At 40.2% G+C, this 121,896-nt stretch overlaps 9 protein-coding genes across 24 annotated transcripts; 4 read left to right on the forward strand and 5 right to left on the reverse strand.

Moving 5' to 3' along the window:
- The first annotated feature begins 453 nt into the window (after positions 1–453).
- Positions 454–5,999, forward strand: ecm1b (extracellular matrix protein 1b). 2 transcript variants are annotated; one of them, XM_012916149.3, is made up of 11 exons: positions 454–719; positions 1,224–1,280; positions 1,698–1,733; positions 1,845–1,883; positions 2,432–2,455; positions 2,555–2,835; positions 3,534–3,742; positions 4,397–4,679; positions 4,767–4,960; positions 5,147–5,234; positions 5,387–5,999. In XM_012916149.3, exons 1-11 carry the CDS (start codon positions 650–652, stop codon positions 5,567–5,569), a joined length of 1,464 nt encoding a protein of 487 aa, XP_012771603.3. In that variant the 5' UTR covers positions 454–649; the 3' UTR covers positions 5,570–5,999. The 2 variants fall into 2 exon arrangements, with proteins under 2 accessions (XP_012771603.3, XP_004541375.3); XM_004541318.3 differs by lacking the exon at positions 2,432–2,455 and having other exon boundaries at positions 455–719.
- Positions 6,000–8,914: 2,915 nt separating this feature from the next.
- On the forward strand, positions 8,915–22,442 carry pip5k1ab (phosphatidylinositol-4-phosphate 5-kinase, type I, alpha, b). 2 transcript variants are annotated; one of them, XM_004541316.4, is made up of 17 exons: positions 8,931–9,038; positions 10,814–10,852; positions 12,350–12,384; positions 12,962–13,048; positions 13,295–13,425; positions 13,519–13,636; positions 14,123–14,275; positions 14,412–14,711; positions 16,141–16,376; positions 16,486–16,569; positions 16,690–16,738; positions 16,933–17,017; positions 17,109–17,279; positions 17,928–18,060; positions 18,141–18,203; positions 18,326–18,425; positions 18,504–22,442. In XM_004541316.4, exons 1-17 carry the CDS (start codon positions 8,993–8,995, stop codon positions 18,504–18,506), a joined length of 1,833 nt encoding a protein of 610 aa, XP_004541373.4. In that variant the 5' UTR covers positions 8,931–8,992; the 3' UTR covers positions 18,507–22,442. The 2 variants fall into 2 exon arrangements, with proteins under 2 accessions (XP_004541374.4, XP_004541373.4); XM_004541317.4 differs by lacking the exon at positions 10,814–10,852 and having other exon boundaries at positions 8,915–9,038.
- A 1,525-nt stretch (positions 22,443–23,967) lies between these two features.
- Positions 23,968–29,588, forward strand: LOC101464547 (26S proteasome non-ATPase regulatory subunit 4). Its single transcript, XM_004541313.5, has 10 exons — positions 23,968–24,106; positions 24,987–25,127; positions 25,212–25,326; positions 26,417–26,503; positions 27,034–27,102; positions 27,190–27,405; positions 28,205–28,313; positions 28,419–28,556; positions 28,986–29,041; positions 29,140–29,588. Exons 1-10 carry the CDS (start codon positions 24,081–24,083, stop codon positions 29,308–29,310), a joined length of 1,128 nt encoding a protein of 375 aa, XP_004541370.1. The 5' UTR covers positions 23,968–24,080; the 3' UTR covers positions 29,311–29,588.
- A 425-nt stretch (positions 29,589–30,013) lies between these two features.
- znf687a (zinc finger protein 687a) lies at positions 30,014–42,266 on the forward strand. 3 transcript variants are annotated; one of them, XM_004541312.5, is made up of 11 exons: positions 30,017–30,601; positions 32,836–34,784; positions 36,270–36,525; positions 36,616–36,779; positions 36,891–37,075; positions 37,183–37,359; positions 37,448–37,610; positions 37,716–37,940; positions 38,702–38,814; positions 40,239–40,341; positions 40,421–42,266. In XM_004541312.5, the coding sequence occupies exons 2-11, from the start codon at positions 32,841–32,843 to the stop codon at positions 41,051–41,053; spliced, it is 3,963 nt and encodes a 1,320-aa protein (XP_004541369.3). In that variant the 5' UTR covers positions 30,017–30,601; positions 32,836–32,840; the 3' UTR covers positions 41,054–42,266. The 3 variants fall into 3 exon arrangements, with proteins under 3 accessions (XP_023010296.3, XP_004541369.3, XP_023010297.3); XM_023154528.3 differs by having other exon boundaries at positions 30,014–30,601; positions 36,270–36,779; XM_023154529.3 differs by lacking the exon at positions 30,017–30,601 and adding an exon at positions 30,643–30,767 and having other exon boundaries at positions 36,270–36,779.
- A 995-nt stretch (positions 42,267–43,261) lies between these two features.
- On the reverse strand, positions 43,262–62,172 carry otoa (otoancorin). 8 transcript variants are annotated; one of them, XM_014412135.4, is made up of 32 exons: positions 61,869–62,172; positions 61,711–61,787; positions 60,807–60,838; positions 56,726–56,752; positions 55,879–55,953; positions 55,655–55,716; positions 55,048–55,069; positions 53,610–53,658; positions 52,559–52,700; positions 52,207–52,284; positions 51,915–52,108; positions 51,703–51,836; positions 51,186–51,304; positions 50,968–51,089; positions 50,505–50,610; positions 50,162–50,377; positions 49,912–50,082; positions 49,646–49,786; positions 49,428–49,477; positions 48,133–48,253; positions 47,926–48,044; positions 47,693–47,834; positions 47,403–47,596; positions 47,014–47,104; positions 46,728–46,848; positions 46,320–46,501; positions 45,654–45,803; positions 45,437–45,579; positions 44,841–44,977; positions 44,619–44,716; positions 44,015–44,168; positions 43,262–43,713 (listed from the first exon to the last, which is right to left on the reverse strand). In XM_014412135.4, the coding sequence occupies exons 1-32, from the start codon at positions 61,950–61,952 to the stop codon at positions 43,631–43,633; spliced, it is 3,636 nt and encodes a 1,211-aa protein (XP_014267621.2). In that variant the 5' UTR covers positions 61,953–62,172; the 3' UTR covers positions 43,262–43,630. The 8 variants fall into 8 exon arrangements, with proteins under 8 accessions (XP_014267621.2, XP_076746121.1, XP_014267624.2 ...); XM_076890006.1 differs by lacking the exon at positions 61,869–62,172 and having other exon boundaries at positions 56,726–56,845; XM_014412138.4 differs by lacking the exons at positions 61,711–61,787; positions 61,869–62,172 and adding an exon at positions 59,804–59,847 and having other exon boundaries at positions 56,726–56,845; positions 60,807–60,827.
- Positions 62,173–62,307: 135 nt separating this feature from the next.
- On the reverse strand, positions 62,308–72,280 carry il6r (interleukin 6 receptor). Of its 3 annotated transcripts, none has more exons than XM_004541300.4 (11): positions 72,003–72,280; positions 69,282–69,914; positions 68,133–68,256; positions 67,560–67,738; positions 67,288–67,457; positions 67,011–67,155; positions 66,118–66,290; positions 65,880–66,018; positions 64,864–64,902; positions 64,375–64,480; positions 62,308–64,235 (listed from the first exon to the last, which is right to left on the reverse strand). In XM_004541300.4, the coding sequence occupies exons 1-11, from the start codon at positions 72,208–72,210 to the stop codon at positions 63,974–63,976; spliced, it is 2,178 nt and encodes a 725-aa protein (XP_004541357.3). In that variant the 5' UTR covers positions 72,211–72,280; the 3' UTR covers positions 62,308–63,973. The 3 variants fall into 3 exon arrangements, with proteins under 3 accessions (XP_004541357.3, XP_004541356.3, XP_004541358.3); XM_004541299.4 differs by having other exon boundaries at positions 65,880–66,021; positions 72,003–72,279; XM_004541301.4 differs by lacking the exon at positions 64,864–64,902 and having other exon boundaries at positions 65,880–66,021.
- A 364-nt stretch (positions 72,281–72,644) lies between these two features.
- atp8b2 (ATPase phospholipid transporting 8B2) lies at positions 72,645–100,935 on the reverse strand. Of its 2 annotated transcripts, XM_004541297.3 has the most exons (30): positions 100,752–100,935; positions 98,071–98,138; positions 90,857–90,915; positions 90,645–90,758; positions 89,346–89,444; positions 89,207–89,268; positions 89,002–89,074; positions 88,566–88,636; positions 88,373–88,452; positions 87,727–87,885; positions 87,560–87,648; positions 87,169–87,365; positions 85,393–85,513; positions 85,221–85,308; positions 85,095–85,129; positions 84,848–85,007; positions 84,546–84,734; positions 83,516–83,631; positions 83,086–83,250; positions 82,593–82,704; positions 81,949–82,054; positions 80,891–81,149; positions 80,551–80,734; positions 78,088–78,311; positions 77,918–78,001; positions 77,242–77,487; positions 75,954–76,092; positions 75,494–75,624; positions 74,096–74,698; positions 72,645–73,954 (listed from the first exon to the last, which is right to left on the reverse strand). In XM_004541297.3, the coding sequence occupies exons 2-30, from the start codon at positions 98,093–98,095 to the stop codon at positions 73,856–73,858; spliced, it is 4,089 nt and encodes a 1,362-aa protein (XP_004541354.1). In that variant the 5' UTR covers positions 98,096–98,138; positions 100,752–100,935; the 3' UTR covers positions 72,645–73,855. The 2 variants fall into 2 exon arrangements, with proteins under 2 accessions (XP_004541354.1, XP_004541353.1); XM_004541296.4 differs by lacking the exons at positions 98,071–98,138; positions 100,752–100,935 and adding an exon at positions 94,801–95,264.
- A 4,661-nt stretch (positions 100,936–105,596) lies between these two features.
- On the reverse strand, positions 105,597–112,460 carry aqp10a (aquaporin 10a). Its single transcript, XM_004541295.3, has 6 exons — positions 112,273–112,460; positions 109,863–109,989; positions 109,345–109,482; positions 109,144–109,262; positions 108,848–109,065; positions 105,597–107,239 (listed from the first exon to the last, which is right to left on the reverse strand). Exons 1-6 carry the CDS (start codon positions 112,354–112,356, stop codon positions 107,074–107,076), a joined length of 852 nt encoding a protein of 283 aa, XP_004541352.1. The 5' UTR covers positions 112,357–112,460; the 3' UTR covers positions 105,597–107,073.
- Positions 112,461–113,598: 1,138 nt separating this feature from the next.
- On the reverse strand, positions 113,599–121,615 carry si:dkey-92i15.4 (uncharacterized). 2 transcript variants are annotated; one of them, XM_076890008.1, is made up of 7 exons: positions 121,366–121,615; positions 116,689–119,467; positions 116,396–116,591; positions 116,019–116,117; positions 115,670–115,916; positions 115,453–115,569; positions 113,599–114,231 (listed from the first exon to the last, which is right to left on the reverse strand). In XM_076890008.1, exons 2-7 carry the CDS (start codon positions 119,109–119,111, stop codon positions 114,068–114,070), a joined length of 3,246 nt encoding a protein of 1,081 aa, XP_076746123.1. In that variant the 5' UTR covers positions 119,112–119,467; positions 121,366–121,615; the 3' UTR covers positions 113,599–114,067. The 2 variants fall into 2 exon arrangements, with proteins under 2 accessions (XP_076746123.1, XP_024654773.2); XM_024799005.2 differs by lacking the exon at positions 121,366–121,615 and adding an exon at positions 120,496–121,325.
- Between the last annotated feature and the right edge of the window lie 281 nt (positions 121,616–121,896).

Here is a 121,896-nt window from a genome sequence, read left to right on the forward strand (position 1 = left end):
AGTATATAGGTCAAGATAACATCAAGACCAAGTAAACATCTGATACATGATAAGGACAAGCTTCTGATCCTTAAGAAAAACAGACTGTGTTGCATTAAGTTCTCAGTAGCCTTGAGAAATAGGAAAGCATAAACATACTTTGTTTTAACACTTTCTATTTAACAAACTGTATTTTATACGTTATTTTACAAGACATATTTGTATTGCTATTCCAAGATTGCCTATGTTTTTGTTTGGTTTATTTTCGTTGAAAAGTTTTCTCTTTTCCTCTCCATGTTAAGTTTTTAAGCAGGAAAAAATGCTAAAGCTGAGCTTTTCCACATAAGGGTTCCATACATTCCCATTAAACAGCACCAGGAATTTGAACGCATCACCAATGAGTCATGTCAAAAAACTTCCTTCCCTCCCACCTTTTTTCCGCTCCCTTAAATCCCACAACAATCGTAAAAAGTTTTTGTCCTGTTGCGGGCTTTTGCTCCTCAGACAGACAGCGCAGCGGCTTGTGTTGGACCAATTAACGGGCCCGTCTGTGCGCTGCCCCGCGGAGCGTGCTTTCCTGGGCGGCCTCTGCGCACTCTGCCAGGACAGTCAGCTGCAGCTGCAGAACATAAAGCACGCATAGCACGGCACGGACACGATCAGGTCCAAAATGGGTCCGACTTGGGCGCTAATCTGTTCCACCGCTTTGCTCTTGGTTTTACTGAGCTCAGCATCCGAAGGTTGGTACACTACTTTTTTGTTGCTTCCAACTAGAAATCCTCGCAGGGAATTCGTGTTTGCTTCATGGCCGATTGCCCAGCTCCATGTTTGATCGCTCCTGCTGCAGTGGGAGCGTCTATTTTGCAGTGATCTGGTGCCAGGTAGACTTTTATACAAAGCAGTCTGCTCTGAGCACTTTGATTCAAGTTCTTCATTTCAGACATGTCTCACGTGTATTTTTATAGATTACACACAGATGCACGTATAAAATAACATTTTTATTTGTTTGTTTGTTTATAAAACTTCCAAAACTTCTCTTATTTTGTCCCACTCTACCTTTTACAGTTTTTTTTTCCGATGAAGGATCTGACTTCTTCAATACTTCCATCATTTTTCGCTCTCAGTAGTAATAAACAAACAAACAATAACAAAAAAAAAAAAACATGCGTAGTTATGGTTATGTAACTTTGTCTCACTCTTTTTTCTCTCTGTCTCTCCTTTGTGTGCCGCCTGCAACATTATAGATGAGCGCTTCTTTGAGCAGCACGAGGTCACCTTTGACATTCCCCAACTGATGCAAGGTGTGTGCGCGCGCATTCACATATTAGCGCAGCATCTCCACAGCTACCAATTATAACGTCACATGCTCATACTTGTATTTGGCCAGCTCTCACTTCAAGAGGAATGTCTTCTTTTAACCGGTTTGTTTTATGATTGCAGTGAAATGTCTTCTGTGGTTAGAAGGTTAGAAAATGTACTGATAGTCTTGTTTTTCTTCTCTCTTTTTATGGAAGTGACATTCTAAACCCCGAAAGAGCCCACCACTCTTGTTTTAAGGTTATTTGCAGCCAGGTTGAGTTAGTTGTGGCCCAGTTTGAGTACAGAACTAAAATATAATTTAAAAAAAATATAAAGCTGTGTCTTTCTGTCTGTTTTAGTGTTTTACTTCATTTAAAATAATGTATATAAAAATCTGGTATTATGTTTTGTATCTTTAGAGATGCAGAAAGAGATGGACTTGAGAGGTCACTTTGGTATGGGCACTGTTTATCGTCTTACCTCTAGTTATAATGTTTTGGCATAAATGCACTACATACCCCCCCAATTAAATTAATATATTTTGTGGTTTTTTGCTGTTTTCCCAGATTCACAGCGGCCAGTGCAGCCTCAACCAAGGCAGAGAGGTGAGCAGATATTCACAGTAGTGTGCAACACCATGGAATGTCTTTAAGTAGTCTTCGGGAATACTTTTCCAGGCTTCTTAAAAGCACACTCAAAGCTTTTCTTTGTATTTTGGCTGCCTTTGGTCCATTCTCTGTTAAGAGTTTCTTCCAATTCTTTAAGGACACACCGCACACCATGCTGAGATATGTCTCCAGTTTTCAGCTAATAGCTCTTTGTGAATCAGCTTATTAATGTAAAAATACAATTTTATGCCTTTGTAACCTTTGTCATTTTTTTGTAGAGCCTGTTTATACTTGAATGATTCCCAGGTCAATGATTAGTGGCATAATTTAAAATTAAAAAAAGACTGGATTGTGATAAAAAAAAAAAAAAGGCAGCTATGGTCCTAAGAAAAACTTCAGAAGGTTTGCAATTTATTTTTCAAGTGGCTCAAAACTTTTGCACAGTACTGTACTTACCTACTCATAAGTACCACCTGGGTCAGGGAATCTTTCTTGCCTTCTCTTGTTTGATTTAAAAAAAAAAAAAATGTTATTTGTTTTCTTAGGTTTCAGACCAAGACCAAGAGGACGTATGCATCTACTTTACTTACATTTTTTTTTTTTTAAACTTGCTCCTTCTGTACTATGTTCTACTGCTAAAAGTGCCGACTGTGGTCTTTCCCCTGCAGGCCCACCAACTGTTGGTCCCCGTTCTTACAGCGGTCCTCTTCCGACAACTTATAACGTTCAGTTTCCTCTCGGTCGGCCAACGTCAGAGAATCTCCAAGCCATCTGTGACTATAGCGACCTTCGTCCGCGCTACCCATCATCCTACTTTCCTGACTCAGGCTACGGAGTTGACAAGTTGAGGGCCTCTGCTGTGAATAATGCAGAGGCCTGGCTGAGCACATGCTGCAAAGACAACCAGACGTGGGAGAGAGAAGTGACCCTGTGTTGCGCCACACAGGCTGTATGTTTTCACAACAGCTCTTATAGCTAATTCAGCAATACTTTTTTAGCTCTGCGTAAATATAAAGTGATGTCATGGTGACCTGTGTTTGTTGCTTGAGTTCCTCTTCTCTTACTTTTGCTGATGATTCGGGGTTTTTTTTCAGAATAGGGAAGTAGTGTTTTCTCTACATCCATGTAATAAAAAACACAATTTGTGCTGTTTAGGAACAATGCACTAATAATATACAGTAACATATACAGTTTTTTATTGCACTCATATTCTTTTCATTTTTGAGTCTGTAAATGTAGAAAAAGCAGCATTTTTTTCAACCACTTTATGAATTGGACCTGAACATAATTGGAGCATGAAACATTCTTCACATTGCAGAGGTGATGGTACTTGGGTTTTGTTTTTTTAAAAACAAAGTTGAAAACCTTGAGCGCTTTCAGTCGATAAGCCCGTTTAATCAGCCCAGGCAGACATAACAGGCGGACAGGCCTTGGCACGAGCATCAAAACTATGTTGAATTCCTCAGTGAGCGTTACCTTAGCAGCTTCTTGTTTGTTTTCTAATTTGTCTCTTGACAACATAACTTCAGGTGGTGAATTTATTCAATAAGTAGCAGACAAGGTGCAGACTTCATGTTATTATTGAAGAATTTCATTCACACTGTGCACCCTGACTGTCTGTGTTACTCTGTTTTGTGCTTACTCAAGTGGGAGCTGTCAGTTGAAAAGTACTGTGAGGAGGACCTTTCAATAAAGCATCCTTGGTATCACTGCTGTAAAATAAACGACAACAACAAAAGGCTCAACTGCTTCAGCAATGATGCTCCAAACCCAAACTACGGGCCGACACAGGGGCTGCCAGTGGAACCTCTTCCCTCTACCGCTGAATTCACCTTTAACCCGAACACTTGCCAGAGGTGCGTAGAAAAGCAAAAAAAAAGATTATCAATATTTTTGCTCACTCGGATTAAAGAGGATAATGCATTTGTTCTCCGTCAGTCTCAATAAACAGTACCAAGGTTAAACCATAAATACTTTGCTGCCTCAGCCACTAAAGGCAGTACTTTTAAGGTACATTAAGTAATTTTTTAGATCGTTTAATAGAAAGAAAATATTGTACTCATAAATGTATATTGATTTGTGTGTAATTATGCCTTTCAACAAATTAGTAATTCTTATAAACTTAGAATGAATCCATTAAAAATGCATAGCAGCAGGCACCATTTTTAATACAGTAGCTGAGATGGTTATCACTACATTGCATTTATGTTTATGTATTAATCTAACAATACACTTTACAGCAAATGATAGTACTAATGATTCTATTACTGTGGAAAGATGTTATTGTGCACTTGCTTATATTGATTTTGTTGGGCGTGCATCATCTGTCAAGTTCAAAAGTTTAATTGCAATGAAGAGAAGAGTCCTGTAGAAGAAGTAATGTCAGGTTATCATTTAAGGCAAAGAGAAAAAGTAGCTTCATATTGCAAAACACATTTCCGTTATGCTGAATTCATCCTGAGCCCGTAAGAGGCATGTCTGTGTCTGACCTTATGCCTCATGCATTGCAGGACACACGGCCCTGTTCCCATAGCCCTCATAGAAAGGAAGACCAAGAAACTATCTACTCCCCGAGCTGCTGACATCAGCTTTCCTCCTGGACGACCCACCGCAGATACCATTGAATCAGTGTGTCACAACCAGAGGCTTCGCCCCGCCTACAGCATCAAGTGCCTCCCACGTTCAGGCTATGAAATGGTGGCTCTTCAGGCGAAGACCGTTAATCTTATAGAGAAGGGATTCAAAAGTTGCTGCAAAAATAAGAAGACTAAAGTCAACTGTGCTGACCAGAAGGTAAAAGAATAGCAGCTAAAAATACACATTTTCGCTTAACTGAGTAGTTTCCATGTCGTGACACTTCATTCTTGCTCTTCATTTCAGTGGCGTGAGGAACTGAACAAGTTCTGCTTGCGTGAGAACACAGGACGGGTGAATTACCCCTGCTGTCTGAACCAAAGTGATAAATACAGCTGTTTCCAGCAGATGTCTCCAGACCCGTATTATAATGTGACTTCTGCTCATGAGGAAGTGTCGCTGAACAAGATATGTGACACTCACAAAACCATCAAGAAGAAGTAAGACACTATTTATTGCATTTTTCTTTGATCTGATCTTCCTATAATTTATTTTTGTTTCTTTTGATGTTTTTTCCATTTTTTCTATTCATTTTGCTCTGTGAAATGTCAACACATTTGTTTAAGTATATAATCTGTGGGCAGTCTAACATGAGATGCATTTGCATCAATGTGACTGTGTTTTAGATTCCCTGTTGGGTTTCCTCTTAAGGACTTTGTGACACAATGCTGCCCCCTGCAGGAAGAAGAGAAGACCGCTTGCTCTGCGCGACTGGTAAGTCCCATTAAAAGCCATTAAAAGGGAAGTTTGTCTGCAAAAATAAGACAAATTGCAAAAAAAAAGTTTGGCCTAGCAACATTTAAAATTTGAACAGAGAGTTCTGATTTCCCGCTGCTGTTCTGCCTTTGATCTCTCCATGACATCAGCTTGAAGAAATGTCACAGAAGCTGTGCGCATCAAAGAGGGCTGTTCCCAGTACTGTCCGCCGCTGCTGCAAATCGTCCTCACAAGAGACTCCACAGTGCATCTCCAAAATTATCATGAGTGCCATCACCAAAGCAACCAACTTCTCAAGCCAGAAGAAGAGGAAAAGGTGCCCTATCTCCTAAGCTTGTATGGCCTTTCGCTGCTGACCCCACTGTCGCTGGGCTGTTCGGGATATTGGTGAGATAGCAGCAGACGTGGCATTCGGTCACTGAACAGAAACGATTCGTGCAACACTTAAATGTTTGTAAGACAAAATGAAATGTAAAATGTTGACCGAGTTTTCTAGCTTCAACTACTGCCGGCGTTCTGAGACCAAATGAGCATTTCTACCATTTATACTACACATACTTAGCATACTGTTACATGCATAGTTGCTAAAACAGACTATTGTCTAGGACACTGTACCACTATTTTTATAGGCTCCTCTTTGCATACTTGATTATTAATTTCTTAATTCTTTTGGAAATTCAAGATCTTTTTTTTCTCTTTTATATGGTTTCTAGTTAAGATCTTCTCTGAAAAAGTGATAATAAACACATTTTTAAAATCTTCCTTTCTGTCTGGTTTACTGTGTGACACTTTGGATACAAGTCCATGCTGCTTTAACCACAGACCACAAAATTCCCTTGTTACAGCAGCACAAGGTAGAAGTTGAAAGGATAAATTAGGGATGTATTGGAAAACAATAAAAAATAGAAAAAAGAAAAAAGGTTTACAACAACAACAAAAAACCGCCTGGCCAGAGGATGAAGCCTGCCCTGCCTTCTCCTTCTAAATGAAGGTACAAAAAAACAACAAAAAAACCTTCTGTCCTGTGAATAGGGGTCTTGTTCCCTAGAATAGACCCCTCCCCTCGGGAACAATTATTTTTCACAGGACGGAAGTGGGTGCTCTGGTTTCATTTGCAGTTAATCTTCTGGACAGGTTGCCAGTCCATCACAGGGTTCATGCAGAAAGGCCCCAGCTGACCAAGAGGCTCATAAACTGCTTGAAAAAAGTTTTATCTCAACAGCTCAAAAAGGTGCTCAGTAGTTTGTATGGCTGGGCACTGTCATGCACCAAGAGGATCCCAGGACTCCCTGTACCAACTGTAGGGTCTGACAGTTGGTCCAAGGATTTCATCCTGATATATTATGGCAGAAAAGGTGCTGTCCCCCAGCCTGAGGAGTTAAATGCCAACTGGACTCCACAGTACCTGGCAGTGAGTTCAGGGACCAGTAAAGGACATCACCTCATGTTATCAGCAATTACAGCCCAAAAAAAAAAACACCTAGGAAAAAAAAGTCCAAAAAGATGATGAGGGACAAATGTTTTTACAGGCCTCCACCCGTGATTATTCAGCCCCCTGAGTCAATACTTTGTAGAACCACCTTTTGCTGCAATTACAGCTGCCAGTCTTTTAGGGTTTGTCTCTACCAGCTTTGCACATAGAGACTGAAATTCTTGCCCATTCTTCTTTGCAAAACAGCTCCAGCTCAGTCAGATTAGATGGACAGCGTTTGTGAACAGCAGTTTTCAGATCTTGCCACAGATTCTCGATTGGATTAAGATCTGGACTTTGACTGGGCCATTCTAACTCATGGATATGTTTTGTTTTAAACCATTCCATTGTTGCCCAGACTTTATGTTTAGGATCGTTGTCCTACTGGAAGGTGAACCTCCGCCCCAGTCTCAATCTTTGGCAGACTCCAAGAGGTTTTCTTCCAAGATTGCCCTGTATTTGGCTCCATCCATCTTCCCATCAACTCTGACCAGCTTCCTTGTCCCTGCTGAAGAGAAGCACCCCCAGAGCATGATGCTGCCACCACCATATTTGACAGTGGGGATGGTGTGTTCAGAGTGATGTGCAGTGTTAGTTTTCCAAGCTAAAACTCAGTGGAGATTTCAGCTGTGTGCCGGTGATTGGACATCAGTCGCTGATAAAGTGGGTTCACCTACAAAGTGCTCTGTAGGGAAACAAGCTCCAGCAGCTCTGCACTCAGGAAACAAACTATATTTACTTATCTTGTGCAGAATAATGCGCAGGCATTGCATTATATCGAGCACCGGCTGTCCAGTTAAACTGTGACTATCACCAGGTAACGTGGGCGTGTTTCTTGAATTAGCAGCAGGTGTTAAACAGCTGACAGGTGAGCAGGATGTATGCAGGTAACTCGAGGGCCGTTGAGCTGATCGCATCCTGAGGAAAATGTCAGCTCGTTATTTAACACAGAGACACAGCCACAATCATCAAAGCTTTAGATGATTAAAAAGTTTTTTTAACCTAAGAACAAGAAATGGCAGATTCCCAAAAACTGCTGTAAAAAAACTATGCAATAATGTTTTTTTCCACTTTAAATCACTCAGTCTTTTAAAAATACTTCAGCCTGAACTGTATATATTAAATATTAATTACAGTTTGGGGATTTTAACCCTTTAAAGGCCAGTATGTTTACATAACTCCATTGATTTTTATTGAATCCCCCCAGCCAAACAAAAACAATTTCCATAAAAAACATTTCAAGATGCATTTGATCATTGTTTTTATTAGGCCCAGAGATGGGCCAATGATATAGCAGCGACATTCATTTTCATGCATTTCTATTTTTTCTGCAGTGTCAGATTTTTGTTTTACAAAAAACGATACTCCAGGTCCTAACAACAAAAAATGCCACCTTCCCAAAAACTATTATATTGTATTTTTTTTCCCCCCACTGACACAGTCTTTTAAAACTTCAGCCTGAATTATAAGTTTAAAATATTAATTACAGATTTTGGATTTTAACCCTTTATAGAAGAATTTTAAATTTAAAAGAAATTCTCTGGCAAATATGGGATATATTCATTTAGCACAGTCAAAATAGCATGAAATGATCTTCTAATGTTGTCCCGATTCATTGTTTCATTCATTTTTCTTCTTATCAACAGAAAATTTGCAGACATTGAAGCATCAAAACACCAGCTTTGGCATCCACTCTTTATTTTAAGGATGAGGACAAAGGCATGTCCTCTCTGTCATCACACAAGCCAGATTCACCTGACCAGTCTGGTAATCCATCTAAAAGTGGTGGTCCACAGAATGCCGATAAAAGCAGCCTTCGAACAGGTACAGATGGCACCTCAAAGTCTATCAGTGTCACCACCTGACTTACATGAAAGTCAAGTAAATACAAAAAGGAAGCAGACTGAATCAGGGCATCTTTGGAAACATCACTCCAAATCGCAGTCCTCCACCTGCAGAGCTACGACGAACAAACAGAGCAAGAGGAGGCAGGAAAAGGGAAGCAGAGGTCATAAACCGGTGGAAATGAAACCTATTAGCTCCCCAAGAAGTTTTGACTTGTACCACGGGGCTGAATTGTTTTATTTTTACAACAAGAGTCAGCCGACAACTTCTTTTTTGAGTAGTGTATATATTCAATTGCGGGCGCCTTTCTGTCGCACTACAGCAAACTGAAACCGTCCCACGTCCCTCCACTGGAGGCGCTGTGGTGCTGCAGCAGCAGCAACACGAGCATCAAAATTCAAGTGTCGGCTCTGTCTATGATGTTAACAGTCAGATCGTAATGGCGACTGCTGGAACAGCAGACATGGGATCAGCAGCCCCGACAGGTATCTAGCTATCAAATCTCATTCCTTTCTCGTCTCAAAACTAGCGTAAAAAGCGATATCTACAGTGTTTTAAAGCATTGAAAGTGATGCAACGCTGGAGCTCTGGCTGTAATTGAGCCTTCGTTAGCCGTTAGCTAATTAGCATCGAGATTTTCCACCAAAGAAATGAACCAATCTGTGGTTCGCTTATTTAGCTGGCTCTTTAATAAATCCTGGTCTTCTCGTGTTAAAACACAAGAAGATTTTGTGTGCAGGCCACTCTTAAATATGAGGAACAATCTATTGATTTTATAGCGTGCTATAAAGTAATTCCCGACACCACGTTGACCAAACTGTTTTGTTATCAAACCGGCTGTCTTGTTGACGCTTTATGGTGTTTACACGCAAACGAAGCAGGTGAAGGCGAGTTGAGATTTTATAAATAAAGATCGCCGTTGCTTGGTAAATGAATGGGACGTGTGTAATACTGCTGGTGTTAACCCCCCCCCTCAAGCATCTATGGGAAGTTAACGGTAACTGCTCTCACTCACGTCTTCCTCGCCTGTTACATCCCGTTTCCTCTTCCTCTGAACGTTTTGTGATGTACATGGATAAAAAAAAAAATCCGCTTTCACTTACCTAAGGGCTTCATTAAACACCTCCCAACTGTTACTGTACAGTTTAGGTGGTGTATTGTCTTTTTCTGCGTTCCTTTGTCACGCTTATCTAAGTCAATAAAGCAGCCTTAATTTATTTAAGCACCTTTGTTTAGGATCACCGATATCAGACCTATGCACTGCACATGAACTGGTTCCACTTGCTTCACAGATATAGATTGATCATGTGCTTTCAGAGACTTCTTTTCCCCCAAGATAAAGCACGCAATGGGGAAGATGCATCTCTCTAATCCAGTTAGTTGTGCATCACTCATTAGCTTCCCTGTATATGTTTGAGTTGCTCTGCTCCTGGTAACCACCCAGTCTGAATCAGTGAATAAAAATAGTTGCTTTTTAAAGCACTCCTGTGGCTCCCAGATGGCTGAAATCCAGGGACAGCACAAGCACAAGATGTAGCATTCACGCTCACAGACACTTCAGTGACAGTAACTCACTGTGGTTTCCCTAATGGCTTTTATCAGCGTCGTTTCCAAATCAGGTCAAGAAACAGTATATTTGTGGATTCTTCAGAAATGACCTTAAAGAGTGTGTCCATGGGTCATGGTATTGCCGTGCATGCTGTGGGCTGTGCGTAAACAAGGCTGGCAGGGACTTGTTTGGTACACAGAGAGGAACAGATGGTTTGCCTATTGTAGTGAGGCCTGCCGCTGATGAGCTAAAGTCATTGTTAGGGAACTGACTTAGTCTAATTACTATCCATAGTCTGCTGCACAATATATGCCATTAACTGGTTGTATATTGACCTTAATAAATACAGATGGTAGTAATAATAACAATCATAGCTGAAACCGGGCCATCTGGGGTTACTACACATGCAAGTACGCATGATCCAAATTTAGTAACAGTCTGTGTTATCTACCTTAAACAAAATTGTCCATTTCTAAGTTATTTTTGGTAAACAATATTCTATTTTACATGTTGAGCACATTTAATCATGTTTGTTTTGTAAACGGTCCTGATGGTTTTCCTTTTACAATAAAAGAAAAGTAGCAGTTGCTTAACTGACTTAATTATTTAGGCCATGCTTCCTTTACTTCTGTGCACACCTACTTTAAATGAGTTCAGTGTGGCGCATGTACTTGGTTAAGCCAGTTAGCCTGACCTTGTCCTGCTCCGCAGATATCAGGACTCAGTTCTGGAGGAGAGCGTTGCAGCGAGGTATTCGCATGGGTGTGCTGTGTTTGTGACTGTGAGCAGCAACTGCATGAGTAGTGATGATATAGTGTGTTGTTTTACATAATGAGAGGGAATGTGGGCAGAGCGATGCTCATTGTTTCCCAGCAGATTGCAGTGTGTCCCTGCTAACTCAGGAGAGATGCATGGCATTCAGTGAGTCTGTGTAATTATACATAGTCCTGCATTTCTTAGGTTGAAAATGTTCATTTTCTGTGCATTGCCAGGTTTAGATTTGATGGGGGCAGAAAGACAATTTTTCAGACTCACTTGTTACTACAGGTGTAAAAACTTTGTAGCCTTCAGTCTTTTTTTGTGTGTATATTGACCTATGGTACTGCAGTGGAGGAGATGTTGCCATTGGTTACAGGCTAGAGGTGATTGCAGAGTGGGCGATGTAGTAAGTGTATACACCAAGTTTATATAAGGACAGGACACAGGAACTCATTCGCTGTATTTATTTTGTTGCACTTGAGTGCCTTTCTTACCAAACATCTGTATGCTGGGATTTAATGACTTATCTTTGTTTAGCAATTAAGCAAAGGTCTTGGCTTGGTGTTTGCATTATTATTTTACAGGCACACAAACAGAAGCTGTTGTGTTTGAGGTTTCATGCAGGCATGAAAACCCTCCAGTGTTCCTTCATATCTCCATGCGGCATTAGCTTGTCACATGGTGAAATAAACATTGAATTACACAGAATTGAACAGAATATCAGTCTCATAGATCTCTAGTCGGATAACAGAGTTTACTAAATGGCCTAATTTAAAGGGGACCTGTTACCTCATTTCCTGCTTCATATTTCATTCTTGGGCTACAAGAGTAGCTTTGCGTGATTCACTGTTCAAAAAAAATCCCTATTTATCTTATACCAGGCCTTTGTGCTGCCCCTCAGTCCATCACCGTTCAAAACAAAGCATTTAAAGAGTTGTTAGGTTGCCTTTAGGAAACATCTGAGCATTCGTGAGCATGCTGGAGTGGATTTCAGTTATAAAATCAAAGTTAGTCTGAGGCTTAAAGTAGGCTGGGACAGCAACAGCTAGAAATTGCACCATTTTTTGAAAGGAGGTGGTGATGTTGACACACATCCTGGGGGAACAGATGAATGTGGAGCAGCTAGCTCATGGGAGAAGTAGTTCCAGTTCACATACTGGGTGCAGCCGGTAGTAACTGTGGCCACATTTAGGTTTGGGTTCATCATCGGTCTTATAGTCATCCGTCAGTGCTGGAAATAGCCTAATTAACCAGCACAGGGATTCATAAACAGTCCCTAACAAATTCGTCATTGGTCAAAGCCTTTCCAACTCAAACTCTTCAAATTTATTTCAAGCCTTGACTTTGAGTACTGACTGCATGGGTTGGGTTTCAGAGTCTCAACAAAGGAACTATACAGAGTGCTTACTCTGTATATGTAGGATTTTCCTTGCAGGTTTTCGAGCACTTATCTTCCTCTCAATTTAACTTTTTCTGTTTTCTTTTTAGGGACCAGCAGCATTCGAAAAATGGCCCCCGCCGAGGTAACTATGGCAGATACTGTAAATGTAACTACTCTCAGCTCTAAGGGGAAAAGGAGAGCAGAGCAGGCTTATAGGGCTGAACTTTTTTTCATCCAGACATTGGCAGTTTGAGGCATCGGTCACTAAAAGTTTATTATGGAAGTGAGAGAGTGGCTCTTGTAACGCAGGAGAGCCACATTGTTGTTCCTCAAAGCTCTACATAGATTAATATTTAAAAGTTTTCTTACTTTGAAATATGAATAGTTACTCATAATAATACTGTAGGTTCAGAAACAATTATGACATTTTTGTAGCTCCAATATCAATAAAAGGAGGAAGTGCAGAGGTAGTTTTTTGGTCAGGAATAGTAACATCAGGCTGATTGCTGTTTGATTAGTTTCCTGTCTTACAATTTGACCTTCCTCTGCAAGTTCAGTTACTTGTGAGCCCAGTTGATCGCTTGGTTAAGGCTGTCATCCATCTGGCCTAAAGCTTGCATACTACAACAGCTAGCTCATTGTTTTCTGCGTTTACCAGCACAAACACACATCAAACTGTGTTTGATTTTCCTTTGACAGCTTTCTGCCTCTCTCCTCAGATGCCCGGCTCTTCAGGCATGAGTATGAAGAAGACCATTGGACACCGGGGCGTTGAGACTACCACAGGAGAAACTACTTACAAAAAAGTAAGGGCAGGGGTCGGGGTCAGTGACAACAGTGATTTGTTGACACCCGCAGCACTGAGCCGGAGTGATCCAAGGTGTTTACAGTTCAGTGGGTTGGCCTGCATGTTTTGGTGTCTGTATTCTAAAATTAGTTTGGAAGTTCCTCTTGCTGGAAACCCAAGAATAGTGAGTGAAACAGCAGAAGTCACAGGGGTAAAATGCTGTTTGTTCCAGTGCTTACTCTCTTTTCCTCGCTGACCTCCCTAGACTACGTCATCTGCCCTAAAGGGAGCAATCCAATTGGGCATCGCTCACACAGTTGGCAGCTTAAGTCAAAAGGCGGAGAGGGATGTTCTCATGCAGGACTTTGTAGTTGTTGAAAGCATCTTCTTCCCGAGGTTTGTGATACGAGTTGTTTGAATGCATGAGGTGAACTGTTATTTTTCCATTTTGCATAGTTTAATGGTTTATCTGTTTCTTGCTCTTTCCAGCGAAGGCAGTAACCTGACCCCTGCTCATCACTACAGTGACTTTCGCTTTAAGACCTATGCTCCTATCGCCTTTCGTTACTTCAGGGAACTGTTTGGCATTCGGCCAGATGACTACCTGGTCAGTATTAACCCCAAGGCTTATTCTGCCATGTTCACCACAGCTGTGTGTGAATCTCTACATGCTGCATATATATTTAGTGGTTTAAGCAAACATGATCCCCTTTTGGAGAAATAATGAACAATAGCTGAAGGTTTTCTCCTTTTTTCTTTTCTTTTTTTTTTTCCTCAAAAATGATGATGCTTTTGTCTGCATCATCACCACATTTGCTGACACAGTGGGCATGGAGCTGCGCCATCTCAGACAGAATGATAAGCTGTGGTCCAAGTGCTTTTTGGCTCCGTTTTATTTTCCTCCTGACTCTTTCTCTGCTGTCTGTTTTTACAGTCAGCACTAGAAATACTGATAATCATGTCTCTGTAGTTTAAATCGATCAATTGTGCAATCAGGAGCCAGTGACCCATATATCTTACTTCAGAAACACAAAATCTGTTTTGTTTTTTTGGATTTTATATTAATGCGGGTTCATCTGTCTCTTTCTGGAAGTATTCTCTGTGTAATGAGCCGCTGATCGAGCTGTCGAACCCCGGAGCCAGCGGTTCCCTCTTCTACGTCTCCAGTGATGATGAGTTTATCATCAAGACTGTCCAACACAAAGAGGCAGAGTTTCTCCAGAAACTGCTGCCTGGATACTTCATGGTGAGTGTGGATAGAGTGGGAGGTGGGAGTTTGTTTAGAATGAGTGACTATTACTGCAACAATTCTCAAGTAAGGGGAGGTTTTTCTTCTAATTTCAGTGTCTAATTTTTTTTTGTCTATTCCCTCTCCCTTTCAGAATATAAACCAAAACAAGCGCACCCTGCTGCCTAAGTTTTATGGACTGTATTGCGTTCAGGCAGGCGGTAAGAATATCCGTATTGTTGTGATGAACAATCTCCTGCCCAGAATCATCCCCATGCACCTCAAGTATGACCTGAAAGGCTCCACCTATAAGAGACGGGCTTCCCCTAAGGAGAGAGAGAAGGCCGTCCCCACTCACAAAGACCTGGACTTCATCCAGGACATGCCTGATGGCCTGCTGCTGGAAGCAGAAAACTACAATGCTCTGTGCAAGACTATACAGAGGGACTGCCTGGTGAGTTACAGAGATGTGGCGGGTTTGTATAGATTGTTTATTGAAGTACTGAGCACTAAAGTGTATGGAGAATGGCTTGGCAAGCTCAAATAGTACACCACCACTTTATATTGTTGTTATCCTCTTGCATAAAAGATACAAAAAAAATGAAATTTCTCTACATACAGCATAAATGTGAAGAAATATCAAAGACTTTTTAGATTCATTTAGTTATTTTAGGCTATTTTTCCATATAATGAAAAGTCCTTACATTGTAAATGGCCTGCAGATGGCTTGACAGATTGTACAACACATGTAATGTCGACATGTAGCGCACTGGCACTTCATTAAACTTTACATTTTACAGAGACTACTATAATTTCCAATTTCTCCAAAGTCGATTAGTGGTTGTTGATAGTTGGCATTGGTTGTTGTTTGCTGTCATGCTCCAGGGTCATCAACAGATGTGTGTAGTGTCGGAAAGATGACTCAAGCTTGCATGACACTGCAAACTAATACCTTATTTACTTTGAGGGATGGTATCTTTTGAAATGATGGGGGTAGACTGGTGCCAATCTGCACAGACTGCCAGAATGTTCTGTATCATTTTTCCTTTTAATCAGCAGCTGCACATGCTTTATTGATTCGATCCATTTCCATTACCTCATTGTTCCAGGGTTTTCAGCCACCAGAGGTTCTGGCTTTCCACCAAAGAAAAATCATTAGGACTGTCATTTGTATTTTTGTTTGTTTGTTTGTTTTTTGCTTTTTTGATTTGGGTGTGTTATTTAGTTAAGTTTAAAATAGATTTTCTGATCAGATGACTTTTTTGTTGTGTCATGTAAAGCAGATTATTTGAGTTATATCTTTTCACCTAATGACTGTGACTAACATCTAAATATTTGAATGCAGTTTGAAAGTAAATCACAAAACCCAACTCAAGACTTTTAAGGATTCCAAAATAATTTTTAAATATTTTTTTTATGTAAGAAATTACCTCTTGTGGTCCATACTTTGGAAATAACTGTATTAGAGGGTTACCTAGGCAACTGCCGCCTTGAAAAATCTCACTTTGATCCCTGTGTAGATGGGATGTATTTCAACTTTGGGCTCAAACTTTGTTTCCAGGATCAAGATTAAATCAGAATCAGTGGTCACATTACAAATATTTTTGTTCTTAACTGTTGCTGGATTGAACACTTAGACCTGTTTTGTCATATTTTAAAACCTTGCTGCTGTAGCGTAAGGAAACAGCAGCAGGGTTTTTAAATGAGCGTAATATATATGACAGCATGTCACATTTATTATTGTACACTCGTATCATGTTTTATTGTAGTGTTGCCAAAGTCTTTGGCGCCTGTTGTGAAACAGTGTGTCTTTGCATTGATTTACAGTTGGTTGTTCCAGTCGTTGCCAGACGATTCTCATTGCACTTGTTTCTTTGTTGCAGCTCCTGCAGAGTTTCAAGATCATGGATTACAGTCTGTTGATGGGCATCCACAACATGGACCAGGCCAGCAGAGAAAAGGAGCGTAGTGGAGGCAGTTTGGTCGACAATACGGGGTCTGAAGGAGCAGTGACCCCGGATCAGCGCCGACCACAAGCCCAGAAAAGTCTGTATTGCACCGCCATGGAGTCCATCCAGGGGGAGGCTCGAGGGAAGGGAGCTTTGGATTCAGAAGATCAGTGAGTGTGACCATCAGCACACCTGTATCAGCCTGTATTTGCTTGCTGGGGAAATTGTAGCTGTGAAATAATGGTGAATGAAGCAGTTGTTCTTTCTGTGACCTTGCAGCATGGGTGGTATTCCTGCTCGCAATAGCAAAGGAGAGAGGTTGCTGATCTACATCGGCATCATCGATATTCTCCAATCTTACAGGTATGTGTGTCAGAGCAGCAAAATCCACTCTTTATATATGCATTTATGCTAATTCATAAGCAAGATTCACGCCACTTATGTAAGTTGCACTAAATAGTTTCATTATGTGATATTATTTAGGTTTATTAAGAAGTTGGAGCACTCCTGGAAGGCGCTGGTCCATGATGGGGTAAGTCGTACACTATACATCACAATATGTATTAATAGACTTTGATTGTAATTGTAGCTTGCATATTAACTGATTAGCTTGGACTACAAAGAATTATGACTGCTTTTTTTCACTTTTAAGAGTTGGTGAATTAAAACAGAAATGTTGCTTTATAAGGTCTGTCAGGTTTTAATGATCCTTTTCCTGGTACTTAGGACACAGTTTCAGTTCACAGACCTGGCTTCTATGCAGAGCGCTTCCAACAATTCATGTGCAACACAGTGTTCAAGAAAATTCCACGTACGTCTGTCTTTGTAATTTTACTGCATTGAGAGCAGAGGTGTGAAAAGTCCCGATGATTGCACTGATCATTTCCTGTTGTCCTCTTCAGTTAAACCATCACCATCCAAGAAAAGCCGCGGTGGAGGTCAGGCAGGGCTAAGGAGGGCGCCCACTCTTGGAGCACCCACACCGCTCTCCCACGCGACAGGACAGTCATCTGTGGATTCCAGACTAGTTTACCACTCCCATTTTAAAAGCACAGAGTCCGAGGCGGACAGCGGTAAGAGCCAAGAAGATGAGGTCACATTAAGTAGATCTGTGGTTAAGTGGAGTGGTCACTGATGTGGGAACAAGTTCAGGCCCCAAACTTTTGTCAAGCATTAAAAATGAAATTGGTGGGGGAAAAATTGAGATAAAGTTCAGCAGATAGCATCAGCAAACTACACATTGTAGTGACACTCAGTGACATTTGAAACACTAAAATGATGTTTCAAATGTCACTGAAATGTTTGGCGCTTTGTGTCATCTGATGTCACGCACACACACGTGCAAAGTCAGACCTGTTACGGTAGTTGTAGTTAATGTGAGCAGTGAGTGTCCATATGTCTGTGCAGAATGTGATTTGTTAACTCTGACTGAGCCAATGTACAGTCACAGAGTCCTGCAGAAGCACACAGCTGTCGTGTGCTTACTTTCTACCTACTTTTCACCTGATTACAACTTCCCATCATAGAAGGCAAGAGAAAGGCAGTGCGCAGCATCAGCCTTGGAAAGACTAGTCAACTAGTTGCGCTCATCCCCATACTGTATCTGCAGCAGCTCCTTGCATTCCCCACAGGCTTAATTTTGTTCTAAACTGCACTCAGCTTTGGATAAGCTTGTTAAACTCTCTGTAATTGCCATATTAATATCTTTTTTTTTTCCTCAGGTGTGCAGTCAGGAAGGCCGGATCTGGTTCCTCGGACTCCTCCGCTGGTAGACAACCCTGCAGACTGCGAGGCCAATCTGTCCACCTCATCACAAGGCAGCACAGGAGTTGTCTCCACCTCTCCTCCCCTGCGGTAAAACCTCTCATCTTCCTTCTCGTGCTCACGCTGTGTTTTTTCATCTCTTCTGGTCTGACTCTGACTTTCCTCTGCAGCTCTGTAGGCGTGGAAGTGCACAAATCGGCAAACACTGACTGTGACCAGGCTGTTTCCCACAGGTACAGAGTACAGCCAATGATAAGTCTGTTTAAAAAAAACAAAATCAATAAATATGGGTTGTTTTTTTTTAACTCCTTATGTTAGTCATTGTGTCTCATTGATTGCTTTTTCCGCTTTGCAGTTTGGGAGTAGAAGGGGCTGCAGATAATTCAGGCAACCTGTCTGGAAATGAAGATGTAGTTTCTCTGTCGGACATCGTCCCTGAGACCAACATCTGTTTCGTAAGTGTGTTCATTCGCTAGTGTTTATGCATGGTGTCAGAAATACAAAACAATCTTAATTACATTTTTTCTTTGCAGTAAAAACACTCCCAGCAATGAGAGACTTCTGGAAACGGCGAGGTGGGTAGAAGAAAGGCAAAATGAACTGGAGTCAGTCATCCACCGCAGACCCTCCATCGCTCCTCTGCTGTTTTGTGACCTCTGCAGTTTATACAGTAGCCACCGAATAAAACAGCATGGTTTGTGACCGTGAGGAAAGCAGTGATTTGGACCATGTTGTGCGGTAGGCTCCAGACTTCCCCAGCCATCAGCACTGTCACTGTGTGTACATATTTGTCCACACCTATCCAAAACTGTCCGATACACACTCAGAAAAAGGCGTTCGGCCCTGAATTGAAGATTTCCCTTCATGTCCGTCTGCAGCGATGATATAATAAACAATATAATGAGTTGTATATTGTATTGAAAGAGAAATAACAAAAAAAGAGGTCATCTTCACTATCACCAGTTGATCATGGAAGGCAGTCAAATTATCCCTTGAAGAGCCAGTCATCCTGCCCACTATCCACAGCATGAGGAGATGTGGGTAGGAGTGGGCAGGGACAGTTCAGCAGGAACACACACACAAAAGCACATGAAGGGCATAGCCTACATAGGAGGAATGAATGTTACTGTGCGTTCGTGCACAGTCTAGGTGGGTTCACATTTCCGTGACTCCCACTCCGGCGTACCTGTTATTGCACATCCATCTCCCCTCAGCACTCTAAGCTATCCATGGCTCTCTCACCGCCATCGATAGAAATCCGTCAAATCAACACCTGCTGCTGTCGACTCTGTAGTCGTGTTTGCGTTTTTCTTTACCGATTGTACAGTATTCATTTAAAACAGCAGAGGGATGGGGTTTTAACCTGACCTATATGGTCATTTTTTTCTTATAAGTTATTTTTCTGGAAGCCTCAGTGGTGCCACATAGATCTTCCCACTGCTGAATGTACATTGTAGTGTTTTTCCGCATAAAAAAACGTGTCTTATTTAGGGATGGGTATCGATAAGATTTTCACGATTCAGATTCCATTTTCGATTCTGTTTAACGATTCGATTCTTTATCGATTCTCTTATCAATTCTTTTTTTTAAAAAGGAGAACACTAAGGTTGATTAGCTTAGAACTTTGTTTCTTCTTTTTGAATAAGATAGAAATTTAGGAGTAACATGGCTTTACAAACCCAACAGTGAGATCTTAAGAGATCCACAGCCTACGGCTCTTCAATGGGGTGTCACAAGGTCCCCGGGAAAAAAAATTGTAAATGTAAAATAATAAAATAAATATTCTTCTGTAGCAATAACAAAGTTTAACATAAATTATTCTGTAGCAATTACACAAGAATATCCAGTAATGTCCCTGCCTACAATTAAACACATTCACTAACCGAAAATCGGGGCATCTGCTGTGGCAAATGAGTGCAAACCTTTTACCACAAACTTAGTCACTGCTCGGTGACATTCGTCTATCCTGGCCTGAAAGGAGACGCTACCGGTAGACTGCAGCGAGAACTGCCAGCATCTGAGCCAGACTCTGTCTGTCTCTCTCATCATGGTCACCTAAATGCACAGTAATGGCAGGTTTTGTAATAAGGCAGATCGCACTAACATAATATGCACTGTTAGTTGATTATTTACCTGCCGCATTAACGGGAGAGGACGTGCAAACGTTACCGCTGCTGCTGGGTTGAGATTCACGAGTCCGGAGCGGAATTAAAAACACGACATTCATTTAAGGTCATCGCGTGTTTTGTGAGCAAATGCTTTTGCATATTCGTAGTGTTTCCTCCCTTAAATGAAATATCTACTTTTCAAGTATTGCAAGTTGCCCTGTTGTCATCCGTTCTCGTAAAGTATAACCAAACTTTTGAGCGTTTGAGCCGCCATGTTTCCTGCCAGGTAAATGACGCTCCGTAACGTGGTGACGTCATTCGGGGCGACTGGAATTGATAAGGGAATCGTTTGCAAAAATGGCAAACAATTCCAAGGAATTGAAACAGTGGGAACCGGTTCTCAACAAGAACCGGTTTTCGATACCCATCCCTAGTCTTGTTACCATGGCAGATCACATTTATACTAACCTGAACATCTCCCCTCTCTGTTTATGGCCGTATGTGCTGAAGTATAAGTGTAACAGCATTGCTAACCAGTAGATGCTGTTGAATTTTTAATTTAAAGTTGCCGTGCATCATGTCTGTGCCTTTCCGTGTTTGTCCCCTTCCCTTACATGCGATGAAAACTGACACTTTTTACAGGTGAGTGCACTGGTTACACAGAAACCTGCCTTATCACTACAGCTGAAGTCCTCAAACTGCCATTTATACGTCTCGACCAACCAGTGAGTCAGTTTTCAGACTTTCAGTTTTAAAATCTATTACAATCTCCCTTTTTTTGATTACATCAGGTATTCGGTCACTGCGGTTTTTCATCTCAGCCAATCACATCGCTCCCTGTCACAGCATACATTGAAGGATATACCGGCCTCCTCATTTCTGCTGGTTACAGAAATGACACTCGCTCACATCCACTCAGACCAATATTATTAACGATAAGTAATTTTTGTATCGTGTTTTTATGAAGTCTTGCTCAGCTTCAATGTGGCTGTGTTTATTCTACCTAAGTGATTTTTTTTTTCTAACCCCAAGAGATATTTCTGATAGAGAAATCACTACAAAGTGACTGAAGGAAAACTTGAGACATCTCATTTAAAGAATCGTTATTTATGTTTGTTGAGCACATGTGGTCTATGCAGCAGAGAGGCTTGGGAAGAAATATGAGCTGTGACTAGAGAAAGAAGGAAAATTACTCATGTTCATCAATGCACAGCTGACGATTTAAGTCTTTTTGTATTATAAGCAAGTCACCAAAGAGAAGAGCAGAGTAGACTGAAGATTTAGTGCAGTTAACGTGAGGCTGAGGGCGAGGGCTTTAGATTACTGCATGGACTGATGGTTTCTGTATGGTAATAACACTGGGCTGACCTGTGTTTAAGGATTTATTATTAAACTGGATGTATTTTGTTTTTCCTGACGTTGAAAGTTTTATCTGACGTAAAATCCAGAGCCTGATAACATTTCTTTGTCAATTATTTCTTCATTTCAAGATTTATCTCCACATTCCTGTGAAATTCATTCATTTGTGGTAGCGTTTAGAACCTTTTAGTTGTACTTGAAATGAAATAGTTCTGGTAGTTTGCTGAAATGTAAACTAATCACAGTTATAATACAAAAATGAAATGCCACAGCCAACAGAGTAAACACTCTGACAGTGTCTTCAGATCAGAACGAGTCCGGGTTTGATTTTGCGAGAGCTGCATTTTGATGTTTTTATGTGATGAATTGGTTGCACTGGTTAATTGCTGGCTGCACACCAGTTTTGCTGGAGTAATGTACTACACCGTGACAAAAGGAAAAACCTCCTTTGGTGCTTCTAAGGCAGTACACTCAGTAGTAGACACTACAATGAATTTGAAGTAATGCAATATGAACCACAATCTGCCACTTTTCAGCTCTAAGAAGCATATTTATTGATACGACTGATTGCTGTAGGTTGAAGTGATGTGTTATGTACCTTTTTAGATGATTGTAAGTAAAGTGTATACTGACAGAAGGATGTCTGAAACTTTATAGCATGTGTTGCCTATAAAGGGAGACTGTTTGACAATTTCACTTTTTATATTACATGTTTGGATTGTGATACGATAGATATATTCTCTCCATGATGATTTTCTCCATGCTTTTTTCTACATGAATGTGTTATACGGCTCTTGAGCCACCGTTGCTGGTTGTCCTATATGCTTCGATTACTATATTTTTACTGTGTACAAAATGTGTATATGTACATATGAGTCACGGAAATGCCTTCTCATGCGATATGTGCTGCCTGTCCCTCCGGCCATGTTTCAGTTATGTGGTGGTGGTGGTGGTGATGTTTTCATGTCTGATTTTAAATGAATAAACACATTTTGTAAGTCTTCATTTTGGTTGGTTGTTGTTGTTTTTAAATCTGAGCATCGCAGTGAATGCTGCAGTTACTAAAATTGATTTCTTGTTTTGCACCCTATTATATCACTTCCTGCATGAAAATATGCACTTTGGTTTCATACTGAGCTGGAAAGGATTAACTTTACTTTTTCCACTTTTTGCCATGTTACAGTTTATCCCAAAATGGTTTGTGAAGGAAAGATTTAATCTGTTTTTGGGAATTCATATGACTGAAAGTCTTACTGGTGTCACACTGCCCACTGGTGGGGTGTGAGATGCTCCTTGAGTGGATCCTGATGGTAGGTGAATCTCATTAAAATTAGCTTGCCATCCATCCTCAGGTGAAATAATCTGCTGTCAGAGCTCCAGGTGATGCTTACAGAGTAACGAGTGTTTGGAGGTAATGACAGCAACAGGAACTGGCTTTATCTTTCCAGTTTAAGCCAGTCGACATCATCCAGGTGCAATGTTAAAGACCAAAAGTTCATTTATTGTTTTGTTCCAAATTGGGCCAAGAGTACATTGTTCCTGGTAATATCAGTGAGGGATCTAAACAGATGTTCCAGATGCTAGGAACTGGGACAAACTGTTCTTGAAATACTGAAATGAACAAACTTTGTTTGCACTGTCTGATCAGTTACCGCAGACAGGAACTCAGAGAATTGCAGCTGTTTTTAGATGTAAGGACTTTCACATGACCTGGGTTGGTCTTTTCAAATTCAAATTCAAATTTTTTAGGAAGACCAAAACTTTCCCTTAGAGATCTGCACAAGTGGAAGATGAAATAAGTCACAAGTGTGTGTGTGTGTAGCATGTTGCAGACATTAAGAGTACAGTTATTTTCACTTAAAGGTTGAACCGTTTAGTATCAGTGAAGATAGTGAGTTCTTTTGATAACATTTCATGGTCATTCAGTCACTGTCAGGTGAATAATGTCAAGGTTTCGAGCTTCTAAGTTTTTTACAGAGAAATGCATATCTCATACCTTCCATCCCAGTTGTGAAATCCTCTGCCTCTGGATGATTTGGCCCCCACTTTAGGATGTTTAACCCACTTTTATTTGCAAGGCCAACATCGGTTGACCTGCTTTCTTTCCACTGGACTGTGGATGGTTTCTTTTTCTTTTTTTAAACTGAAAATATGAACTAATGGGGGCTTTGATGTGTGAGTGTGTGTGTGATTTTTTTCCTATTACATATTAAGTGCGATTAAGAAAACCACAGCAAGCTGTTGCAGCATGTACATTGAAATATGATGTAAAGCCATTATTGCTTCTTACATCTTTTCTAAATTGTATGCAATGTAAAGATTTTAATTATTTCGGTATAATTTAACCTGTTTTCCTTTAGTTTATAACAGCTTATAACAGTCAGGCATTCCAGCTCACTGTACCAGCAATTGAAATTGAAATTCTGAGATAATAGCTTAAAATTTCTTTCTGACTGGCAATTTTATGTATTTATTTTTCAGAATCGAAAACAAGCTCCTATATATACCTATACGCTATGGAATCCGTAGATTGTACACAGCAAGAAATATAAAATTTAAAGATTTGGCTTTATCGGAGAAATTTCGATTTAACTTCATTACCCACAAAGCATCACGATGACGTAGTAAACGGCAGACGCCAAGATGGTGCTTGAAAGCACTATGGTCTGGTAAGGAATTTGAATTATGTTGAAAATGAACACTTTTGAGTGCTAGCTTTGTTTAAATGAACCCGTGACATGAAAAGCTGAGTGTGTTTCGTTTTGGCGCTGTTTAAATAAATTATTTTGGACGTGTTTGTCTCGCTTTGTTTAGGAAATAATGAACTCCGTCTATTCCCTGAGTCACTCCACAACCTAACGTTAGCCAGCAGCTCAAAGCAATCATCGTTAGCTGAACAGCAGCTCTTTAATCGGGACCTGGTCATGCTACTGCTTGTATATTTGTAGTTTAATTCATATCGTTTCTACCCAACTTGAATTTAATCTAGCTGTAATTTTTAGGTTGCTTCTGGCGGTAGATTAAAAGCAGTTTGATACGTTAGCATTAGCCCGCTAACAAATCAAAAGGCTACTGTCAATATGAAAACATACATTTCACCAACGCAGTAAACAAAGATGAATGCTATCGCTTGTCTTAAATTAGACCTATATCTATCTTTTAACGTAACATAACTCATCCTTTGAGACAATAAAAGGCTTTCAAACATTGTTATTAAAACATTGTATTTATTTCTATATGAAGTCGGTAAAATCCTATTTTTACAAAGCCCAAATTGTAAACATTTATACAGTAGCTGCTATGTTCAAGAAGCTGCCTAAAAATTTTGTTTTTATTTTTTAAGGCATTTTTTTTTAAATAATTTGAGTGGTTTTAGATTCGTTTATTTGCATAATCAACCTTTAAATGCCAATTTTGAGTAGGAAAAATCCTGATGATATTTGTTTTTGGCCTCTTTTCACAAGCAATATTTATATTATTTGACTTATAGCATTCATTTACATTGAACAAGTGCTTATATTTTAAATAATCTACTATAAATTTCCTTAGTGTGGACAACAGTGAGTACATGCGAAATGGAGACTTTCTACCCACTCGGCTGCAGGCTCAGCAGGATGCTGTTAACATCGTATGTCACTCAAAGACTCGAAGCAACCCTGAAAACAACGTGGGCCTCATCTCCATGGCAAAGTAAGCAGCAATCCACTTCAGTATACTGAGGTTTAAGATGGGATTAAACCTATGATAACACAAGTGTTGTGATTCGCTCTGCAGCAACTGTGAGGTGCTTACCACGCTGACTCCGGATACGGGGAGGATACTGTCGAAGCTGCATGCTGTGCAGCCATGTGGAAACATTAGCTTCTGCACCGGTATCAGGGTGGCGCATGTGAGATTGATTTTTATCATACAACAACTGCTATCTTGGTCTTATTGCTGGACACACAATAGACAAGTAGAAATGCTTGAATGCAGTGAAGTTTTAAGACATGTGGATGGATCATTAGTCCAGAGTTTGATTAAAAACTCTGGACTAATGGTGTTGTTGTTGCTCTCCGCAGCTTTAGTGAGGTCCTTTTAAATTAATGGATACAGTAGCAAATTTTGTTGTCTAAGCGAGGAGCTGCTGGGTTTGCAGAATTGCAGAATATTTTGAAGTAACGGTTCTTAAGCCCAGTTAGTGTAGTAAATATTAGACGAAACAGAGCCTAGTGTTTCAAAAAAAGGAGGAGGATGTGGCCATTGCAGAAGAAGTTGTGGGTTCGACAGTGCAGGAAAGGCTAAGTTGTACTCTGTTATTTAATTTGTACGAGCAAGAAAGCAATCAGGAAGAACGGACGTAAGGAGTGAGCTCGACTGCAGTACAAGAGCTTGACTGGAAAGGCTAAAAGTAACAAGAAGATTGTGAGAGAAGCAAAACAAACAAACTGGGGATTTGTGTTAATCTATGTCGTAGCTACGTCATAATGACAAACTACTTTTGGTCACAGTCTTTGAACTTATTAGTGAGAGAATAACGATAATCGTCTCAATATAAGGAATAATGATCATAGCATCAGTATAAGTATCAGCAAAAACGTGGGCCACTTATTTAGGTTATGCCACAAACCTCACCTGACTCAGTGCCGAAGTCTGAATCCAGCATAAGTGTTACAGACTTGTGAAAAAGGGCAGCTTTCCACAGGTTTCCTTGAAATTCCATTTGATACTTTCAGTGTAGTTTGCAACTTGAAATTGTTCCTTAACTTTGGATATTTCAAAAGGTTTTTTTATGTGTTTGGTTGTTTTTACATAACATACATTTGGCTGTATCGCTAAAAGTTCATGCAGTTGTTATCAGTGGTACTGATTGTATTGATGTTGGTAAATGCTATTCTGCCATTTCTGTTTTTATGTTCACACACAGAAAATCACACAGATGCATTTTATTTTGTATGTGTTCGTTTCTCTTTTTTAATGTTCTGTCTTTCTGTCTGTAGTTGGCGCTGAAGCACAGACAGGGCAAAAACCACAAGATGCGTATAATTGCGTTTGTTGGCAGCCCAGTGTGTGACAACGAAAAAGAAGTAAGCCAAACTCTTGTTATTAGTTATTATTATTATCTTATTAGGGTTCATGTATTGCTCAAAAAGTGTTGCTTTCCCCCACCTTGGTTAAGATAACCAGTGAGAAGACTTGCAGCTGTTTCAGACTAGCATCTGGAAAGCAATCAGTTTATTACAGTTAACTGAGTTTACTCTGAAATCACTAGTTGGACGGCAGTGTCGTATCTTAAGGTTACAAAAGACGTGACAAACTTGACATTACTATCTCACAGCATGCAGGCCACAATCTCAACGTTACAGCATCGGTTGAATTGTTTACAAAGGAAATGTACCTCACAGAGCGATTCTGTTGCTTTAAAGAACATAAAGTCTTCAAATCTTGGCCTGGGAGCTGAAGCTGCTTCAACAGCTTCTTTAGTATTGCTGTTTCCTTAAACAGACACCAGTTTGTTAGCTAAGTGGTCTCTGATGTCAATGTTGAACTTATAAATGTATGACGCGCCTGATAAATTAGTGTTTGTTTTAACTCAAGTGTTTCTCTCTTTTTGTAGTTGATCAAAATGGCAAAGCGTTTGAAGAAAGAAAAGGTCAATGTTGATGTCATTAACTTTGGAGAGGAGGTATTTTTATTTTTTTTAACCTTCTGAGCTTATAACCCACTCAAACATTTTTTTACATGCACCCCTTAACTTCTGCTCTGCCCGCAGGCGATGAACACAGAGAAGCTGACAGCCTTCATCAACACGCTGAATGGCAAAGAGGGAGCAGGTTCCCACCTGGTCACAGTACCCCCGGGTCCCAGTCTTGCCGATGCCCTGCTGTCCTCACCCATTCTGGCAGGAGAGGGTGGTGCCATGTTGGGTCTGGGTGCCAGTGACTTTGAGTTTGGAGTAGATCCCAGTGCAGACCCTGAGCTGGCTTTGGTGAGTGAACACAGGACACAATTTTTGTTTTTGTTTGTATAGTTTGTGCAGTTTAATATAGCCGCAACTTTTTGTGACTACATTAAAAGTTCTTCAAATGATCTATTTTAGGCTACGTCCACACGTACACGGGTATTTTTGAAAACGGAGATTTTCCGTTTTCGTTTTAAAAAATAATCCCGTCCACACGTAAAGGCAGAAATGAAGGAAAACGCTGCTATGAACATGCCAAAGCAACAGGTGGCGATATATTCCTAACCATGCAGAAATGTTGGCCAATCAGAAGTCTAGAAGCCTCGGTGGGAAATAGTAAACAAAGCTGGGGCATAGAAGCAGAACCGAGTCGTATGTGTGGAGGGACAGTAACTGTGTGTAAGCATTTAAACACTGCAGAGAGTACAATTAACAGTAACAGTATTGTAGAAATTCATTTCACCGAAACAATAACGTGGCGCACAGTGTGACGTCAAAAAATGCGCACACCTTTGACGCTGCGTTTTCTCAGTTTTTCTCGTCCACACGTAAATGCAAAAACGGAGTTTTCAAAAATATCCACCCTGGCTGGAGTTTCTAAAAATCTCCGTTTTCAGTGACCAAAAACGCCGTTTACGTGTGGACGAAAGGTGCAAACGCATAGAAAAATCTGCGTTTTCAAAAATACCCGGGTACGTGTGGACATAGCCTTAGTCTTTCTTCATTATATTTTCTGCCTTTTCTTTGCTTTTTTCTGCACAGTTGTAAGACTCAACGTGTTTCATTAGGAAGTAATTTTTGTTTTGTCTCCTGCTCTTCTCACTAGGCTCTGCGTGTGTCCATGGAGGAGCAGAGACAGCGACAGGAGGATGAAGCTCGCAGAGCCGCTGTTGCATCAGCTGCTGAAGCTGGCATTTCCTCCCCAGCTGCAGATGGTGAGAAAACATTGTATTCATAGATGCCCATTGCTGCCTGTTTTCCCTCAGTGACAAGTGATCTGAGTGTATACATGCAACATATTCTTTTTTTGCCTGCTTCAGAGTCTGAGGATGCCTTGCTGAAGATGTCTGTTCCACATACAGACTCAGCCACACCTGCCCTACCAGACTTTAGCCGCATGACAGAGGATGAGCAGATCGCCTATGCTCTGCAGATGTCCATGCAGGGAGCAGGAGCAGGTTTACCTACATTTTTTTTCTTCTTCTTTTACTACAGCCAGTCAGCAAATTATTATAGAGGGTTCATAACTTATAAGTGCTCTGTATATGTTACGTGCATAATTTGTATTAACTTGTATCTAGAGTTCACCTGTAAATTTGGGGTGAAAAAATGGCTACAGCGCTGGATTACTGTACGAAAATACCAAAATACCAGATTTGGCTTGTAGGTCATCAAGTCCCCAAAGAGTTTTAGTTAGATATTTATGAAGGTAGTGTTAATGTACAACTTGGGTATAACTTGAGCTAACTGGGGGGGGGGAATTCAAATTTTAGACCTTTTTTAAAAATTGTTTTTTCCTATTAAAAATTTCAGGTTAAAACAACTACAATTACTTCCAGTCCCCTTTTTGTTATGCACAGACATCACTGCTTTCATTTGTTCTGCAGAGTTTGGTGCTGAGGACATGGATACAGGTGCTGACATCGACTCCAGTGAAGCTAAGGTGAATATAAGCAACTGTGGTTTGAAATCAAAGTTTTCATCACACTAAAAACAAAAACCTTTATATATTTATTTATTTATTTAAAAACCTCTACTCAGGATGAAGAGGATTATGATGTTATGCAGGATCCGGAGTTCCTCCAGAGTGTTTTAGAAAACCTTCCTGGGGTCGACCCCAACAACGAGGCCATTCGTAATGCCATGGGCTCTCTAGCTTCCCAAACGGGCTCTAAACCCGACGCCAAGAAGGACGAGGAGAAAAAGAAATGAGCATAATGCACAGTGTTATAAATAAAGGATGAGAATTGCCCTGTGTGTGTCATTCACCATAGCGTCATTATTCTCCTCAGAACAGGTAACAGTTTGTTCACCTTTTGTTTATATAGCTGTGTAAACTCTAAACATTTGCCTTTTTTATGTACTTATCTGATGTTAACCCTTCTGTGTTCAGGACTTGTGTTATCTTGATTTTTTTGTTTTTAATGTAACTAAGTTACATGGTTACATGGACAGATTTCCTCAATAAATTTCCAGAATTCAAAAGTTTATTTACAGTTTTTAATTTCCTTGCACAAACTAGAAAAAAATGTTGGCCTGATACTTGCATACACTTCCATTTAAGAATATAATTGAAATATTTATTTATTTATTGTACAACTTATTAGTACAGGTTGGATTCCCTTTTGCAGGAAACATTCCTCAGAGATTTTGGTCCATATCAAAATGATCACACAATTGCTGCAGACTTGTAAGCTTCACATCCATGATATCAATTTCGCATCGGTGCATTGCCCTGCTGGAAGCAGTCGTCAGAATGGAAATGTTGGGGTCATAAAGAAAATATCCAGCTCATCAGACCAGGCAACGTTTTTGAATCTGTGCTTCAATTTTAGTGAACCTGTATGAATTGAAGCCTCACTTTTTTGCTCTTAGCGGACAGGAGTGGCGCCCAGTGTTGCTGCTGTTGCCCATCTGCTTTAAGCTTTGGCATGTTCTGTCTTTAGAGGTACTCTTCTACATATCTTAGTTCTAAGGATTGATCATTTCTGGTGTTGTTGCTTTCCTACAATCCCAAAGAAGTCTGGGCACTCTGACATCAACAAGACATTTTCACTCAGAACAGCGGCCCACTGTGAACCCTATGATTGTGCGGTAAATCTTAGTAGGTCAGCAGTTTCTGAAATAACATTACATTTCTTCCCCAACCTAATGGTGGGGTCGAACTCCAGCGGGTCGTCTTGAACCTGTCTACGTGCCTACATGCATTTAGCCGCTGCCATATGATTGGCTGATTCGATATTTACGATAACAATTACCTGAACAAGCACCTAATGGACTGATGATACTGTATGTTAAAATGCTGTGAATCACATCATAGTGTGTAAATAAGACGAAGTCGATAACCGAATTATTTTTTAGTTGTTTTCTTTTGTGGGAGATAACAGAGGGCACTTTCTGACGTCTGCGTTTTATTTGGTCCAGTAGCTCACCGTCGCATTTGATGACGCAAACACGTATGACACCAAGTGCAAAGTGAGGAACCAACTTCGCTAACTTGCAGGTAACATAATTAAATTACAGTTCTCGTGTCCTCTTTAATGCTAGCACACTTAACACGCAGCGGATAAGATGGATTAGAGCCCGCATACCCGAGTGCTGCACTGCTCCAGTTATTTGGACTGCTTAAGGAGAGTTGGTGTGTTTTCATTAGGAAGGCCAGCTAGCAGGTAACTGCTAAAGTAGCTAGCTGTTAGCAGTAGCACACACTTGTTGCAAAACGACTGTGAAGTTTGACTTGATGGTATGAGAATTGTGCAGTAGTTTCAGTGTTTTCCTTTTTTAAATGTGCTGTTCTGCACCGGTAGAGTCTCTCCTCTTGGAGTTTTTCTTTGACTAACCCCTTTTCACGCCAACTGTTTTCGATTTTAGTCAGCGTAAACCTGCAAGCTGTTGTGGACAAAACAGAAGTTTGCATGTTTAAAGCAAGTAGAAATGGTATCCCAAATCTTTGACCTAAAGTTTAACGCTGTTTTGGATTTAATTGCTTTATACTTTTGAGATTCTGAAGTGAATACGTACAGTCAAACCATGCATTCATATAAATGTGTAATTTGGACTTGGTGATATTGAGATATGTGAAGTACAGGTAAGTGTTTATACGCTTTTTATTGTCTAGAAGAGCAGATAATTCATTCATTAAAATTGCAATCAAACTTTGGTCAATACTTTAAGCGCATACACTTCGACCACTTCATTAGGTACATCCGTTCTACTGCTCTTTTATGCAAATAGCCATCTAGCCTCTCACGTGACAGCACTCAGCACATAGAGGCACGCGGACATGTTCAGTACGACCTGCTGAAATTCAAACTGAGCATCAGAATGAATTGATTTAATAAGTGACCTAGCATGTAGCGTGGTTGATGGTGTTAGACAGCATGCTCTGAGTATTTTAGATGATCTGATTTGCTAGGATTTTTCCGCGCAAAAGTTAAACACATTTGGACAGTGAAGGAATGTCAGGGTTCTTGCTCAGAAAAAGGATCAACATGCTCTGAAGTCAGAGCACAAAAACCTTTTTTGTAACAAAATATCGATTTCTGCTGTCCCTGTATCGATACATTATTAGCAAACAAAATATCACGATACTACACAGAACCATTTTTCCCCCCACCCCTAGAATGTATGCGGAAGAGCATCTCTGAGTGCACAACAAACTGAACCTTGAAGCAGGTAGGCTACAGCAGCAGAAGACCACTCTGAGTGCTGCTCTGTCGGCTAAGAAAAGGAAACTGAGGCTAAAATCGACCACCAAAAATGGACAACACATTAGAAAAATGCTGTCTGCGTCAATATTTAGTTGGTTAGGTCAGAATTTGAGCTAAACAACATGAAAGCATGGATCCATCCTGTCCTGTATCAGCAATTCAAGCTACTGGTAGTGGTTTAACGTTATGGGGGATATTTTCTTTATGCCCATCTGTTGGTGGCTGCCTCCAGTAGGACAACCACTCAGATCATCTCAAACTGGTTATTGAGCAGGATGGGGAGTTCACTGTGCTCAAGTGACCTCCACAGCCAATCTCAATCTAATAAAGCAACTTTGGGATGTGGTGGAACAGGAGATTCAAATCATGGATGTGCAGCTGACGAATCTGCAGCAACTGTGCAGATTTCTTTTATTTTATTTTTTTACTTTACTGGGAGTAACTGGTGAAACGAATATCACATATGGGATTTTTCTGGTGGCAGTGCATTTGGTGGTTGAGATTTAAAAACAATAAAAATTCCAGAGAGTATTACACATAATCTGTAGCTTTTACATGGACATTATACAACCAACACAAAGACCTTAGAGGCATCGAAGCACTGCCAACAACCAATTTCCTGTTTTTCTCCCTTTTTGGTAAAGAATTCTGCGTAAAATGTTCAAAAAGGGTACAGAAAAACAAAGAAACCTTCAGTATTAAAAAAAACAAGCTGTATTATTTTTTTTCAGCTGAATGCTACGTTTAAATGCTTTAAACTTTCATTTTACCAGAATTAAAGTTACAGTTTAATGTGGATTAGGGGTATATGTGGAATCTAACAAACACTTAGGGATTCTCTTCTGATTAGTAAATATAGAACATGTAGTTTATTAGAATTTTATAAGGAGCAGCTTTATCAGTGTATATTAATATATATTCATCTTCATAAATGTGTAACCTTTGTAGTTTATCTGTGTCAGCTTGTCCTGACTAAATTAATCAGTTGTTCCAACTCATTTGTTGCTTTAATTGGTTTTTCTTGCAGTGGCAATGGGGGATATGAAGACCCCCGACTTTGATGATTTGCTGGCAGCGTTTGACATTCCTGACATTGACGCCAAAGAGGCCATTCAGTCCAGTCCAGACGAGGAACGGGATGAGGCCCGGACTAACGTTCATGGGAGAGAGAGTGGATCTCCTTCAAGGTTTGCCGACCCTCCTGCCCCTCAAAGCGAGCCTCCTGTGGTCAGTGTTATTGTTAAGAACACTGTGCGGTCAGAGTCTTTTGAAGAGGAAGAGAAGTCTGCCAGGGATAAAACAGACAATCCTTCAAGCAGTGCCTTAGCCTCTCCTGTGCACGTTAAGTTGGATGACATCACTTCACAGCTTTGTCCCAGACTCCCCTCCGAGTCTGCTTTGGAGGGTGAGACGACTAATGGCTTTGAGGAATCTCCCTCCAGCCGGCAGGGACAGTCTAGCACAGAAGCATGGCACCAGGCTTCACCTCTGAGGTCCACACTGAGTGAAAGTGACAGTGAAACCGATAAAAGGCCTGAGCCTGGATCTTCCCAGCATGCGGTTGATGTTATGAACAGTTTAAGGCCCCTTCTCCACCTCAAGTCGCCAACCGCTGGTGTTCCCACCCCATTATCTCCTCCTTCCCCAGCCTCTGTCAGTGATCACCTTTCTCCTCACTCCCCTCAGCAGGATGAAACTTGTCTCAGAGATAATACACTATCATCACCGTCACTACAAAATGACAGCATGGAAACCGGAATCAAGCATGTTATGCACACAGATGAAGATGACTCAGAACCAGAGCTGGTGATCCAGGAGAGCCCAGAATCTGTAATGGCCCCACCTCCTAAGTTTAAATACAGAGCAAAATTACCACCTACTTTTCTTGGGTCTCCTGAAACGAGGCCTTCTGATCCTCCTAAGCTCACTTTTTCCAGAAAACCAAAACCCCAACACGAGGAGGATGGGCTGCCTACCACACCAAGCTCTCCACCCTCACCTCAAAGTTCCCAGGACCGCCTCCCACATGTTAGCACCAGCTCTTCATCAGTCCAAGAGGAGAAATACCCAGAACATGTGATTGATGAGAGGGAGTCGCCTGAGAGCCCACCACCCAGTGAGACAGGGTTTTTACTCCAAAATAGAAGCAGCAGCCCTGATCCCGGCTCAACAACAGCTCTAACTGCAAACCATGACGAATTCCACCATCAGGAGGAGCACATGGAGAGTGAGGACTGTCAGCAAGACAAGCCGGGTAACAGTGAAGGAATGGGTGAAAAGGTGGATGGGGAAAATTTAGACACGGAGAAGTGTGATGCTGACACTGAGGATGCTGCAAGCGCCACAGAGACGGTTTCACCTCCACTGCGACCACTCAAAGTTAAAATCAAAATGCCCACAGGCAGCATCACAAGGACTGTCACTGGTGTGGCGCCTAAAAGAAGCGGAAGAGCCACCAGTAAGGGTGTGACTGCTCCAAAACCATCACCACAGCGTCATAACACAAGAGCCAAAAGGGAGTTACCGCAAGAAAGTCAGCTGACTGCAGTGGAGATGCTGCAGGATGCTTGCGCTGCCACACTAGAAGGTGCGAGTACAGTTAGAGAGAAAACCCCCGCTGACGCCAGGCCTAAAGTTTCCCCCACAGCAGTGAACATCACAAAAACTGCAGCTCTGCCCTCTATTACTACCTCCTCCTCCAGAGTCAGTGCGAGTACAGGCAACCTGCGCACCCTGGGCCAAAAAACTCTCAACAGTGGGGTGACACTACCTGCTTCTTTACCTCTGCTGCCCCCTCAAAGCAGCAGCAGGCCAGCATCTATAGTCAACAGCACTGGGGCCATCATATCAAAGAGCCAGACCAACTTAGTGGAAGCCTTCAACAAAATCCTGAATAACAAGAACCTGCTGCCCAGTTATAAACCAAATCTGAGCGCCCCTCTTCCTGCAGCGTGGGGCATTTCTCTACCTGCGCAGGTAAGCTCTCTTAGAAATTAAAGAATTAGTTGGTCAGCAGCTAAATGAAGCATTTGATATTTTTGTAAATCATTCGAGGTCAATAAGCTAAGTCTAAAAGCGGAACTCAGTTCTGCACAGTATTAATTTGATCTCTTTTATAAATGGTAAATGGCCTGTATTTATATAGCGCTTTTACTAGTCCCTAAGGACCCCAAAGCGCTTTACATATCCAGTCATCCACCCATTCTCACACACATTCACACACTGGTGATGGCAAGCTACATTGTAGCCACAGCCACCCTGGGGCGCACTGACAGAGGCGAGGCTGCCGGACACTGGCGCCACCGGGCGCTAAACAGCTACTGGTAAGAGTAGATGTTACAATTAAGCAATGAAAGTGTCAAAAAAGTGGAAATTCAACATTCCCAGAAACAACTGAAGGTTTTTGAAATTTTGCAAAAACATGAACATTTTATTCACAAAGTAGTAATGCTGTTTGCTTGTAGTTGAATCACTACATCTGCAGTTTTTCAGCTTCTTTTTCTTATTCAAGCCCAAAACAGATTAGATTTTTCTCATTGAAGTGCATTAAAGTCAGATTAAATGTCTGAGGTGGAAATGCAAACAACAACAGAGAGGTGATTGTCATTGATAGAGGATCTGGAGTTAAATGTCGTCACTGACTGTTCACATATGAGAGTAGATCTTCTGAGGATGTGGAAAGTTCTTCTCCGTGAGGGAAGACTAAAAATCCAGCAGGGACATTGACCTAGAGTGCTCTGCCAGCAGTTAATCAGAAGTGTAGCAAACTCTTATTCAGTGGTTTTACCCTGAAGAAGTTACCAACTTTAGTTACTAATAAGCAACATGGTTAATTTTTGTCACTCACTTACACAACACCACCTGGTGTATAACATGGTGAGAGAATACCAGTTTCACTTCTTTACAGTTTTGTCAGAATTCAAAAAGCTGGTCTTGAATGTTCCCTAGATGTGTAAAGCTTGATGCTTGTGACGTCTGGTTTCAATACAAAAACAAGGCAGCTAAATGCTAAAGTTCAGGCTTGAAAACAAGACTTCACAAAGCAACGGGTGACATCACAGTGACTATATCCATCATTTATATACAGTCTATAGCGCTAAGCAATTAGATTAAATTAAGAAAATCATGATTGTTTCACCGTTCAATCACAGACTGCTAATCAAGGGTTGAAAGTAGTTCTTTTAGTCATGTTATGTAAAGAGGCACGTTATCAGGTTAACACGGCTGAAAATGAAGATAAGCTTGATTAAAGCAGGAATCCTGACATTAGGAGCGTGTTTATATTTAAAAAAAAAAAAAAAAAGGACAGAAAATGTGGGCAGTATATCTCGCAATGGATTATTTTTCATACTCTGACATGTAATGCAAAGTGAGTATTTTTTCATTAGAACAAAGCTGTAGCATTGTTTAATATTATAGCTCTATGTCAGTTTGAGGAAGAGGATGTTTGATCCCCTGCAGGGTTACCGGTGTCTGGAGTGCGGTGACGCCTTTGCCCTGGAGCAGAGTTTAGCACAGCACTATGACCGGCGCTCGCTCAGAATCGAGGTGACCTGCAATCACTGCGCCAAACGGCTGGCCTTCTTCAACAAGTGTAGCTTGCTGTTACACGCCAGAGAGCACAAGGACAGAGGCCTGATCATGCAGTGTTCACACTTGGTCATGAAACCAGTGCCTGTGGATCAGATGATCAGCCAGCAGGAACCAACAGCAGCTGGTATGGGAATGTTTTTGTCTCCACTCCACTGTTTTGATTTTTGGATGTGCTTTAACTGCCTCTTCCATCCTTTCAACACCATGCTTTTAGGCCAGACCAACCCAAAGGCAGCACCCCAGGCACATCAAGCAGTAGCTAAGAAAGCAGAAGCAGTGCAGTACACAGGCAACAAATGTCCTGAGTGTCAGGCTCAGTTCTGCAGCAAAGAAGAGGTAGCCGAACATTTCCAGGAAATCAAGCCAGCACAGAGCACCGTAAGTCTCCATCGTGTATGGAAGAGGGTCAAGTAATTGAATTTAAATTTCTTTGACTTGCTAAATGGACTCAAACTTAATTCTTTCCTTTTTGGCTTCTCCTGTTTCCAGTCGTGCTCCGAGTGCTCGCCTCCCATGCTGCTACCCAACAGCTGCAGTGCAGCAGCTCATCAGCGCATCCATCAAGGCTCCTCTCCACATGTGTGTCCAGAGTGTGGGGGCACAGCCAAGCAGGCACAGTTCAGAACACATGTGGACGAGACCTGCTTGCACTTTTCCCGCCGTATTGGCTACAGGTGTGACGTCTCCCCATGTGATTGGTTTATTAAACCACTGCTACACCAGTCATGATTCCACTCTGCTGATTTTTTATTTATTTATTTTTAACTTTTCTCTTCTCCAGATGTTCTAGCTGCCTGGTGGTGTTTGGAGGTCTGAACTCAGTGAAGTCTCACATCCAGCAGGCTCACTGCGACATGTTCCATAAGTGTCCCAGCTGCCCCATGGCTTTCAAATCTGCTCCCAGCATTCAGAACCACATCACTGCCCAGCATCCGGGGCTCCCTGAAGGACAGCCAATGTATGTGCAGCACACAGAGTCTGAGTGTTCACGCTCGGATTTATTGCATCACTTTCTGTTTCTTTACCCCGAATTTCTTCCTTCACAGGCTGATCTATAAGTGTGTCATGTGTGACACAGTGTTTACCCACAAACCCCTGTTGCATGCCCACTTTGACACTCATTTAACCAATCAAAAGGTCCACGTGTTTAAATGCCCCGCGTGCACAAAGCTGTTTTCTCAGAGGAACTCACTGCTGGACCATTTCAAGGTATAACTGTTATAGTTGAGGTAGTGCTAAAATCTCGTCCTCTACTTACTCATTTTTAAAAAAAAAAAACTTTTTAAAATCAAACTTTATTCTTGTTTCCATCAGACCCACAAGACTCCCAAATCAAAAGGAGAGCTACCTTTGCTTCCAGGTGGTGCTTCTCTGAAATTAGAGAGCTCTGATGGAGATGAATGGATGCGTAAAGACAAAGAAGAGAAGGTGAAGCCAGAAAAGATGAAGACCCCTTCAGGGTGGAGGTGTTCATCTTGTAACACGCGCTACACGGACCGGGAGGACTATATTACCCATATGGGTGAACTGCACGGCAAGGTTTGGAAGCCTCAAAAATCACAGCACCGTGTGCTGATAAATATGCAGATGAGTTCATTTATAATCACATCTGAAATGGTTACAGATTCAACATCAGTTAAGCATTTATAAGTTGTTGTTAGCTTTGTGGTGCAGTGGTTACCGCTGTTGCCTCACAGCAGGAAGGTTGTGGCTTGAAAGCTGCTGGGGGACTGAGGGTGTGGGTGCTATGCTTTCCTCCAGCAGTCCAAAGATATGTATGTTAGGTTAATCTAAACTGGCCATAAGTGTGAACATGAGAGTGTCTGTACCCCTAATTTGTTTATCCACACTCCTGGATACAAAGTACTGATTCATACATGAGCACATTATTTTGACAGTTTTTGGTTTTACATATGCACTTGATTGACATAATAAAACCTTTCAGCTTTTCATGTATTTTCAAACTGGGTTTTTGGAGACCTTGAACCTTTCTGTGTTGACTGTCACATCTATTTTATCTATAGCACATTTAAACAATAGAAGCTGATCCAGAGGTTTTTCACAGTTCATTTTTTTGGAAAGGAAGAAAAAAACATGATTAACACAGTTCAGTGGGATACATACTGAACCAGCGTTGACATTAATACGATCGATATGTGAATCGATCAGCACGCCTCTGTGCATGGCCATTACTCATTTATTTAAAACATTTCTGCATTCTCTCTGTTTCTGCACCCCTGGCTGTGAATCACTGGTTTAAAATGTCTGATTTAATCAAATCCTTTAATTTTTTTGTGTAGATTTTGAAGAAGTTTCCCTGCAACAAATGTGAGAGCTCCTTCACAACCACCTCCAGTCTGAGGCGTCACATCAGAGATAAGCACAAAGCCATGAACCGCAGCTTTCGCTGCCAGTGAGTAACTTCCCCACCCAACCTCTACTTCCAGGGAATTTTTTCTTTTCTGTTAAATGCACATTATAGGAATGGAAAACCCCGCTGTTCAGTACCAGTGAATCCTATGCATTTCTGGTTATTTTTTGACCACAGCTTTTGAATTTATTAGTGAAAGAATAACAATCATCACCTCAGTATAAGGAATAATAATCACAACCTCAAAATAAGGACTCACAGATATCAGAAAATTTGTTTGCCATAGCCTTCCTATTTTGTTTGTACTTGCTCTGCATGTTAGACTGGGAACAACCAACAACTTTTACCCCACAACGTTTTTTTTTTTTTTTGTTTGTTTTTTTTGTGGGGCGATCGTGGCTCAAGAGTTGGGCGTTCGCCTTGTAATCGGAAGGTTGCCGGTTCGCTGGACAGTCTCGGTCGTTGTGTCCTTGGGCAAGACACTTCACCCGTTGCCTACTGGTGGTGATCAGAGGGCCCGGTGGCGCCAGTGTCCGGCAGCCTCGCCTCTGTCAGTGCACCCCAGGGTGGCTGTGGCTACAATGTAGCTTGCCATCACCAGTGTGTGAATGTGTGTGTGAATGGGTGGATGACTGGATATGTAAAGCGCTTTGGGGTCCTTAGGGACTAGTAAAGCGCTATACAAATACAGGCCATTTACCATTTACCTTTTTTTTTTGAAGGATTAACTAGCATTTTATTGATTTCTATTGTGGTGCACATCAAACACACCCCCACTAGCTGGTAACAGTGTTGGTTATGTTGTAGGCTTTATAAAGATTCACCATAGCCATTACTCCCTAATGTGGGATTTATATACTTATATAATGTCCACTGTAGGTTCATCCTAACTGTAAACTCTACACTGCTTAATGTTTAATTTATGGTACCGCAGTTGTGCCCATTAGTGTACGTATTTGCAAAGGCAAGTGTGCTTCCCCGCAGACTCCCAAATTCCCAACTGCATCCTGCTTGATGTGAATAAGGCTGACTTGTTGAAGTAGGCTGCAATGGGGAAGGAAGCAGGTGAACAGCAGAGTTCACCAGGAATTGGATAAGCATGAACAGACTCATTTAAAATAATGTTGCCATTGTACTTTTTCCAGATGTTGAATCTAAAGGTGGTATGTGTATGAAGCAATGTGAGACTTCACTGATTTCATGTGGTGACACAAAAATTGTTGAGCAGAAGGTTTAATTGTTCCACAATTATGAAAGCTTACAAGCCTGTAAGCTTTCATGTTTTGGGCACCTCATATACTTTTGTCAGACCCTGGTCCCCAGTGCAAGTTTTGGGAAGCTCGTTGTAAACTCCTGAATACTAACTTTAAAAACTCTTAAATGTATGAAGTCCTAACAGAGGACAGTTATGACTGTAATTTGGTGTGTGTGTGTGTGTGTGTGTGCGTGTGCGTGTGCACGCGCAGGTTTTGCACTGAAGGTAAGAAAACCTTCAGCAGCAGAACGATGTTGGAGAGGCACCTTCAGCTGAGGCACAGCACAGAAACTGCAAGCCAGAAAACCACAATGGTAAGCCAGCAGTAATCCGATCACACAAGAAGTCAAACAGTAAGTATTTTTTACTAAAGTTTGTATCTTGATATCTCAGAGTGGTGAAGATGAAGCTGACAGTTCATCGGAACAGGACAGCAGTTTGGGGGCTCGCAAGAGACGGAGAGGAGCCGTGAAGGTGGAGCAGAATGAAGAGTCCACAGACAGAGTTAGTCCGGGGAAGAAGCTACGGTCCTCTTCCTCCTCAGCTCTCGCTCCGTCCTCTCTTCCCGAGTCTGGGTTTCGGTGTGCCGTCTGCGGCTTCACCTCAGAGGAGAAGGTGGCGTTCCTGGAGCACATCAGCCAGCACAGGCGCGGAGGCATGGACGACGGTGGCCTGCAGTGTCTCCAGTGTGGCGCCTGCTTCGCATCCACCTTCTCACTGTCACGCCATCGCTTCATCACCCACAAAGTGAGAGATGTGGTCAATGACAACCAACAAGCACCCAGTGTGCACCTGTCACCCTCCGTTGGAAATAGTAGGCACCACGAGGAAAAGAGTTCTCTGAATGGCTCTGCACCAGCATCACCCTCCACTCAGCCCTCCACAGGAGAGGGGAAAGAGGAGGAGGGAGCACTGGCCTGTAAGGTGTGTGGTAAACACTTTGACAAGGTCACAGATCTGAATACACACTTCAGAACTCACGGTATGGCTTTTATCAATGCGAGGAACGCAGGAAAAACGATCTGAGATGGCAAACATGAAGAATATGTCATGATTAAGAGTACTCACAAGTGCCTTTCTGTTACCGAGTACCAGTTAAAGTGCGAGTTCTGCTCTGATTTTACCAAAGATTACCAATATAGTCTGAAAACGTGAAATGTTCAGATGCGATTCTCATCTTTTGTGACACTCAGGATCTGATGCTGTGCTTCTGTGTTTAGTTAATGTAATGAAATTAGAGTTTAGTCTGTTTCCCTCACAATCATGTGCCTGCAGAGGCCGGTGAACACTGTTCTAACCGTGCTGTGATAACGATGGCCGTTGAATGAATATGCTTTTTTTTTTTCCTTTTTTTTTTTTTTTAAAGCAAACTGTTGCAGTGATTTTGATGCGTTTCTTTGAATTTATTGCCAGTCATTTTTCAAAGCATGCTGTCTCTTTCAGTTCATTCCCAGCTTAAACTGCAGCCGCTGGCTTCTCTACATTTTAGTTTCAATTTACAGATACTTAAATTTCGCTTTTCTTGACTATTTTCACTGACTATTTCTGCACTGAGCTGAAATGGAAAAGTACACGTTTGTACTTTTAGAAGATTCCCCCTGAATTTTGCTTTGAGTCACACTGCTGAAAGTTTTTCATTAGCTTTCGCTTAACTTTGCAATATATGCTTGCATATAGTGGAATCATGGTGGTGTCATCCCTGAATGAAAGCAGCAATAATTAAGGCCACCAATACTTTACTGCATATGTGCAATAAAGCATTGGTGCTTTGGGATTAGTTTTGAGAAAAAAAAAAACTTAACTTAAAATAATGTACACTTAAAGGCCACATATTACCGTTATTGATATTATCCTTGAAGTCTTTACACATTTAGATGCTGAAATAAATGCGGACCAAAAATTTCTGGAAATTTTTCTAAGAACTTTTGACTATGCTTTGGAAAATGTTAAGCAATAATCTGACTCGCAGACACACTATTTGTAGGGGTGTAACTTTCTGATGCATTGAAATCAACGTTTAATTCCTTATAAATTGAATGTATTTATATCAGATTGAGTAATTTATTCAGTGAGCAAGAGGTGGAAAGTGAAATTGTTTTTTGTTTTTTGGTATGCGGGCCATATGTTTACCTAAATCTTGCTTTATGGAATTACTGTAAATGGAAGATTGTTATATATGCATTTTGTCTAAAGTCCTTGGAACGGCTAAAAGATTAAAACTATTGTTCCCCATAACCGACTACACGTTCTCTCGTGGTTCTTTCACCTATAGGTGTCAACGTAGCTTCCTCATCAGTTCAGAGAAACTGCAAAATCGGCATGTTTAACACAAGTATTCTAAAAAAATCTGAAAGGAGGAATAAGTGCCAGTTTGATCGAGACGCCTGGTTATCTTGTTTAGAGGATGTTTATTCAGTACAGATGTAATGCAGATTTTATTAATTTGGTAGCTCAACAAATGTTGCACCTCCTCAGGTTTTGTCACTACTGAAGAATACTCCCAATAAATTTAATCCTACCTTAATCAAATAGAGTTCACAGCTGAGGTTTGTAGGGTGGATTTATGAACTTTCATGTATTAAAACCATAAACCATAGATGGATGTTTGTATTTTCTGTCCTGATGTTTTGGTTGGATTTCATTTTTGTTTTGTTTTGTTTTGTTTTTAAAGGAGCTGCTATACTTTTTCAGCTGACCACTCTCTTGTTGAGGCTGGCAGCTCACAAAGATCAAACACTTGCTTTTAACTGCAGACTATTTTGCATATTTACATTTGCAAAGGTATTTTTATTTCTAAAACATGGGTATTTTTTTGTTTTAGGTTTTTCTTTTTTTTTTCTTTTTTTCCATTTTCTCGAAAAAATACAAATAACTGAATTTAATTGGTTTTGGAAAGGTTGAAGCCAAGATGTTCAGCCATAAAACAAAATTGTCTTCAAATTAGAAAGGCTGAATGAACGTCTACATGTGGGTGATTTCATAATGTGATCCTCAGTTGTAACTTTGCATTAACGTTCAGACAGGCTGCAAGTTCTGAGCTATTTCTCACCACCATCCATGAATAATATCAATAGACAGCTAACAGTTTTTTTTTTAAAAAACCTGTCAAAGTTAGCTCTCCCCTGTGCGTGTTTAGCATTGATAAAACAATTTCAAACCAATCATTTCAGAGAAAGAGGGAAAAAAAGTCACTTGTAACTTGGTCATTTCTTTCAACAAACTTCACTGTTGGCTGCTGGCGTAACAATAACGTTTATTAAGTTGAATCATTCTTCGGTTTTTGTCAGTAAATATCAACTTTTCAAAAAACAGTCTCATACCGAGAACATCTGAAAATTAAACATGAAATATTTCTCTGCAATTAATAAAATATATTTTCTTATTAACACATAACACAGTAAAGGAACTCTAACACATCTCAGAAGGTCATCTAATCGTGTGAGCTACAGTCACAAACATGTATCGATTATCATAAAACATCAATCTGTGCAAACGTCTTCAACACTAAATAAACCTGAAGAATTGCTGAACTGTTGTTTATTTTTATTTTATTTTATTATTAATATAGGTCTGTAATTAGCTTAAGCAGATGGATGTGATGACTCACAGCAGGAGAAACCCAATGAGAAGCAAGAGAAGGGGCTTCATGAAGGCTGAGAGCCCCTCTGCACCCAGCGATGGAGCTCCTGGACATAGCAGTGAAATATAAAGATTTCTCAGTGATAATATTCAAAGGTCATTAAAACTAAAGTCTAATATTTACATATTGATATATAAATATATCATAATAATTGTTATTATATTGTTAATAAACAATTTAAGTCATATTTATGTTGAAAACACTCTGAAATTAGGTTTTTCAGAATAAGCCAAGCCTACATGGCAGCGTTTAATGGCAGGATGAAATTTAACTTGTTCCAAATACTTCAAAATATTTAGATGACGAAGAACGTGGGAATTAAATGCTGTGCAAATTTGTGTTTTTACCTGATTGAACAGCTCTTTGTGCCTGGTTACGAAAACCAGTTAGAGCCGTTTCAACTGTGTCAAGTTGATCATTATTCAACAGATTTCGCTGTTCAGTGGTCACCATTGCTGCATTGTCAGGCCCAAGGGCCTCCAGCTGAGCAGCAGAGAGTACCTGCAGGGAAAACAGGCATACAACATTTAATAAAATAAAAGTCCTGCATTTAAAATTTGTACTGACATATATTCACACACGTAGAACAAGCGAACTTTAATTTCAATGTTATTAGTGATGCATTTATCCTCTTCATAATGACAATATTTGTTGTCTTTCACTGTACCCTGTGAAAACCTTTATCTGCCTTATTGTAACTAATTACATTTTTATGATCTGCTTTGAAATGGAGTGAGCCTAATAAAAGTAAAACATAGTATACATTTGAGCTCAGTCCACCTGAGCTCAAATTTTCTCTTATAAAATATTGGTAAAAATATCAATTAAGGGTTTTTGTATGTAGGCCTATTTCGGCACGGCCCAACACTCGAGTGAATGTATTTGTTAAATCTGGCCTCTAGGTTTGGCTTCTAGCTTAAAAACAATAGTAGGAAATAAAAAGCTGCTTACAGCAAAATTGTTTGGAGGGATGAGTGGGATACACGTCCTGCTGACAAATGGAAAGACAGATGGGTCCAAAGAAGCCAGCTCCGATGCATCCAGCCCAGCTTAGGGACACAGATGAAAACATTACCAAAAGTGAAAGCTAATTTCTCTCCCAGGTGACACTTTACAGGTATTTCTATGAAATATTCCAATGGGGGTTTTTTTTGTTTGCAGATATTATCTTACCAAGTATGTTGCCCAAGTCTGCAACCTGTGGTTCTGTCCAGGTGCTGGGTTTCCCAAATGCAGCCACAGCTAGAGTTTTTAATTGCTGTAAAATCTGAAAGGAGCACTTAATACCATCCATCGAGCCCACAGCCCTCCTGTGACAAACACAAACTTTCACACATCGTGCAATTGTGACTCTGTATCATTGTGCAGCTCTTTAAAGTTAAAATAATCTTAGCATCACTACCTGTGAACGAGTCTACTCTAAAAAAAGGTTTGTTTATGCACCTGACCAGAAAGAAAGTATTTATGAACTATTTATGATCACTGCTTCAGAAATAAGAAGACATCACAGCTAAAAATTAAAAAAAATAAACTTTTAAAAAGTCTTGAATGAGTGGCAGAGGTTAAGATTTCTTTTATCTGCATATGACAGGATATCACTTGAATTTTCACTTCTCAAAAGTACTTTCACTACTGTTGCAGAGGTGGGAGGAGATGGGCTGTGGGCAGTCACGGATCATTAGATTAACAAAAAATAATCTGTGAAAATAAGAGCCTGGAAAAATGGGTGACTTAAATAAAATGAAAAGTGAGATGTGCGGTGGACAAACTTGAAGGCGCTGATGTTGAGCTGTTTGATCTCGCTGGAGCTCAGGCCACAGATGAGCCGGTTCAGTGATACCATCTCTGCAGCTCCCAGCTGCTGCGCTTTCAGATTGTTATATTTGGCAATTCCCCTCCACAACGACTCCATCTATTGGCACATGAGTCATGTCATGTGTGTAATCGATATAGCGGTGAGCATGCAATGCTGTTTCTATGCTTCACCTGTGATTGAGTCCACCCACAGTGGGAAATTCCCTCTACAATATCCATTGGCAAGGGGAGATTCTCCAGGTCAGAATTAGAAAAACCCTGATTTATACATTCAAGCTGTATGACCACGCCCTCGTTCATCTGTGACACGGGGCCAAAAGCCTAAAGAAATATACAGAAATATTCACACTAACACAAAATAACTAAATATAGGATTTCTACATACAGACCAGCAAATGCAACCTTAAGAAGTTACAGATTGCGTTTTAATTTTGACACCAGAAGAGTGCAGCGTTTTATTTGTTTGGATATTTACACAGACGTTATTCCTCTCTAACTTCCATTAAGCTGCGGAGCAAATTATACCTAGGTCAGTTTATCAGTTAAGACAAACAGGGATAATAACTGCTCAATTGGATCTTGGTTCAATAATATTAAAATATTGATATTCAAAATGTACACCTTAACTTTCATTAGTGAAGCTGTATTAATTATTATTAATTGTGGGAAAGTGGAAAAAAACTTTTATGTTCCACCTTGATTTACAATAACTTTTTATTACTGTGGCAATCTCACTGTGAGTGCCCGAATCAAAGCCAACTGTTCAAACTAGAAATGCTGGAAAGAAAAAACAGACTGGCGAATGAACGAAACCAAGATGACTGTGTCTCACTGTACCTCAGTAGCTTTTTTGCTGAGCACAGCCAGTTGATCTGCACTGTAGTTCGGGATTTCTCCAAGTATTTCTACAGTGGCCAGGAAAGTGCTGTTTGACATCTTATCCAGCTCTCCTGCTGACCAGTACACATTATCCATTCCCAGTTCTTGAATCAAATTCTCAGTGGGTTCTCTCAGGATCTCTACAGGTATAGACAATATAATCATAAGGCTTTTTAAAAACCACTTTAAATAAAATGTATTTTAATTCAAACTAAAAACTAAACTGTGGCAGAGATTCAAATAAAAAGTTACGCTGCTATTACCATGATCAGTGTTGCTCTTGCTGTTAGAGACACAAGAACTACAAAAAAACAGAAATATAAAACTGAATTGTTGCAAAACAGATAAAGCATGCCTCCTTCTCACCCCTCTTTTTACGTGTTGCATTTGATCTAGTGGTGGTAAGAGCAAAGATTTTCTTTTTCAGGGCATCTGAAGGATCAGAGGACAGTGACTTTATGTAACGAAGAACATCCTTCATCCAAGGCTAACGGAGATACAGAGAGGGACAACATCAAGAAAAACTGAAAATATATATCCATTTTTAATCACAAGCAGGAGAGTCACTTCTGAGTTCTGAGTGACTTAATAATGAACATGACAAAAACAAACACAAGATGAGCTGCATGTAATGGACAAGGCAGATACGCACTTTGTTGGGTAGAGCAGACGTGGCAACCTTATCACAAAGAAGAAGGGGACCGACTGATTCCACAGTGTCCTCGGTCCAATCAGAAGAATTTCTACAGATGTTTTAAAAAAGTACACAAGACTACTACTTTAGCTTTTTTGTTTGGCTCTATACAAAACATGTATGTATGCATGTATGTAAGCTGGATGTCACACACACAAAGCACACTGGCTTTGTTCCCCTTATTCACTCAAAAAGAAAGCATATATATATATATATATATATATATAAAAACTTCATGTTATATTCAGTAAGAACCATAACTTTTCTGGAAGCCTTGTGCATCTTTTATAAACAGTCTATGGTCTTTCTTTGTGTTAACTTTAATGCTCATTAGGAGGGTGTCCTACCCAAAGGTCTGGTGAACCATCTTAATGATATCTGCCCTGTATTGTTGAGGAATATGTTTGCAGGAAGCCATCTCCTGGAAAGCGGAGTTGAGGACATCAGGGTTCATTAGACGCAGCTGGGAAGGCTGCAGCTCACATACGAGGGGCCCTAGCTTGGGCAGATCACCACCGGTGAGGCTGGATAAATCTGTCCCCTACAAAAACACAGCAGACATCTCTAACTGCTGTTGAACAAGCGGATCAATTTATCAGATAATACTTATTGTTACTATGTGTATCCTTGAGTGTACATTGGTTAGGCAGAACAGGGCTTTCTTGGTGAGTGCAGGACGAGACGGGGAATTAAGAGGCAAAGAGCTGATGTTGGCTTCTTCCATCTTGTCAAGGAAAATAGGACAGACAGAACTAGGCAAATCGTCCACATCTGAAGGGCTACGATAAAAGGAATGAGAAAACAGATTTCAACACAAACTTAAAAAAAATCTAAACAAACTTTAAACTAGTAAATACACCATTTGCTTACAGCAGGTGAAGAAGCAAAACTGAAGGAATCTTATCCAGTTCCTGTTCAGTGATGGTTTTGAAATAGTCTGCTCTCTTTTTCACCAAAGTTGCAAAAAGTTTTTTGGCAGCACATCCTGCCTAGAAACATGTTTGTTATAATAGTTATTCTGTGCGGACTGCACACACTATGTAAAGACAAGATGTTTATGTGTGAGTAAATACCTACCTGAACTTTGGAGAGCCACTCTGGAGACTCTGCCATGGCCAAAGCCATTTCCATTACACCGCTGTCAGGAGCTTCATTAATCATCTTACAGGTTATGCCCTGAAGGACCGAACGCATCTTCCTGTGTTAGACAACAATGTTTCAGATGAAGGAGCAACAAACACAGTAACAAGAACATGACAATAACTTAAGCACCAAAGAAAATTGTAAACCTGCATTAAAGGCTTTGGTAAAGATCACACGATAATCTTAAAGAGCTTCACAGAAACAACTAAATGAATAAAATTAAGTAGTAAGGAAATTTATGGTGCAGTGAATTAGATTTTATAGTAGTCTGCAGAAAAAAAAACATATCAGTACTGGGGGCTCTTGGTCTTAATGTGGTCGTACTTTGCATTCACACAGGTGCTCCTAGATATGATCAAATAAGTCACAAATGTAAGTGAAACACTTGCGTTTACATGGCAGAAAGTGAGGGCCAAAGAGCTGTAGACTAATGTGTTAACGAGCTAACTGTGCCAACACACTGATGCCGTGCAGCCCCACGCACAGGGCGATCCGCAATAACTCGTTAATGGAGATTTGCCGCAATAATGCAGTTATTTTAACAAGATTAACGCTGACAGCACTAATATGTATATATATATATCTATATATATATATATAGATATATAGATATATATAGATATATATATATATATGCATGTATATTCTATGAACCGTTTCTGTGTACAAATATTTGTCAGACTTTGCATAAACATAAAAACTTGGGTCTATTCTTATATTTGCAGTGACAATCTCAGCAGCATATTTGTACTATTTATAAGCTCTGCAATCTGTTCACGTGCATTACGCATTCAATGAAAAGCAATAACATTGACAGGTTGCTCTAAGGCAGTAATGTATTCTCTCTGTACTTGTAATCCTTCAAAAACGTCAAAGGACTGCCAATAAAAATGATCCATGAGGGTGGCAGTGAGTCAATAGGCCAATTCAGGTGCTTCAGCAAGAACCTATATGGACAAGTTTAGACAGAGAGCTCTAAATCTTAAATGAATACAATGTTTTCTGTTACAGTTAAGTCATGTTACCACTTGTGGCAAATATCCAGGTATAGAGAAATATTTCTGAGATTTGCTGATGAATCAAGTAATAAAGTCAAGTGCTTTAAGCAAAAACTGTAGAAACGATTAGGTGAATAAATTCTTTGGATGCACTTTCTGTTTTTCTATTAGAAGGATTTTTTTTTGCCAAAAAGAGTTTCAGATATTTTGTCAGCAGCATACTTCTCTCACCTAAATTGAAGCTGTTTTAGGTCAGCCATCTTCTTTGCCAGGTATGCTGCCTGAGTAAGAACACACCACAAGTGGCACCATTTTTTGAGTAAAAAGAGAAAATCACAAAATCAGTCATATACTTACTACAGCAATGCATGGATGGTAACAGTAAATAAATTAGAAAACTCAACAAAATAATACAAAGAAGCTGCCTAAGGCATACTTAGCATCACTACCTGTGACCGAGTCCAAGTTTTGTTTGTCACTTGGTCCAAAGAGGTGACATTTGCATCGGCCAAAATGTTAATAGAAACGACGTTAAGTAACTGGGAAGACAACTTTGGCACCAGCGCAGGAGGATGCATTTCCTTAAGCATCTACAGGAAAACATTTAATTCTTTTAAGAATATGTTTAGAAATTAAATCAAAGAAAGAATACATACTTTTTGTTTAAGACGCAATGTATTTGGTGTGATGAAATGAAGAAACATGAAGAACTCACCCCTACCAGCATGGCCATTAGCTGTCCCCTGCTCAGTCGTTTGGAGATGTTCTTTAGGCCCTCTGGCTCATTCAGGACCTCTACAGCTTTTACCTGTTTCAGTATACAGTTTGGCAAACCTTCTGCAACGGGCTGAAGTTTCATCAGCTCCATCCCGGATATCTGTTTACACTGAGGCGGAACAGAATGAGGTAAGTATCAAGCAATGAGGACAGCTATCTGACACAAGCCGTCAGCTGAATCCACCCACTTTCTTTTCACCCAAATGTTTCTCGATAAGAGCATGCAGCTGGCTCCTTGTCCATCGGATGTTGGGTCCCAGATTTTTGAGAGCCTGTGTGAGACTGGTGGCAGGGATTGCAGCAATTTCTTTGGCAGACAATGCAGTAACAGTACTGCTTAAGTCTCGTATTATTTGAGCAGGGCTTGACAGTGACCTCAGAGAACTGAGAAGCCGTGTCTTCAGCTTGTGTTTTGGGAAGGATAAAAGAGAGAACGAGTAATTATGACACTATTGAGATTCAAGAAACAATTCAAATCTTTGATCAAAGAAGATAAATGTGAAAGTTTGGGTAAGCGTAAGTGAAAAATACCCCTTTGATTTGGGAGCTGTCACACTGGTCCAGTTGAGAGAGGAGTTTCCCACTGAAGTTAGCATTCAACTCTGGGGGATCATAATAGCAAGCCAGTGGGCCAAGTCTGTGGAGATTCAAATACCAGACAACGTAGTGATTATTTCAAATCCTTCACACATTTTTGTGTGAAACCTTGTGTTTCTTTCTGTCCCTATAAGATCTAAGATCAGAAACCTCAGTGATGTTGTGTTATTTTGGTATGTAGCGGGTAAAGTAAAACCACTCGGCAGTCTTTTAAAAAATGACATGACATGTTATGTACAACTAGATCCTTTTCCTGAAATGCTTCTTATCACTTCTTTCACAGCAGACATGTTAGAGCAAAAAAGAAGAAGACTCTGGGCTTTCCCCATAGTGACAAATCAATATTTTTACTGTTAACACCTGCACCTGCTAATGTACATCAATAATGTATACACACTTTTCCACATGTTCTGGAAACTCCTGTGAACTGAAGCACTCTTGGATTCTATGGAGCAACTTCTTACTCAGAGTGGGGTTCATCGTGGTTTTGAACTTAGCTGAAGAGAAAAACTTGCATAGCTAGAAGACAAAGCAAAGCAGACCAACCAGGAAAAAATTATAACCTTGTTGTTTTTTTCTCTTCCATGTCTTATTTCTTCTTTATCCTTCTCTTACCTCTACTTTAGAAGAATAATTAACATCACTTGGTGGTAAATAGGACAGGTAGGGTCCCAAAATAGTCAGTGCTTCCAAATTCAGCCATTCCAGTGAAGGGGAGCAGATATCCACATGCTCTATTAATAAATCAAGGTTTTACAATGCACATTTATACTTATCAGAAGCGCAACGAGAGAAATGAGGTAGAAAACAAGGCATCTTAATTGCCTCTTAAAATGTATTTGCGAGACTGTGGTGTGTTGGTGGATCTGTCTGTATGGTCATTTAAATTTTACTAAATTGAAACAGAAATTGTTCAAATGGGATAAAACTACAAATTAAGGTTTAACATAGATCAGAGTCAGGGTTTTGCAGGTTCTGGGTATAATGGAAGTCCCAACGTAAGTAACATGAGTCAATTTACAGTTTTTCTCACATAAAAAATGCCATCAAACTGTAATAGCCTCTGAAGTTATGCTAACAGAACTGTATGTGTGTACATAGATTTTATCAATTGATTTCTGACTTTTCTTACTTAATGTTGCGTAAACCCATGGCTTTATTGAACAGTTGAAGTAGTTTTGGGTGATCTGATCTTTCGCCCATTCAGCCACACGAGTCCTTTGACCAGGAGGTATGCGATCATACATACTCTTCAACATGTCCATCCTGGAAACAACACCAGGTTTATTTATAGGAAAGGTTATGAAAAAGCCAGATAATATTATTCCATAAAAGCATACTCACATGTTTTTTAGCTTTGGGATATCTACGTTCATCAGAAGTTTTGTTTTTAGGAAGGGCATAAGCCCCGCCATGGGTGTAACAGCCCACATCAGTTTTCTGTAGTCATTTGAGTCCATGCTGTTTTTATCCTGTGTGGTCAAAGTTGCCCAGGAAAGAGGGGCTGCAAACGCTTGCATATAACATCCAGAATCCTCCTAGGAGAAAAGGATAGATGGCAGACATGATAAGACTGTTAAAAAACAGTAACAATTTATCCATTGCATTTATTTTTTGGGGGGAGGGTTTCCCTTGCCTTTGATATGCCACCAGAATAGTTTCTCATCACCTCAATCATGCCTGGAAGATTGCTGCAATTCCACATCTGGTTAGTCTATTAACAGACAGACAGAAAAAACATTAACGGTCAGAACTGCACAACAAAAAATTCATACTGACTATTAATAAGACAATAAGCGCTGCTTTAAATAATCAGTGACTTTAATGACTAACCTGGTACTCATAAAAAAATGAATTACATGTTTCAGTTAATACAGAGTGCATCAAAAAGAATCATCCGATTTCAAAAGGCTATATTTTTTAAGGAAATGGAGATAGATTATACAGTATGTGTGATTATGGGCGTATGGATGTTTATATTTTCAAACCATTTTTTGTGAAATATCCACGGGGAGTTGACCAAATGACTTCATGTTTGTTCCTGTAGTGACTGAGGTCAGGAGATGACGAAAAGTGGAAAGGAGGGCGTTCGACTGGTTAGCATCTCTGTTCTGCACAGAACCACTAAGGCTAATGAGAGAGCAAATAAAAGCTGATGAGAATAAATGTTTTCACATAAATATACCAAATATCCTTTGATTAACTAGACACATTTGACCAGGCAAAACCATATTCTTAAGATGGAGTTAAATACCAATGTCATAGCTTATCAATAAGTTATTTACTAACATTTTGCAGCAAAAAGCAAAAGCAAATCTTTTCTTTACACTTATTTATGAAAATACTGGCAACCACCAGTGTTACCCCTCAGCCTCCTCGTAGACACATGTATGGTACCAATTTTAAAATCTTATGTCACCTTGTTCTGAAGTTCACTAGCTGGGACCGAATCCTCATTTTTAGGTTTAACGGCAGATAAGCGTTGAAGGAGTATGTCTCCAAGTTTTAGACTAGTTGGTTAGTTACATTTCTTTTCCTTGTTTATGCACAAAATTGATAAAGAATAACTTGAGGGACAAAAAAGACAAGAGAACTAAATTATTCCCAATTATCACGTTCAAAAGACTTACAGAAAACTTACTCTGACCTCGGGGTCGAGATCACTCAGATTCAAACTTGTCCAAGATTTATAGTAGATGCACCTATGGTATCAGTTTAAAAATCCCACATTGCCTCGTTCTTGAGTTATTGCATTCACAACATTTTCAGAAAACTTGACCTCTGGCCTTTGACCTTTAAGTCGAGGTCACTGAGATTTGAGCTTGTCCGCAATTTTTAGTAGATGCATCTATGGTATCAATTTGAAAATCTACGGTGACTTTTTTCTTGAGTTATGGAAATCACAAAGAGTTTCAGTGGGGTGACGACAAAAAGTGGATAAGCATAAAGAAAAATATTACACAACAGTCCAAATAAGTGTGATAACTGAAGTGACCACTTGATTCTTCAGGACAGCAACAAAATACAAAAACGAATTACCTGGAGTTGAAGACACTGTTGACCTGCATCAAATTAGGCTCTGGGTATCCTGTAAAATCAAACCATTTGCCACATATCAGTTGTGGCTCATATTACAGAATGTGGTCAGGGTACTCACACTCTCACACTGACGCCAATTCAGCATGGTGACTGGAGTTACATTACAATTACTCCAACAAAACATTTTAAGGTTCAGCTTCAGTACACCCTGTGTCAGTTCCAAGATTTTATACATGTTAATTTTTTAATGAAGCTATTCATTTTGCAGAGGAATTCACTCCTGGGACTGGCAACTATGTTGAACGTACAGTGGTCCCTCGCTATAATGCGGTTCACTTTTCGCGGATCTTTTTTTGGCATGATTTTTTGTTGTTTACAGCGCTTTGTGTTCTGCGTCCTGGTCGGCTGTAGACCATTGTCAATCAATCTCCTCCGTGCCGTGTCCCCTGTACAGTACAGAATGTGTTCAGCTTGTCAAATTTATATAAATCTTCTATCTCTAGCAGTGTGACTGTGAAGTGCTGTACTGTATGTTTGTAAGTTTTCTCCCTCACAAACACAACAATGCCGACGAAATGTTTTTTTCACTATCAAAGGTACCTGCGCTAGCACCCAAAAGGAAGAGGACGATGCTAACCATCGCACAAAAGGTTAGCCTTCTAGACATGCTAAAGGAAGGTGGAAGTTAGCGTATTTTTCAGACCATAAGGCACCACAGTATGAGACGCATTAAGCAACAAAATAGTCAGATCAGTCAAACTTTACTCAACTCATTCTTCTTTCTTCCTCAACGTCCGTATCATTGATTTGTTAATCTTGAATTCTCTCACTGAGGCTCTATTCCCATGTTCTGGACCTGAAAACAGGGTTTGATCTTTGGTTTCATTATATAATACTGGACTTATTTTTCTACGAAGGCTTAAACTGTGAGGGTCTTTAAACAAGAGAGAAAAGTGTGAAAATCTTCGAGCCTGTCTGAGAAAACTGTATAAAGTGTGTAGTGAGGGGTTTTAATGTAAAAAATAAAGTTGGGATTTCACAGATCGCGGGTTATTTTTAGAACGTACATCTCACGATAAACGAGGGACCACTGTATTACACTTGTGAACAATGTTTTTCACAGAAGAATGATCGGTTTGCTGGTTCGATTCCAGTCGGAGACACGAATCCCTTTTTGGGGGTTGCGTCAGTAAGGGCAGCTGAAGCACCAGGCTGGTAGGACTTATCCTCTTAATTCCTATGGAAGCAGTAAGGGTGTACTTTTGTAATTAATGTGTCATGCGTTGCTGTACATATGAGGTTGTGTTTGCCTAACTTAAAGACTCTTTAATGAACAGATTATTTTTATTACGCAGTGATGTATAAAAATGTGAAAGAGGGTGTACTTTACACACATACACATTCTTCTCTTTAAAAAGTGTATTGAAAGTTTTCTTACCTCTATAGTAGCACTTCTTCATCTGATGAAGAAAAAAAAAAAAATAAAATCACTGGCCCCAAACTGAATATGAACACATTTTATTCGCTTTGATGCTTTGTTTAATGCATGACTCTATGATTCAATTGTCACTATGTAAATGCCAGTGTTTCACCCGCTCCATTAAAGGCTTTACTGGGGAAAAGCTGATGGGAGGTTGACGAAACCTCAGCCCTCAGAATGTTGATATACGCACTTTTCTTAATGCTCTTTTCTTTAAAGGCTTACAGACACACAAGCACTCATTTATTAGCACACTAAAAAATACATGCAAAAAAAAAAAATACGCATGAAGCCTCCTACTAATGTAAGAAAGATCTCTAAGAAGACAGCTCTTTCACTTTTTTTTAATCTTAGTTTTGGCTGCATTTATACCTTATTTTTTTTACCGTGATTATTTATTTATTTTGGGATTTAAGAAAATGTTTTCTTTATAAAAAATATTCAATATCGGATAACTCGATAAACTGATGAGAATACTTAATTATTTAATAACTGACAGCTCCAGCCCTACTCTTAAGCCTGAAAAATAAATTTCTACTGACGTGAAATTCAGAAAACACCTTACCAGTTTTTCAGTCACTTTTTCTAACTGAGCTTTTTCTTGAGGCCCCATATGTGGAAGTTGAGCTAGGCAGACACGTAAAGGTGTGTATTAATGAACACACACTTTTAATAGCATTCATACATGTATGTTTATGTGCCTATGAGAACACATATTTACATTAACAAACATATAGTATAAAAAAGGGGTAAAACGGGTATACTGAGTGTGATGTTTTTGGAGCTTACCGAAAACTGCAGAGGCCAAGATGAGCAGAACCAAACAGGCTCCTCCCTTCGGAGCCATGTGGATAGGCTGTGCGTCTGTTCGACAGGATGGTATTACATAATGTGTTAACATGAACACAAATGACATGTTTGGCACAGATCTTCTTTCTTGGGCTTTAATTTCACTTCTAGTTGCATGCAGTTAATCCTCATTGGTCTTCACTTGTTGTTGAAACTGTCTCTATGTGAGCCACCTCCAGTTTTGTGATATACTTCCTCCAGTGAGGATTTATGATCACACTTTCCTAGTAACCGTGTGAGCTATTCATCCTTTGGGAATCTCTGAGGACTTTGGAGGATAACTTGCAGTGAAAAACAGGTTTGGTAATGCACGCAATGTACTGTGGAACAATATTTTAGCACCACGTTGTTGTCTTCTCTTCTTTTGTCCTATCATTTTTACCTTTTTTTAATGTATTTGGTTCACATTCATTAGGATTTCCCTTCACCAACATTTGTATACTGTTATGTTGAATTCACTGTTTACTTTACAGAGATTTTTCTTCTCATTTAAATATTTCAGCAGATTATGAATAATAAAGAATGAAAAGAGTATTAGAACAAAAATGAGTGTTTTAACCACGCAGTCTCAACAGTGTGTATGTAAGAGCAGGATTTAGAGCATATCTTTTCTTTACTATTATATCATCTATTAGCGAGAAAAACAAAACATTAAAATATAAATGTTCATCTGTGCCAGATCTGTAAAGGTTTACAGTTAAATTTAAATAATAGTATTACAAGAACTGAGAAAGAAAAAAAAAATAACTTTTGCAACTTATGAATATATAAATTAGTTGTTACTTACAGATTACCAGTCTTCTCCTTGGTAGATCTGAGAAAAAACAGGATGCATAAGCATAAGAGTGTTCGTCCTCTGTGCCTGTACTTCGTGACTAATGTGATCTGGGAGGATGTCCACCTGTAACTGACACAGTCAAAGCAGGGGGACGGCATTAATACAGCACTGTGTGTGTGTGTGTGTGTGTGTGTGTGTGTGTGTGTGTGTGTGTGTGTGTGTGTGTATTTGCTTTTTTTAACAATCAAAATAAGTTTCACGTTGAATTCACAAAATTTCTGATTCTTCAGGCAAAACCTCAGTAATAAGTCAAAACAGTTTTGTCTTTACTCATTGCTAACACCGCTGAGTATTCATTATTACATTCATGTAACTCAGATTTTTCCAATCAATCATGTGTGTATTGCAGTTCTAGAAAAAATAAGAAAACATTAAGCAAAATTAGAACTGTCACCCCACAGTTACTACCTCCTAACTATTTTACAACGTGCTACGGCGTGTCTGGTGCGATTAAGCTCTTAAGTTCCTCCAATCACACAAGAAAAAGAAACATCAACTTTCACATTTTATATATACACAGTATATCTCATAATTAAATCCTATATCACAGCAAAGCATCTAATAGACATGCTGGTCCACCATGTCCATTTCACGCTTTGCCTATTCTAAGTGTGAAATGGACACACATGCAGAAATTGCAGTACCAGCAGGGGGAGATACTATATTCAAAGCCAAGAAGTCGCTGGCGAGCAAGGAAGGTATGAATCTAGGGTCCTTGAACAATTAAGCTAGGCTACTAGTATGTATTTACATGTAACTGTTGGTAATGTCTATTTAAACACTTTTCTGTGATATTTTCATGTTCAAAATAAAATATCTCTCTCTGCTGGTACTGCAGCTTACTGAAACTTACTACAACTTTTGCATGTGTGTCTATTATTGTTTACTTTGCCATTATATTGAGTTGCATAGTTATTATCAAGTATGAATCAAACAAACATCGTGCTACAGAAGAAAAACCTTGAAAGAGGACACTTCAATGGGTAAATTGTGAAGTGACATATAAATCTGGTCTTATAAAATTCTGTTATTTGTTTGCATAAACTATATAGAAAACCGTATGTGGACAAAATCAAGCATTTAAACACTCTGCTTTAACAAACATTTGTTTAAGAATGGGTAATTAAAAAGAGCTCATTGAATTTGTGTGTGGCATTATAATACAATGCCAACATTACAACAAGTTTGCGAAATTTTCTGTCTCCTAGATACTCCTCGATTAACGATATGTGAAATTGCAAAGTGGAAGCATTTAGGAACCACAGTAGCTCAACCATAAAGAAGCAAAGTTGCTGCTGAGGTGGCTTAAAGTTTCAGAGCAGGGCTAACAAGTGCGTGCCTATTGCCTAACTGCAGACCTCCAAACCTCCTCTGGAATAAGTCTAATGTGTGAGTGGTCCAGGAGCTTTGATCATATCATGTATGGGCATGTATGTATATCATGTAATTCTCATCTGCTGTGCACGTATACTAGTTAAATTACATTAGTAGCAAGTGTCAACAAAAATTAAGTGCTGTAATTGCGTATAAGGTCTGGTGAAGAGAACATTAATTCACCTAAAAGTTATGAATAAAATCATTCACAAATCATTAATAAAAGTAATAATTGGTAACTCTGAAGCTGTTATTCTAATAAATTCAGTGAAGCACAATGTTTATTTAGAGTTTATGTCATGATAATATCTCAGTTAAATTGTATTTAAGATAAACATACCACAGCTCATATACAAGTATTTTTCATATAAAAATGTGAAGTCAAAACAAAAAAAGACTATTTACATTTTCCAGGGCGAAAGCACATAAATATGAAACAACTGCCACTGGTGGGTAAGGCTACTATTAAAAAAACAGTAAATAGCTCACCCATCGTACTATTAAGTAATTAAAATATCTGACAGGACACTAGAGCAATAATATTTTTTAAGATTGATCATAATATCTAGAGCACTGAGCACTGTGCAGTTGCCTCACTAGTTCCTAACAAGCAGTATTCAAAGAAGTCCATGTAGCTGAGCTTAAATAGCTCAAATGGGATTAAAGCAAATCACACATGGGGCACAATTAAATCCTTGTCTCTTTACAATAATACATCAGATGGACATCCTTTTCTCGTTAAAATATAATTACACTATTACCTAACTGTTATGTTAAAATCAATAAAGAAATTAAATTGAATTCCTTCTTAACTCTTCTTCAAATTAGACCAAACTAGAAACGGAAATAGACATCAAAATAAAAACACACCCCAACCAAGTAATCGCACTCATGTCAGTTTAAGTCTGGTCAAGTGTTAAGCTCAAATTTTTTAATTTAACATTTACTAATATTAAATACTTACTTACTAATATTTCCAAACATAACATAAGCTAAATGAGCTAATAGTTACGGGTTAGCAAATGTTTACTCATTAGCCTACTATTACCATTAGCCGTTTTCCACATACACCTAAAAAGACTGAAATGGTTACAAGAACAATAAAGAACTTATACGGATGTTTTTATTTCATGTGTATTCAGCTCACATTGATCCATTTACCTTCACTATTTCTGTGCCACCAGCTCCTTGCCCTATGTTAAAACAAATTTCTGTTAACTTAGCTAAGTAAGCTAACGAGCTATCTTTTACTTATTAGCCTATTGTTACACATCAAAAAATGCCTGTAAAGATTATAGGAAGGTGAAAAAAGTTAATAATGCAAATATTCTTGCTTAATGTCTTTTACCTTCAGCTGTCCAACTTTTTTCTGCTTATGGCTGCCGAATTAATTCTTTACTTTGCTTGTTTTTTTTAAGTTAGCTATTATTACCTTTATTTATTAGCTTACTGTTACTGGCAGTACCATTCAAACAATAGAAAATCTGTCTATAAAGATTTAAATAATCACAGAGAATAGTTGCCAAAAAGAAAAGAAGCACCAGATAAATGCAGTAAGTTGGCCTATACTTTTTTACCTTCTGTAATTTTTTGGTTTAGCCAAGTCGATCCTATTTTCACTGTAAAAGGATTATCATAAACTGGCCCGCCTACCTGGAAAGAGTTTCTGTCCACCTCCAATGCACATGGAACTTACACTGTGAAGGAGGAAAAAGTGATTCTTTAAATTTAAAAATGGTTTAGGTGTCTGTGTTTGATTCCTAATATCCACGACCCCTTGCTTAACCAAAGGTTTACATTAATTATATTAGTGGTATTAGTGCTTTCTTTCTGCTTTCTAGTCTAATAAACAACCAAATAACTAAAATTAAACTAATTTAAACTTATGCTACAGCTGTAAAATTTAGTTAGTTAGGCATCTAAAGATACTTGTATTTAAACACTTATTTTTTGAAAATTTTTGTTATGTTATTGTTAGGCAGGTTGTGCTAGATCTGTGTATTCTGCTAACAACTATATGACAAGCTTATCTTAAATTGTCTTCAAGGGTTAGACTGATAAATAATTCCTGTATATCAGCCAGGTTAACCAATAATTTGCATTTTCTTGTCAGTATGGCTTTCTAGAGTGTGGATCGTGGCTTTAAAAAACATTTTATTGTGTAATTTATATAAATACTTGTGGTGACGTGACAAAATATTTAATACCACTCAAGGTATATCAAGGTAATTATACATTTAAGGATTTTGATTAATAAATAAGCATAAAACCCTTTAGGACCCTTGTCCACAAACTGGACAATGGAGCAACTGAAGCAGCATCATTGTTCCAAAAAACATAGTCCATAAATTTTTTTTATCAATATAGAGAAAACATAGGTGAAGTTGTTGGAAGTGTTTTAGTTTGTCTCGCTGTTTCCTTCCATTTTGGGGAGAATAGTTTCTTCAAGGTTTGGGTTTGAGAAGTGATCTGAAAAAGTCCAACAAAAGAGAGAAATTGTAAAAAAAAAAACGTGGCAGACTTTAAATATGTATTTATATTTATTCACTAACTAAACACTGGGCAAAAGGATGAATGTGAAAATAAATAATAGTGACCAACTGGCCATTTTTGGTGTTGATGCACACTGCACACAACTCACCTGCAGCAAACTCACGGATGTCAGCTGGCTGTTTGTGAAGCACATCCCTGTGAGGAGAGGTGGCAAATGACAAATTATTGCTCAAGTAGACTTGAGTGATGGTGCTTTAAGCTTTGGGCTGTTTGGAGGCCTTTTAAAATTATTCTTTGGACTTGGGCTCATTGTCAGTCCATCAAAAGAATGGTTATTTTAAGTTTGTTTGTTTGTTTATTTGTTAGTTGCAAAAGGCAGACAATATCTAAAGTAGAGCTCTGGGATGTCCTAAAGAAGCCTCGAAAAACTATTCCTGAATACTACTTAACAAAATTACAAGAAAACTTTTGTAAAATCGTTTGTACTTTGCTCCATACTGTATCCACATGCATGTTTAAATAAATCACTGCACATATTTCCCATTTATTGCTCGGATATTAGATTAATTATTCCAGAATTATTGAATTATTTTTTTTATTTTTTGAGGCTGTTAAAACCTTTTTTGGCAGCTCCAAAATCAATTTAAGCAGGGAAAACTCAGATTTTAATACTGAGGTTGTAACATGTGTTAAAAATATGATACAGAGACTAAGCTTGAATAGCAGAAACCATATTGCAGTACATATATTGGTGTAAATCCTTTTCAGGGTATACATATATTGTATTATTATATTGTAAAATACATTGTAATCTTTCATACATTTCTTTGAAAGGGTAGCTGGTTCCACTGAATGTACAGAGGTTATTAATATAATATTTTATACACAGTGAAAATAAAATGAAAGTTTGCATATTACCCTAGAAATGTAACATTTGCTGTAAGATAAATAAATACAAACAAAATTAAACTTAAAGCAGACAGTGTTAAGTTCAACAATAAAACATCACAAACATTTTTCCCCATTCAGCATGTATTTTTGTGATATTAATGTGAACTTGAGCAGACCTTAGAAAGTCGCCTATGAGTACGTCTACTTCGGGATGCGACCTCAAATACCTCTCGTTGTCGATTCTCGTCTTGATCTGAGTCAATGCGAAAAGCATTTCAGGACATAGCTTACAAATAAAGGTGGTATTTTAGCGTTGAGAAATGCAACACGTTACCTTAAACTGTCGCAGTTTCTCTTGCTGCTCAGCGTTTAGTACAGAGACGTCTAGCTTGGTCACACCGCCTGTCTCAGCCATCATTTCTCTAAGAAAATGCTATATTTCTGTCAAAGTGCGAACCCTGCAGTGTTCACTGACTGCAAATCTACAGCGAACCCTGAAGTCACGATAAGCACGAGTCAACCGTTGCTAACACAGTGGTTTGGCAGTAACGGTTGCTATGGAAACGAAGTACCGTACACAATGAACGGCAGTGTCCGCGAGGTGGCGGCATACGTCAATACCACGTTTGAGCCGTTGCTGTGCAAAAAAGTGATTGACTACTAAATAACGATTTAATTCTCTCTCTCGCTTTTGAAATCTGTGATCTATTTGCTTAAATAGGCTGCAGTAAACATGATCTACAAAGGGGTTATATATTAAACGAAGAAATATCCTGCTTTGAAACCATCTTTATTACAATCCATCCAGCCCTTTTTGGCCACGTTACAGAACAGTGACACTATGTATGTATACCTTGCAATTTCTGTTGCCTTCTTGGCCAGATTTCTCTTGAAAAATACTTTTTTTTAAATGTCAGTGACACTTTTTATTTGGAACCCCCTGGAAAACCGATTACATCTTCTATCTTGTGACGACTATTTTTTTCTCCGGCTCAAAACGAGTTAGTATCATTCTTGACAGATCGATATGCTTGACATATTATATACCCATCATTTGGATATGAAGTCACCAAAACTGCCCCACTGCTCCTTGGCCATCTCATTCTCACAATTACGCCTTCACAACATCTTCTGACAGGCAACCGTTTTCATCAACTGTTTACACATTTGTTAAGCACTGTATATGTTGGCATTGCCTACACATTACATATATATATGTAAATATTTATATCTCTTGGCATGTTACTGGGGTTACAGAACCAAATATATGTGGTAAAATGTAAATAAGGATTTGTGGTTGAACAGGATAAAAAACAAAAACGAATCCACACATGTCCTCCTCCTCCTCACTTTATATAAATGTCACACTATTAAGCATTAGTAAGGTATTAGCAAGTGCCTGATTTATCATTTATACATCATTACTCCCCCTTAGTATACCATTTAGACTTGCTATTAATTAAAAAGTGCTACTAATGTTATTTATTCTTATGTTTTATTGTTGTTTTTGTACTATTTTAACATGTTTAAAAATCTATCTATCTATGCTGGTCTAGAAACATACAGCTTATTCAAAAGTAGCTCACATTTGTTTATTTGAAAGGTTCCCTTGCATTCTTATAACAGCAGGTGAACCATTTAAAGTCCACCATGTCACTGAAAAACTATACAAAATAAGTTGTTGTTTTTTCACTGTGCAATAACTACAAAAATCAAAAGCATGTTGGGGACTATGACTGTCCCAGTCTAAAATCCCAGGCAAACAGATGAAGTATTTACAAGACCTCAACCACTACTTCTGCAAACCCTGCATACATTATGAACACCCTGAAAGGAAACAATGTGATATATTTGATAACCTTTAGCAATATATACAAAATTCAGACAGGTCAGGTTGCTCAAAAATTGTAAATTATTTGACCTGCATAACACATATTTTAGTTGCTCTGATGCAGGACAGTAAACTCTACATAGCTTCAAACCTGGGACCTTCTTGATACGAGGTGATGGTGCTAACCATCAGACCACCATGCTGTGTGTGTGTTCTCTGACATGCATGGCAGGCTAGGTGGTGATTCTAAATTGGCCGTAGGTGTCAATGGTTGTCTGTCTCTCTGTGTTAGCTCTGAGACACAATGACCACCTGTGCAAGGTGTAGCCTGCCTCTTGGTTGGATGGATGATGTAGGATAGAGAAGGTAAAGGGCAACTCTTTGGACCAGTCACACAAAAAAAGTGTTTAAGAGGTATTTTAGGTATGAGATAAAGTTAGATAGATAAAGACAGATAGAAGCAAAGTCAGAAAGCTGCTTCTGACTTTGCTTCTTAAAGTTCAGTGGAGAACATCGTGCCATCTATAAAACTGGCACGGAACTGGAAAACAGTCCAACAGTATAAGTTGCCACATTTTCTGCCTATAATTCTTCTTTCTGCACAGCTCTCATTCCCTCTGGAGGAAGAAATAACTTGTGTTGTTGAAGTGCCTGGCGTCTGTCATCTCTCTCAAAGGCTTTTGTTCCTCATTTTCTTCACTTTCGTTTTCATCACTTGGTGGGTGCTCTTTGTTGCTCTTTGTAGGGACAAAGGTCACCAAAGCTACTCCTTCTGGGGCAACCGGGACAGAGGGCGAAGGTTGAGATGAGTCATCACAGAGGGTGGTGAAATAAAGACTGTGCAGTTTAGAGATAAATCTGTCCTTGTGCCTGAATGACAATTTAAAAAAAGAAAAAGAAATATGAAAATGAAGGAGCTGACCGTACATCACATCTTAGAAATGACTAATGTTATGTCATAAATCTGCCCTTTTTTGAAGAGATGCATTGAAAGTGCCAATGTCAGTACCCGAAAGTGTAGATGGCCAAAATGACAGACAAGATAGCGAATAAACCAACTATCCACAGCAAATGATGTGGCCACTCTTTAGGTTTTGGTGGAGGTTTTGTGGGATCTGTGGTAAAAAAGAAGGGTAGACTGTGATAAATCTTAACTGAGCAAGACAGCATCCATCTAAATACATCTGAGTGCAACTGAACGTCTGTGTTTGCGTGTAGGTGTGAGGAACCATAACTCCTGAGGCCTGTTTTTGTTGCAAGCCTGAGTTGTTATGATGACATGGTTTCCTGTTAAAACCCAGGGGGCAGAGGGGATTTTCAGCACTAACAACATTTAAGAGTTCCCTCTCGTCTTTTGGCTCTCTCGCACGCACGCACGCACGCACGCACGCACGCACGCACGCACGCACGCACGCACGCACGCACGCACACACACACACACACACACACACACACGCATAAGTAACTGTAATATTTCACAGTTTGCATGCCAACTCACCATCATCTGGATATTGATCACCTGAACCTGAACCTGAACCTACGGGGTAAATAATATATTTTAAAAACATATTAGTAGGATAATAATAAATGATAAACCTGAGATAACAAGGCAAAGTTGTATAAGGCAATTTTAAAAAAGACTGAAATTGTCCATTTCCTAAAGAACTATGTCAGACTGCAATAAGACATAGTTTAAGTGGTCCCAATAAGCAGACAAGGAGATGTTACAGCAGGGAGGAATAACTCCTGGGGGAAAATTATTCTAAACTGAATTCTGCAAACTTTTCAGGTGTTTATAGCTATGTTAGTTCAGAGTTGCCAAGCAGCAAGACTTGCTTCTTTGGTTGTAAGAAGTTTTGGGTAATTTAGCAGACAAATTCTTTACCAATTAAAAGTCAATATGGCCTAACACTTGCTTTCAAAATAAAAAAGACTATAAATAATCCAACATGATAGTGCCTAATCCAGCAGAATCTTGTTTCTCTCTTTCTCTCTCTCTTTTTTTGGAGGGCTGTTTCTTCCTTATTTTAAAAACAGGCTGAAAGAAGTGACCATTAAAGAGAACAGAGAGTTGGACTGATGTTTAAAAAGAAAGGGTTTTTTCACCACAACGAGGGGAAGTGCACTAATGGTACACGGTCAATATCTTGAACCCCTAAGCCACTGAGAAACTTCTTAATAATAATAATAATAATGGATTGGATTTATATAGCGCTTTTCAAGGCACCCAAAGCGCTTGAAAAGCTATTCATTCACTATTCATTCACTCTCGCATTCACACACTGGTGGTGTAGCCACAGCTGCCCTGGGGCAGACTGACAGAAGCGCCCCTTAAACATCTGTCACAGGATTTAAAGTTTAATTTCATTCAGCACAAATAAAGTCCACTCAGCTACTTCTGTGAAAACTTACACTCTTGTACTGTGCTTTAATTGAGCATATAGAATACTTACTGATAAACTTAAATATACTTATTTATTTTATTTTTAGAGGTGTGTGTGCATATTTATTTACCCGTTGGGGGGCTCACAGGATAAGGTCTACTCCACTCACTCCACTGACCATCATGTTCTGCCTTACACCTCAGCTGTATCAGGAAGTCAACGTCAGGTGTAGGAGTCACTACGATGGTGTAGGAGCCCTCTCCTTCAAACTGCTGTACCAAGATGGACATATACAGGCAAACGTCTCCATTTACTGACACAACAGAGTGTTCAACTTTTCACAACTAAGTAAAACCTTGTCTACTTACGTTTTCGCTGTGAAAGGAGAGGTTTGTTTCCCCGTATTTGATCTCACAGATGAGTCTAAAATTGTGTGGCTCCTCGAAGTTTGTCGGTAAACTCCAGCACACCGTCATCATCGTCGTCATATCCTGTCTTTCCTCCAACGTCGCTGACACGATTGACGGAGGCTGAGGCTTCTCTGAGGGATCAGGGACGAACATGTAAAGGTCTTGTATGTGGAATAATATGACTAGTTTAAAAGATGACGAATTTGTCTGTAATTTACTTGAATATGAAATATTAGTCAGATACATTTCACAATTAAATGTTTTGCAATTAGGAGCATTACAACTTATCCAAAGGTACAATAATAAGTCTTTAAATCATTACTAATGTGTTTAATATAAACCAGAAGACTTTCCTAAAAATGAAAATATGCTTATTTGTTTTCTTCTTGGGAAATTAGCTAGTATTCCTCTTTCATGTCTGTAGAGCAATTGTGAAAATCAATCAGAAGGCATCTTAACTTACAGACGGGCAAGATTAACCGATAAAAACAGAACAAAACAAAACATAGACCACAAAGTGGTTTCACTTTCATGTCTAAACTTCGACTTTAAAGGGAATTTGAAGTATTTAATCTGGGAAGGTGCAACAGGACACTGTTACTCATAAACTTTTTCAACCACTTCATCAACTGGTATCCTGAATGCTGAGCCAATCTGCACATATTCAAGTCATTCATAGAGGAAGAAAAATTGGAGGCTGTATAAATGTACATGAGAGGATGTTTAAGCAAAGTTTTTCATGAGAAAGTCTAATCATATGGCACAGAAACAGAAATACTACCTCGTCATGACTCTGTGTCTAGGATGGATCATTTTTCTGATTTTTTTTTCTTGGGTTTGTGTAAATTTACCTGTCCAGCTCTTAGCATAGGTGGATGGACTCCATTCACTCCATTGTCCATCAAATTCCTCTTTAGCTCTGACTTGTATCAGGTAGTCAACACCAGGCATTATATCAGTGATGGTTGCTTGCCGCTGGCCATTAACTGGCAGTACCTGAATACATACATATAAGACAAAAATCTCTGAAACAAAACTGCGTTTTCTGTTTCATGCCAGCGTAATGAACATTGAAAAAAAAAAAAAATACACACTTAGTAGTTTGACAACAGGTGTCTCAGCACTGACCTGTTCGTTGCCAATTGACGGTTTGACAGGGTTGTATTTAACTTCATAGATCAATTTATAGAAGTTATCTTGCACCTTCCAGGATGTCGGTAAATTCCAGGAGACCGTCAGCCTGTTCTTCTTTCCTTTCTCCTGTCGGACTGACACATTTGACGGAGGGTCTGGTTTTACTGAGGAGTGGGAACAAACACAGTGAGCACAACTTTAAAGCACTTCAGAAGGCCAATACTCAGTCCTGTCATGGACACATGTACTTTGACTTGAGCACTTACAAATTTTTAATGGTGTAAAGTACTTAAGGGGGCTGGTGACATTGCCTGTGATGCTTGTCACACACATGTAGACCAGGTGAGGGGTTCTCCGATCATCCTCAATGTGGTCCAGAGCACACCAACAGCGAGAGAGCCGAGATGAGTATGAGCATGACACTCGCTTGAATTTCTCTCTTGGACTGAGAGAAGGAAAGGAAAAGAACAGTCAGTCACACAAAGATGGACATAAAGGAAAAGAGAAAGTGGCCTACAACAACATTTCTACTACATTAGGCCCATTTACAACTTTCACACTTTTTTCTTTTTCATTTTTGATCTCAAGTAGTTTACTGGAAATAGTATTTATTTATGTAACAGCAATGTTAGCATTTTGACTGCACAAGATTACAGAAGTTTTGCAACATACACCAATATTGATCGAGAACAACCACAGTATGCACATTTTTTTATCCATGGCTTGCACACATCAGTTTTCCTGTATGTATGTAAATACAGGAGCAAAATATTACTTGATGATCCTTTTAAAACACAACACAAAGCACTCATGGGGGACTTCAAGTGCAATGAACGTACTTTTTACTCAGCAAGAGGTAACAACTAGGCTGCTTTATGGCGGCTTTCTGAGGCATTCCTTCACAGCGGATTTTACTACTGGGCGACTTTTTGTAGCAGAACAGACTGGGAGGCTCAGGAGAATCTAAGAGATAAAGAAGACATGTAAACACACTGTTCACCCATCCATTTTTAAAAATCAATTATCTAAATAGGGTCCTCTCAGGCTCTACAGCCCTCAGGTAGTTTGTTATATTGTTGGCCTTCATGACAGCACGATTAGAAAAAGACTGAACTATGTGTTGTTTTAATGGCTGCCAGGAGAAAGCTTCTACTCTCTTAAAAAGATCATGGCAGCATGACTTAGATTTGCAAAGTGGCATGTAAACAAACCAGAAGAATTTGGGAACAATGAACTTTGGACAGACGATAGTCACAACACCACGTTTGGTGATGCATATCAGCAACAGTCTGGCACAACAGTGGAGTGATGATCTGGGCTTGTTATTTAGCCACAGGACCTGGGTGCCTTACAGATATTGAGTCAACCGTGAATACTTCTATGTAAAAAAAAAAGTATTCTAGAGGCAAATGTGAGGCCTTCTGTTTTACAGCCAAATGTTGACCCATACTGGCTCATGCAACAGGACGACGAGCAAGCACAGCAGCAAAGCTATAACATATCTGAAAAAGAAAAGAATGGATGTGTTACAATGGCCCAGTCAAAGTCCCGACCTCAGCCTGACTGGTATGCTGTGATGGGGCTTCAGGAGAGCTGTGCATTAGCAGTTCAGTTCAAATCAATTTTATTTATATAGCACCAAATCACGGCAACAGTTGCCTCAAGGCAAGCTTTACATCGCAAGGTAAAGACCCTAAAACTGCTAAACTGCAAAATATTTTTGGTGTCACTATTTAAAATTTGAAATTTGCCCAAAAACATTTAAAGTCACAGTTCACCCGCTGGTTTGTTTACTGATTGTCTATCAGTGAGTCGTGTGTACAACATCAATCCTGACCCAATGATATACAAGTTCTGAGCTGGATTTAAAAGATGGATTTTAAAGCCATTTGCCTTCCACCTATAGGCTTTTTATTTGAAAATGAAAGCATGGATGGAATTATATAACCTTCCTCCTCCATCACAAAGTCCTCACTATGAGAACTCACCTGCAACGATCACCTTTAAGCTAAACTTTTCTTTGCCTTTGTGATGACAACTGTATTTTCCAGAGTCTTCCATTCTCAGTGAGGCGAGAGTTAGCGTTGTCCCACTCCTCCCAAATTTAATTTCACCCCAGTCCCTGTCTTCTGTCCCCACTGTCATCGTGTTCCACTTCCACTCAGGCATCACTTTTATCCCCCTTGTTACCCGGTTCACTCCTTCCCCCACTTCATCCTCTTCATCCTCCTCATAGTCATCCTCAACATCTGTTTCTCCAGTGGTCCAATGAGATTCGTCCTTCAGCGATCGAGTGGCCCTGGTTGGCTGGACGATGTGAGGAGAAGTTGTGTACCCTGCATCTGAATATATGAGGCTTCTGTTTCCTCCTGCCTCCGTGAAATGAGGGCTGTAGCCCTCACTTACATTCTTCAGAGAACTGTCATCACTTTTGACTGAAACTGCACTGTTTTGTATATCATTTGGAGCGGCTGGTGTCCCGTTCGAAGAACCATCCCTTTTGTTGATGTTTAAGCTGCTTCCCTTCAGACTGATCTTTACACCATCCACCCTCACATGACCGCCACAGGTCAGAAACAGCTTACAGCCCGGCGATAAGACCAACACACCTGGAGGAGGGTCTGCAGAAAAACACACAAACACAGAATCTGTAGAACTAATAAGAACCAGAATCATTTTTGATGTACGTGTGTGTGTGTGTGTGTGTGTGTGTGTGTGTGTGTGTGTGTGTGTGTGTGTGTGTGTGTGTGTGTGTGGAATGTTTGTGATTTGATTGTTCATACAGTGTTTTGTACAAAATGTTAGCTTCTCATTATTTTCAGTACTGGTTGTATTTGACTAGGCACAACACAGAGTGACACATTGCATAACCTCCACCCCAACTTCCTCTTTTAACGTGTCTCTCATCTTCATCATTTCTTTTCAGTCTTGTATTATTTCTAACATTTCCCGTAATGTTTCAGATTTTCTGCTCAGACCTCACACAGTCACTTATAACCTGACATGTTTTGGTTTAGTATGACTTGCCTGAACTTGACTGGGTTGAAGTCATAGTTTCATTCCCCTTAGTCTTTAGTAAAACAAATCTTTTTGCTCTTGCCCAGTTAACCGTTGTGTCTTTTTAAACATCTGATAAGACTTTATCTGATAAATCTGATGGAGACTGAAGCTGAAGCTGATAAGGGCCTGATGTAGAATCAACAGCCACTATGTTATATGCTGGTACTGGGTTAGTCCTTCTCTGTTCATACTGACATGATAGCATCACACAGTCGCTATAGAAAGTTATGCTTAATTCAAACTAACTTAAAAATAAAAATAAAACTCGATGTGAAAAAAATAGTTACTAATAAAAGTAGACTTTGAAGAAATTGAAATGAGCTTAAATGATTTTGTAAACTTGGAAAACTAACTAAAATAAAGTAAAATTGGAGAGAAAATATCCTTTTAACATTTGTTAGTTTTGTAAAATTTGTTGTCACAAGTTTCCTAATGAGGCTTTGACTGACTTTTTTTTTTTAAAACTTGTTACTTGTCACTTTTAAAAAGCTCTCTCTGTCTCTGGTATATGGTTTCCAGACAACAGTCAATAAAGAAACTAAAACTGACATTGAAACTAATAAAAAAATAAAATTAAAACAAAACATTTTCAGTAAACTGAATTAAAAACAAGAGGTCAAAATAAGATCCACATAAAAACTAAGCTTTCATGCTGTTTATGTCTGATCCTACCATCCACATGTGCAGCAGAAATTGACACATCACAGCAGCCAATATTTTCTGTCCAGTTTTAATGAGCCCTGTCAATTATAGCTTCGCTTTCCTCTTTTTAGCTGACAGATGTGCTGCTGCTATAGCCTATATATTTCAACGTTCAATGTGTTGTGCATTCAGAGACCTATACACCTTCATGCTTCTGTTGTAACTAGTGAATATTTGAGTTGCTGTTTCCTTCCAATCAACCTGAAGCAGTCTGGTCATCCTCCTCTGACCTCCGGCATCAACCAGACATGTTCACCCAGAGAACTGTCGCTCACCTGATATCTTCTCTTATTTGAACCATTCTCTGTTTACCCTATAGACAGATGTGTGGGAAAATCCAGGCAGATTCTGAGATACTCAAATTAACCTTTCAAGAATCACGCCACATTCAAAGTCAGCTACATCATCATCTCACATTCGGATGCTCAGTTTGAACTTCGGCAGATCGTCTTGACCACGTCTACACGCGTAAATCCGCTCAGCTGATAAGACCGGCATACTTGAACAGGTGTACCTAATGAAGTGGCCGATTAATTTTTGTTTGTTTGTTTTTATATGAATTTTCCTGACTCTGTGCCTATAATATTTATAAAATGTAAAGTTTACAACAAAATAAAAAAAAGCTTGTAAAATTAGCTGCCACAACGCGTCATAACATTTCCCAACAGGATAAAAACGCATTTTCCCCGAAAGAACAAAAGCGGAAAGAGCAAGAAAAAAAGCTTACTTTATATATTATCCTGTAATAATACAGTCAACTTCGATTAAGTAAATATTTTTAAACGCTGTGATTTTCAGTTAACTCCAAAACTAGACTCCAAAAAATCCTAAATTACAATAACTTTAACTTTGTCACTAAATTAGCCTAAGTTTTTGTTATTCTTAATAACAAAGAAAACAGATGAAGAAAAAAAATTACATTTAGACAATATGAGAGGAGAGGTTACCTTTTCTGGGACATGTTCCTTCAAAAACTCCGCTGACCGGAGCGAAGAACAGCAAAAGGAGAAAAATCCCCATTTTTACCCAGAGATCCTCCTTCCAGCGGCGGGTCCTCACACCATCGCCGACGGCAGCAACTGTACACTGACCCCACTCAAACGTTTTACACCGTGAAAACAAGACCGAGCTATTTACACCACGAAAACCTCTCATGCAACACCAAAACCCCCTGTGCAGACAGCAAAGTTAAAGGCGGCTCTCTCTGGTTGGCTCAGTCTGCTGTCCATGAGACCCGTTATTGTGAAATCCCTGCGCTCTTCCCCTTGTTCAGCGCCGTTACACAGAGGAAATCCTCCTCAGCATCAAAATAAGCCCCCCCAACCCAGCGAAAGCTGAATATAGCTCTGCTATATTAATATTCATTTATGAAAAATCTCTTAACTTAGAAAGTTCCTTAAAAATATTTTCACATATCCTGTTTTCTTACTGTAGTGTTTTTAGTACATACACCATGCGCACGAAAGGAAAATGGCAAATGTGGCAATACAGACTGAAGCTTTTAATATTTCATATATATATATATACTGGGAGTCATTTCCACCTGAAACTTCGTTTGATGAGTAAATCATTTGCACAGACGCAGCATGTTTCCCTCATGTGAAAGACAAATCAGATTTTTATTCAATATCATTCACATCCACACTTCCACAGAGACCTGCCTCCTGCTAAAACTGTACAGTACATTCATTTAGACCAGATTTTGCAGATCACGTGAGCTGTGTTTCAACTGCCTGTTGCTGACCGTAGTACAGAGAGATGTCCAAGAGCAGGTCAGTGTTCCTTTGGTTACCCTATTTAATGATTATCCAAGTCTGAGGTGCATCAACACTTGGATTAGTGGAGGGGTGGAAAAAATAAAAGAAAAAAGGGGGCGATATCTTGGCTTTGTTAAGGCATGATTGTCCACAAACAACTTCCTTTCTTTAATTCATGAACAAAAATGAATATAAAGCACTTTACTGGAGTATATGTTTACAGTACGGATAAGCACTACTGTTCACAATGACAACAATCATGATTAGGAATTTAACAAATCACTTTTTTTTTTTAAATTTATTTTTCTTCTACCTTTTCTTTTCTGCAGAACTGGCCTAAAGTGAAGTCTTTCCATTCTGTTCTTACGTCTGCGTTACATCAGAGGCACATTAACATGATCTGGCCTTTGTTAGACCAAAAAAAAGGCCTAGCTTTAAATCACACATAAACACATCAATGTGATGCAAAAAAAGCAAATGTGGGAAGAGTTACAGTATAACAAGTAAGAACTAAACAAAACAGACCTTTGGGAGAATACTTTAAATTAAAATACCATTCTCATTGAGAACCTTTGCAGATAATACAGCTTGCACTTCACTGGTTAAAACTGTTATGATTCTGCTTGCTCATTCGTCTCATTACTGAGAGGCGCTGAGTGGCTTAGTTGTGAGTGAGGCTTGTGAAATAAGCAGAAACAATCTTTCAAAGGCTACTTTGACATTTGCTTCTGCACCTGCTTCTGTCCCTCAGTTATGTACTGTAAATCTCAAGCATTCATTAACATAACCACCACACACTGTGCGCTCAAATATCTCACCAGTAAATCTTAATTTATGGCTGAGAAAGTTCATGTCATAAGACGATATGTCGCTTCCTGCAGAGATCCGGATGTAACTGATGCATTTTGAGACACTGTGCGGGTAAAGTTTTTTTTATTTAAATAACAGTCTTTGTGTTCTCTCCAGAAAAGCACACAGTGTGTACAGTTTGTGTGTCTGGTACACGCAGTAAATATAGAATTCATCCATCAGATGTTTACGTTTCACTTAATCTGGTTGTTTTCCTTGGCAATAGAGGTTGGGCCCGGACTGTTGGATGAACTGGCACGAGATGCAATAACCTTCCAACCAAACAGAGCTTCCTGTTGGACAAAGAAAGAAAGGTTATGTTTTAGCTTGGTGTTAGAAGAGTTGCATCACACAGATATAAAAGTGCTAGTGTGTATTGTTGCATTTGTTATATAACTGTTGTGTTACTGCTACATCATAAAACCTCAAATGACCTGCACGGTCCCCAGAGAAAGGGTCCAGCCTCCAGGTGAGTCTCCCCCCTGGGACTTTGCTGCTGTGGGGGTTAAAACGCCAGAACTGGTGGCCTGAGCTGAAACTTGAGACGCAGGAGCTTCTGCATCTGGTGCCAAAGCTGGTAAGGTTTGTGTGACTGAAGCAGGGATCATCTGTGTGTTCTGAGCTGGTGCCGCAACCGTTTCCTCTTCGATCGGTGTTTCTTGAGAGCCGCCCAGAATAGACGAAGAGTTTGAAAGTGGTGGAACCGACACAGAGATGAAACTGGGTGCTGGGCTGCACTCCCCTGAGGTGCTGGGGGGAGTGTGAGTATGCTTCTTCCTGCGGAGCGTGTCAATCCAGCTGGAGCTATGTCTGGAGGCAAAGGATGCCAGGGCCAGAGACGAGAGCCTCATATTTTTCCCTGATGTGATTAGCTCTCCAAAGCCTTCCTGATGGGCGAAGGCATAGCCGGATCTCCTTGAACCACCACGGGCGCCCAGACGGCCCTCTGACACACTGCCGGTACCACGCCAAGCGCTTCCAGTGTTACGACCTGGCGGCTTTCGTCTCTTCTGCCGCACCAGCTGAGTGTAACGAACCTGGAGAACGATGAGACAGGAAATGGGACATCGTTTCAGCTTATAGGAACACGGCTAGTTCACCATAGCCGCACAAATAAGATCATCCAAAAATAAAAATAAAAACCAAAACAAAAAAAATTCCCCCAAAACAAAACAAAAACTCAAACTAATATTTACGCCATTTGACAACAAAATAAAAACTGAAAGTTTCAGTGAAACTTTCAGTTTTAGGACTTCTAAACCATCACATTTTTTCAAACTTTTATGCATCCTGCCTTATTTTTAGTCTTTGTAGTCTTTGCATCTACCCAGCAGTTCATCAAACTATTTCTGCTGCTTTTAAACTCATGTTTTAGGTCATCGAAACCCAGAACATTTTGCACTTAACTCAAAATTAACCTCATCATAAAAAAAATCTGTAATAGTGACTGTTGAGAAACTACATGCAAATCAAAGCAGGAACTTCTTCACAACATCTTGACATCGGCTTCGGTTGGATGCACGGCTAAGCTCAAGACATAACGTCTGATAAAGCCACACACTTATGTTGGATGAATTTACTGAAAGCAAGTCATGACATTAGGGGAAACTGATTAGGTCAATATTTGCAGGGTATTAAAGTGCACTGTGACGGTTAGCAATTAGTCCCGACCACCCCACACAAAGACACACAAAGATAAAATGTTTTTACACATGCAGTTAATCATTGCACAGAGTTCAAACTGACGTTCTAGAAAGACTGTAAAGCATGTTGCAAGGAAGAAGATGGAGACATCAGTGTTAGAAACGCTGTGTTTTTGTGTGTTTTCTCACCGTGTCTGAGAGCTGAGGTTTGAGGTCCAGCTTGAGGAAGCGGAACGCCAAAACTGGAACTATGCATATTGCTGTTGCCAGTGCAATCGTTAACCACACGACTGGCTGCAATAATGTGCTCTGGGCACTACCTGCACTTACAAACAGACAGAGAACAGACAAATGTGTTTTAGACATGTCTTGCTTTTCACTGTGTACACATGATTATTATTATTATCTCCAACAGTAATGCATTTGGTGCAATGAAGTGATATCAGATTATACAAAATCAATCTATTCTCAGTACTGAAACTTACTTGTGTTTAGTTTTTAGACTCACAAAATAGATTTTCATTACAAAAAAGTATGTAAATTATGGATGAAAACAAATCGGTGTTGGCAGAATGATATCGGCTAAGAAGAATTGCAGTATTTGATTTGCTGGTACACATGTGGCTGAGAAATGGGAGCAGGGACGAACCTACAAAGTGGAACTGATTAGGAAAGATCCTGAAGAGGGTCTGACTGTGCAGAGCAAACATGATGATGAAATAGGAGCCCAGAGAGCCCCACACAAACACATGGTTGAACACTGTCCAGAAGCCGGTATCGAGAACAATCTACAAACACAGACATGCAAACAAAACAAAAAGAATAAACCCCCAGAAAACAGCAGATGCTCACAGTTAATATGCCACTCCTGAACAATTAATTGTTATACAACGCTGAGCTTGCCACTTCCCTGCATTTCTTTATATTTTGCTAGTAAAATGGGAAACAGGTGCAGCGGTTTATTGAAATCTGTGCAAATATACATGGAAATACAGGATATAAGCATTAATACACAATTCTAATGAGTTTGAAAATTAATATTGTGTATGACCATCTTTAATCTTCATCTCAGCCTGAGCTCTCTTAGACAAGCTTTCTTGTAATTTCTTTAAGTAGTCTTCAGGAATATTTCTCCAGGATTCTTTAAGTAGAGCCTCAAAGCTCTACTTTGGATCTTGGCTTCCTTTTGTTCTGTTCTCTGTCGACATGATCCCACAATCCTTCAGTAATGTTGAGATCTGAGCTCTGGGGAGGCCAGTCTTTTTAGGTGCACCTTTACTGCATTCCCAGTGTCTTTGGGATCACTGTCATGCTGAAAAATGAAGCTGTTGCCAATCAGATGCTTTCCCGATGATACTGCATGGCGGGTCAAAATCTGATGGGACTTTTCTGTGTTTCACCAATTTTGACAAGTTCTCCAACACCACTGGCTGAAATGCTGCTATAAACCATGACAGAGTCTCCACCGTGTTTTATAGATGACTCACTGTTCTCCGTACGTATTGATGATGATTTCAAACAAAAATTTCACATTTGGATTCATCCTTCCATAAAGCCTGATGCCACTGATTATTTTAGTTCAGTTCATGTGTAATTTGGCACACTTCTTCTTAAGGAAGAGAGAGTTTCTCATCCACTGAGACCACCTTTGATGAACAGTAGATGGCTAAACTGCAGCGCCAGATGCATCTCTATTTCTTCACGATGTTATTTTCAATACAAATGAAAAATAAAAACCTTCTCTGAAAGTGATTAAGTACAAAGACTAGATGAGAAGAAACTGGGAATGTAATTTAAAGAAAAGCCTTGCAAGACCAGAAATGACAGAACGTCTGGCTCCTTTGAAGTAAAATATAAAGAAATGAGGGGTGGCTCAACACTTTTGCACAGCACTCTGTGAGGCAGTCGCCTGCTTAAAGCACTCTACAGTTCCTCACCTGTACACTGACCACAATAACCAGGGCTGTCGCTGTGGTGACTGCAAAGGTCTGGTAGTCAGCGAGGGGTACTCCGTTGCTCTGAGTGGCATTGGACAGGACAGCATATGGAACAAAAAACAGCACCACTGATGTGTAGATGCCCTGGGCAATGCAGATGAAGAACTCTCTCTTGTTGAAGAGGAGGTTGAGCTGCCCGGGCTCATACAACTTTGGATATTCCAAACTTCTGTGATCAGGAACATCCTGCATTCATAGAGGAAGTGAGATGCTGCGTTTACTAAAATAACATTATATAGAAACTACAGCCAAAACTTGTGGCTTGGTGTTCTGAGCAAAATGCTAACATCAGCATGTGAAAACAGTTCCATATTTCATGCTAATCCTGAGTACTGTCACCTCAGTTAAAAGGATGTGGTGTTGAACTTGATTGTCTGGGACCTTTTTGTGTCTGTTCTGGTTTTCTCTCACAATGTGTGCAGTATTTTTAGCCACGGTCCAACAGACTCTGGCCAAAAACGTGTCTTATATGCATTTTTTTAAAATCCACGAGACAGATTTCAAATGCAAAAGAAAATTATTTTCTGATTCATGAAACTTCATGGAGTTTTATAAAAAACGAAATGTAAAATAAAATCTTATGAGAGCTCAATACAAAGGAATAAATGTGAAAGACCTGGTCAAATATCCCCATGGCCAGCACAGGGAGGGAGGTGTAGACAATGTTGAAGAGTGTGATGAAGTACTGATCGTATACGGTCTACAAAAAAAACACACACAAACAGAGTTATAATCATGACTGTAACCCTTTACAGTATGCTTTAATCATAACCTCTACTCTCTGACCTGGGCAGAGAAACCACAGAAGAAGCCAAACCAGAAGTGCACCATGGTGAAGGCAAAGTTCTTGTAGAAGAAGTAGCAGAGGAAACGGCACATACGCAGGTATGACCAGCGGCCGTGGACCAGCAGGAGGCGCTGTAGAAAGCGGAACTGGGAAAAGGAGTAGTCACTGGCTAGCACAGCCTGGATGCCCTCCTGACCTGAGATACCAACTCCAATATGAGCACCTGGAAGCGTGCAGATGAAATGAAAAGACAAATTCAAGAGATTTTTTCCCCCCCAGTTTTCTATACAGACAGTGCTGGGAAAAAGGATTTGACCCCTTCCTGATGTCTTAGTTTTTATACATATTTGTCACACTTACACGTTTCAGACGATCAAAGAAATTTTACTTTTACTAGACAACTCTAAATCTTTCATTTTTTTGTGTGTTTTTTGAGCCACTCAGAGGTGGACTTGCTGTGTGTTAATTGTCCTGGTGCATAACCCAAGTGAGCCTGAGCTTCAGGGCACGAACTGATGGCTGGAGGTTCTTCTTCAGTAGAGAGCAGAATTTATGCTTCCATGAATTATAGCAAGTCGTCCTGAAGCAGCAAATCAACCCCAGATCACAGTACAACCACCATGTATGATTATTGGTATGATGTCCTTTTTATGAAAAGCTGTGTTCGTTTTATGCCAAAGGCACTCTAACCTTTAAAAAAGTTCAACTTTTGTCTCACCAGTCCACAGAATATTTTCACAAACATCAAGATGTTTTTGATAATTGATGTTTGTGAAACAAGCCTTTGTGTTCTTTTTGGTCACTAGTGGTTTTTTAACTTTTGAATTCACCCATTGATGCCATTTTTGTTGAATCTCTTTCTTATTGCTGAATCACAAACTCTGATCTTAACTGAAGCAAATGAGGCCTGCAGTCTCATATTGAAATTTCTTTGATCCTCTGAAACATGATGAGTGTGACAAATATGCAAAGAACTAAGAAACCAGAATGGGGCAAACACTTATTTGCCCCAGTGTAGACAATGGTAAAAGTTTCACACTGTTTTTTTCTCAGATGTGTATGATATCAATGAGAGGGGAAAACCAAAATGGTGCACTCATCTTTGACACCTCACACGCCTACTGTTCAAACCTTCTGTTTATCAAGGGCAGACAGTCAGAAGAAAGACTGAAATAAAACAACTGTTGCATAAAGGACCAGAGCATAATAATAAATAAATAGGATTATTATAAACTGTGAATAATATAAAGCTACTTGCAGAGTCCAAGAGTAAAGAAATAGAGTACAGGGACATATGGACACAACAGGTTACCTTTAGGCCCTGCTGTCTGTATTTTACACAATCTAATAAGTGAAAACTGTGGCAAAAGCTAACTCTAGCTAATAAAACTTTATCATTTTCTAACGGAGAACCTTTCCTCTCGGTTATGAGCTATAGTTAATGCCATGTTGAATAACTTAGCAACGTTAGCATGCTCATTACCTTCCTGTCGAGAAGACTAATGCCACATAACATTATGTGGAGGAAGAAAGCGGTAGCCAGAAAATGTTTTCACAACTTGGGAACCCAAGGTTCCCACAAACTTCCCACAAACTTCCCACTAACTGCTGGTAACTGATTGGGAAACCAGCATTACCATCAGCAAAACCATAATTCTCAGTTTAACTTGAGTATGTGTTCCATTTTCAATAGCTGGACAAAAAGAGCACAGAAGGGGGAAAAACATTTGATTGTTTCGAGATTTTTAAATCAGAAATTACAGGAAGTGAACCAATCCTTCTCCTCACTGCTGCACTGATTGCATTTCTGTTTTACACTTGCATGCAGATATGTAGACATGATGTACATCCACAGACAAACACACACAGGCTGATGCACTTACAACACACTGATTACAAGACATGCAGAGAAACAGAGCACTGAGGTATTAATAGTTTTCTCTTTTAGTTTGCCTTTAAGCTTAGAAATAAATATTATGAAGCAATGATTGACAGTATAGTTCAGTCTTAGTACAATTATTTGTACAGTGAACAGTTCAAACACAAGCCTCCTTTCTATTAAACACAAATACGTTATCTTCTAAACATCTTTTCAAAGCTTAACAGGACATATTTGGTGTTTTGGGATTTTAGGAGTGACACTAAAATTAAATGTGACTTCTGTCGATTTGTTTTGTTTGTCGGCGTCACATCCATCTATAAGCAGTGAACAAATAATTTGTAAATAAGGCCTAAAAGAACACTGACAACCAAACCTTTACCTCAGGAGGACTCCTGCAACACAGATTTCCACATGACCTACATCACTACTAGGAACAGCGTGCAGATAAACAACTTCTACAGCCGCACTTCTGCTTAGGATTTCCATTGCTTAAAAGTAGACAAGCCACCCAAATGGCTAAACCCAACTTCTCTCTTCTTTTCTGAAAACAATATTTCAGTTACACTTTTGCACAACTCACTTTTGATCATGCTGATGTCATTAGCACCGTCTCCTATAGCCAGCGTGACGGCCTTCTTGCGCTTCTTGATGAGCTCCACCACCTGAGCTTTTTGCAGTGGCGTGACTCTGCAGCAGATGACCGCTTTGCACGCGCACGCTGTCGACACAAACTCTGCCTCCATGTCTGCTTCGAGAGCGTGGGCCTACCACAAGACAACGGAGAGAGGTTTTAGACGTTCAGGCGGTAAAAGGAGTCCAAGTTGCTGCTTTGAAGAAAAGTACTTAATGAGAAAGAATTGTTTTTATGTAACTAAGCTTAAATTTCCGTGACAGATATCATGCAGGAGTGTTATTCATACCAGACTGTGACCGTTGATTACGAGGGCAAACTCTCCTGAGATGTTGTCCATTAAGTTAGAGAGAGGCAGAGGAGGAGGAAGGGGAGAGCCATGCAGCTGCTTCCCCACTCCTCCTCCACTTCCACCTGCCGTATCACCTCCTTCTTGTCCTTCTTTGAATCCATTTCCATTGAAACATGGCTCCCTCCATCCCTGCATTCCCTCCTCTTTAACTCCATCTCTGGTACGTGACAGCTCAATCATCCTTTCCCTCGCTCTTCTAGAGAGGAAGACAAACAAAGCCCACATCAACAGTGTCTATCTGCATCACAGAGACATAATTACATGACAACATGATCATGCACAGCAAAAAAAAAAAAAGAGATCTGAGTGTGGGATAAGGAATATAGACTCACAAAAGCAAGTACATAGGGGATAGTTGGAAAAGTAACATGGATGTGAAGAAGATTAGTGATAATGGCAGGTTTTATCCTGAGCCTGATATTCCAATATAGGCTCTTTATAACTTGAATAATTGCACTTTCCAAGTGAATTTGAACATTGCACAAAGAACATCAAAAATACCAGTTTAGAGTTCTTCTGTCTTTGAAAGATAATTTTATTCTTTTGCACCATTACACTGGATTTGGTCACTTTCTAAACTGACTTCATAGTTAAGGGGTATGTTGCAATGCTGCTCATATTTAACCTTGTGAGTTCTCAGCCATAATCAGTGATGACTGGAACTCTAACCCTTTGCTATCAGTTCATGTCATGATGATCACTGAAGTCTGGGAAAAATCTCTTTCAATTATTCCTTTTTGCTTTTATCTAAAATGTCAGGGTCATGAATCAGTCCTCACAGGGTGACCTGGATGATTTGACTAGAAATGAGTCAAGAAGCTCTGGTCACTGTCGAGTGATTCTCACAGAGTAGTTGGAACATTTTGCTACCACACCTACCGACTTCAATCATGCATACATTTCTTAGTTTCTGCCCGCCCGTCATCTGGAGTTTGGCATTTATTCTCGATCCCACAGTGTACAGTCTAGTACAGTGTGCACATAACCAGACTGACCTGAGTTCTTGCCGTACGCTCTGGACGGTGTGGCCACTGATGATGAAAACCTCGGTCATATCATCTGTCAGCATCTTGCAGGAGTAGCCTATGTTTACAGCCGTTTCTGTGTGAAGGAATGGGAGAGGATCTAACAAATACAAGTGCTGTTTCAGTTAAAAGCTATTTGCTAATGTACTGCTCGTCGTTTCGGCTACTTCTCCCTTTGCAGGCATGCCTCTGGCCTTAAACTATAATAGCTGCTGCAGGCACGTCAGTCAACATGTCCCTTTATTTTTCATTCACTGCACTCATTCCTACAGCCTACGGTCCTTTGGTGATGACAGAATACATGATAAATTTCCAGAAATTAATTTTTCCAGTGCTAGCCCAGTAAATAGGTTCAGACTACAAAAGCAAGAGGGGTGTAGCAGTACTGTATGTTTACATGAATGACAATACACCCACATAGTCAAGGTGCAAATAGATGCACCGATGCTTAAAGTTTTCAGTTTCAACAACCTCCTCATCACAAGGATGCTGCTCTATAATTAGTTTAAATTTTGCAGATTCTTTTGCGTTTTAAACCCTTGTCTAAACGGTTTAAATGTTTTAAACATGCACACTAAGTTCTGAAAGCTGGTGCAAAACTGTGTGCATCTCACCCTGTTTATCTCCAGTAAGAACCCAGATTTTAATGTTAGCCAGAGAGAGGACAGCAATGGTCTCTGGAACGCCTTCCTGCAGCTTGTCCTCTATAGCAGTGGCACCCAGAAGCTAGAAACACAGGCCGAGAGAGAGAGAAACACAAACAAATAAATTGCATATTTAAGGAAATTTAAGACGGGCTTAAATGCAATTGTTGTGTTAACACTATGAGTAGAAAACCCAAACTCAAAAGCATACGTGTGCTCCAAATATAGAAAGTAAAAGAAAGGAATTTCCCTCGAACTGCTTAAGTTTCAGTGATCCCAACAAGTTCCCCTTGCTCATTGCAACATTTTTACTTTATTTGAACTTTTTACATGAAGGGCAAACGGGCCTACACACACACACACACACACACACACACACACACACACACACACACACTTGCAATAAATAAGACACATTATCTTGATACAGATTCATACATTATCTGAAAATAAACTCACTGACCATCATATTTTGTTCTACTTCCTCATAAGCTGCTGCCAGTCTATCCTCCCTGCAGTCTGTGGCCTTATCAGCAAAGCGGTGGCTCTCTGACCAGGCCTCCCATTCATCCTCTGACAGGTCCCTGTAGGCCAGAGCCAGGGTCCGTAACCCATCTGCTGCATACTCCTAGCACCAAAAATATACACATAAACATGTAGAAAAACAAAAATATACAGCAGGGACATTAAGAATCACATGACTAAGCATTAAGTAGTGTTGTTTGATGATTTTTAACTTATACTTAATCTAAGAAATGTGTCATGCCATGATGAGGTTGACTGTCTCATTAGGAGAAGGTAAATAAAAATGAAGTGCTGTTAAAAGTTGTTTTAAAGTGTGGAGACTCTAGATGGCAGTGCAGCTCAAGCCATCCGTCCAAGAGCTGACTTACATTGAGGTGGTCTGAAGTAATACTCATTACTTCCTGGTTACAAGGGTGGAGTCTTTCCAACAGAACAGTGTCAGCTCCTTTACAGTAGAGCCGAATCCTGCCCTCTGGGTTACGTACTGAAAATAAAAAAGAGAGAAATGAAGAAAAAATAAATCTCAGCAATTCAGACAATTTTTCCATCACCTTTACAATAACGGAAGAACTCTTCAACAAAGGCCACCGGTAGTCTTTATAATTATGGGTGTATGTGTGTGTCCTCAGAGCCTGGCAGCAGAGGTAAAAGTAATTTATGACCAGAGGTCAAATTTACAGCATATTCATCCATCCATCCATTCATAGCATATTTCAGCTGTAAGGGGTCTAGAGGTGAGATACACCCTACACAGGTCACCAGGTTATTGCAGGGCTGCCACAGAGAGAAGGACAATCATACACGTTCACGGGCAGTCCAGAATCACCAGTTAACCTAACATGCACGTCTTTGGACTGTGGGAGGAAGCCAGAGTAACCCACTTCACACAGAAAGACCAAAAAAACCCCGAAAACAAAGGTTAAAACCCAGAACTTTTATGCAACAATGTGGCAACAAAGATAAAGATTGCACCACAATGCCATCCTGTACAACAGCACTGTACAGCCATACCAGTTTCTGCTATGGCAAGCTGTTAAGTGATTGTCTTGTGACATTGCACAGATACATGTGGCCCTGAAAGGTCAAATGCACTGCAACTTACGAAAACACAAATAGAAAAATGCTGCAAAAGCGCACAATGCACAATGAAAGTTAAAAAACCCAAATCTCACAAAACAAGACAATAATGTGACGTAAGTGACAGAAACCAAAATATGTGGAGGATTGCACTGAGACACGCTTGAAAGAAGCCAATGATTTATAAGTGTTGTTTTTGCATATTTGTTTCCTTTTCCATTGTGTGCTTTTGTAGAATTGCTGTGCATTTGACCTCTCGGGGCCACCATACACAGGTTTTTTGTAGTTAAATCAGAAGAAAAAGCACGGATTGCTGCATACCTATAACAGACATTCGCTTGCGTATGTTGTTGAAGTCCAGTATGGCGAGCAGCGAGTAGGTGACGGTGCGTCCCATTTCTGTGGTGGTTATCGTCCCAGGTGTTCGGGAGCGAAACACAAAGCCAAAGTTTCGAGCCGCCGTCACTAAAGCGCCCTCGTCTGGAGACTGAGCCTTATAAACCAGCTCTCCTGTGCAGGCAGGTAAAACAGTCGTTAAATATTATACGATAACGAATGAGCAGATGTTGAGTTTTGATGTCATTATTTGCTGTTTTGCAGTTTCTCTCTTTTTTTAAGCTCACCCTCACTTTTCTCCTCACTCATAACGGTGTGACAGAGGGAGAGCAAGCGGAAAAACTCATGAGTGCACGAGTCTCCCACTTTCACTGATTCCAGCAGCTTGTCATCATAGAAGCAGAAGTCTGGGTCCGCCAGCGGGTTGAAGGGACTGAAGTCCAGCCTCTGAAGACAAATGAGTGATAAATAAAATCACAGGTGATAACAGACATGCATGTGATCTATGATTGATCAAAAAACACTCATACGCACCTTTGGCTGAGTTTCCAGTGGGTCTGTTAGATCACCTGACAAACACATCGGCACCACATGTATGAGCTCTGATATACACGTACATACGGTCTCGGCTACATGCACATGTATTGTGTGTGTCCTTACCGTAACTCTGTCCATTGATGGAGCACTTATTGAACGTCATGATGTTCTGAGTGAGCGTTCCAGTCTTGTCACTGAAGATGTATTCAACCTAGGATCATTTTAGGAGTATATAACTACTCAAAGCAAAGCACGATGGATGGATTTGCAGAGTAGAGTGAGTCTGGACACTTACTTGTCCCAGTTCCTCGTTCAGAGTGGTGGTCCTGGCCTCAGCTGCTGTGTTACATTGTGAGCAGAACATCTGTTGGTCCCAGTTAATGAAGTAGCTGTGACCGAGCCTGATCACCTCCACACTGAAGCAGGTGAGGAAAGGGAGAGGTTACAAACTCCGAGCCGTTCACAGTTTAAAATAAATGTAACTAAGTAAGTAACAGAACAAGTAAGCACAGAACAATACAAAGATTTTCTGGCCAAATACATTTGGCATGCAGTCAGTGCAGTTCACTGACTTACTGATTACCAAGGACCAGATCTCTTTGCACACACAGTAAGATTGTGTGCATGTAAATACAGAAAAGCATGTAGCGATTTTTGAAAATTACGTTTATACAGCTGTGTGCATGTTCCTCTTTTCTAAATCTCAGTCATTATGAAATTTAAGCATGTGCACAACTCTCAGTTCCACTTCTCTGACTGGATATAGACACCAATACTTTCAATACTTGCACTCCTATTTGCACCTGAAGCTGTCTGGAAAACAAAAGACCACAACTGGCTTGACCAGAGGAATGAAGAGAACAAGAAAAAAGAAATGTGGGTTTTGTTTGCCTCACTTCTGGAGACACAAACAGAAGAAAAACTCTTGTAAATGAAAAATAATTGGGGCCATTGTACCACTAGGCACCAGCTTTTTACAGCACTAATATTACCAATGAATGACTGTGATAAGAGGACTGATAAAACCAAGTACACGATAAATTTTCAATGATGTTTGCAAATGGCAAACACTATCTCCAACTGCCGCTTTATATTAATCGCTGTCTAACTAATCTTTATCTCTACTTCCGAGTATTGTGGTTGACTTTCTATGTAAAGTTGGGAACACGCATGGTCACAAGTCCAGTATTATGCAAATTGTTGTGCAACCCATCATTTCTTGATATTTTGAAGTACAGCAATCTATTGACACACAGATTGCAAGATATAAGGAAGAAGTAAAGCTTATAAATGTTTATATGTGTGTGTGTGTGTGTGTGTTTAAATCCAGGTATGCTTTAACTGCTTTGGCAGTGTGTTTGGGATCAAGACAGAGCCTCGACTATGTTTTACAGATGGCTGTAGACGCTGTTGTATCTCTCTCTTTACCTCCTGTGAACATCTTGATTTCAACGGTCACTAAACACAAATGTGAAAATTTCATATTTGGATTCATCACTCCATCAGACTTGTTGCCAGTTCTTAAAAATGGCTTCTTAACAGCTGCACTACTATTGAGGCCATTTCTGATGAAGCTTCAGAGAACAGAGAACTGCCTCAGGTCTTTGCTTTGTCTTTTCCAATTCCATAATGACTTTCAGATGCTATTTATCTGTTGTAGATAGTTCGTTTTAGTTGTTGAGGTGTTAGGTTTTGAGTTAGTCTTCATTTTTATGTTTTAATGATTAACAAACACACAAAAACAAGCAGTCCTACGAACATTGTCAGGTACACGGACTGGACTGAAAATGAGTGAAAAAGAAGCTAATGTCCAAAGAAACACTATAAATGATTTTCAGAAAGTCTGGAGCACTTTTGCTCAAGACAATTAAAAAAAGTATGAAGTAAGCCTGAAGTAAGCAAAATATGAGGAAATGAGGGTTGGCTTAAGACTTTTGCACAGTATTCTATCCATGAGGTCCATACATTCTTTCTTTATAAACACCAGTTTATATGTGGGAAGGGCAAACACAGGGTTTTTGTCTGTAAGCATCATTTATATATTCTTATAGAACTATTGCTTTCTTCCTACCTGACATATAGAGAGATAGGCACGACGGTATTAAGAATGATGACGTAGGACCAAAAGGAGAGGAAGGCCGAGAACAGGAAGTTATTCACAGGAGTGTCCCAAGCCAGGTAGCTCTGGAACAAGGACCCCACCTCTTTCTCCCACCCTGCATTACCCACAGCCAGGATCATACCCATGCACACCAGGAAGCCAAATATCTGACAGAAAATGGACACAGGCAAAAAAGTAGAGATTAAATAAATGAATTTTACAGTTAGATCTATAGTCATTTAAGCCTAAGTTAGAACAGAATACATCAGTAGTGTAGATATATGAAACTAAATTCAAGCCAGTGAGATCATGTCCTGAAATAGTTATGAGCTATGAAAATGAGAAGTGTGGGATGTCCTACCCAGAGGACCAGTGTGTTCATCAATCGATCGATACTCGTACGCTTAAACTTGGTGCGACCGCTGTTCTGCATTAGCTTGGTGTCTGGGCCTGGCAAACAGAAACAGGGTAAGACTTGCAACATACAGCAAATGCATTATTTTTCTGTGCAAACATGCACACACCTACCTGCAAAGATGACCAGGCCATAGCAAGCCTCTGTGTTGCGGAGCACGCATCCTCGGAGGAGCATGTTCTGATTGGTCAGGCTGTATTTCTTCTCTCTCCAGTACAGAGTCCCGGAAAAACGATCCAGCTTGTTGTTGGGAGGCTCACACACCACCTCTCCTTCAAACAAAGAAGAGTGTGGACAAGCAAACACACAAATGTAAATTAGATGCTCATTCATAGTCATCTGAATCCAGTCACTGCTATGTTTTTAGAATTGAATTAATCACCCGGATGACATCACGCTGTTGTCGTGCACCTGAACACGTGCACAGAGGGAGGATCACACACCTTTTGTAAGCTGATGTGAGGCAAAACGTGAGCAGATTTGCTGCAGTGATGCATTTTCCCGAGCAGGTGAGGAGTGTGTGGGTGTGATGTGCTGACACAGTGATGCGGTGGCTGTGTGATAGGCTGCCATTCACTGGTGGTGGAGCCGTACAGAAAGTGTGTGTCTCTGTTTGTGTGTATGTGTGAATTTTAGTGTGAAATGTGCATTAGCATGATTGAGAAAACATTTGATTCAAGCTTCCTGGTGCATGCTGAAGACCGTTAATCCTTATTCTGCAATGCAAAAAGACAAAACAAGTTTCTCCTCCTAACTCACCGTCAAATGAAGCCAAGTTGTTCGGGTCTCCAAGTTCAGATGTCACTGACACAGACTGACGCACCTTCATATTGGTCTCTCTGCAAGATAAAACCACACACAGCAGTTTAGATGTAGTGTTGCGTTCCTTCTGCAGATTTTAGGTTTTTTTTGGTCACGCGAACAGATGTTGAGGTGCAGCGTGTTTTCTGACCCGTCTAGCTCGGCTGTCTCGATGTAACAGAGACCATGAGGTTCAGTGCTAGACAACAGGAGCAGGTCAGCCTGAAAATGGATACAACAGCTGAGATTAGCATCAGCACGGTCAACATGGACTGAACTAGAAAAGCGCTGATGACACAGCAACGACTGTTTGCATCTATTACAGCTACAAGAAAAGGCAGAATAATTGCAACTGAAAGCATGTTAGTGATTAAATGTAGCACTTCTAATGAGGCACATAATGCATTACAATCCATTTAGCATCAGAGCTTGTGGTCTACTGAAAGCTATTATGATCAAACAGAGGTCTAAAAACACGAGAAGATGCTGGTGCTGAACACTAAGCTGGTGTAATGGTGGATAAATGGGCCTTTTTGGACTACTGATCACTATGTTTTCTTTTGTTTCTGTGCTGGGTGCACACTTACTGCCACAAACTGGTTGTTTTCCAGTTTAATAATATCACCCACTCGAACATTCATCCACTTTTCATTTTGAAGCCTGGAAGAGCAAAACGAAGAGAAACAGTAAAAAAAAAAAAAAAGTAACGGATGCTGCTCTATTTTAAGAAACCTCTTAAATCAAGAGATGGGTAAAATCTGAACAGGTAAGTTGTCAGATGTAATGACTCACGAGCCACGGATGAGGACCTGAGACTGACGATTGTTCACTTGGTTGTCGCTCTTGTGACGAAACTGGAGATGACAAAAGGTAACGTGTAGTAGAAATACAGACTCGTATCTGTGCCTGTGGTGCATGAAAACATACTCACGTAGTCATCCGTGGCATCCTTTACTGCAGTGATGCTCAGCACCAGAGCTAAAGGCACGATGGTGGTGAACCAGGAGAGGGAGGAGATCTGAGGTATCAACTAAACACAGGGAGACAAAGCTTATTATGCAAATTACTTTTAAAATGGAACACAAAGGCAGTGTAAGATAAAGAGATAGCTACGTCTAACCCCAGCCACATCAAAGACAGCTTGTTATGATGGTGAGTGTACCTGATGGTACAAAATCGTGGTGAGACAGTACCAAGGAGGCAAAAACAACAAAGCTACAGTACACTGGTTTGTTTGGGTAGTTTTAAAATAAGCATTTGTTCAATAATAGACCCCTAACTTTACCAGAGTGTTAGGAACCAAACCTTGCTTTTAGTTGAACTATAACATAATATAACATTTTGGGGCTTTGAAATGAGTTTAAAGGAGCTGAGGGGGTATGATTTCATTTTATATAGCAAGGTTTAAGATTGCAACTAACTCAATATCTCTAGCCTAATGAACAGGAGAACTTACAGTGGCTTCTAAAAATGCAAAAACATAAAAGAATTAACAGCAGCTCTGTTAGCCTGGACTTAAAATCAGCATCCTCACTGCCCCACAGTCACGTGCTAATGATGTGCAGGTTTCCCTGCATATCATTTGATTGCACACTCATTTACTATTATTTAAAATATTGATAATTGATAACATGCCATCACTACAATCATACAGTACAGTACCAAAGTATTGCACGTAATGAAATTTTGCTGCTGGTGTGCAGAAAAAGTTCCAAGGATCAGCCTCTGGCACGTGTGTTTTTCTGGCTTTATTGTGACAGGAAAGCTAGAGGAGAGAACAGGGGGAAGTGGCCTTGGGCCTCTGGTCTGGCCTTACAGCATATAGTTTGCCTCATTCACACAATGAGCTAACTGTGTGTATGAATTTTCATGTTACTCCATCCACTAGACATTATGACATAATCAAGAGGCATTTGTTGCCAGTGAAATGTGTTTGAAATGATTTGTTATGAAATAACTGATCTCATATTCCGCATTGATGTTTTTTTTCATCATATTCTCAAGTGCAGGAAACTGTGAGGCTCACTACTTCCCTGAAAGTCTTTTATTAATAGCTTATTTTCCATTTCTACAACAGATTAGATCAGCCATTTGGAATTTGAATGTACCAATATTCATCTAATTTTGTACCACCAAACTTTAACTAACAGTTACTGATCACGGTCCTTTAAGGGCGTTAACTAGAAAATCATGTGCCCCTTATGCCTCCTGTCTGTCTTTGATTTCTCACCTGTAGTATGAGCAGGAAAAGAAAGTAGGTGTTGGCTACTTCCTGGAACTGCTCAAACAGATTGACGGGCAGAAACGTGATGATGTTGTACTTGGATGTCATGATGCAGTTACTCTGGAGGATTAGGAGAGAAGAAAATACCTCTCAGTTAAATTGCTTTACGAGTATAAATATTTTGAATATGTACAATAGAAAACAGCAAACTCTCTTACGGCATACTGAAACTTTTCGTTGTACTCTCTGTCATTGGCTCTGACCCTTCTCTCCTCCTCTGCGGAAACACAGCACACAAGATGAGTCATTAAGGCATCAAAACAAACACATGCAGTAAGTCTGCATAAGGAGGAATTTTTAGCATGTTTGGCAAACTGCAGAGTTTAAAAATGTCGGCACTATTCACAGCTTCCTAAAACCTGGAAACAAAAGAGAGGGAATCAAGCAGTGAAATCCAGACGTTTATTGTCATATACACCCCAAAACACAGTGGTTACACTGAGCAATGATTGTTTTACTTTGTGAGTTGCCCTCACAGTAAAATAAATAACTACACTAAAAGAAAAGAAAAGAGTAATAAGCATAGAAAAACAAATAAGATGAATGAAGTAGTATGAACAGAAGGTTTGATTGTGGTTAGAATATAAAGTACAAGATACTTATGGATGCTATCTTACTTACTAATGGTAATGGACATTCAGAATGTATGAGTGTTATTATATAATACTGTATTATATTGTGTGCAATTGCAGTTGTACAGGTCAGTATGGAAGAAAATAGCCGGCAGTGTTGAAGCATGTATTCATACATCAGTGACTGTGCTGTGCATTGGTTGAGTGTAATAGATACAGAGTGTCAGGCAGGAGGCATGCAAAACCAATAAGCAGGCCAATCATCGCTGATGTTTCGTTAGCTGCTACTACTCTTTGTTATTAACCAGATGTGCAGTTGTGGCCAGATACACGCAACCAAACATGAGTGTGCGTGCAAAAGTTTAGGCACCGATAAAGGCAGATCATAGTATAGTCTCCAAGTTTCAGAGAGTAAAATTAAGACCGTTTCTTTTTCCTGTGCTCAATCTCTTGTGCACCCCTCCTCCTGACCTTGCACTTTATCCTATTGCTGTTTTTAGGTTTCTGTTATGCTGATGCAAAGTAGTTTGGGAGTTCCCCTCCTCATCTTCCTCCAACACCAGTTGCTTCTCTTCTAATATTAATGATGTGGCTTTTAAAATGAAATGACTGGTCATTTTGAACAGGGCTGCACACACACACACACACCAAAGTAATAATATCCAAGACCAAGCGCATGTTTTGTGCACGAAAGCACAGTCCTTAGCATACTTTTGACAGATTTGTGAAAGGCAGTGAGGTGCCACAGGAAGGGACATCACACAACAGAAACCGATAGGCTATAATCAAATGCCGGCACATAAACAAAGACGCTGTGGTTTCCTGTGTTTCTGCAGCACAGTGAAGCTTTCGCACTGCTCATAACCTACATCTTTGTCCCTGCTGTATTCAGCTTCACCAAAAGAGACAGAGGCCACTTAAAGTGATCCCATTAGAGCTGCACTTTACCGTCAGATTATAAGACAGATCTGATGTGACAGATTAGCTCTGGTTGGCTTTAGACCAGTCAGGGTGGTTTTAGTCAATTTAGAAAAACACGTTACGTCCACTTATTGCTGATGGTGTTGAGTGAGACTGACAATGAGAGGGACACTAGCAGAAATGATTACATCATTGTTTGTTATGTTGATAAAATATTGGCATATTTAAATGTATTTTGCTCCGGTTTATTAAAAAGAGGTCAGTTCACAACTACGGTCACCTCATGGTGCTTTACACTGTAAAGCAAAGACCATACAACATTATAGAAATAACCCCAACAATGCAATAATTTCCGGTAAAGTGCTTGTTAGGCTGGCAACTCCCTGTTACCACATAGAGACCTCAAGCAGAACCACGCTCAGTGAAGAGTAACTATCTGCCAGGACCGGAAAAAGAAGGCCGAGAAAACAAAAGCATGGTCAAAATTTGTTGCACAGTGCCCTTAAAAGTATTTGCCCCTTCCCGATTTCTTTTTTAATATATTTGTCTATCTAACATTCAACAATTTGGGGGTTCAGTATCTCACTCAAAAAGTGCAGGATTGAACCACTGCCCTTCTGATTAATAGACAACCTACACTACCTCCTGAGCCAAAGCCACAAAACCAGATTGAGATATTTTTGCGTGACTTGTAAAAGATTGCACATGCTGGAAAACCATCCAGTGCGACTAAATTAAAACAATTCTACGAAGAAGAGTGGACCAAAATTCCTCCACAGTGATGTTAACGCAAGTAAATACAAAACTGTAGTCGTTAACTTTGTTCATTATTAAAATTAGTTTGTATGATCCAAAGCATGTAAGTGTGACAAAGCCCCCAGGAAGAGGCAAATTGTTTTTCATTGTTTCCAAAAGCAAGTGAGTTACTTTTGTTTTTAATATTCCTATCTGTCATTGTGGCTGTTGTTGAGTAGCACGATTTATTAGAAAAAAATCTAAATAGTTACATAAGAAAAATTGTTTTAGGCATCAACTTCTCTTTCTTGGAGTTTCTATCTGACAGATGTGAGATTTCTGGGTGCATGCAAAAAGCTGTGAATGTGATTGTGCACAATCCACAAACTTTTCCAATCCCTCTGGCATTTCTCCTCTTAAGACGAAGGTCATCGTGCTGTTTTCTGAGACAAATGTCCACCAGAGAGATCTGTCTGACGTGCAGTGCCAAGCCTGGTGGGAAAAGCCAAGATCCTTGTGCCAGCTAAGCACCAATGTGAAGTCAGGACCAGCCTGTGTCTGTCCCAGCCACTGCTGTGCAAGCTGAACACCTCAGCCTAAATGCATGAGCATCTTTAACAAACTGCTCAGTAAGTGTTTAATGTCTCTGACAACTTCAAGGGCATTAGAAGCCCTGACGCAAGCTGCATACCATACAGTAAACCTGCGTGAATCTATAAAGCTCCATTACGGAGAAACTTTCAGTGGCAGCCTTACTCCCAGCATAAGGTTTCCATAAAGGGCTGAGACACAAACGAGTTAATATATATTGATTTAAACTAAAACAACTAATGTCATATAGAAAGAGTAACTGTAACCTAATACAAAAGCACTAATTTTGTTTCATCTACCTTCCTGTCTCTTTAACACTGTCTCTGCTCATGGCTAGACATGTGAGGACACAATCTCCTTACATCTCCACAAGCGACACACTCGCACAACAGATTTAGTGCAGATTGAATTCGGAACAATAACGACCACAGTCATTCAATGTGAATTGCAGTACGGGAAGCACTAATGTCCCTGCCACGACTAAAACTAAGTCAGGGTCAGATCAGACTGCAGAGAAGTGAGCATCACTCACAGTGGCTGATCTAATTAGGTGAAAAGGGGATAGCGGAGTCGTGTGCAGCCCAGCAAGCGCATACGGTGATCTAATTTGCTGGAAAAAAATGCTAGTGACACAGTCAGAGAATGATGGAGTGGAGGTCAAATGAAGGTGCACATCCAGGGTGATTTGAGATAGTTAACCTAAGGAATAAGAATACAGATGGAGCAGTGCAGAGGAGGGCTGGCGCCTGAAAGATTGATCAGGGACTCACGCAGCAGAGACACGAACATCAGCCACATATTTAGACCGGATCCAAGCAAAACTCTGGTGTTTGGCATGATTCACTGTCAGCACGAAACACCGGAAAACAGCTGAGATTAAGCAACTAGTTTAAGGCTGTTGGGGTCAACTCCAAAAGATACAGACTGAAGTGTGAAATCAGAAGAACAACAGATATCTCTCTGTTATTAAATCTTAGGAGAATGCTGATGTGTAAAAACCTGAACAGTCATTGATGACACAAAGTGCTACAGTGCAAAAAACCCCAAACAAACCAACTAGGTCTGTGATGCAGAGATGTAATATGACACATATGCAAAAGAGAGTGAGAGAGAGATGAAGCAGCAGGAATGAGACTTGGACTCAGATGGGATGAAGATGAGAGATGATATTTATTAGGAAACAAATAAATAAATAGTTTGCACGATGAACAGCCTCCTGGCGGTGAAGATAGTAAAGACTTCTTCCCAACTTCAGCCTTAATTTTCCCCGCACAGACTCGTACCTGTCCGCCTCTTTTTCGATTTTCTTCCATCCAGTCCTCTCTTTTTCTTTCCTTGCAGGGGGAAAAGAACGACTGGAAACCATTTCTCCGGGATGTCTTTGAGCACTGTCATCTTAAATTTCTTTAAGTCACAGTGTGATGATTTTTTTTCCTTAAATCGCTGGCTATGCGCTGTTTCAGTAACAAGTCACAGCCACATCTGACCGTCACGTCTCCGCAAGGACGCGCGCACGAAGCTCCGGCCCCAACTCAGTCAAGTTAGATTAGAGACTCAGTCCCAGTCCCAGCCTCTGCTGCTTATTGCTCCATCCCCTCCCCCAAAATATACACACGTGCACGCGATGTCCACCCCTTGCTGATTCGTCTTCCTCCTTCCGCGGGATCAGTGATGTCATCTTTTTTTCTAATTAGGAAAATAAAGCGCAGGGCTCGGACCTGTATTTTCTGTGAACATCGTGCTTTATGTCAGCCTCATTCGAAACATAAACACTGATGATGTGTAGGCATTACGCAATCTCAAAGGCGAGAGGCGTTACCATGGAAGCCGCATCACCACGGGTCCTACAGCCGAAACTGGTCGCCATTTTGGATCTAAAGTCGTTTTTTCGTGTGTGGAGTCCAATTGTCGTTTGGAGCCAAAATGTCCGGTGCAGGAGTTCAGTGTCCTGCGTGATCCTAACGTTAGAAGGTGTGCCGCAGTGGGAAGGGCCAGACAGGTGCCCGGGCACGTGCTGAGCGGCGATCCTCGTGTTGAGGCTGAGGCTCTCCCTGATCTATATGTGAAGCATGAGCCTAAGAAACCAAAACAAAGCACTGCGGGGGGCGAACAGGCAACTTCCTCTACAAACAGCAGGTTGTTTTGGCACATGAAGAGTTAGTTTACACCTATCAGAACTGATTTGACGGGGCAGGAATTATGGATGGGGACTGATGACGGCAAGGTACAACAATGACATTATGGCAGTCTCTTTAATGACCTGCAATGCATCACTGATGAAACCACTTCGCTTTGATCAGCATCTGCAGGCGTCCTGTATTCAGAGATCACGAGCTCTGATTTGACTTTTTCTTTTCAGAGATGAGCGCACACAGATCGTGTGAAGGCTTAGGGAAAGATAGATAAAAGCACGGCTAATACTTCTGTATGACTCTGAGTGTGATTGGGGGAATGAGACTGCAGTAGAAAGTGATTTGAGAGCTCAAATTGAATAGAAAGGCAGTATATAAATACCATAGTCCACTTACCACCTAATCAATGATGGCAATTCATTAATTAATTTATTCATTCAACATTAGTCAGGTTTTTACCGTGCGTAAACCTCGTGTTTCACCTGTACCTAATCTCTATTCTTTTCTTGTATTCTAATAATTAGCATTTTCTGCTTACACCAGTGCCTCTTCTCCAAACGAGCATCAACTGCAGTCAAAACACACCCTTTACGAAACCGTCAGACTGTGAGAACAGAGAACTTTTCTCATTTCTCACTTTCTATAATCTGTCCCTCCTAGTCTCCCCTTTCCTCTGTCGTCTTGCTTCTGGCCCTGAAATCCATGTCAGTGCACCTCACTGAAGGACGTCTCAGCTCCTAAAATGCATCTGGAGGACTGAGGAGAGAGGAGGCTTGCCAGGAAAGATGTATCCTTTGCAGGAGCGCTTTATAAAAGCGGTGTCACACAGCTGGAATATATGCAACAAACTCTACAGTCCTTTCAGTCCATACGCCGTTCAGTTATTTAACTGTGTGATCAAACTTTCAGGCCTTCACAGTTTGTGTGGGTTTGATTAAAAATCTTTTCACATTGGGTTACGGCTCCAGAATGTCTCATTTTGTTAAAGTGCTCTCTCTCCCTTGCCTCCTCTGTTCATCTTTCTGATGGGAAGGACCAAGATGAGAGGAAATGAGAATGCAGGAAATGAGAAATGAGAAAAGGGGACAATATGACTTGTTTGGAGATCCTTTGTTAGTGTTCACTAGCTTGAACTAGTACTCTGGTTCTGTGCGGACTTAGCACATACCTGAGACACTTGGCCTTTTCCCAATTACTTTTTTGAGGTCTGAAAAGTGACTTCTCATGGCTAAAATGCCTCTCGGTGCTTGGAGCCTGAGTCAGGCATTACCATACATCTACATCAATGCCACACACACAAAAGTCAGGTTTAAGAATGTTATTCCCAAGTGTTTGTTTTTTTTAACATCTATCCAGTTCAGGGTCGAGAGGCTGGGAGCCTATTCCAGCTGATGCAGGGCAAGGTATATCCTGGACAGGTTGCCAGTCTATTGCAGGGCTAACAACCATTCACACCTACAGCCATATTTATAACCCCACAGTAACCAAACTAGAACATTACTACTATATAGATAGATTCTTTATTGTCATTGTGCAGCTTGTACAGTGAAAGTCTTTTCGATGGCAGTCTTTCTCACAGCAGCGTATAGAACAAATAAAATTACTAGACAACAAGACAATAAATACCAGGAGAGAGTCCGTACTGGTACAGCGATAACATGCGAAGTCCACACACAAAGCAACCAATGTGCTGCCCCACCGGGTTTAAGAGCAATCAGTAAGCTATAAATAACTTATATAGTTAATTTAGTAATAATTTGGAAACCTCCTTTGTTTTATTAACCACAGAAGCATTCAATGATACTGTCAAACGATGTAAAACAAGTTGTGGCAGATGGATCCCCCAATCTGAGCCTGGTTCTGCTGCAGGTTTCTTCCTGTTTAAAGGGAGTTTTTCCTTCCCACTCTCTCCAAGTACTTACTCAGAAGGGGTTGTCTGACTGTTGGGATTTCTCTCTATTATTTTAGGGTCTTTACCTTACAATATAAAGTCATTTGAGTCAACTGTTATTGTGATTTGGTGAAATATAAACAAAATTGAATTGAACTGAAGGCTAAAGCTGTGTTCGGCCAGTGTTTGTAAAAACTTCTATCTTTCAGTCATTTCCATCTGGTTGTTTTAGAGCCCCCACCCTCCCCTCCAGAGAACTGGTGTCATAATACATTGTCTGTCTGGGAATCTGCAGATGAGCTTCAGTAATAAGTGCTGTTTAATACATTATGATAGTCTGAAATGTATTGAATGTTTGTTTTCCAGCATATTGTTTCTGCCTGTAGATAAATATGTGAATGCATTCTTGCTATCGAGCAGCATGCATCACACCTTCCATGTCTACGTTGTCATTTGGTTAACTGCATTTCTCATTGTCAAGCCACACTGGATGAAACTAGTTTAACTGCAGATGTGATTAATGTACTGACCTGGGGGAGGCCTCTTTCTGAACATCTCCACTCTGCTGGCGTCCTTCTGCTCTGGCCCATGGGACTGTCTGCCAAGGGAAAGAAGGGAGGTGGGTGAGACTGAGGAGGATACAGGGGAGACTACAGAGCTGACCGTCTACAGAGCACGAGCAGGAAAAAAAAGTGAAATGGGAGCCATAAAAATGTGATTGTGCGTGGAAGGGAAATAGCTTTTTCAGTTTCAAGCCAAACCACGGCCAGGTGATGCAACCTACTTACTGTAATGTTTCTTTTTTTTTTCTTTTCACAGCTTTGCCCTCCCATTTAGACAGTGAAAATCAGTCGAGCATTAAAACCACTGCACAACACGACACATACACACACACACACACACACACACACACACACACACACACACACACACACACACACACACACACACACACACACCAGGCTCTCTCTGGTCTCTTTTGAGCCATAACGAGGATGTGACATTCAACAGAGAGCTGCATCTGTCTCTGTAGCACACTGTCTCTGGTGGCTGGGGCCAGATCCACTGTCAGCCTCTCCCTATAGTGGATCAAAGAGAGTAATGGAGCAGCATTTTTTGCATGCATAGCACAGTTAAGCATCTTCTCTTCTCTCCTGTCATCATTTATGCTGACCTATTAATATCACACACCTCACTGCTTTTATTCACTCTTTTGCCACAGCTAAGTACATAGGCTAAAAGGCATGACAGGTGAGGCATTATAATCTTTGCCTTGCCTTTGTTGTGGATACTACAAGATACACACAATATGACAGTCAGGGGTAGCTGACTGGGAGCCAGGATCTAATCAATACTCCTGAGAAAGAGCTGCTTTGTTTTTCTCCATGTGAGCTGAGCTGATCAGTTTTCAGCTAGAGTTCCCAACATTATCTCTCAGCCTGACGTACAGTCCCCTTTTTCCATGTCCTCTGCTCACTTTCCACCCTATATATACCACCCATTTATAATTCTAACAGGTACTAATGAGTGAGAGTGTTTGCCATGTTCTTGCACATCTCTCCACAAACATGCACACACACACACTCTCCATCTGTGAGTGGCATCTTCTATAACCCACAGGACCCAAGAAATGCCATTATGAAATAACGCTGGCAGCCAGGGGAGTGAGGGCACAGTAAATATCCAAACACCTTTCTTGGCCTCTGAGCAGAATTCCTTTCTTTGCTCCTGCTGGATTTAGGCTGATGTATTAGAGGATTTGAAGCTCGGAAATTCATTATTACGCTATTTTACAGTGTTGTTAATCACCTAAAAAGCTAAAACTTGAGATACAGCAGGATAATAACTCAGCCTGCTGGGATGTAATTAGGGAAATGGTCAGAAGGGACCTGCTAGGTTCAATTTGATCCATGCTATAGAACAGATTTTACAGTTCTTTTCAATAATGTATTGCAATCACTTATTTTTCTATAGCTGCATGCAAGCCTGCTGAAATAAATCTCAAGATCACCACTTTCACGTCACAACTTTCGTAAGGAAGCCCAGAACATGAAACCGAAACAGCAAAAGATTAAAAGATAACTAACAAAGTTAGGTTATTATGCAATGAGCCTGCTAACAGACCAGGCTATATATTTCCTGAGGCAAAATTAAATGACTTGGTTTTTCCTCGTGTCTTGTAGGCGGTGCTCCCAGTATGTGCTATAGTCCCCGTGCCTCCTCTACACATGGTCACATCAAAGCATTCTGCAGGCAAAGCACTGGCACCGCTATAGCACACCTTACGCACATGAAATCTGCATTATGTTCTATCACAGTAATGTTACAAACACCACAAAGCTGCCTTTTATTAACAATGTCATCAGGAAGCCAACAAAGTGGAACACTTTCAGAGTTAAACCAGCATACACTTGATGTTCTGATAACAGGCTGTGCAGGCTGTAACCTTCTTTTACACAATGCCTGTCTGATTCAACACCATTATAAGACTAATCTGTTTGATACCATAATAAATACTAACTTGCTAATAACATGTTGCGCTGTCTACTGACAATGCAATCTGTTCAAAGAAAAAGCAACAACACTGCTGTATGCCACTGAGGCAACTTCCAGAAGGAATAAAAAGCACAGCATTGGTTTAATATCCTCCACTGTATGCTTACGCACTCAGGACATTATCTGTGTGCTTTAGGATATTTGCTCCTCTCCACAAGTATGTAAATAAACACTGATGTAGCTTTAAGTATAGCTGCACAGCATCCCATTAAAAATAATGCTATCATAGGTAAAAGCCATCAGGCTCTGCCTTGGATGTAGTCGTTTATTAAGTAAGCTTAGTGTACCACAAAGCTCACGGCCCTGGTTTAAGTAACCTTAAGAGCGAATGCTTTCAGTCTAGTGATGCTCGCCACAGTGGCGGGACTGAGTTTCACTTTGAGTTTGGAAATGTTATTATGACTAATACCGACATACAGGAACTCTACTGCAGAGGTGTGAGGGTGAAACTAGCCGTACCTACTGTACAGGATGAGCCTGGTCACACTGGAGCAGCAATGAGAGCTGAACGCTTCACAAGAAAAGCGAGACTCGCGTCAATATTTGCAGAGGATAAAGAGACTGCATAGCAAATCCTCATGACCATGTTAGAAGAAGAAGATGATGATAGGGAGCAGCTACCCAAAGCTAAGAGAGACCAGCATAGGGATCTTACCTTGGCAACTTTGCGTTATAAACAGGGTTTTGGAGACGTCCTCGCTGCTCCTGTCGCTGAGGTCATGATGAGGTCTGGGGGATGAAGAGGCGACGCTATGTGATATATGATAAAGGCCAGTGAGGTGGGAGGGGGGAGACAGGCACCGTGCAGAGGTAAGGGAGGGTTTGGCTTCAGCTGCCGGAGAGGAGAAGAAGGAGCAGGAGGAGGGGTTGCACCTCCTTCACTTTCTCCTCTCTCTGAACTTCCTGCAATCAGGAAGCCAACATCACACCGGACAACCCATAGGTGTTTTACTTCTGTATTTAATGTGGCAGCACAGTCTTGCGGCATTTCACTCATGCTGTTTGCACGTGCTGACGGCACGCTACCCGTTTTTAACACTTTAAACTTGATAAACAGTCGCTCCTTCCCTCAGCAGCCTGAACACACCTCATCGCCTTTCAAGCGTTTTATTTGGTCTCTGTGTTATATCGCCCTCTACAGGTCTGTCAGCGCCATCTCCTCCAACATCTTTGTAAGCCTCCACTCATTCATACTACCAGGTGTGGGAAGTCGGATTTTCTGATGAATTATTTATAGTGAAGATTTGTGGCTGCTTTGCTACAAGTTGCTCCAACTTATTTTGGAAAACTCTGGTCAACATTACTGAGACTTTGCCTCGGGTTTAATCATTTAAGGGTTCAGCCTAAAAGTGGTGCATTACATTGAAACGTATAACTATTCATTCTGAATTATTCTTGGACACTTTTGAAGTTAACATTGTAATGTGTGCCCGACTCAGTTGAGCTTCACAAAGGCGAAAAGAACAGCATATTCCATTAAGTTGGCTCATTTTTGCCTATGAGGTCTAAAACTTCTGCTTACATTTAAACATGAATGTACTACTACTTTCTACTTAGTACCCGAGTAATCCAGCAGAACAGCTCCAAGATGGTGGTGGTGTAAAGGCAGCCCTCTCTATGATATAGAGGAAATATATTTCATTTGAGGGTCAAATATTACAAGCTCCATTTAAAACAAACAGCACTATCAAAATACCAGGAAAAACTTAATTGCCTTTATAAAAAACAATGTGTGCAGACCAGCTTTAATTGTGGACAAATTGAAATTCAAACTTCAGTCAGGTATAAATATACCCAAACGGTATATTTATTTTTTTTCTTTCCACCAAAGTAAATATGATTCAATAGATTTTTGTAATTCCACGAAAAATCACCTTGCCCGGTGGGCCGATGGCCAGTCCAGCTATGGTCATTACGAGGGAAATTTCTTTTGCAGTTTGTCTGAAAAGATGGACTTGCGCTTCGGGATCCTTTAAACATCATCAGGCGCGTTGCTACGCGCTGTCTGTCCTGTCTGTGAGCTCACAAAGCAGCAGTACGGGGATGAATGACGTCACACACATGGATCCGCTGTCGGAATATAGTAAAACCGAGGACGGTTGGTTAGTTGGCTTAGTCCTCCTTTGATCGAATCAAAGGATCAAAGGATCGAAGAGAGCTGACGTCATGGCTGACGTCACGGTCGCTGCCAGAAAAATCTATAAATAGACCCCAGTTTCTTTAACTCGGCATTTCAAGAAACACCTTGTTGTTTTCGCAAGCCAGGAATCCTTGGGAAAGAGAACAGTTTAACACTGAAATTATTCAGTTAGCGGTTTTGTTTTGTTTTTTGCGAAACTTTTATAGAAATGTCACAGGAACCGTCCAGCAATTCAGTGTCTCACAGAGAAACGAGAGAGGAAGGACCGTCCAACTCAGGGGAGAGAGGAATAGTCCAGGGCATGGAGCCCAAAAAGAAAATTCGCATAAGCGAGATAGAGGGGGTGCCCGTAAAGATAACACTGCAGATTGGAGCACTTGAGCAAAATGTGCATGAACTTGAGGAAACGCAAGAGTTTCTTCTTGAACAGAACAACACCATTGTTGTTCAGCTGTCCAAGGCTGAAAGCGAGAGAAATGAACTAAAGAAACGGAATGCAGATCTCGAGAAAGCTTTGAAAACTATTCAGTGTCAAGTGGAAGAATTACAGTTTTCAAAAACCAAAAATGCTGCTGAACCTGAGGGACTTGAGACTCCTGTTGCTCAACCACCTCAGGATGAGGTTCAGGGTACTGGTATGTGGCATCGTGGTGCCAAATGCCTACTTAAAGTAGGTTTAGGTCTTGCCACAGCGGCCCTTATTGTTCCTGCAGCTTTCTGGGTCTTCTCAAAGATGTCCACCTGACGTGAATGACCCAGCTGCTCCCTGTGGCATTGTGTTTATAACTGATGCGCACCTGCGGACCACTTATGTGCACCCCTGTTTATAATCTTGTGAAAGACGCACGACAGACCTGACCATATACTGGTGTTTTTCATCATCTACTTTTATTACTACAGGTTTACCACTACAGATGGCTGCAGCTTTGCAGCTCACAGCCACACACAGTAACAACAACAACACAGCAGGACCTAGTTCAGCCTTTAAACCAGCAAGGCATGATTGCAGATTGGCGCTCAGGTGCGTCCACCTCCCCTGCTTTCCAACCACAGTCCACCAACTACACCAACCTCCGATAACTATGCAGTGCTCTCCTTTAAGTTTTATTTTGCCCCTCACCCCCCCAACCAGTCGCGGCAGATGACTGCCCCTTCTTGAACCTGGTTCTGCCTCAGGTTTCTTCCTGTGAAAGGGAGTTTTTCCTGGCCACCGTTGCCCAGTGCTTGTTCATAGGGGATCATTTGATTGTTGGGGTTTATACTTTAAAATGTCATTTTATTTAAATTATTTCAGGTGAGGGGTTCACTTGATAGGGAGCACAAAAAGCTGCAAATAAAAAAAAATTTAAAAAAAGGTGTATTTAGCTGCAAATCAAAAATAAAAAAAAACAAATATTAAATTTCCCTACTGCTTCGTTTATTTACTTAAAAGAACAGCTTTAAATTTTGTGTGATAGTGTCATGGCCCTTGGTCAAGTGATCCAGGGTTTATCTTTTGGACTGTGTGAATCTGGTTTAATTTGTGTCCTTTGATTTAATAGTATTCATGGTTCTGTTTCTCGTCTCCCATGTGTCCATGTTGCTTTTGTATGTCGTGTCTCTTTAGCCGCCGCAGCAGTGGGCGGGCACATCCACATCATCCACATCGCCGCCAACATACGTTGTATGTTTAGACCATTTATATCATTTGACATCCACAGGACATAGAGGTTCGAAAGACACTGAGTCATGCAATACCTTTAATGAGAATACTGTCAGTAAACACTGATGAGCTTCTGCTTCTTTAATGAGCCATAATTCTCATTAAAGAAGCAGGTTGGCTCATAAAGTGCTCTGTAGTTATCTAATGCAACTGCCATTTGTTTCAGGACATAACCACAATCTGTAATCAACACAGGGTTTATTGAACTGTCGGCTGTGCAGACAACATGGCACGCATGAAAAATGGGTAAGGACATTTTGTGAACACTCATAGTTGATGTCTTAATATCATTGCAAGGCGTGAAATATTACAGAACAAAGTCTGCAGAGGTGTGAGGCTGTTTGATCCCAGAATCCCTCTCTGCTGATCACAGAACAGCTTTACCCTTTGCCCGAGTCCTCTTTAAATGAGCTTTGGCCCAAAGAACATGCTGGATCACGTTCAGACAGCTTCTTTGCAGTTATTGAGCTGTAACCTGCACTTGTGGACAGGAGGTTGAACTGTGTTCACAGACAGCGATTTTTGGAAGTGTTCCTGAGACCCTGCAGGGATTGTCATGACAAAAAAATATCACACCCAAAAGGGCCTGAAGATTACAGTCATCTAGTACTGAGCTTCACACTGTCACGATCCTGCGTCTCTGACCCAGCGTGTTCAGTTTGAGTTCTTAAGTTATCCCTTTATATGTTGAGTAAATCTGATTATCTTTTGGTTGCCTTTAGTTTATGTTTCACTTAGGTCTTCTGCGTTAGTCTGTCGTGTTTCTTGTCTTCTTGTCCATGTTGTGAAATTGTATTGTCATGTCTGCTTTCCATTCTGTTTGCTTTATTTTGAAGGTCTGCATCCTATGTCAGTGTAGCCAGCTTTGCTTCCTTTGTGTTATGTCAGACTAGTGTCAGCTGTTTCCCCATGTGTTTCCACTTCCCCTAATCACTCTTGTGTGTATTTAGTCTTTGTGTTTCTCTTCATTCTTTGTCAGGTTGTTTGTCCTTTGTGCCACATTGTGTTTCATGCTCCAGATTCCAGGTATCTTTGTATCCACATCAGGTTTTATGTTTTGTTTTTTAATGTTTTTTTTTTTTTAGTTTCCCCAGTTTATTTTTTAGCTTCATCGCCACCTTTTGTTTCGTGTAGTTTTCACCAGCCTTAATAAACGGCTCACTTTCTGTTAACATTCAAGTTTTGTCCACGTTCCTTGATGTCTGCATTTTGGGTCCTCTTCGCAAATTCGTACAGTGTGCTGCCGCATACTGTGACACACTCTCAGGCAGAGGTTTCTCTGGATTTTTTGATATTACAAATAAAAACCTGAAGTGGAGCATTATTCTGAAATTGTTCCACAAATTAATTTTTTTGCAGGTTGGTAAATCTCTGACCAACTTTGCTCCTAAGAAATTCTCCAAGATGCTCTTTTTATATATCACTCAAGTTACTGACCTCTTTCCATTTAAACCAATTAGTTACATGAGGTCGTAAGCATTATTGTGAGTCCACTGAACTAAATTAAAACCAAATTATTTTAAAAGTGACATTTACTTCAAATAAACGCCTGCAAAAAAAACCAAACCATCTACTCCGATGAGATCCCGCCCCCCAGAAAAGAAAAAAACAAAACAAAAACGACACCCTCCAAAATAAGTTAAAACATCCCACCGCACTGCTGCCAATAGTCAGTTTAATTCATTCACCTGTGGGTACATACACTGCAAGCAAGTTGGGTCTCAGTCCTGCCAAGAATTAAAGATATGAGTCACCTGTAGCAGATTTAGGGAAAGACAAGTGTCAGAGAAAAAAGTTGATTTGTCTTCACAATTAGCAATCCAAGTTTTTTGTAGTACAACTCAAAAAAGAAAGAAAATTAAAAAGACAAGTCACTTCAATGAGCGCCGCAAAACATGTTTGAAAAAAACACTTGAAACGGACGTCAGTTTAATTTTTTAAATCTTAACAAACAACCAAACCCTTAATCTCACCACCCAAATGCCCAAAGACACATGTTAAAAAATAAATAAACACTTGTCATCATTTGATCCAGCTCTAAAAGTCCTTTACTGTAGCACAAACTCACTCATGCCAGAGCGAGTCCATCGTCTCGGAGCTTCCACAGATGAGAGCTGCCTTGCCCTCCTCAGTGTGCTTTCAAGACTTCTCTGCCAATCACACGACAGAGAGCAGCAAACTTCCAGGTGGCACTCATTACAAGATTTACAAATCATTGCACTCTATTCATTTTGCACAGAATCCCAACATGTCTTGGGAGTGAGGGTTGTTTTTAATGCCATCAGCAAAAAACACTGAGGTAGCATAATTAATACACAACAGAACAAAGTGAAATGGAGAAGCAACGCAGACCTTGAAGGTCATGCTTTTTCCTCTAATGTCCTCCTAGATCCCTCAGTAGTTTGAAATGAGAATAATTTGTTCAATTTACATAAAATAATGTATATATATGTTTATTCTCTCTCTCTCTCTCTCTATAGATAGATATCTCCTTTATGAGAGCACAGAAACCTAAAAACACTGAAAAAAACTTATCTACAGTGTCCCTCAAATACTACATGCATCTTTTGACAGACTAATGTATAAAATTCATAATTATCATCAAGGGGAAACAAGACACGGGTTAAACAAAAAAGAAACAAAAAAAAAACAAAAACATAAAACAGGGGAATAAAACACAACGGAAAAAAAATAAAAGTAAAACCTTTTCACAAATATTAAGTCATAGCTAAGTATGAATTTTTGGTGTTGTTTTCTATAAAAGTGAAATATTTGCAGGCTGAAATGCCAGAATGTGAATGCGTTAAAACAGCAGAGGGGAGTACAATAGACCAGCCAGTGGACTAAGATGGATTTCACTGTTTAAATCTACACAGTCCTCTATATCTGATTTACAACGAGGTGAACATGCTAGCAGTTTTCCCAGCTACAAAGTCAAAAAAGGACACACAGTGATTATTATACTAAACACACATTTCATTGTAAACAAACAGCTTTATCTTATGACTGACACACACCTCTGCTGGCTGTGTTTAAGGAGAAAACAGCTACATCATTTGAAAGAAGATATTCCTTTTTGTTTTTTCTAACAGTAGAAAAGTAGTTTCAGCGTTAAACTTTAAAAATTCACAGCCTTTAACTCATCTCCTTTTTTGCAAGTTTTTCACTGATGGTGGAAATCCTCTCAAGTTGGTCTGGGTCAGGCAGCTGCCAGTCGATAAAGATGAGATACATCAAACTACCGAAAACGCCTCCAACAAGCGGAGCCACCAATGGTACCCAGAACCAGTAGTTGTAACACCTGCAGAACAAAGAGCAGCAGGACATCACGGTTAAAGAGTGCAGATTCATTATTTTTAACAGGTTTTACTTCGATAGAAGAATTTATCACAGTGAAAAACCCCCAGAGAGTAGCATATTAAATATTTAAATATCAAACTTCACTCAGAGCTCTTTAGTCTAAGATCAGCAGTTTTTGTTTTGTAGGTCGACACCTTCCATCAAGATCATTTCCATAGAAAACCAGGTCCGATTAATCTGTCTGCAGCCATCAGCAGTGTTGTTCAAGTTACTTGAAAAAGTAATTAGGGATTACTTCTCCAAAAAAGTAATCCCGTTACTTTAATGATTACTTATTTTCAGAATTAATTAGTTACTTTTTAAAAAACATGATAAGGAACCTGAAAAAGTAATAAAGCAATAGGCCTTTCAGCCCAATTCTAGTTTTTTCTGCAGACTCCATCATATAAAATGTAATCAAATGAAAGTCTCTTTATAAAAATTGTTTTAATCTTTTAACTTTATGCACATTGCATCTAGCAAAAAAAAATTATATGCAACAGTCTTTGACTTGAAGAAATTTGTTTAACATTTAAACCTATTTTCTGCATATTCCAACATATAAATAAAACTATTTTTTGTGTTTACACTCACTCTTTCAAAGAGATGCAAGTAAAACATAGCAGAAAATAAATAAAATCAAAGACTACGTCGTCCTGTTGCTCTTAAATCTATTTAAACCTGTTTAGCAGGAGCGGAGCAGGCGGGGGTTTGCCCGGTGGCGTAGCGGTCATGCCAGTGGGAGGATCCGGGGGTTTCTCTGTGAATTTCACATTCCCGTGGCAGCGTGCTAGGGTACTTGCTCAGAAGTTTAGGGAGTTTTTTTCGCTGTAAAAAGAAGTTTTCTTCCCACGCATCATACAGCGTACGCTAATGTTTTTGTCACTTTTTACATAATCAAACTCAAAGTAATGTCAGTGCTTCCACCCTCTATATATTATCCATGGTTGATCATTGATCTGCACACGTCCGTTACCACGAACATCGCACGCGCTTACATCATTGTCATGAGACACTCTCGGAAAAAAAAAAAAATCACGGTCTAGTAACGCAGCATGCTTATGGGAAAGTAACAGTAATCTAATTCCTTTTTTGCAATAGTAATCCCTTCCTTTACTCGTTACTTGAAAGGGTAATCGCGTTACTGCGATCAGTAACAAAAACAATCTGTTATTTCGAATACAGCTGAACAATAAGCTGAAAGGCCTGATAATAATTAATCAAGAAGCTATAAACTCAACTCAGATGAGATGAATTCCTCTTTGTCTATTTAATAAAAGCCTTACATGTTGATCTTGTGTTAAATTTGTGTTTCTCTTGGCCTGTTTTGCTGTTTTTCTGCCCATAGTGTTATAACGCAGCTTTAAGTGTTTAAGACACTGTGCACTGAGCATTTGTGGAACCACACGTCTCAGATGATCATAAGATTATAAAGAGAAAACAGCTTTTTCATGGAAAAACCCTCAGGATAACTCTTCCATTGTCCAACAATCTTTGACATACTTTTGTGAAATTAAGACATAAACAAAGTTTCAATAAAACCAATAACTTAAGCAGATAAGATACTTACGTGAAGACCTCAGTCCCCCAGCCTGCAGCTAGGGTAAAGAGGCGAGGCCCCAGGTCCCGAGCAGGATTTATGGCAGCACCACAGTTAGCCGACATTGAAATGGAGATCCCCAGAACGACAGCTGCCACTACAACAGGAACCAGCTCAGAGGGAGCCGGGGTGTTCCTCTTTTCCTCCAAACCCAGGATACACAACAGCAACATGCCGGTGCCCACTACCTAATGAAATGTCAACTCATTACGTTGGGTACGGGAGCAGCTGCTAAAAGATCCAATCCTGTTAATAATTATACTCACTTGGTCAAAGAAACTTCTGCCCACAGAAAGGTAGTCAGAGGGGTATGTGGCAAATATTGAGGCAGTCTCATTCCTGCCGTACACAGTCAACACTCCTCCACTAAAAGTCATTAAGGCATCTGCGACCGAAACAGAGGTGTTGCAGGAAACAAAACAAACTAATTTTTTTATTTATATGTCACAAAAATTAAAAAGACAAACCATAGTAGACGAGATAGACAACCCCCGACGCCACGAAAGCCCCCACCACCTGGGAGAGGGAATAGGGCACGAGCCTCGACCAGGACACCTTCCCCAAAACACAGAAACTCAGGGTCACCGCTGGGTTCAGATGGGCACCTGCAGGGATGTAGGGTACATATTTGGAGAATGATACAGGAAGGTGAAAGTTAAAAATGAAGGTAATTAGACACACTGGCAGGTGATCGTGTCTCTGATTATCTGTGTTATCATATAACAGTGGATTGTCATAGGTATGAGCCAAAGCAAACACTTTGCAAAAGAAAGTAGATAATTTATTATTATCTATTATCTTATTTGTAAAGAGCTCTGGTGATAAATTTTGTGTACTCATTTAATAACTGCAATAAAAGTCATAATTACCTGAGGGATTTTAGACTGTGCAGAGCATATTGTAATGAGTTTAAATGTAATACTATGTAAAAAAAAAAGAAAAAAGGAAATGTTAGTGCCCATTATGGATATCTTTTAATTTTTACCTGAGATGCCCTTGGTGAGATACATGGCTGACATAACTCCCACAGAGAAGGCCATGTTGCCAGATAGAAACTGGCCTTTAGTCTCATTGCTGGTTTTTACTTGTGCAGCAGCAGCACAGCCAAAGAGCTTTGTTGCAGATAAAGAGGACAGAGAAGGTGGAAGGTGCATGAGAAGTCAGAAGTTACTGCAAAACTCAGGTGAACAAAGAAACGAGATTTTCCACAGCTAAAAATCCCGACATCAAAACTAACTTAAATAGACGTAGAGGAAAGCACATGAGCAAATTTCAGTATACCTTTCTTGACTAACTAATTGATAAACAGAGACAAATTTGTTCTTGTTAAAGTGTAATTTAATGCCCTCCTCTTTAGACTTTGTAATGACCCGTGTTATCTGAATGACCATGTAAGGGACAGTATGGCTGTTACATTGTGATCTCACCACAGATGAGAAGATTTATGTAGAAAATTACGTAAGCTGCAAATATAACTTCTTTTTAATATTTTTTTGATCTTTTTCTTCATTTTAATCTTTTTAATATTTGATATACAAGCATAAATTATTGTAATCTGTTCTAACTCCAAGCAAAGTTCCCAATAAAATCTCAGTAGAGATTCTGCAGTCAGGTGAAAACTGTTTTAGACATGTGGCACAATTAAGGGTTTCAATTTCAACTCATATGGATTGTGCTTTCTTTAAATGCATTACATCAATTTATGTATTGTGATCAGGAGATATTTTATTTTGTATTCTCACAATCAGTTATCATTGATTAATCATTTACCATTGTTGAATCTGTTGACAGAATAATCTTTTAATTACATCTGTGTTACTTTGAGCAAGTATTAATGCACACTGACTGTTCAGTGAGGTTCTGTATCATTCTTGTTATCTACTTAAGTTGTTGCACTTTAGTGCAGTCACACCATACAGACCCACTAGTCCTGTTGGGCCCAGGCCTGCGTGTAGTTCTGCACGTACGCCGGCCTGTAACTACATGCACGCACTTATGTAACACACACGCACGTTCACCTACACATTTAGTAATAATAGGAGGGTCGTCTGAGGACAGTTTCTCTGATAGATACACTTTCACAAAATGCACAATGTAATACACACTTGTTTTTCTCTTAAGAGTAGCAGTTGATGTCTATATAAGGGAAAACTTTGTGATAGGCGGGGAATTGTTATCATTTGAGATCATTTCCAGTAAAGATCCAACTGTGATGTCATAATGGTAATATAAGGAGACTGATGCTTCAGTTGACGAGAGGATTCGATTGCAAATTGTCTTTTCCCACACTTAGTGCACAAAGTGTGTAATAAAGATCACTATTTTTGACACCTACTTCGGCTTGGGCTTGCTTTCTTCTCTTCCCTAAATCGAACGAACCATAACAGTATCTAACTTCATACGCCTGCATTTTTCAGATTAGTTCATTTATGTCTTGCAGAGCTGACTTTGATTCCTACAGAAAACAAACATGCTTGAGAGAGATAAGACTGAGAACACCTTATAAATCCCATTCTAGGAAGCAATTTTTTATTTTATTTTTAAGAAAATTACCTTCACCTGGCTTCAGCCTTAGTTTTAGTGATAGATGTAAAGTCATGTGACAAGTTTTCACAAAACAGGTTCTGCAGTACTGTTTAAAACTGAAAGCTCCCAGTCTTTCAGTAGCTTGTGAGCCAGCTTTATCAGCAATAACTTGAAGTAATAATTTTCCATGACTATTAGTCATCAGTTTATGAGTCTCCCACATCATTGTGGAGGATTTTTTCCCCCAGCCTTTAAAATATTGCTTCAGCTCATTGTGGGTATTTTTTTATGCACAGCTCTCTTAAGGTCTCGCAACAGCTTGAGGTCTGCACTTTGACTTGAAATTGCAGCATGTTGATCATTTTGATTTTCAGTCATTCTGCTGTAGATTTGCTGCTGTGCTGGGATCATTGCCCTTTTGCTTGAACTGTTGAGCAGGTGGCCTCACATTTGACTCTAGAATACTTTGGTATACACAGGACCTTGTGATCTACTCAATGACTGTAGGTGTTCAGGTCCTGTGCCTGCAAAATAACCCAAATCATCCGATACAGTGGGAAAAACAATTTTAATCTGATGCTATTATGTAGTTTCATTTTTTTTTCGAGAGCTGTTTGATTCCGTAAACATTCAGTCAATGTGAGGGTATAAAATCAAACTCAAGCTACTTACACGTTTTATGCATAATTTTAGAAAATTAAAAAATAATAAACCTGAAAAATTAAAGGATAATTGTCCAGGGTTTGGGATATGCATATACACATTTCAACTCCTCTTTCTCTAAACTGTTTTCCAGCTTTGATTTTTTTTTTTTTTTTAAACCCGTTTGATTGATTTTGAAAATTACAATCCAACTCAAAGTCACTCACCATTAAGACGAAAGTTCCCAAAAATTCGGCCATGCACTCTCGCACGAGGGGACACCTCACCCTCATTGCGCGTAGCTTCAACATAGCCGGAGTGAAATGAAAGGCCTCCACTTATCTCACTCCGCTGAGCACAGTGGCAACTGAGTGCTTCTGTCACTGTATCCCACCGCCCCCCCTACCCTCTACCTACTGCTCTCTATTCACAGCTGGACAAACACTACTCGTTTACTCGGTCGTCTCACCTCACGATTGGCCAGCGCAGTGAGCGTGATTGGCCCAGCTAAAGACTGATACATAAACAGACACCATAAAGCCAAGAGATATTACTTAATACAGATACCTGTTGACTACTCGGAAGAAGCCGCCGAGATAGTTTTATGACAAAGTGTGTGTGTGAGAATAGTGTTTTACGCATTTCCCTAACAAAGGAAAGCTCCTCGAGGCTCGACTCTTCGCTTAATTTGGTCGCTTTATTCAGGTTGAATAAAGCTGCCCGCTGTGGCGACTCCACGTGAATAAGGGAGCAGATAAAAGTCGCTTCTGTGCAGGTGTACTGAAGCACTGCTTTAATTTGGCTTTTAACCTTTAGAAATACCATACAAATCAAAAACAAACAAAAAATATAAATATGCTTTGTGCACGAACGTAAAGTAATGAGGAATATTCTTTTGGAGAAGAAAGCTTCGTGTTTACATGCAGCTAAAGCAAGTTTCTAAGTGTGTTGATATACAAGAAAACCAAGTATCGTTAAAGGGAACATTATCAGTTAGCATGAAATGACGGCTAAATATTTTTTATTTATTTATTTGTTTTGAAAAATCGGTCTCCAAAATATGTCAAATGGTTATTTAGCAGGGTTGGGAATGGATTGTCAAATCTATTAAATTAGTCTATCACGGATTTCCACAATAAAAGCACAAATTGCTGACGATAGAAGCCCCTCTCATCATCGCTGCGATGCATGTCACTGTAACCTGTGTCACTGAACTCTGGACTCTCAGAAGATTATGTAAGCTAAATATTTGCTGTATTACTGCTGATAATATCCAGAGTGATCAAGGCAGTAACATGGGATGAGGATTTGATACGATATAAAACATATAACTGCCATGAGAGATTATTGTGTTAACTTTTTCTTATCAAATTATCTGAGAAATCTCTCCAAAACAGAAACCTTGACTTTGTGATGGAAGGCTGTAAAAGTCACATAGGGATTAGGTATTATCATGTGTTCACTTTTATTAATGTTTAAAAGGAAAGAAACCTTTAACCCCGATCTAAATGAAGACGAATTACTCCCTCTGCTGGTTGTAATAATAACAAACATCAATTTGTTAGCTTTTATTAAAAACAAATATAAAGTCTCAATGGAAAAGTTATTAACTATTAACAGTATAGTACAACATAGTTTTTCACTTACAGGTACCAAATGATCTGTTTTGAACTGATCAATCTATCTGTTACAAATGTTGGTTGATTTGATGCATGTAGGAGCCACAATTACTCAATGATTCGGCTCATAAAAAGGTTTGCCAGGCCTTGAGGTAGATGTAATCCTGTTAAAAAAGAGCATGTAAGAAAAATATACACCCTTGACCTGGTCTCCAAGCTTATTTTTCTTTTTCTTTAGGATATTATAGTTATTATACTGCCTGTACATAAACGCATTTTTAACTATATCATGTCCAGATTTCAAGTTCTTGCCCACTGAAGGAGATACAGCCTCTCATAGATAGCGTTTATGTTTTTGGTCCATCCCTTTAATCTTACAAGGAGTAAACTGCTTCCTTAATCTTCATGTTTCTGGATGCTTATGGGAGCGACGTAGCACCACATCCACAGGCCCAGGAGGAAGTGCTCTGATCAAAGTCCAGGCTTCTAAGCGCCTCATCCCCACCACGCTTGTCCCTTGGACTTCTAGGACCTCATCACCGGGATATACCATGTCAACAGGACCTCCTGAGGGTGGAAAGAGGGAAAACAAGTAATCAATAATGGTTTCTCTGAATGGGAACATTCTCCCTCCCATCATCCCCAACCAGGCAGATATCTGCCTCTCCCTGACACCTGTTCTGCTGGAGGTTTCTTCCTGTTAAAAGGAAGTTTTTCTTTCCGGCTGTGCCCAAGTACTTGCTCATAGAAGGTTGTCTGCTATCTGTTTCTCTGTATTATTGTAAAATGTTTAACTTACAATGTATAACAAGGATCTTAAGATGAGTGTTATTGTGATTTGGCCGTATATAAATAAAAACGAATTGAATTAAATAAATAGCCGAAAATCTACATTAATGTCAAATTTTAACTTTATGCTGCCATAAAAGTTCATATAGTAAACATATAATATTTAGGACTGAATCTTACATGGTTCTTTATGATGCTGTTTTCTTTAGTTATGAAGAAATAATGCTCCACATCAGATCACCAAGAGTGACTCAAGACTCAAGTGGCTCAAGAGTTGGGCGTTCGCCTTGTAATCGGAAGGTTGCCGGTTCGAGCCCGGCTTGGACAGTCTCGGTCGTTGTGTCCTTGGGCAAGACACTTCACCCATTGTAGGTGGTCAGAGGGCCCGGCGGCGCCAGTGTCTGGCAGCCTCGCCTCTGTCAGTGCGCCCCAGGGCAGCTGTGGCTACAATGTAGCTTGCCATCACCAGTGTGTGAATGGGTGAATGACTGGATGTGTAAAGCGCTTTAGGGTCCTTAGGGACTAGTAAAGCGCTATATAAATACAGGCCATTTACTGTATAACTTTAAGGTATTTCTGTATTGTTTTCATTTGTTGTATTTATTCTACAACTCATGTCAAGAGGAAATACTGCATTTCTTACACTAATGTAAAAAAAAATATTATTTTGACTTTAAATACAAAATACATGACAATTCAGTAAATTAGTTAGTTAATTCTAATATGAACAGCCAAAGTTTTAACAGTCAAATTGTGTAACAATATAACCCTATATATGGTCATGCTCTATTGCGAGTGCTTTTCTTCTGCTGGAGTTGGACCTTCTCCCTCCTGTCACAAGGCAAGAGATGGGGTAGACCCTGCACAGGTTGCCAGTCAGTCTAATACACAGTGATAACTATCATTACCTATGATCAATTTTTGAAGGCCAATAACCCTAACATGCATGACTTGGGGCAGAGTTTCATGCATGACTTTGGGCAGAAGTTTGGTTTTTACCTTGGAAGATTTTCTGGACGGTGAGTGGTCTGTTCCCCAGACTTGAGCCTTCACCTCCCTCCAGACTGAAGCCCAGATCCCGGCTGTTTTTCTGCAGTTGCACAGACACTGTTTGACCTAAGAGGAGGGGAAAACACAAATAAAGTATCTCATTTTCAGTTCAAGATTAGGAACGTCATTATCAGATCTTTGTTAGAGCATTACCTCTAATACTGACCTGTCTCATATTGTTCCGGTGTTTGTCCCCGACTATTTCCCTCTTCTCCTTTCTTAGAGCTGTCTATGATGTCCCCCCTCCTCACCACCACAACTACCATATCCTTTGCCTTTGCCCTTCTTAAAACCCTCAAGGCTTCCCAGTGGGCACTCCCAGATAGTGCTGTGCCATTGATGGATAAAACCTGGTCACCTTCCTTTATAGAGCCTTGCTTGGCTGCAACACCTGAGTGAAATACTTTGTGAACCTGAGCAGAGGACAAAAGAAAAGAAGAAGAAAAAACATAAAAATACTGCAGACACACATTTGAATATTTGCCAAGTCGAAGCAGGAAGTAGAATTTTCTCACAGTGATGGGCTTGTTTTGGTCCACGCCTCCTGCCAAACTGAAGCCTAGTCCAACTCCCACATCTTTATGGAGAACCACTACCTGCACATCATCATAGTCCTGAGGGAAACAAAAGGATGTCAAAATACACAAAATGTTCAGGTGCTCAGAGTTGAACATTTTTTGTCCTTTTTTAAACTCAATTCAGTCGGTACATGACCTGGTCAGCTGCAACAGCTGTAGCAATATTAACATTACATGTAAAGTGCCTAGGGAAAGCCTTATCTAGATGGAGGTTACTGGACCAGTGAACTGACCACCGCAACCACAGCCGCAAAAATATCAAACAACTGATCATTAAAACCATTCGAAAGGTTTTAACTTCATGCTGTTTTTACCTGCAGGGCACCGTCCCCCAGGTTCCTCACTTCCTCTACAAGCTTGTCGAGCTCCTCAGCGGGCATCACAGACACACAGGAAAACGCTGACATATCTGAGCTCATTGAAGCGGTACGCCGGTTTGTTGACTGCCAGTCATCGCTGTCATTCTCTGAATCGTAGTCAGCTCCAGCAAAGTTACACAGGTCCGAAAGACTACAAGAAGGAAAATAAAATGTTTTAGGGGTAAAACTAATTATCTGCTTCAATGAGCAACTCCATTAAACCAGAAATAAACAAGCACGGTACGCACGTGACAGAGAAGCTCCTGCGATCTGACTGACTCATATTGCTGGTGATGGTAACTGAGGACTCCCCTGAGTCTGAATCATAGTTTGAATCATCATCTTTTTGGGTGCTTTCATCATCATCAACATCCTCATCATCACTAAAGACTTTCAAATCTGGGTTCAAACCAGCTATCCAAGCATTCAGGTCCAATAACCGTTTCTTGCCTTTCTGGGGTGTTGTTTGGATGTCTGGGGAGATGACATCTTGAAGGTTGTTGTTAGAAGATGTGGGAAGGGCACGAGGAGAAGAGTCTGGATCTTTTGCTGGACATGTGAAGACGGGAGGGCTTTTGTTGTCACTGTCGGCAGTGGGAGTGACATCCCCCAGCTGTGCCACAGGTGAAGTAGTCAGTAAATAGCTAGGGCTGTTTGTTGGAGTCTGTTCATCATCACTAACTGGTGAAGTAATATCAGAGTGTGACCTTTCCTTGTGTGAAGGGTCACAGGGTGGTAGTGGGGTTGGTGTACTGCTGCCTGTCACGTCTCTCTCACTTGCCTCTTCAGGGCTTGAGGCTTTGGAGAAATCTATCTCATCTGTGCCAAGCTTTCCACTTACAGCTCTGTCACTTTCGTGAGGCATTTCTTGGGTAGTCTTGAGTCTGGAAAATTTTAAATCGTCAGTAGAGTCTATTTTTCTTTTCTGATCCAAGTCATTTAGTCCTGTCTGTTCCTTCTTTATTCTTAGTCCAATTTCATCCACTGATAAATTTCTGTCAGGCCAAACCTTGTTTACTGTTCCCATCATTTTGTCTTCACTTTTATCTTGTGCCTCCCCTTCTTCTTGGAGTCCTGCCCACTTTTTCCTTAGCTCATTTATTTCTTTTGCAGACCCGCTCTTCTTCACTCCTTCATGTCCCCTGCTGGCTTGTGCTGGTACAGAAAAGGTACGTCTGGGTATTTGGACTTGGCCTGTTGCAAAACTCTGAGTTCGCTGTGTCAGAGCCTCAAACTGGTTGATCTTCTTTCTAACACTGGCTGCTGAGGAGACAGACAGAGCCTTCTTTCTCTCTGCTGTTTTCACATTGGTTTTCTGTGGATTCGTCTCAAATACATCCTCATAAGCATTGCCACCCTTCAATTCCGTTATTTGATCTGGTCCATCAACACTTCTAGTCCTGTCTCTCAACATGCCCCTTATTACATTAGTTTTTCTGTTTTCCTCTCCGTTGTTTGCAGAGCTATCGTCTTTGCTTTTGTCTCTGAATTCAGATGACTCTCTGAAAGAATCTGGTGTCTCTTCTAACAAAGTTTTTGGCTGTGCGTTTGCCCTTGCAGATCTAATCTGTGCAGCTATACTGGACCTACTCCTGGCTCTATCCAGGGACCTTGTACCTGTTTCCATAAAACCCTTGCCCCAATTAACTCCACTTTCCTCTGAATACCTTCCCTGCATCCACCCTCCTGGTGAGCTATCTCTTATGCTTGCCCCAGATGAAAATGAAGTCTCAAACCCTGAGGCATTGGCATCTTTTTGTGTCCAGAGTGAAAGTCCACTTTTCACTGCACTATTGCTGTCCTTCGAGAAGAAACTCATAGGGAAGGTGCCCCCTGCTGTCTTCTCATGAGGCTTTTGCTGCTGTGAAATGAGGGATTCTGTTGATGATTCAGAGTTATTAGAGGAATCCCTATTTTTGTAGTCATCCGTTTTACCAAAACCAGTAGGTCCAAAGAGTTTCTCTATCCGCTCCATTATACTTTGGCCACTTTTGGGCCCCAATGAAGCAGATGTCTCTGTGTAACTATAGTTAGATCCAGACAGGGATCTTAACCTGGTAGGGAGAGTCTTACCCCTACTGCCCCTTTCCAAAAGCTCGCTTCTCTCTTGAAGATTACTTACACCTACAGAATTAAAGGCCGGTAGTGATGAAATCCTGTCCATGACGCTGCCTTCAATTTGTGTCCTCCTTCCCTCCAAAGCTCCAGCATATTTACTGGTGTCCCCCTTATTGTTGTTGGACAGCTGAGAAAAGTCAGCTATGGTATTGGGATCAGGTTTTCTAGCGCCTGTTTTGAAATCTAAACTCTTACTTCTGCTTGTAAGGTTGGATCCCCTCCACGCCGATCTTCCCTGGCTTTCAAATGCAGGGTTTTCTCTTCTGTCAGTGCCAAACTCTGGGATCGTTCTGTTTGTGCTGACACTGCTGCCACTCCTAGTCCTGGTTTCACATCCAGTGACTGTGTCGTCATCCTTATTTGTACCGTTTGTGTTGGTGTGTTTCCTATATCGTTCTCTTTCTGCAACTTCTCCTATGCCCTCCCGTTTCCTGACACCTGAGCTGCGAGAGAGACTGTATGTGGGAGAGTTAGCTGAGCGGACGGTGAATTTCACCCCTGTCCTCTGCTTGCCATACTCATTCTGTGAAGCGGGCAGCAGAGACGAGTCCATTGTCTGAGAGTAAACAAAGTTAATGACCTCCTGTCAAATGCCAGATCCCAAAAAAAGAGCGGAAGAGTGAACTAGATATTTTCTGGGAATCCAAGCGACTGTCTTTTAGATTGCACTCTGGAAGCGGTTCATCTAGGAGGCTCGCGTTTTGGGCGTGTAAAAAACAAATAGTGTCACAGTTACAATCCTCTCATTAGATTCTTCCACAGACAGACATCCTCAGTGCAGTAGTTTGATATTCCTAATTGTGCTCTGGTTTGCGGCCTGGAAGTGGTGACTCCACTGGCTCTTCTTCTTGTTTTGACCACAGGAGACTCCAGTTCCCCAGCTCGACCTCACTGAACAGCTCCCATTGCCTGCCAAGCATAAAAATGCACAAAATTTTATTCTCAGAATGGATTGGACTGGAATGTAGAGATGTGGATTGTGGTCACTTTGGCCACTTGGAATGGTCAACAATATCTCACAGTGTTAGAGGACAGGAAACATAAAATGTGGAGACTGATTCGGGTAGAAAGCATTAACAAATGTTAAGAAATTAGATCAAAACTAAACAACAACTCACTTAAAAACCTCTGCCACCAAGCTCACTTTGCAACATGTTCTTGCTGTCCTCTCCCTGACTCACCGAACAGTATGACTCAGATAGTGTTCTCTGCTGTACACACGTATGAGACACCATGTTTACATAGGCAACATACTTGAAGTTACCTGTCAGCATCAGCTAAACCTGAACCAAAAACTGGTAAAACTCACCTAACAGCAATCCACTCAGCAAAAGCAATGTATCAAGTGCCAATCTCTGCAGCAGGTATCAGTCTCGTGGTCAAAGAGAGACAGCAGCTTGTTCAAATCAAACGGTCATAAGAGCACAGATTTACTTTGATTTAAATACAGCCTGCAGATAACATCACTGAGGGGTAATGACTCATCATGGTTATCTGTGTGTACAGCCAATGAAAACAATGATAACCATCTTTAATCGCTAATCAAGTCTGAATGAAGATCTAATCATTTATAATGTCATTAAGGATAAATTCTGCAAGCTGATGGTTTCCTGTAATTATATATCATAAGAGTAGATTTACAGTATGCAGTGCTTTGTTTAGTTTAGGCTAAAGCATGGCACTTCCAGACAGTCACTGGAGGTGCTTTCCAGTGCAGATGAGCCTGAGAGTCAGTTTACAGAAACACCTGTTATATTTTGCCCCATCTGCGTAAGCAGGGCAACACATAGTCATTCACTTTAAACTCCCCTTTGAATCGCAAGAAGGAAACAATTGCACCCTCACATCAAATGAAAATACACACATTTACTCAATTACACAGTTACAAATTAGCCAACTAAAAGTCCGCTCCTATATTCACAAAAAAGGTATCTTACCTCCTTTAAGTGTGTTTTCTGTACTCGTCCTGGGTCATTGTGTTAACTCGGATTCGTAATGAAGACATTGCCATGTAATGACATCAGCTCCTCGCTCCTGACTGCCCTTCTCTCACTCTTTGTCTGCTTCTCTTTACATCAGCTTTGCATGATAGAGTGTGTACAGTGACGCAAACCTGCCACACTGGTTTGTCCTCTCTCCTTTTCTTCCTCCCTGTGTCTCTCTGTCTTTCTCTCTCCTCCCCCTCCTATTGTTGTTCTCTCCCTCTTTTCCTTACTCTCACAGGGTAACATTCCTGACTGAGGTTCAATGTGTCACCCTTCAAACGCCTCGATAGGGAATGCACACACACACGTTTACCCACGTTTAAACACACACCCCACTAATCATTTGATATGAACATCTTTTATAGCTTCAGGGAGATAAGATACAATTTCGATATTGTGTGAAACGGTACAAGCATGACATTTCCTAAAACAAGGCCCGTAATGTCACCCCACCTCAGGCAAACCCGGGTCCAATCATCTGGGCTGAGCAGGTATCAAAATACATAATAACAGAGCACCTTTAATTGGGTCCAGAGATTACAAAGAGCCAGGAATACTAGCAGGGATAAATATTGCCATAAGAACACATCTCATATGTCATCTGTTCAACAAAACAGAGCTTCACTCCACACACACACACTTGGTGAGAGTCAGTGGGTTTGTAATGCTGACTAAAGGGAAAAATATCTGCGATTGCTGATCATTTTTGTTCTCACTGAACAAGCTGTTTGTGGGAACAAAAAGCCTTTTTATTACAAATTTTAAAACAAAGGGAAGCACACATAAATGGATAAAATAATTTTAAAAAATGCAGCTACTTACAGTTTTGTTTTTCATGAAGAGGCTATCTACTTACTGCCGCCTTTTTGCATGCACCTGTGACTGTTACTTGTCTTCCGTTGAGACAGAGGAAACTGTGGTTACCACGCTAGCTTGCTGCACAACTAAATAAGAGAAGTCTTGATGTTTATGTGTGCCTGCTGAAATAAATAACTTACATACACAGACCCTGGGATAAGAATTAGGACCATAATGATCCAATCAATTACCAGCCTTCCGGACAGAGGGCTGGTAGTTTGCATAGTGCCTCTCAGGACAAAGATAAGTGTGTGAGTAGGGGTAAATAGCCCCATGCAACTCCACAGACACCCACCCTTGTTCCAGACAGAAGAATAGCACCCACTGTCTCTGCAGGATGGATGCAAATAACAGTTCAGCTCACACAGGCACACACTAGTGCTTGAAATTCATTCTTTAGGGTGTAGGACTGACAGACTGTGTGTTGCAGAAGCATTGTGGGAAAGGACAGTGTATTTTAAGTAGGGCATATGACGTTTAGAGTCAGGGAAGATA

This window comes from Maylandia zebra, linkage group LG11, assembly GCF_041146795.1.
Source record: "Maylandia zebra isolate NMK-2024a linkage group LG11, Mzebra_GT3a, whole genome shotgun sequence".
Lineage (NCBI taxonomy): Eukaryota > Metazoa > Chordata > Actinopteri > Cichliformes > Cichlidae > Maylandia > Maylandia zebra.

Excerpts from the sequence above, each read along its gene's own strand:
- ecm1b (XM_012916149.3), top strand. The coding sequence starts at position 650 with ATGGGTCCGACTTGGGCGCTAATCTGTTCCACCGCTTTGCTCTTGGTT. Across the intron at positions 3,743-4,396 it reads AACCCGAACACTTGCCAGAG|GACACACGGCCCTGTTCCCA; the intron begins GTGCGTAGAAAA and ends CATGCATTGCAG. Across the intron at positions 4,961-5,146 it reads CACAAAACCATCAAGAAGAA|ATTCCCTGTTGGGTTTCCTC; the intron begins GTAAGACACTAT and ends ACTGTGTTTTAG.
- pip5k1ab (XM_004541316.4), top strand. The coding sequence starts at position 8,993 with ATGGCGACTGCTGGAACAGCAGACATGGGATCAGCAGCCCCGACAG. Across the intron at positions 14,712-16,140 it reads CTATACAGAGGGACTGCCTG|CTCCTGCAGAGTTTCAAGAT; the intron begins GTGAGTTACAGA and ends TCTTTGTTGCAG. Across the intron at positions 16,739-16,932 it reads AGGCGCTGGTCCATGATGGG|GACACAGTTTCAGTTCACAG; the intron begins GTAAGTCGTACA and ends CCTGGTACTTAG.
- LOC101464547 (XM_004541313.5), top strand. The coding sequence starts at position 24,081 with ATGGTGCTTGAAAGCACTATGGTCTG. Across the intron at positions 24,107-24,986 it reads CTTGAAAGCACTATGGTCTG|TGTGGACAACAGTGAGTACA; the intron begins GTAAGGAATTTG and ends AAATTTCCTTAG. Across the intron at positions 26,504-27,033 it reads TGTGTGACAACGAAAAAGAA|TTGATCAAAATGGCAAAGCG; the intron begins GTAAGCCAAACT and ends CTCTTTTTGTAG.
- znf687a (XM_023154528.3), top strand. The coding sequence starts at position 32,841 with ATGGGGGATATGAAGACCCCCGACTTTGATGATTTGCTGGCAGCGTTT. Across the intron at positions 37,611-37,715 it reads CACTGCTGGACCATTTCAAG|ACCCACAAGACTCCCAAATC; the intron begins GTATAACTGTTA and ends TGTTTCCATCAG. Across the intron at positions 40,342-40,420 it reads CAAGCCAGAAAACCACAATG|AGTGGTGAAGATGAAGCTGA; the intron begins GTAAGCCAGCAG and ends TTGATATCTCAG.
- otoa (XM_014412135.4), bottom strand. The coding sequence starts at position 61,952 with ATGATGGCTGAGACAGGCGGTGTGACCAAGCTAGACGTCTCTGTACTA. Across the intron at positions 55,070-55,654 it reads AAAAAGTGACTGAAAAACTG|ATGAAGAAGTGCTACTATAG; the intron begins GTAAGGTGTTTT and ends TTTCTTCATCAG. Across the intron at positions 47,835-47,925 it reads GTTTTGCTTCTTCACCTGCT|CCCTTCAGATGTGGACGATT; the intron begins GTAAGCAAATGG and ends CTTTTATCGTAG.
- il6r (XM_004541299.4), bottom strand. The coding sequence starts at position 72,210 with ATGAGAGGTTTTCGTGGTGTAAATAGCTCGGTCTTGTTTTCACGGTGT. Across the intron at positions 66,022-66,117 it reads TCTCCTTTCACAGCGAAAAC|CAGTTTGAAGGAGAGGGCTC; the intron begins GTAAGTAGACAA and ends ATCTTGGTACAG. Across the intron at positions 64,903-65,879 it reads TCCTGTGAGCCCCCCAACGG|GTTCAGGTTCAGGTTCAGGT; the intron begins GTAAATAAATAT and ends TTTACCCCGTAG.
- atp8b2 (XM_004541296.4), bottom strand. The coding sequence starts at position 94,912 with ATGACAGTGCTCAAAGACATCCCGGAGAAATGGTTTCCAGTCGTTCTT. Across the intron at positions 90,916-94,800 it reads ATCGAAAAAGAGGCGGACAG|AGGAGGAGAGAAGGGTCAGA; the intron begins GTACGAGTCTGT and ends GTGTTTCCGCAG. Across the intron at positions 87,886-88,372 it reads CAACTTGGCTTCATTTGACG|GAGAGGTGGTGTGTGAGCCT; the intron begins GTGAGTTAGGAG and ends CTTTGTTTGAAG.
- aqp10a (XM_004541295.3), bottom strand. The coding sequence starts at position 112,356 with ATGTTGAAGCTACGCGCAATGAGGGTGAGGTGTCCCCTCGTGCGAGAG. Across the intron at positions 109,990-112,272 it reads TGGGAACTTTCGTCTTAATG|CTCTTTGGCTGTGCTGCTGC; the intron begins GTGAGTGACTTT and ends TCTGCAACAAAG. Across the intron at positions 109,483-109,862 it reads TCTCACCAAGGGCATCTCAG|GTGCCCATCTGAACCCAGCG; the intron begins GTAAAAATTAAA and ends ACATCCCTGCAG.
- si:dkey-92i15.4 (XM_076890008.1), bottom strand. The coding sequence starts at position 119,111 with ATGGACTCGTCTCTGCTGCCCGCTTCACAGAATGAGTATGGCAAGCAG. Across the intron at positions 115,917-116,018 it reads ACCAAAACAAGCCCATCACT|GTTCACAAAGTATTTCACTC; the intron begins GTGAGAAAATTC and ends TCCTCTGCTCAG. Across the intron at positions 115,570-115,669 it reads ACCGGAACAATATGAGACAG|GTCAAACAGTGTCTGTGCAA; the intron begins GTCAGTATTAGA and ends CCCTCCTCTTAG.